The sequence below is a fragment of the Agelaius tricolor genome, unplaced genomic scaffold (genome assembly GCF_023055355.1).
Source record: "Agelaius tricolor isolate 1412-34295 unplaced genomic scaffold, bAgeTri1.0.p SCAF_15, whole genome shotgun sequence".
Classification (NCBI taxonomy): Eukaryota; Metazoa; Chordata; class Aves; order Passeriformes; family Icteridae; genus Agelaius; species Agelaius tricolor.
Window position 1 is genome coordinate 17,012,130 of NW_027269275.1, and position 127,328 is coordinate 17,139,457.

At 40.7% G+C, this 127,328-nt stretch overlaps 6 protein-coding genes and 1 long non-coding RNA gene across 11 annotated transcripts; 3 read left to right on the forward strand and 4 right to left on the reverse strand.

Annotated features, from left to right (window-relative positions):
* Positions 1–17,004: 17,004 nt before the first annotated feature.
* On the reverse strand, positions 17,005–31,660 carry CMC2 (C-X9-C motif containing 2). Its single transcript, XM_071440733.1, has 4 exons — positions 31,555–31,660; positions 25,322–25,458; positions 21,156–21,227; positions 17,005–19,245 (listed from the first exon to the last, which is right to left on the reverse strand). Exons 2-4 carry the CDS (start codon positions 25,400–25,402, stop codon positions 19,171–19,173), a joined length of 228 nt encoding a protein of 75 aa, XP_071296834.1. The 5' UTR covers positions 25,403–25,458; positions 31,555–31,660; the 3' UTR covers positions 17,005–19,170.
* Positions 31,095–40,322, forward strand: CENPN (centromere protein N). Of its 3 annotated transcripts, none has more exons than XM_071440731.1 (11): positions 31,095–31,380; positions 32,449–32,638; positions 33,786–33,831; positions 34,390–34,446; positions 34,877–34,953; positions 35,988–36,164; positions 36,851–36,952; positions 37,516–37,573; positions 37,970–38,082; positions 38,710–38,833; positions 39,153–40,322. In XM_071440731.1, exons 2-11 carry the CDS (start codon positions 32,468–32,470, stop codon positions 39,266–39,268), a joined length of 1,041 nt encoding a protein of 346 aa, XP_071296832.1. In that variant the 5' UTR covers positions 31,095–31,380; positions 32,449–32,467; the 3' UTR covers positions 39,269–40,322. The 3 variants fall into 3 exon arrangements, with proteins under 3 accessions (XP_071296832.1, XP_071296831.1, XP_071296833.1); XM_071440730.1 differs by lacking the exon at positions 31,095–31,380 and adding an exon at positions 31,740–31,878; XM_071440732.1 differs by lacking the exon at positions 31,095–31,380 and adding an exon at positions 31,740–31,874.
* A 1,472-nt stretch (positions 40,323–41,794) lies between these two features.
* On the forward strand, positions 41,795–56,999 carry ATMIN (ATM interactor). The gene is made up of 4 exons (XM_071440735.1): positions 41,795–42,059; positions 47,398–47,523; positions 48,489–48,688; positions 49,642–56,999. The coding sequence occupies exons 1-4, from the start codon at positions 41,847–41,849 to the stop codon at positions 51,470–51,472; spliced, it is 2,370 nt and encodes a 789-aa protein (XP_071296836.1). The 5' UTR covers positions 41,795–41,846; the 3' UTR covers positions 51,473–56,999.
* LOC139596435 (uncharacterized) lies at positions 49,399–64,753 on the reverse strand. Its single transcript, XR_011681317.1, has 3 exons — positions 64,616–64,753; positions 54,724–58,366; positions 49,399–50,472 (listed from the first exon to the last, which is right to left on the reverse strand). It is a non-coding gene; the product is annotated as an uncharacterized lncRNA (long non-coding RNA).
* On the forward strand, positions 63,913–71,806 carry LOC139596433 (protein phosphatase 1 regulatory subunit 3E-like). 3 transcript variants are annotated; one of them, XM_071440738.1, is made up of 2 exons: positions 63,913–66,255; positions 68,763–71,806. In XM_071440738.1, exon 1 carries the CDS (start codon positions 64,254–64,256, stop codon positions 65,211–65,213), a length of 960 nt encoding a protein of 319 aa, XP_071296839.1. In that variant the 5' UTR covers positions 63,913–64,253; the 3' UTR covers positions 65,214–66,255; positions 68,763–71,806. The 3 variants fall into 3 exon arrangements, with proteins under 3 accessions (XP_071296839.1, XP_071296838.1, XP_071296840.1); XM_071440737.1 differs by having other exon boundaries at positions 63,913–65,541; positions 66,042–71,806; XM_071440739.1 differs by having other exon boundaries at positions 63,913–65,541.
* A 5,790-nt stretch (positions 71,807–77,596) lies between these two features.
* On the reverse strand, positions 77,597–84,643 carry GCSH (glycine cleavage system protein H). Its single transcript, XM_071440740.1, has 5 exons — positions 84,484–84,643; positions 81,045–81,124; positions 79,991–80,054; positions 78,304–78,435; positions 77,597–77,726 (listed from the first exon to the last, which is right to left on the reverse strand). The coding sequence occupies exons 1-5, from the start codon at positions 84,602–84,604 to the stop codon at positions 77,629–77,631; spliced, it is 495 nt and encodes a 164-aa protein (XP_071296841.1). The 5' UTR covers positions 84,605–84,643; the 3' UTR covers positions 77,597–77,628.
* A 179-nt stretch (positions 84,644–84,822) lies between these two features.
* LOC139596431 (polycystin-1-like protein 2) lies at positions 84,823–121,687 on the reverse strand. The gene is given in 44 exon segments (XM_071440734.1): positions 84,823–85,491; positions 86,287–86,418; positions 87,582–87,683; positions 88,198–88,408; positions 89,083–89,243; positions 89,580–89,707; positions 90,608–90,741; positions 90,840–91,167; positions 91,990–92,175; positions 92,874–93,014; positions 93,706–93,802; positions 94,242–94,473; positions 95,236–95,464; positions 96,396–96,609; positions 97,102–97,328; positions 97,483–97,682; positions 98,192–98,338; positions 98,685–98,863; positions 99,056–99,157; positions 99,379–99,609; positions 100,011–100,204; positions 100,447–100,672; positions 101,363–101,497; positions 102,389–102,515; positions 103,325–103,449; positions 104,451–104,633; positions 105,888–106,013; positions 106,846–107,040; positions 107,506–107,651; positions 107,821–108,006; positions 109,246–109,387; positions 109,640–109,760; positions 110,375–110,582; positions 111,187–111,292; positions 112,393–112,442; positions 113,158–113,256; positions 114,344–114,748; positions 115,396–115,625; positions 116,183–116,330; positions 116,753–116,863; positions 117,695–117,880; positions 120,430–120,594; positions 121,140–121,544; positions 121,547–121,687. Coding segments are annotated over 44 exon segments (7,566 nt in total). The 5' UTR covers positions 121,587–121,687; the 3' UTR covers positions 84,823–85,365.
* Between the last annotated feature and the right edge of the window lie 5,641 nt (positions 121,688–127,328).

Sequence of the window (127,328 nt, forward strand, 5' to 3'; positions counted from 1 at the left end):
ATTCTCCTGATTGAACAGTTTGAACAAGGGTATTTTCAGAATAGTTTTAGGTATCGATGTGTGCTAAGCACTGGCAGTAAGAAAAATCATAAAAACCTTGAGGGATGGTACAGACTTTCCAGGTGTGAAATAACCACTTGTCTCTAAGAGGCAACAATGGCTACAGCAGTGAATCCACTGATGAAGCCTCTGCTGTTGTAAATGTTGTGCTATTTTAATACAATCTTGCCTTTACTTTTGCACAGAATCCAGCCCCTTTCCTGCACCGGTAATTTTATGCCCTCTAGAATGCAGTACTGGAAGAACCACTCAAGATTGTGGTGAGCTCCAGAGAACTGGTGATGACAGGACATTGTCAGCACCAGTTTTAACATCCAGTGAGCTGGGATACTGAACAGACATGGGGAGCTTCCTCTCAGACACACAGAAATAAAAGGCCTCGGCTTGTTCCTGTAACAAGATCAGTGTATGCATTAAAGGAGATTCAAAGCAAAAGTCTTTCAGCAAAGTCTATGCAAACAGAAAATCAGGTACATAGTTTTAAGTGTTAGGCAGCCTTTTCTGTGATATGGCAGAGGATGCTGGTGTGTCTGAGTTCCTCTGACTCACATCTTCTGTAATATGTTCCATAGAGGCAAGTCACTGTCTTCCAGTCCCAGTGTCTTTGCCATGAACTCACAGGAATTGATGACACAGAGAAGCCTGCAGCTGGTTTTGGTGGTAAACTCCCTCCCTGAACATGCACATGCAATGCTCCATGCACGTGCTACTCAATACTGTGCACAGTGACCCTGCCCCAAGGAGATTTCATCTGAAAGCTGCATGGCAGAGCAGCCATGGAGCATGAGGGGAGACAGGAAATGTGATTCCTGCCAGCACTCAGCACTGCACCAAGTGGGAGCACTCACTTCAGCAGCTTATAGATTCATCCCAGTTAAATTTATAATATTAAAGTGCACAGGGGTTTCTGGTTTTTTCCTTTTTAAGGCTAGAAAATGAGGTTATTGTGGACAGCTCAGGTATCTTGTAAGATGCTTCTGTGGGGTTTGCAGTACCAATTAACTTTCCCAAGTAATGAGGTATAATTCCCCCTGAGAATGCCTGCTTCATCTGCAACATACTCCCCACAGAAATGTGGAAATTTCACAGCCTCCTCTTACATAAAGGAGAATTTTTTTCAGTATTCTTTGAGAAGCAACAGGAATAAAAATTTTACATGGGAGCCCTTCTACTGTTTTCCACTCTGGGACAAACACGACATAATCATTGAGAAGTGTTTTAACAGTGAGAAATGTAACAATATTTTATAATCAGTGCCCATATAAAACTATGTGTATTAAAAAGTTCAGTCAATCTCTGCAGAAAACAAAGATAAATGATTGCTGTGAATTAGTTTAGGGCTGCTCCTACAAGACAGCTCAGTTTCTCTCATATAACAGGTAGTGAAATTCAAAATTTACTCTGGTTTTTATTCACTGCCACTGTAATAAAACACCCCACCAATTTGGCAGCAATATAAATGGTTTCCCATCAACATGAATAGTGTCAGTGTGTGGACCCCTATCTATTTTTACGTGAGCTCAAGTAAATCAGAAGTTAACCACTTCAATGTGAATTACAGAGATACAAGTTTAAGAAGGAAGAAATCAGACCTGGACACTGATTCTGCATGGCTTTTGCTAATGAAACCAGCTCTGTCATTGTTTGTACCCTCACTGAATCCTCTCACAATCATTTGGATACAACAAAAAGCTCTTGCAGATGGCTGGCTGCTGAAGAGGAGGGAAAAAAAGAGGTGTATAATGGCCATACTAAAAGGCTTTGATAACAACACATCAACTTCATAAACTTGTGTCCTGCAGCAACACAAGTGAACATTCAGCTGACCACAAGAAACAAAGGAGAATGTGGATGACTTCATCAGCCATTAAGTCTGTTGTGCCCTGATCTAAGAGCATGATTCAAAATTAAAATCAAGGAAATTTGTCAACAAGCATTTCCTCAGCTCAGAAGAATCCTCAATTGTTGTGGCTTTTCCTCTGCACCCATTTGGGAGTGTCACAGACAATGAATGGGGAGGACTGGGAGCAGACTGGCCCTGTATTTTACCAATTCTGAATCAATAAACCCAGTCAGTGAGGCAGAGGCTCAGCCTGTATGGGGTTTAATTTACTCTGGGCATGGAACACATCTACCCCAGCTGACTCCAGCAGCTCCACTCCTCCTCCTGCACCCAGACCTGCCAGGCTGCTCCAATGCAGCAGAGCAGCCCCTGCGAGCCCCACTCAGAGCAGTCCTGAGAAGGGAAATCCTGAGTGACTTTCTGGGGCTGTGGGAAGATGTTCTTCAGCAACGGGAGTTACATGGAGAACCAAGAACAGAGGAGATGAATATTCATTACTCCAAGTAGGATTAAGAAGTAAATGATGGTTTGAGGATGTAAATGATGAGGGAGAATGACACAATCCCATCCCATTTAAAGAGTGCCTTCTCAAACTGCCCCCGTACTTTCACACCCACGCTTTTTCCCTTCCCTTAAATGTTCAAGAGCTGGGGAAGAGGCCTCATGCACAGAAACTTCATATGGATACCTACCCATTTTTTCATATATTTGTGAAAAAAATCTGAGCACTGGAAAATGCAGGACAGAACAAATTACTTCAAGGCATATTTCACCCCTCTAGCCAATAAGTATTTCCAACTCATACACAAGATATTATTTTGCTGATCTGGAACATTCTTGTACAAATACCGAGCCAGTTTTCAATACCAGTAAGAGTACTTCATACACATCTTAACTGACTTCACATTTTGCTTTATCAATGAATTCAACCATTTTTCAGCAATTAATCTGTTGAAGTTTTATTTTTAAAAACTTCTGATTTTATCTGGTGAACTGCAACATAAACTAAGATCTTTATTCTAGCTTCATCCTTTAGAAATCTACTTTTTGGCAGGTGTTCAAAGCAGCAAATGTTTCTATAAACTGCAAGTGCAAATATGTCTCACAGAATGCATTGAAAACAGAAGATTGAGGAGATATTTAAGAAAACACAACTGAACAAAGGGGTGACCTGGATTACAGGGGTAATTTGTTTTATACACCAGTATTTCATATATGGCAGTATTTGTTTCTGGCCAAAGCTCTATTCTTTTGGAGCACTCTGCTGAGTAGTGTAACAGAGAATTCTCTTTTTACTCCAAATTTTCCAGCTTTTAAGGGTCTCAGTCTCAGAAAATTTAAGGATTAAATAAATATCAACAGAGAAGAGAAGAAAGAAACCAAATGAAAGCATGGGCAGTATCTCCAAGCACTCTCCCCATATCTGGTAATCCCCACCCCATAGACATGGCTAAAGCAAAGGGATGGAGTTAACCTGCCTGAACTCACAGCCCAAGTCAACAGGACAGTCAGGAACAGAAACCTAAATCTCCCTCCTCACCTGAGCACCAAACTACAGCTCTTAGAAATGGAAAAAAATATTCACAAAAAGCCTTCTCCTGTAAAGGAAGCACAGGAGAGAACAGTCTCATTGAGGTAAATACTTGTTTGTGGAGATTACTGCTTGCCTCACCAACACCCCAGGGACCAACTTGTCTGCACCCATAATTAGGGCAAGCCCCTCTGTAAATGCATGAGGTCATGTTTTTCTTTCAAGCAGCAGTAAATTACCATGCTTGTTATCACTCCTCTCACTACACAGATTCTCTCAAAAATTAGATTATCTCTAGGGCATCCTTTGCTATTTTGTCATTTGCAGTATCACTCTCAGTATAGTAGGAAAAAAGGACAAAAATTCAGCATTTAGGGTTTGAGAAACACAGATATTAATGCATTAAGGGGGAAAAGAGAGTGAAAGAAGCAGATCATCCTGGAACTGCCAATTTTCTGTATCCTTTGAGGATTAGATCCAAGCTTATAATTTCTGTGAGCAATTATCTAAATAGAAATGCTCTAATTGCACTAGGATTGTGTTTTCTCTGGAGTGTTATTTCTTTCAAGTATCCTGCTGTTTATTTATATTCAGCTAAATAAAAGGTGTGCTGAGTTACCCAGTGATTTACACTGCAGTAGGGACATTACCAGTGGTACTCAGGAGACTGCTGGGGTAGAACAGAAAGCCCTCTAGGCTGTTCTAACTTACTACAACTAAGCCCATTGCAGTCTCTGTCTTCTAAACTCACAGTTTAATAAAGAAAACAAAGCAACACTTCCTGGATGATTGCCAATGAGCTCCTTTGTTGCCTCTGGAATCAGTGCCAGCTTATGGAGAAGATTGGGTAGGATGCACCAGTACCCAAGGAAAACAGCTTCCCCAGCTTGGTGTCCCATGAGTCTGGAAGTGCCAGAGGAGAGCCTGGCACCGAGGCAACCCCCAGCCACACACGCTGTGCCCTCAGCACTGAGAGCAGCTTCCAGTGACCACTCCCTGTGCCTGCATGGCTGCTCTGATCAGTACCAGATCCCTGACACAGGCAACAGCACCGACACAAACAGCCAGGACAAAAGAGCCCACACTCCTTGGAGTTTCACTGCTAGAAAAGGGAGGTTACACAGGCTGGCCTCTGCCGCTCCACACCATGCGCTCCACTGCTCAGGAAAAGTTCTGTCTGTCTGAAAGGTTCATAAACCTGTAACACCTGCACACACTGGAGGGGAATGTAAAACTCTCCTTCACAGGGAATTGTAGCTTTCTAAAAAGGGGTCCCAGTCAGAAGAAAAAGCAGTGAGGGGAACCTCACAGCTCGCTGCTTTCAGCTTGAAAACCAAACTGGATCACATTACTCTGCAAATCTTTAGTGACAACATCAGGAGTGGGATATAACCCTTAAAGGGTCAGGCAACAGAGGAAGTTTTCTGTTGCACATATCAAACAGTACTTACCACCCTGATTTGTGTTTATTCATAAATTGTGTTTATACACAGTAATGGAAAAACAACAAAAAAAAACAAAAGAAAAGAAAAAATAAAAAAGCAGAAAGGGCCAAAACTAAATGAGTTTAGAAAATTCAGGAGATTGCATGAAAATTAGATTTTCAGGGGCACTAAGTATCACGTCAGGAATAATTCCCTAGAAATGTCACTGCTTTTTCAAAATTCCAGTCAAGAATAACTGCCTTATGTTAACAGGCAAGAAACAATTAATAGCACATTCCTCCTTTTCTTAATGTGCCATCATTAATAGACAACTCAACAGGAGGAGTAAGTGAAGAGGATTTCTATCTGGTTTAGTTCTATTTCTGTGGAGAATAAATTAATTTTAACCATTTGCAAACAGGAAAACAACTATTAGAACCATGACTCTGTTCTCATTTCAAACCAAAAAAAAAACCCACAACAAATGGGAGTTTGTATGGAATCCTAATTTTTCTACCAAATTTTACCATGCAAAACATGCACAGAGCACTTGTTGATGAGCCACAGACATCTGTGAAACAGGTCCCAGGAATAAAACACAAAAATATGTTAACTAGCAACTAAACCCATAACAGCAAATAGATTCCAATCCCTGTCAGGGACTGAAAAACATACATTTCAGAAATACACCTACTTAAAGCTAATTTTCTGTGCTGCCATGAACATTACCATCAGTGAAACAATATCTCCTTGCCTGTCCTTTAACAATGAGGAAGATGACTGGGAGTAAAATAAACATGCTAATTTCTTGTCCAAAGCTGTCACTCAGACTGATGGAACAAGTCAGATTTTCCAGAGCTGAATTAAAGGAGAGACATACCTGATAATTTTATTGCTTTTCTCTGTTTCTCCACTGAAGTGAGAACCTTCAGAGCCTGGGACATCCAACAGCAGAACAGACAAGTCCTACTTAAACATACACAAAACATGAATTAATGCCAAAAAAAAGGGTCTGCTGAACAGACCAGATTCAAAACTACTCTTAAGGGGAAAAATATTCTATTTTAACCAACTGGAAGTTTTTCTAGTTAAGTGGGTTTCTACCCTTTAAGTCCATAGTTCACTTCAGCCACATAAGAAATATTCTTGCTTCACAATATCACAATATTCTCACACAGAAAATTTCCCAAGTGCCTTTTAATGACTAAGCCTTTGACACAAGAGGGATACATAAGCCTTTGCTTCCTTCTTGTTCAAGTTTACTCCCTTAGAAACATGAGCCCAAGCACACAAAATCTCCATGTGGAAGCAGAAATCCACAATACGAATTGAGGGGATTTTTTCCTTCCCAAAAGGGAGAAAAAACCCAGGAAACAAAGGAAAATGATAAAGAGTCCTGGAGAGCAGAGCACTCAAGAATCCCAGACCACTCTTCAGTTCTTCCAAGCTTCATTTCAGCAGAAAGGGCAAGAATGTGCCAATGAAGAGCTTGGTGTTGAAACCACCATACACAGCTTTGAGGATCAAACTTGGGCAAGTCCTGCCTGCTGATCTTTCTTCTTTTTCTGGCTCTAGAGGAGCCAAAATGATATTCAAAGCCAGAGCTCTCATTTAATGACCTTGGGATTCCCAGTCCTCTATATGGAGCCCCAGATGAAAACCAAGTCCTCTGTATGTGCCCAAAGGTTTATGCACACCTCTCTTCAGGATGGTTTGTTATTTTTATACAAATATGATATTCAGTGGCAGAAAGAAAGCCTTTCTGAAGCAAACTCACACTCTGTTTTGTCTTCCACAAAATAAATTTTTATCACCTAGTTTGCAAAATGTGATTACACAATTGCTCTTGCCAAATTCCAGCAATCATTCAAATTTGCAGAAAAACAGGTCTACTCAGGAATACCAGATTTAGAACTGCAAACCTGGAGGATGCACAGTAACACAGTACTTTAAATTAGGTGCTAGCAAATCATAAAATTCTATCAACATTCTTCTTCATTTATTCTTTATTGAATAGCATTGAATAAAAATTCGAAGTTTTCCATCCAGGACAGGAAATAATTTTTGAGATTCCTCATCTAAAGTCAAAATAAGAAGAATAGTTTTCTCTGTAGTAATTTGGTAATAATTTTTACTAAACCATTCAAGGAAGAGGCAGTATCTCAAAGCATCCAATATACTTAATGAACAACCTCTGGATTCTGAAGGCACAGTTTGTATCTCAAGCTTAAATCCTATTTTATCTCTGCTTCATCATCTCCATCTCAGTGGAAGATAGTTCCATACTGTTTTCCATGTCACTACTGGGTGCAGTAGCATTGTATTTCTATTTATTATGAGTGCAGTACTCTCTCATCACACATCCTCTTCTGGCTCTTTCAATGCTGCATTCTTAAATATATTCTCTGAACTGTGCTCCCAATTTCCTGTGAATAAGACTCTCTTATATGAAGATGTCCCCTACAATAGCCTTCTCTTTCTCATACATATTCAAATATCAAATGGAATCTGTATGTCTCATGTATCTTAGTAATTTTTTGCATATTAATAAAAAAAAATCAAGATGTTTAAGGCAAAAACTGAAGCACTGTTCCAGTCATAATTCTCTCACATACCAGAAACAGAGGATCAGCAGCCTTCCTGGTGGGATTTCACCTTGAGTTTTATTTGATAATTGTGGTTGATACATCCCAACAGACAGGCACTGGTCCCTGTTCCAGGGAACAAACCCAGTCTGTTCCATTACATAAGAAAGGGACAGGCTTGAACAGTTGTATCACCATAAGAAATCATTCACCAGCCACATTCCTAAATCCTCTCTGCTTATGGAGAGTATTTTCAATCCCACTCAGTGCACTTAAAGAATCAAAGATCCAGGGATGTCAACTGTTCTCTCTCTCACCCACTTTTTTCATTACTTCTCAGGACCTTTCATCTGCAGCAGGCAGAGCACAGGTGTGCAGGGGTCACATTCTGTGTTCTAGAGCAATAGTAGCTTTTCATTCAATTAAGAGAAAATATTTAAAGCCATAACTGCCTCCATGAACTGTTCTTCCCTAAATGGAATGGAATAAATGGAGGGAATTACCATGGGATCTATGAATGATAATTTTCCAAACTACTTTTCTCCTGTCCTAAAGCAGTCTCTAAGTGAAGATGTTTAATTGCATATGTGGATGTAGATATACTAAGGTGCCACTTCAGGCTCCAGAAACATGGAGAGCACGAGCTTTGAAAAGTTTACCAGGTTGAAACTGCTTAAAAGTTTATGAAAAGAAATTACAAATAGAAATAGTGAAATTAAATAGGCTACACTAAATGTATGTGCTGTGTACTACAGAGCCATGGGGACAAATGGGTTTGCATTAAACAAGGGGGAGGGGAGTGGAAAAAATACTTCAGGAAAACAGAACAATGGCATAATTTAGCATATTTGTACTTGGGTCAGATCCAGCTGATTGCTTTGGAAAGGATTCTTCTCAAAGTGAAAGGTGAATGGAGGAAGGGAGTTCAGGAAAGAGGGGGGTGTTTGTCTTTAAAATGAATTATTTGGAGAATGCAATGAACAGTGAATGTATTACATTGCAGTAAACACTCCAAATACCTGAAAAATACTATAGCAATGTCTTCATTGCTTTGATTGTTATTAGGTAGAAGGCAAACAAATGTTACTTTGTGGAAAAAGAACTAGGAGCTCTGCCAGGAATGGTCACATCTAACACACATTATTTATGACTGTATAAAGTGCAAGAATTAGTCACTTAATGAAAAGCTGGAGGATGTCTGTTACAAGACAGAAATGATCATAACTTGTTAAAAGTAAAGAAGGTTAAAAATGGGAATCTCTTCACTCAGGAAGCTGCTGTGAGTCTCCACCTCATGGCTACAGAAATGCAGTCTCAAGCTTCTGCTAGAGCAGCTGTCCCAGGCATCTCTGCTGACCTCTGTAAATTCAAGACCCAACACTGCCTGCTCCAAATCTCTTGCACACCCCACTGCTATCTTTGACATCACAAATTACCCATCTCTCCCTAAAACTCCAGTTTGGTACAGTTTATACCCTGGGCTTCCCCCTGCCCCTCTTTTTAGAGCACCATTCAGTGGTCTGTTCTTCCTCCTCCTGCCTTCACACCCTGTGGACATTTTCCAAGGGGCTCTTCTCACTCCATCCCTTTCTCACATTCTCCATTTTCACCCTTCTGTTGACCTCATTCACTCATATGGTCTCTCCTCAAGCAGGGACTGACAACCCTCAAATATTCCTCTTTTGCACATCTGCACCCTGCTACCTTTCTCTTGGCTCACAGATACTGCAATACTAAATATAACAATAGAATTACACATTTATCCCACCTAACCTCATTCCAACCATCACCTTCCTCTCCAAAAAGAATCTTTTCCCCAACTACAGATGAAGATTTTGAGACAGAGCAGTCATAAGATAGATATTTTTCCTTTATTTATACCTCACTTATTTCCACTTTGTATTGTTTATTCTGCATATTAAAGAAGGAGAAAAAAAGAGCTGTCTGAAAAGAAGGAACTCTCTTTGGATTTATATTCAAACAAGGAGATGAAACAGGACAAGAAGAAACAATAGCTTTTTGTTGTTGTTCAGAAGATAACTGAAATTTTGTGAAATGCAGAGCTCTTTGTACCTGGAATCTAATTACATAAAGTGTTCTGTAGCACTGAATGCTGTGGGTTACAGGGTTTGTTGCTCGGGGGTTTGAAATTGTGCTTTTATATTATTTTGGCTTTTAAAGCAGCTCCCCATCTTCCTAAAGAATGGCTGTTTCCAGCCATCAGATTTTGCTACCTCTGCTACAACAACGTGACCGTGCCTGGCTAAGTACTTGCTCAATCTATTTATTCAGTTTCCAACACAGCTCAGCACCATGTATCATACACATCGTGCAAAAATTTTGCTCAAGCATAATCATGGTTCTTAAAACTCAAACTTTGCCACACAATGACAAGGTCTCCACATTACCAGAATTACTTTCCCTCCTCCTCCGCCCCCATCCAGCTTCTCATCAGTCTCCAGCATGACTCAACCCTGTTGAAAAGCTGTAGGTTTACAAGTCATTTCATTTCTTTCAAGTGAGATACATCATATGGAGGAAATAAATAAAATGTTTTCAGTGCCTGGTCCCCAGTGGATAATAGGGTCTATCTGATTTCATAAGCTGCTTCTAACTGGAAATTTTTCTACATTAGTTTTGGTTTAACCAGAGTGAAATCCCCATTTTGAAGCCCACTCTCTGATGGCAGCAGAACCTCACCCAGTTGCACATCAGCATTTCCTTCTTGCTCTTCGAGCTGACAAATGTATTTTGGAACTATTCCTGTTACAATTCCCCCCTTATCTCCAAGACTGAGGGCAAATCTGCCTCGGGACAAATGCATTTTTCCTAAGGTCCCGTGTTGAGAGCCATCTTTTACTTGCCAAAACCCCAGAGTTCAGCTACACTCTGAGGTTTTCCACACACTTTTAACCATTTCACTTCCAGATCCCAGGCAGTTTATTGGCTAGCCAGGAGATGTTTGTGTATGTGCTCCTCTCTGTCTCCTTCTCACTGGCCTCTGTTAAAATTTATACAAAACAAAAGGGGGGGGGGGGGAGGGAAAGAAGAAAATTACTGTCATGAATCATCCTAAGGAAAATGAAGTTAAAGTATCGTGTTTTCATAGTCATGAGAGATTAAAAGCAGAAGAAAACATTTATCTGGATCAACTGATATACCATAATGATTGCAGCTGCTTTCCCCCCCCCTCCAAGAGTTTCATGGTGTTAAAATTTTGAGGATGAATTATGTGAAGTTTTGAGTATCCCCTGCTAGCTGCTACTTGCCCTTATTTCTAGTCAAACTACTTGAACTGATCACTGTCAGCACTGTGCAGAATTGCAGAATTAAAAGCCTCATTGGAAAAGCATCCTCAAACCTACAAAAATAATTGCAGAAGAATCAAAAGGGGCAGATGTGAAAAAAGAGCAATGAGGGCTACCAGAGAAGAGAAGGTTCATTGAATTGAAAGGGCCAGGTAGTAGCTGAAATTTCAGTATTATAAATAGGACATTATGTAGCTGAACTAAAAATAGGAGTTTTATTTTTACTTGGTGTTCCTCACTGCTGGCTGCTGACCTAGAGAAAGAGGACTCAGAAAGGAGAATTAAACAATTCCCCACAACCATGCAAAAAACCAAAACCACTAGTCTGGTGCCAGTGCCTATTTGTAAACTAAGAAGAATACAATTTTTAAACCAATTTCAAAAGATGCTTAACTGAAAGAACTCCCTAATACTGCTGTGAAAAGAATGTAATAGCAGAGGACAATTTCTGCAGAAAATCAACAGCAATTACAAATTCCCTGTCTACATACTCACTTGTAAGAGAAAATGGCTGGTGTACCCAATTCCTTCACCCACTCTGGGTGTGTACAACTGCTCTCTATGCTGGAAGCACTCTCTGCTCAGCAGCAGTAACACACAATCATTCCAGTACTGAGTTTCAAGGCAAGACTGAGGGCCCAGCACAGGTCTGGAGGAAAATTCTCTGTCAGCTTGCTACCTGCCAACTGTCTCAGGGCAGCATCTTGTGTTCTTCCCTTTCCTAAAGGCCAATTTTACACTTAAACTGAGAATCCCAATTTAGGTATGGTAAAATGGCAGCTTGTCTGGCCAGCTGCTGAGGATGTTCATACTTTGTTTCATTTTAAAAAGAAAAAAAAAATTAGCACAAGTCTAAACCACCAAATCTGAATTTAAGTTTCAAGCCCATGCATCTAATCTTCAGGACAAAAGAGACTTGAAACCATGGTTTTGGTTCTGCTCACAAAGATAAGAGGAAGTTGTAAAACAAAACCAGATCTGAATCTGAACTTAGGTTCACAGCTGTTTAAGACCATGGCTTTTGTAGGAGCCTATCACGAGCTCCAATCTAAAGGACTCAATAGACTTGAGGGCCGATTTTGGCTTTATCTGCTAAATACTGGATCTTTGCAATGTACCACAGACCCCAAGGGGCTGTGCTCAAGTATTTATCCATCCCCACTTTGGTAGAAAGCTCAAATGAAGATGAAACATGGTGATTTAATTTTGAAGAGTAAGCCATAGTTACTTATTTTATAGCATCAACAAAAATAACTTGCATTACTTCTCATTGCTGATCAAATTGAAATAAAGGCATTTGTTATAAGAAATTATTGTAATTATTTAAGGAAAAAAACTTAGCATCTGTGTAGTCTAGATAGAAATCTACTAGTCAGTCATCCTTTCCCATGGGCTGAAAAATAGCAAAACTCTTATCTGCTGTATTTGTACACTATTCACATCTGTCATTATATCAGTGATCTGATTTGTTTGAGAATGCTAAGACTCAGAACATAATTCTGCACTTAGCTGAAATAATTCTAAAATGCAGGTTAGCACAGAGGCAGATGATAATTCAAAACTTCTTGCTGCTACTAAGCTATTTTAGCTTCTCTCACTGTCAAAGCCAAGTCAAACACACCTAAATTAAAATGCCTATTTGCAGTGTCTCAAAAGACAACAGAAAGATTCATGTATTTTGTTTCCACTCTTGATTTTTGGTAATACTTTTTTCTCTTTTCATATGGTGAATCAAAATCCCCAAATAAAGCAACACCCTCACTAAGGCTGTACTGTTGTGTTACTGCTGGGTTTTGATCCATCAGACAGCTTGAGAGAACAAGGACCATAATCCTTCCAAACTGGAAACGTTGGCTAAATGGGTCATCTCTTTTCTTTCAATTTTTATACATTTATACACATACAGATATAGGTACACATGCACACACACAGCACTACTCCAAATCTAGTTGTAGATGCTACTAATAATTTGACAATCCAACATTTCTGCCTTTACTTCTTCCTCTTCCCATTCTTTAATAGCTCCATTGCAAAACACCAGACAGGAGTTGTTGGGCACCCTCTGGAGCAGCAGCAAATGGAAGGAACACAGCTAAGGAATGGACACAGCAGAGACCCAGGTTCACCTGACCCATCCTTGCCAGGCATGACCCACATCTCTTAAGCACCATTTCTGGTGTAAGAACTCAAGGAAACTTCACCTTAGCAGCACCACAATACACTAAAACTGGCCTGATCATCTGTAACTACATCAAGCCCCAAATAAAAGTCCTGATGATTAATGAATGTCCCAAGTTCTTCCTCAGACATTCAATCTATTAAAAGACATATTTTCATACAACCAGCTTCCCCTCCTGCTGTTCTCTTCAAAGGCAGAATTCTCACTTCCCTTGCAGGTCTCTTCACTTTCTGTTCTCCTGCAATACATACAGTACACAACTTCTGTATGCAGTCTCTTCTAAAACATTTTAAGATCTAATTAACAACAAGAGGTAAAATTACAACATCTCCAGTGAGTACTGGACACTGGAATTGGTTTGCACTCAATGCACCACTCCCTGCAATAATTTGCAATTTCCCAACCAAGAGATTTAGATCAACTAAATCATTTTTGCCCTCACCTTGAACACAGCCCCAAGAACAGAAACAGAAGCCCATGAACACAAGCCCAGCACAAAAAAAAAATCCAAGGGAGAATGCCTAGCTCTTGTTATAATCAGATGATTTAAGAGTCTCCATTTTGAATACCAAGCAGCTCCAGAGGAAAGTGTCAGGTTTCCTTGTTGCTGCCCCTCTTCAGCCCTCACCATCTATTCTTGGCCATCCTGCAAACAGAACCAACAGCAGCACAGCTGCATTACACTGAGGACAAAGTGGCTTTCTGAAGAAACTTCTAGAATTTATATCTTCTCCTTACATGAAATAACATAACTCAAATGAGCTTATTTTCCTAGTTCAAATAAACTATCTTATCACAAAAAAAAAAAAAAAAAAAAAGCATTTTGACACCCATTCTTCACAGTTGTTCTCTCTCTTGCAGTGAACAGACAACAGGTTTTGGAGTGTTTGCTGCAACACACCACACACTCGTACATCCACCTAAATGAAGCCACTGTGGACCAATTATGAAAGATCTGTTATTCCATTCGGAGTTACTCATCTGGGGATTTGATTTTTGATTTGTTTCCCTCTGAGGTTTTTTGGAGCGCTAGTGGGATGAAGTTTAAATTAAATTGGGACCATCAGCATCCCAAAGACAACTATTCAGTAGCACACATTTAATATTGATTTAATATGATTATGTGGGTTGTTTGTAACCGCAAATGTCTAACTAATGCCACTTAGACACAAAGTACTTTATATATTCATTACCAGGAATGTTAGAATATGAACCAAACCAAAACACAGCTAAATAAGCCACACAAGTATGCAGCTCTGAAAGCTACAGGAAAGTTAAGAATTAAAAGCTGGAGTTTTCAATTAACAGAGACAGTCGAGGTGGATTGTTTTGTGTATTGCACACATGGTCTAAGGTGCCACTGGCTAAATAATTACAATATTACCGAATACCCAGAGCAAGTGACAAACCACTCATTAAGCTACACAAAATTAATCACTAATAAATCAAAACTTCATCCATGCCAGTTGTCTTTGAGGATGATTTTTTTATTCCTGGCTGCTTCCAGAGCCAGGTGCATCAGCCAGTTCCAATACCATGAACTTTGGAAAACAGGAGTGGCTGTACTAAGGCACAACATAGCTGTTTCTAAAATATCTCTTATAGCTGTAACTACCAACCCAGGGGGTGGAAGAGAGTGAGGTGTAGTCTTCTAATCCTACCAAACACCACAGGGATGAGTTTTTGGTATTGTCAGTGTCAATCCCCACTGTGGTTTGTAGCTACACGTGAGGCCCTGTGCCAGATCCTTGCTCAGTGCTGGACACAGCAAAGTCCAACCATGTTTGCTAATTTCAACACTGTTGAAATTAGCACTGTTGTGCTGTTCTGAGCACAACATGGACTTGACTTATAAAATAAAAACATTGGTTGATAAACGGGAGTAGGATTGTGCAAGAGAATTCAGCATCAACGAGCAATCAGCAGCATCCTCAGAGTATGTCAGAGCACGGGGGTCAGCTGTGACAACTTTTGGCCCATGAGGGAAGAGTGTGGATGTTGTTTTACCTGAGGCAGACACTGCGGTTGGGCTGCACAGAATCTAGGTGCGATGGCACCTCACCAGCACCCAGCACCCGGGTCTTACAAGGACTGTGGCCATTCCTCAGCACAGCACGAACACCTGGGCACAGACCGACACCTCACCACGGCAAGGCTGCGGCACAAGCAGCACCCACCAACATGGCGGTGCGGCCTGAGGGAGCCCCGCCCGCGCGGCGGGAAAGCCGCCGCCTCCCGCGGGACGGAGCGGCCGCTGGGCGGCGCTGCCGAGCCCCGCAGCCCGGGGTGCGGAGCGGGGTGCGGGATGCGGGATGAGGGGAGCGGGATGAGGGCAGCGGGATACGGGGGACGGGATACGAAATGCGGGAGGCCGGGTCGTGGCCGCCGAGCCTGGCGACGTTCCCGGCTGCCAGGCGGCGAGAAGAGACGGCGCTGCCGATCGCGGTGGTACCGCAGCGCCAAGCGCTGACGGCTGGCCCCGGGAGGCAGCGCAGGCCGCCCTGTGCAGCTCCGAACCGGTCGCCGCCCCGCTCAGGGCACGATCACGTCCGGTGTCTGTCGGCTGACAGTGAGCAGTTCTGCCAGCCCTCGGGGAAAACACCAAAACATTCCCAATGTTCTTCCTGGCAGTGTGTAAGGAAGGGTTTCCCAGTGGCACTGCCGGGACGGAGCCGCAGTCACCGCCGGCATCGCGGCACGGCCGGAGCGCGGTGAGGGCAGCGCGGGGAGCAGCCGCCTCTGGCCGGGGCTGGAGGGGAAATCACATCTACTTCAAGTCGAACAACTCAAGCGTCGGGCTGCTGGTAGCAAAGGTTTCAAATCAAAGCAAACGAGTTCCAATCAAAGGTTTTTGTAAAAATTAGACCGCGAATGTCATGCAAACAAAACACGGCCTGTGCTCTCAGTGGTGGGGATGACATGGTGGTATCAGCGCTCCTGTAACTTAGCCACACATACCCATACTCTTCAAGGCGTTTGAAGATTTGCTGATACTCCATTCTAATCCATGTTAATAAAACTCAATGTGTAACTTAACTTGCAGCACTAAAATCCACTATGTTGCCCAGGTAGAGAATCTTCTTTGCTTAAGCAGTAATATTAGTAATTCATTTTTAACTCAACTGTCAGAATGTGGTATCAGTTTTCCAGTCGTTGTTCAAACCCTTTTAGGTTTTCCACAGAAGTGTGTTTTCATTTATGTCAGAAAAAAAATTGTATTGAACATCATGATTTTTTTTAAAGCATGGGCAGTGCCAAATTCAGGAATGCCTGACTGTTGAATGCACTTTATACATGAGGTGTGGAGCTTCAGCAAAGTGCATAACACATTGGAAATATTCATTACAGTGATTTCCAGTAACAGAGGGAATAGCTAACTCACAGGACTAGTCATCTCCCAAATTGTACAGTCTGCTCAACTAAATCAAGGCTTTGCTTCAAGGTCTAGGAACGACACATCACCTGTATCAGCAACAAAGGACATAATTCCTGGAGGATGTTACTAACTAAAGTTTACAGGGAAAAGACAAGTGGTACATTCATAATATATTAACACTCAGCACTGCAGCTTAACAGGAGACAAGCCCTGTTGTATAAAGAAATTAACACCAGAGCAAGAACTCACCCTGCTGTTCTTACACTATGCTCCTGCTATTCAGCAGAATATTTTTCCTTTTACTAAAATATAATTTTTTTTTAAATTAAGGAAAACAGAATGTCATTTAGTTTTTCAGCAAGAGAAAGTACATTATGAATAGCGTTACCAGGTGTTTCTGGTAAAACTAGAGGGATTTTGCTGGACAGTTATAATTCCCTTTGCTCTGTCCTCCTCCTGTCCATGTATCCTAGACTTTTATGGCACTTCAATATGGAAAATCCTCACCGTTATGGCCAGAGCTGCCATTTCCCCATTGTTTCCCCCTTCTTCACTTTCCAACATGAAACACACATGAGCTTCTCACATGCAATTCAACACAAATTCCATGAAATTTCTTTTCTCTCTCAAATACCATCTGTCAGAAAGAACAATGGGCAAAATGCTCCTATACACAAATGACATTGCAATAAACTGTCTTCAAAGTCTATAGAGAAAAAGTTTATTTCACCCAAGCTCGCTTTAGGAAAGAAGAAAAAAACCCACATTTACTATTTCACCCTTACCCCTTTCTCTGTCAGATAAATCATCAGTATTTTTACACCAGCTTTTTTCAGCTTCAAGATCAAATTAGCAACATGAACTCTCTGTCAAACAAAAGGAACAAACCCCACAGGAATCAATGGGCACTCTCATATCACACTAGTGGGCAATTAGCAAAGAGAAACAGAAGGAAGACCATGATCACACTTTCACTAGGTAAACAAAGCTGATCTGTAAAATAGATTTATAAATGAATGTAGTTAAAAGTATCAATAGGAATTTGTGTGCCATTTGGTCTTTCATTCAGTAAGCACATTGATCTTTGCAAACATGATTCTGACTAATGAGCTGTGTTAAGTGGCTCTTGGTTTCTTATTTTGTTGCTTTGTGAAAGATTGGGACTCACAGAAGCTGATTTAAGAAACAAAAGCTTCAATGCTTCTGCACTCAGATATCAGCTTCTCAACCTAATCTCCAGAACAATTCTCAATTTATTTATTTACTTAAAGGCTACAAATCCTATTTAAGAGCTTGCCTGAAGTAGGCTGTGTCATCTCAAATGGAAGAAGTACCATGGATGCAGAGTTGCCAGATAGGGGAGTTCACTTTAAAGTACTCTTTCAAAATACTCTGAAAAGTACCAATAATGGCTGCACCACTTCCAAGCATTCACATACTGATTCAAACAGTGCATCATTTACTTGTTCTAAGAAACAAACAGCATGTCAAGATGCACAAACAATTGCTTCAGCTTTGCTTGGAGCTTTGACTGAAAACATTTGTGGTTTAATTTAACTGATTTAATTGGGTCCATCCAGGTATTGAAAAATAACTAAAATTATTCTATCTAATTCACCCTTCAAAAGAGCTCACAAAATACCGTTTTCTTCCAAAAATAGGGGCATGTACCATTTCAAGATTGAGTATCAACAATGGTTTTTACATCAAACCATGTAATTCACTGCAGAATAGGCACCTTTTTTCCAAAAGTTTTCTGGATACTTTGTATATTTGGCTCAACAAAATTTATATTTTAAAAAAGTCTTTTGCTGCTAGGCAGAACAGAGGCATTATTTAAAAGTAAGGCGAATCCAGAAGACACACAGAGAAGCAGCTCCATCAGTGGACAAACCAGTGTATGTTTTGATATCAAATCTTCTGAATTCTGAGACTTGTTGTGGGTTTTCAGCAGTTTGATGGAAAATAAACACCTTTCATAGGCTAACAAGGCAACCTGGTCACACAATGCATATTGACTTGCCTGAGAAAGTTACACTTTTCTTCACTTCAGTGTCAGCTTTGCTTCAACCTCAATTGTCATAATGTGACTTTACTTTTGTACCAGAGAAAGTGGAAGAACTTCAGCTTATATTTTTGGTAGCACTCCTCTTCAAAAATCACTCAGCACACATTGATTGTACTCAACAAAAATCAAGGGGAAGCTTTGTAAATGCCTGGAAATGTTCCATTCTGAATTTCTAAAGCCGCTTGTTTTGGGTATGATGAACAAATTGTCTTACAACAGTCTACACTGTACATATGGTTGGCAGGGAGGACTTGTAATCTTCTCAGCTGAAGACAGTAGCTTCATCCTTTTAGCTCCAATAAAAATACTAGAACTCCAATTATTCCTTGATAGGAAATTCCCAATTTCAAGCCACATCTGTTTAAAATTTCTCTTTCCTAATCCATTTAAGAACTGTTATCACAACACTACAAAAAGTGATGGAAAAAGTAATTTAGTGTTTCACAATGAAAAAGTCCCTACAAAATCTATGATATGAAAGAGAAACTGCTAAACACAAGGAGATAAATGCCACTCAGTACAAAGTGGGGAACACAGCTGAACACACAGTACCTCACACACACCAACTCCTCATTACTAACAATCATAAAAGTGCCAGAACCAAGACTTGCCACCGTAGTTTTCTTTTAGAGGTCGAAAATTAAGTTAGGTTGTGAGTGATGTATGTTTTTTCACATTGTTTGCCTTGCTGAGAATGAATATGTATTAGATGCATTTATTTTGTCACCATCTCAAAAACCACAGGCTGGACAAGTGAAATCCCTGTGGAGCTGCAGCTGTCCAGCCCCAGCAGCGCTCACTTCTCTGCGGCTCTCTGGGCATTTATTATCCTCTGTCGCTTCTCCCGGTTCCTGCGCCTGTTTTCTTCATACTGGAAGACAGAGAAGGAAATGAATAGATCAGCTGTTATCATTAAACACATATGTCAAATTTAAAACTCTAGAAGCATTTTTTACCCAGGAACAGAAACAATACATTTGGCTGATGTGTTAGAAATACAGCTCTTGTTAATATCTAGATATAGGTTCATTTTTTTGTGAAATTAACATTTGTACTTTGAAATTAACATTTATTCTATTAAAATACAGGTTTATAAGTTTGAGGTTATTAAGCTGAAGAGCATTAGAACATTCTAATAATGAATATTCAGTTAATCTTAAGGAGGAACTTAATTATACAGTGATCTAACGTACACAGCTACACTTCACACATGAACTAGGAAAAAAAAGTTGCACTGGCGCTATTCTAGAGCACAGGTCAGACTCTTTTCCTTTTGCAAGATACTGATTAATGTGTATCTGCCTTCTGAAAAATTAATTTGTCATCACAGGCTTGGTCTATTTTTGATCTTGGTCATTAACTACAAGCACAGATAAAGCAGGATACCAAGATGAAAGGAACAAAGACAAATTTGGATTGAATGAGGGTAAGGCATATGGGGATTTTTAATGGTTTAAACAAGAACCACAACAGAGGCAGGAGTCCAGTGTAAAATGCAATCGAGAAAGCCTTCACAGGTAAGACACATGTGTAAGATCATCATGCTTTCAAGTACCCCCCTCCACTAGCAGAATCTTGAAGAGCCTTTCTTTCATGGCAAGCAAAAAGGAAACATTTTCATGGCTCAAATAAATGAAAAATTAAAAATCAATGCATCATTTGATATGCATTTCATGAGAAGAAAATTATTTTTGTCCTTAGGTTAGAGCATATATTTGTTCAGTATTTTAATAATTGGTATCAAGAATAAAACCCAAGTAAGCCACAAATGTTCAATTCTTTATATAATGTAATAAACTACTAAAGAAATTTATTTTGAAAAGGATTTGCAGTTTTTCATCCATTATACTGATTGGTCTATAACTGAAATAATGACCCAAAACATTACTTAACATTTACAGAATGCTTAACTTTTTCCCTTGCCAATATTTAATTTTTCAATAACCCATCCATGTTTTTATGTAGAATGAGAACAATGGATCTTTAAAAACTACATCTTTACCTATTCAATATTGGTGAACAACCTTTCAGGGGCTTCCTAGTAATGGCATATCAATATAAGCACATTTTAAGAAGGCAGATAAATATAATCATCAAGAACTCCTTTAATGTAAAGGCTTCAGTGGAAGAAAAAATAAGAATAATGAGATTACGTGGAAAGAAACTTTTTAGTATGGTGAAATGTATGTAAAAATTAGAAAGTACATTTCAAAGGTGCATGAAACGTTCATTTAGATGTTCTGTCATGTAGGTACAACTACCATAAATATAAAGAGCACTCTACTGAAAATGTTCCTATTAAAACAGTTAATCCACTTAAACTCTGTCTTCATTCCTTCATATCTGCAGATATTTTTATTTAGGGCTTAGCTCAGCAACTCATTAAGCAGTTTCAGTCAGTGTAACTCACTTCAGCTTTAAGTGTTATTTATGCAGAAGTGACCATTACTGCTTTATATTAAATTCTGTGCAAATATCACTACTAAAAAAAAATTAAGGAAAAAATCAGAAGCAATCTGTGAAGTGTCAGTTCCTATCTGCAGTATTTGTTTCATTAAAATGTGTTTGCCTATTTTTGTATATCAAAAATACACCATGCCATTTGTTAATGCCAGATTTTATTTGACAAATTTATTTTTAAAAGTTTGGATTTGGTCTCAAGTGCCCACAGCAGAACATGCTTACATTCATTGATTGATACTACTTGGTAAAAAACAACTCTAGTTCTCTCCCATTTTTTATTAAGCGTTTAACTCACAATATTTATAATTTATTGCTTACCTCTTTCTTTAAGCACTTCCTCATCTCACGGTCAATATCATTGCAGTGGCCAAAAAACTTCAAAACATTGTGCTGATGAGTTAAGGAGAAAAAAAATTACAATTCAAAGGTTTCTTCCTCTGAAGCTCTATATTTATTTAAATTCATTTGCATTTTTCAACATATCCTGGTCTTTTCCTCTCCCTTTCTTGTGAAAAGTGGTGTTTGGTAACTTTTTTCCCAAGCAGGCAGAAGTTCAAGCTACTCCTGAAGTTCACTTGAGCCACCCCTGCCTGGCTGAGAGTTGAAGGCACTCACCTTGCATAACCAAAGGAGGACACCTAAGCTGAAGCTATTGTTTAAATGCAGAACATACATTTTATTGATCTGGAAGTCAGTCTCACAACTCTCACTCACACTAGTTTAAATAACATACAAACAAGAACTATTCTGAACTCCAGGTTGTGATACAGAGGCAATGTCCTCCCTGCATTAGTTTTCAATATTTCTTTGTGACCTAGAGAGGCAAAGGACTCACTGCTCCATTATCCCAGCTGCATGAAGAATGTGCTGCTGGTCCAGAAGATGCAGGCACCAGGCTTAATTGACTGGAACATCAGAACCAGTACAAAAAAACCTCTCTGAATCTTAAGGTTAATAAATAAGATGCATTTACCATCTTTAGGGCACAGCTCAATTGTGGGCCTGAAGCACATTTAAGTGTTCCTTATTTTCTAAAGAACTGCAGGCCTTGTCCTCATGAAGGCTCTCCACAGCTAACATGATGGTATTCACCATAAAAGTCTGTCCTTAGCCAGGATTTCTTAGAGCAATTCCATTTTCCTGGGCATTAAAGCACTCTCAGAATGCATGGCTGTACAAGGACTGCCTTTTCAGGGCCATGCTTGTGCCATGTTACAGAATCTCAGGGCACAACCTGGCAGCAGAGCATCCAAGTGATTTAGAAGACCTGAAGGAGGGGGCTTTTAGTAGATATTTGTAGCTACACAATGAAAGGAGACAACTCAGCCAATCTTAACAAACAACTCATGAATTTAAACAAAAAAACCCAAGAAGAACAAAATAGATACAAATGAAGTCCCTTCCACGTTTCAGAGGAAATCCTGTGTGCATTTCCACAGCTGACCAGCAGCTGGATGGATTCATACAAGTCACCCATGAACACCATTAAGGATTCAAACTATGAACAAGATCTCATCCAATAGAACACAAGTGAAGTAGGAGTGGGTTAATAAAGTTTATGACAAACACTTTACTACAGCAGTGCTATAATTAGCTTGTTTATACCTCTGTGATTTATAAAGGGCATCAGATGACTGAAGCAGTTGCATGGAACAAGTTGTCACTTTACTGCACACCAATCTTGCTTTTACAACATTTTCATTCCAGATAATACAGATTAAATTTTGTATTCTACTTGCATACCTGCATGTTCAATTTCAAGGTGAACACTCACATTTCAAGCTAACTCCCCTCTGACTAGTGCATACAGTGGGTTTAATCTATGTTTATTTAGCCAGATTCCTAAAATGTCAACTTCTTGACTGAGATTATAAGGGGAACAAAGAATCAGTTTCTCAAAAATAGCTATTACACCTATTACAGTGATACAAATGCAAGACAATACACATTTCTTTGAGCTGCTACCTATAAAAATTCGTCTATTTATAGCACATGCTTGGCACCAGAGGGGAGTTATTAAAAAAAGAAGTGACATCAAATAGGAATCCCATTAACCTCTCTTTGCTTGATACAAAACTTGATATACAGGGCAGGTTCTGGATTAGGGATAAAGTAAATCAAATTGACTGTTCTGAAAATGGACACCCAATTAAAAAATAATGCTTTTCACCTCTCAGGAATGGCAATTTAAATTGCAGATTAAGGGTCTTAGGACATTTTGGCATTTTAAGAAAACAGCAAGTAGTCACCAATAACTCATTACTATCACTGACTTCAGATTTCAGTGAGTTCAATTTAGAATGAATATTTCAGTAAATTCCCATTGAATTTCAAATGAAAAAGTATTGCTCCCTTTCCACTGAGTGTGAAAAAGTCATCCTCACCCTTTCTGTTCTGAAACTGCCAGCACAAACATCCTCTCCCAGCTGAGCACAAGACTGACAAAAGTAATTCCTCTTCATGCAAAGATCAACTTCAAACAAAAGCAAGAGAATATAATTCTGTGCATGACTATTATTGCTGCTCCCAGTGCCTTCATAAGGCAGATTGACAACAGATTCCTTTGAATCACTTGCTGCCAAGGAGTTCAAGTGCACCCTTTAGCTCCAGTTTCAAGGCAGTCTAATAAGCTACATCACACAAGTCCATGATATTTCTATCTTCACATTCATTTAAAATAAAACCCCAAAACACAAACAAAAAGCCAGCCAACCATTCACTACTTGCAAGCAGTAAATCAATACTGCTGCATTCCTCGTCAAAGCACAGAAAGCCCCCCTAGGTATGCAGGACAAATCTGAATGTATTTCCTTTCCTAATTGGATTTGTTTTCACAATTATGAAAAAGTAATTACAACAGTTTCACTTTATATTGCTTACATGCTGCCTGTTCTCCTAACTGAGGGTCATCTGGCAATCCTTTTGATACCACAGTAGTTAATGTACATGCAGGCTTCTCACTAAATTCTAGCTACAGAACATTTACCTACATTATAACATTAAAGTTGTTGCAAAAAAAATCAACTAAAAATGAAAGGAAAAAAGTTTCTACAGTCTCTCAAACTTCCTAAAGCATTTTTTAGGCAAATTAAAATTTCTGAACTCAGAAGAAAAGCGTAATTCCTACATTCAATTCAACTTTTAGTCTTAAAGCTTGGAGATGTTTTGTGCAGGAGCAGTGGAATGGGAAGTGCCTCCTATGAGATGGTATCAACAGACTGCAGTGTGCTGATCTTTCAAGATACTGCACTCCAAGTGCCAACAAAACAAATTACATGTTGCTGAAGAAAACCAGAACAATATACTCCCTGCAAATGAATTTTAGTATTAAAACTCTGCTCTCTTCACTGCTGTAATTTAAAAATCATAACAAAGTGTGGTGCTGAAAATGTTTTTTAATATGTTACTTTAGCTATATTAAAATCTTGCAAAAGTGTTGTTACCCATCTTTCAGATAAAACGTCTTCTCTCACATTTTGTGAATTATCAGCCTTGCTTCTCATCCTGCAATGGCTTTTGAAAAGAAAAATTTACAATTCTCTTCAAAACAATAAAGCTAACCCTTGTATTGTCTTAGAATCCAACTGCATTAGAAAAAAGTATCAACGTCACAACTAACCATGGAGGTGAAAATATTGTAGATTGCATGTACTGGTGTAAATCAAGAGCTTTCACACTCATAGTGAATATTTAAACATATTTTTATCTCAGTAAAAACAACGAAATTTAACTTTTTTATGCACTAATACCGTGAGATTATCTCTGCAGAACATCTATTTAGAATGTACTGGGAAAATGATTAACAACATTGCAAGGATGCTGCAGAAAGCTTTCAATGCAGAGGCCAAATCTTCTACATCTAGGAGATGTGGACAAAGCAAATTTATAAAAAGGCTTTTAAACAAGTGAGATGAGGACTCCATAATCTTGAAGCAATAAAGAGCCTGGAGAAGCCTGAAGACAACGTAGCATTTCACATCCTTGAGTGGGTGCCTAATAAGAAGATGGAAGTCAAGGAGAAATTCCCAATTAGCTCTCCAAGCACTGAATATCAGGCATGTGGCTGCTGGGATCCCCAACATCAACACATCTGCTTCTAACCACACTGAAGCATCTGCCCCAGGGACAGCTGGAAGATGGAAATGTTGTGAGCATACAAAAAGAGGGCATTTGAAGCTGATTTTATTATTGTTTTTAAGGGGTTCACAGTACTAAAAGATACAGAAGTTATTCCAGTTCTTAAAACAGGTCCCTAAGTGTTTAGCTGTAGCACAGAAAACTTTAAGGTATGTTGTATTTCCTAAATAAATCACTGGCATGATTTTACATCCAGTCATGAGAGAGTGAAAACACACCAGCTGTATTTCATGGCTGTTCTGCCTAGAGGAGGGTTTTCTCTCCATGATCATATAATATCACCACTAATTTATCTGACACTCATTTCCCCAACCCACCCACTCTTTTCTCTGCTCAACACTTCTTACCTCCTTGTGACACTTCTTGAGCAGACTGATAATTAGGTTACACTCTTCAGTGTGCAGATGAGGAGACAGGTCTGGATGCATCTTTAGTTAGGGATGATTTTAGTAGCACAGGGACAGGAATCTGAGAAAATTTCCACCTGCCAACATTAAAATAGAGTCACTAGCAAGTCTGATTTAACACCTAAGATATTATCACTTGTTATTTTATCAATATTTGAGATCAAAATGCAGTTAATCATATAATTTATATTAAATGGTTACAGTCATTAAACTCAGCACATGTCTGATCTTCTACACAACCCAAATGTTAACAGTCAGCTAGAAGTTTATAATCTTGGCTATCACAAACACAAAACTAAGATTTTAATTTTCAGGGACTCTCTAGCAGCATTAATCTTTCTTGAACTCCAGATTAAGTTTTCACCTTCCTACTCCAATTTTCTGTTTTCTTACTTTAAAAAGTTAAGTGTATGTGATTTTCTTTCTACCTTTTACAAAGATTACAACAGGAAGCACAAAGCACTCTGAGAACTGGCATCTTTTTTTAGCTATCTACACACTTTAAAAAAATCCTAATCCAGACACTGGTGATGCTTTAAAAACCAATACTTAATCACTTCATCAACACAGTATTGATGTTGTTTTTTAATCACTAAGAATTGAAATGTCCCTTCTTGCAACTCCATGTTGTTGCCTCTTGCTTCTTCACCGTGCTCCTTTAAAAGCAATGGGATTGCTCTCCTCCATGAATCCCCCACTCCATCACACAGTGGAAGGAAGCATTTAGGTTTCCCTCATGTTTACTCCCTGAAACATTAAAGGGGGACACCCTTTCCTGCAGGGTTCTGTGGGGAGGGAGCAAGTTCTTTAGTTGAAATGGATTGAAAGCATCATATGACAGTGGCTGAAGGAAGACGACATCTTTGTTCAGGAAAATCATCATGAAGGGGAGGAGAAAAGTCCAGTTCATACCAGGACAAATGGGCTCATCTTGGTAAAATTTTATTTTTATGGCCCATACTGCCACTGACTTGGAGAGATGTTTGTTTGTTTGCTAAGTATTTTGTCATTTCCCCTTCTCCCAAAGGGATCACCTTTCCAGCTGCAATACACCAGACAAACACCACTACCACTTGCAGTAAGCAGCCAGCACTGTCTTAACACTCCTGCTAGACAGACTGGACAAATACAAGTAGCCAATGGTCAGATTTTGCTATTGCAAAATCCCAAAATTCAGCTGCAGGGCTGACAGTTCTAATCTCCACTGCTATTCCTAGAATGCTCAAGGAATATGTTCAGCTTAAAATATATATATGTACACTCATATATTCAGTACTTCCCATTATGTGTTCAGCTTAACAAGAGTTAGATTCCCACAAGCAAACTGAATTTTAAAAATCCAAACATTTAAAAGCCACTTGAGAACCATGAGAATATGTTCCACATAGTGTTGTAGTGATTTCTTCCAAAAACCTTCCCCATGCTATCTGGAAGTCTAACATTACACTACACTTACTCTTAGCACAGAAGTTGTTGGAAACTGTACAAGTTGCTTAAGCATTCTTTCCAACAAATTAACAAATGAACCTTTAGAAATAGGACAGCAGGAGCACGACTGTAACAGCAAAGTGATTTAGAACCCTTCTGTGTTATTGCCACCAGCTTTTGATAGCATTCAACACGCAGTCACTATGTTTTAAATTTATCAGTAGAGGTTTTTGGATAGCTCTGGAGTTATCATTCCCCTGAGAGGGTGACCAGCTCAATGGCTGTGTGTTACTTTAACATGTGGGAACCCAGATGATTATTAAAGCTCTTCATCATTCAGCTCTGCCCGTGCCTCCTAAAACTGTCATCTGAGCTGGCAGTGTCAGGAGAAAGCCAAAGCAGTGTCCTAATGAAACTGGGAATGCACATCAACACAGGCCAGCAAGTCAAATGGAGCATTTCAGGGGAAGAGTCATTATTTCTAAACCAAGAACAGTAATCACTGCCATTGTTGGCAAAAGTATCCTCAGGCAGTGGATGAAAGCCACCAGTGCCACCACCAGAGGTGCTGGTGGACTATTTTAGTGAAAAGCCTTCTTAGAACTCCAAGGGATTTTCCAATGGCCCCTCTCGTGGAACAGATGCCACAAAACAAAGGTCTAAACCAGTTCACAGACCAGTACTCCTGAAATTTTCAAATAACATCCCATATTAGAATGTTTCAAGTTCTAGCACTCAGTTCTTGCAGGATGTGCTGGACTAAGTAACAAAACATCTTTCTGAGCTTCCCTGGAGGCTTTAAGCACTTCTGAAGTTAGGTCAGAGCAGTGTTCCCAGTGCTCAATATTAAACTGATGTTCAGAAATGTCAGATTAGACAGTGGTCTATAAATGAGCAGGGAAGGCTGAAATCTTTTTGCTGGAGGGGAATGACTCTGACAAACAAAAGATTTTCAAGAGAAACAACAATTTGTGTGAAGAAAGAACATTGGTTTCCTTAGTTTCTTTTTAGTAACATTCTAATGAAAAATAAGAATTGCAAGGTGCCATCTTAGCAGAATCTAACTCCAAATTGACAGAATTTTATAAAGGTAACTCAAAGGGAATTGATACATAAAAGAATACTGGGAAAACAAAACAGAACAAAAACATCACAGGAAAAAATCGTGAATAAGCAATATAAATTGCTCTGAGGAAACTACTAACAGAAATGTGGGGTAAAGAATGCCAAGGTAAACACACAATTTCTGTAGAAGAAATACTGGAAGTGAAGTAAAAGAACAATATTTAGAAAACACAGGAATTGCTTTAGAACTGCAAAATGCTAAGCAAATCTTAATATCTGAAGTGACTATTTGGAAAGAAGTAAAGAAATTATCTCTTTACATAATGGCACTGATATAGTTCACTGTTTTGCACAGAAATGTTCTGCCCTTTAATATGTTTGATAAGAGATTCAGTGCAATTTTTTACTTCTTGATAAAACTTACATTACATAGGTATCTCAATAATTTGGTTGAAATACTTTAAAAATAAACATTTCCTTAAACTATTAGTCTCTGAACATAGAAGACATGGATGAAGATAATTAATCTTTCAACTTCCTAAACCAGTTTCTAGATCTTTATTATTCTCCTGGGAAAAAAATAATTAAGAAATTGTTTCATTCCAGTATCATATCCTGCCTGGTTTCTCCTTAAGTAGAGAAAATATAGGATATTCTACCTGTATTGTTTCCATCATAAACCAGATTTTTTCAAAAGCCTAAAGCTGAAAATTCTCTGATAATGATACTGAACTTCCAATACTAGAATTTCTGTTTAGAAAAATAATGAGATCATTCCTTGTAAGCAATCTTGGGAGACTGAGCATCTCATATTTTCTAAAAGCAATCAACAATAAATTATCGAGATGTCATAATCATCCCTAATCTGAAAATTGATCTATACATGTGTTCAATACATTAAATATTTCCTATTAATTGCAAAAGGAACCTACATGTACTACAGAATTCAAATAAAACTGCAGACACCCAGGAAGGAGGCAGAAACCAAAGGCTGACCCAAAAAAGGAGGGAAAAACACTGTGGGCATTTCATGTTTGACACCAAAATTTAGGATAAAATGCTCATTTCTCTCCACATGCCAATTTCTCCTCCTGACTTCCTCACACTTCCTGTGTGGAGAAATAAAGGGTTCAGTACATTCCCACTTCTTCCCAAAATCAACTATGAGGTCAGCATGTCAGGAATCCAGGGAAGTTCCTTTCTTTTCTCAGAAACTCCCATAAATATGAACTGACCAGTTCCCTGATGCAGCAGGAAAACTGAATTAGGTTCCTTTAGTTTTGCTGCTCAGCCCAGTGCTGAATCTTTCCATGCTTGAGGGGCAACAGTGAAGGGAAGGTTTAGATCTAGGCAATTGTTTCAATAAGATGCTTTTTGTATATTTAATTAAAACATGTTAGAAGACTATTTTTTAAACCAACTTTTACTATTTTTCCATTTGAAAAGAACACAAATCACATTTTTTTCAACTTTCTAAGATCATCGGTAAAAAAAAACCCAAACCACATAAATTCTCACACTCTTCAGAAAAACGACCCCTTAAAGCAAAATGCAAATCCTTGTTTAGCAACCCTGATGATGAAAAATGACGCCTGAGCACCTACGTTGCTAACGATGCTCTTGACCAGGAACGCAGAACACAAACATTTGCAGCCAGCGCTCCAACAACGCCCACAGGGCGGCAGCAGCAGCGTGCAAAGCACAGCAGGGACGGGAACAAACCCTCCACTCCACTCTCCACGTTTAGCATTTCTTTCTGCGGTTAATCTCATGTCTAACTTGATTAATACAAACCATTTGGAGTTTCGCGTTCTCGGTTACGCAGTATTATTCTGTTTGGAAAAAAATATTTACAATCTCAACGATTTTTGTTTACTCAAATCATGTTTTCTCTAAGATTTTTAGCATAAAAAATTCAGCTCCGCAACTAACAGGCTGGTGTTTACATCAAGGTATCATCGGTGACACTTCAGCAGAAATCTTGCATTCCTACACAGAGAATTTTGACAAAAGCTCTGAATACTCAGAGATCAGTGAAATGAGAAATCACAGTTGACACACACCATTTCAAAACCCAAGGGAACTCAAAACTCAGCACTTTGTTTCTACCTTTCAGTAATACCATTAACATCCTCCAGACCAGGATATTCAAGTGTCACTCTATGCTGCTGTCCTTTAGGTTATGATTAGGCACATTGAGAATGACCCCAAACTTTCCAGCATCTTCAAGAAATTTAAAAATCCACTTTAATAAACCAAGCTTAGCTAAATCTTACAGAAGTTACTCATGACCTCTTGAATTTCAGTCTCTAAAACCACGCACTGGTTTTTCAACATTACTTATTAAAATGAGGGAAAATAATTTACAAACATATCTATGAAGACTAGAAAGGAAACAGAAAAGGGGCCAGTTATGTCTACTTTGAGATCTTTTTAATTATGTAGAATGCATTTACTTTCCCTGAACCTAAAGAATAATATTTTTTAATGCTGATAAATAAGATTCATATTGATTTTATTTTTACATGACTGTTTTCTGCCCACAATTCAACCTCCCTCACAGCAGCAGAATGAACTCACCTACTTTTAGTACCTGATGAAACTACACCATACCTGATTTCATACTTAGCAAAATAAATTAAGAAGGTGTTAATCCTAAGGAACAGAGCAGGTGGAACACCAACTTGAATACTAATTTCTACAATTTTATTTAAGGTTGAATAGGTGATTGAGTAAAGCACAAGAAGTTATTTTCACTTCCTGGCAATTATTTAAGGTCGTATTCATGCAAGAAACATCAGCAGAGTTTTGGCACAAATTATTGCAGAATATGCAGTTAAGAATGACGAGATCCAGACAGCATAAAACAAAGCACTGTCCAGTGGAAGGTGTCCCTGCCTGTGGCAGGGGGTTGGAACAAGATCATCTTTGAGGTCCCTTCCAACCCAACTCACTCTACAATTACATAAGGACAAGGTGCTGTCACCAAATTCCGGTTTTGCCAGCTGCTCTCATACCTCAGCTGCATCCACCAGACCAAGCTTCATTCCATCTCATCTCCATTTTATTAATTTCCCAAAGAAGAATTCTATGAATCTGTCAAAATCTTGCAGCTTACTGTAAAACAGCTTTTCCCCTTCAGAGAGAAAGGGAGCAAGAGGATCCATTTCCATGTCGGAAATGACAGGCTCTGACCCCTCTAGCAAACCGATCCCGTGACCAAAGGCAGGCAGCACTCGCAGAAAGTAAACAGTGCTCGGCTTCTGCCATGGGCTGCGAGGGGCTGGCAGCTGCTGTAACCACCTTAATGCAGGGGGGCCCACGGAAGCAGCTCCGCAGCTCCTCACTGCTCCCGGGAGGCCTCAAGGAAGCGACGGGACACACAGACACACACAGACAGACAGACAGAGGAGAAGCAGTTTACGGCAGCCACAGCGGAAAGACCCCAGATCGCCCTCAGAGCTGCCCTTCCAAAGCCCTCCGAGAGCTCTGGAGGACGTTACGCGGTGAGCGGAGGGTCCCGGAAGGCGGACCCGAACTCGGCTCAGCACGGCCCCCCCACCAAAGCCAGGCGGTTGGAACAGAATACGGCAGGAGGGGGGAGGGTTTCCCTTTACACCCTCTTTTGCCTGGATTTTTCCCTTTCCCGCTGGCCCTGCCCAAGGCCGCCCCTCACTCACCCCAGTGCGGGGCGGACGCAGAGAATCGGCCGGCCCCGGCCGGAAGCCGCCTCCGAGCGCAGAGCGCGCCGGCGCCGCAGCGGGGCGGGGCTGCGGGCGGGGAGCCCTGTGATTGGATGGACGGGGCACGGCGCGGGGTCTGATTGGTCGGTTCGAAAGGTGGGCGCGGGAGCGGCGTGAGGCGGCCGGGCCGGGGCAGATCCGGTCCGCTCGGTCGGTTACGGGCTCTGCGCGCCCGTGGCCGCTGTCCGAGGGCCCCGGACACTCATCGGACCGGACAGACAGCAGCAGCAACAGCCCTCTGCTCGCACCAGGCCTCGGTCGGTAAGGGAGACTTCTAAGCGCGTGACGAGACTTGGTTTGTTCAGCTTGAAGAGCGGGAGACTGAGGGGGGAACTCACGGCAATGTACCGACTTTCTCCTGAGGGGAGGAGAGGGGCAGGCAGTGATCTCTGACCACCAGTGACAGGAATGACATGAAGCTGTCTCAGAGGTTTAGACTGGATATCAGGAAAAGGTTTTTCATCCAGTGGGGAGGTGGCACTGGCACAGGCTCCCCAGGGCAGTGGTCACAGCGCCAAACTTGACAGCTCAAGAAGTGTTTGGACGAACCGCTTGGGCTCCTGGTGGAATTCCTGGGGTGTCCTGCACAGGGCTGGGAGTTAGACTTCGATCCTTCTGCATCCTTTCCAACTCAGGATATTTTATAGCTCAGTGTCTGTGTAAGTTATTGTATGTATTTTAACTTGCCACTGCCTAAGTCTGTAGTATGATGCCCTTAGGACTGCCATCAATGTCAGCCAGTTGAGCCAAGGTGCAGCTCTCTACAACTTTGAAGGCAGCAAGTTCCCTGAGCCTGCCTGTGGCTTGGTCTTACTTTCTTTAACCTTTCAGCTTTCCAGGTGGTTCCATCATGGATGAAACTGTGGCTGAATACATCCGAAGAACTGTGCTAAAAATCCCAAGGGATGAAATCAAGATGATGCTGCAGAAATGGGGCTTTCTCTCTGAGGCACAGCTGCAGACTCTGAATTTCCACCAGATAAAGGACAACATTTCTCAAGAAGTTGTTCAACTCTGTGAGGTAAAGCTAAATGCTCTCCTTCAAAAAATGTCATTGACATATAGGATGCATGAGAAGCATCATGAAAAGAAACTGAAACATTAATCTTTTGCCACAACACAGCCTCAAATGGAACTTTGTAGTTTGGAAAATGTAAAGCTGAGCTTGTAACACCATTGGTTTTGTCTGATCTATAGGAGTGTAGAACAGCCCTATACTAAGTATGCAAATACATGGTTTTAGCTCTAAGTTACATATGGTAGATAAAATTATCTACATATGGTAGATAAAATGTTAAACCTTTAAAAAGCGGGTGTTTTTCTAAATTGTAAAATAAAGGCATTGATTGAGATTTAGACTCATCACAAAGTCCTGATTTAAAGCTATTTAGTATGAGTAATGGTAGCACTAGTTTATATCTTTTAGACTTTTAATTTTTTTTAACTTTCCTTGGCCAGAATTACTTCCATGCAGCATGCTGTAAGCAAAAAAATTATATGATCTAACTCTGATTTTAGTGTACCAGAAGTCTTTAATATCATAACCCAGATAAATGCAGTTATTACTGCTACATCTTGAGTTCTCTAGCTTTTGGTATGATTCCCTTGAATTTCATACTCAAAAATTGCTTACTTGGAGTGTAGATCAAATAAGAGGAAAAATACTCTTAAGTTATTCTCATAAAATGGCAAATGCCATATTTTAAAATAGCATTTTTTTCTGAAATACTTGTATCTGTGACAAATTGTGTCATGCAGTTTCTTAAAAATCCTTTCATGCTGTAGAGCATAAATAATCAATAGCCAGTAGGTTAAAACTCCTGACACTTTTAGTAGGTTAAAACTCCTGACAGTTTTCCTACCAGTCACTGTTGCATTGTCATAAATATCCATTAATTTTCTTTCTAATTGCTTGTTCATCACACTGAAAGGATTACATTCCTCTTGCTGCCTCTGGAGAGGAACAGTTAAACCTTGCTGAAATAGCTTTCATTATTGATTTCTCACAATTTGGGACCAGGTGTGGTGCCTTTGAAGGGAGTGTGTGTGCTGTGGGCTTCAGTGCAATGTCCTTTAAACTACCAATACTGAGATTGTTTTTCACTTGATAAACAGTGTGATCTGGCTTTCTGGACCTGTAGTTCATCATGCACTCTTGTTCTTTCTAGGAAAATTCTGCAGACATAAAGCAAGCAGCAGTTCTAGACATAATTTGTAAGTAAAAAGTGAATTAAAATTACATTTTTTTTTCTGAGTAAGTTGGTAATACCCTTAATTACACAGAGATGACCCTTGTGGGGTGCAGATGCATTTGAGGTAAGCACATCACATCACATTTTAGATGAATCTTATTGGATGTGGCCTCTTTTACAAAAAGCTCAAGATCAACAAAAGTCTATAACTCCAACTCCAATATCAATTCACAACTTGTTTAGACAACAGTTTAAATCTCAAGGTTTTTTTCTAACAGTCTACATGTCTTACCTTGAGCAGTTTAGGTAAAATCTCCCTTAAACATTGAACCCCAGGGATGCCCTTTATTAACCACTCAACAAATTAGAAAAGAACTTTACATCTCTTTAATTAACAAAAATCTATTTTGCTTTTATGATTGCTATGAGTGGTAGTTTAAGAATGTTAATACATTATATTGCATTATCAGAAGTCATATTTTTAAAGTAACCTGTCTATAAAAGTATTGTAAAATTCTTTGTTCCTTTAATTCCTGTTTGATAATACATTATGTTATTGAGCAATTCCTATTTTTCCTAGACAACCACATCTACCAAAACAAAAGAATGTGGAGTGTTTACCAGATGAAAAAATCAGGTAAAATGTCTTTCCTTGCTGTAATCCCACAATTCTCAGCAACTTAGTGCTGTGCTGCCTCATATCCTACATTTTAACCACTGTCCTACATTTTCATGTAGCTTCATTTGGATTTTTTCTGTAGAGAGATTTTTAATATTTTACTGCAGCCTAGTATGTATTTTTCAATGGAGATTACATTTAATGTTTTTAGAATACTTTCCATTAACTTCTCAAGCAATTATTATACATTAGAAATTACTATTTAAATATTAATCTTTTCTCTGCATAACAATAATATGAGTCAGAATTAAAATACAGCTTTTTGTTTAAGGTTACGCAACTTTATTTTTTCCTGCTTAATTTTGTTTCAGCAAAACTAAAAACATCTGTAAACTACTTGTAAACACAAATCTTATTTCTGGTTGGGTTTTTTTGTCTCATGTAACAGGAGAAGAATTGGAATATTTTGATATAACAGATTTCAAAAAAAAGTTTAAAAGAAGACTTCGGTCAGCCTTGAAAAATGTAAGAATCCATTCTAAATTTGCTTCATGGCTCTGGGGTCAATATGTTGTTTTTATAACTGTTCCTCACAGTTTGAGTCAAGAATTAAATGGAATTATTCATTTAGGAATGATAGGAACTGCATGTGAAATAGGAAAAATGTATTGCATATCTGATTTAGCGACTTCACAATTGTGCTGGAAGGAAAGAAAATGCAGGTTTGTGTTAAAATGTGACTAGCTTCAAGAAGGGCAGCATGTTGGTGGTTTTTATCAAATCTTTGCCCAGTTTGCAGGAGCCTTTAGTTGCTTCAGCTCACCAGCTTCATTTGGCAAGGGAATAGAAAATGCCTCTGGCTGATCACCTTTGCCACTCCATGACACCCAGTGGGCTCCCACTCACAACAGGAGAGGCAACAAATCCAAATCACACTCACAGCCAATCAGCTGCAGTTCACATCACTCTTAGAGTAAAGTTTTGCAATATTTGGGGGGTTTTGTTGTTCAGGTTTTTTTTTTAAGTCAACCTACTTGAGTCAAGGTAAAAAGAAGTAAACAAGGAGCAAATCAACAAGAATAGAAAAGGGAATGTTTAGACTTTTGATTGTGTATTCTTGAGCAGTGTTAAATCTTAAATTCAGGTCTAAAATGACAAGTTGATCAAAAGTTTAGTTTCTCCAAAAATTGATGTATTGGAATTATTGCCACTAGCCCTCCTTCTAAACAGACATCTTTGTGTTGTTTTCCCAAAAGAGAGATCAGTGCTTTTGTAACAAGCAATTTTCTATTTTCAACCTTCAGAAAAAAATGTATATTGACAGGAAGAAAAACAATATTAGAATTTGAAAGGTAATTCTTCTTTTTATCCCATTTGTGAGGTTGTTTTTCTGTGGAAATTTTATTTAAATACAATCCTTATGCCATTTAGTGTTTTTCTTATTCAAGCAGTGGTACTAAATTATACTTGGCTCTTGTGAACAGAGGTGTTAAGAGATAAGAAGATGTTTATGGATACCCAAATGTGTTGGTAAATCAAAACTTTCCTATTTCTGTCAGGTCACCATCACCTTTAAGGAGTATGAGGACAATGCAATCTGGATCCGAGTTGCCTGGGGAACACCACACAAGAAACCAAACCAGTACAAGCCCAGCTATGTTGTGTACCATTCACAGACCCCCTATGTCTTCATTTCTTCCTCAGTGCTGAAGAGCACCTTGCCTCTGCTGTGTCAGGTACAGATTAAAACTGCTCAGGCTGGCTTCCCCACAGTCATGTAGAGCTATAATTGGGTTAGCTTTTAAGAGGATTGGTAAAGACACCTCACTTAACAGAATTTGCTAAACTCCATTTTTTTTTTCTCCTTAGCTCATGATAAAAATGACGCAAAATCCAAATCGTTGGATTGGTGCATTGTGAATAAATTCAGTTTGTTGGGATTCTTACTGCTCCTGAATTTAATTTCTTAACTAACTCTTGGGCAGTATTCCATTAAATTGTCTCACAGAAGTGGAAGAATATTAGATCAACACTGTTAACTTCAAGAACTAAGCATATGAGCTCATCAGGGAATCATTTCTGTGTACTTGTGATGATCAGCTTTGGTAGTATTTTTTCCTCTATTTAGAAATTTCCTCAAATTTCTGTAGTAGTAATTCAAATATGATTCTGTTTGTTTATTTTTCAACTGATAAGACTATGGGACTTAGCTTGTTAGTGCTGTGAATGCTTTTAAATATTAACCTCAGCTGTGTAACAATCTCTGCAATGTTTTTCAGATATGAAAATCCTTGTTAAAGGGCAGTTGCTTACCTTGGAACAAAAGCATCACAATGTCTAGAGATGCTATATGTTTTTTACATATTATAAACACAGTGATGATGAAGTCTGATGTTAAAACAATTTTAATTTTTATTTAAAGGCCCTGATTGTTGCTTCCAATTACCATGACATCCGTGACATGGAGCTTCGAAGTCATTCTTTAAACTCCCTTAAAGATATTGTGTTTAAAAGATATAGCCAGGTGAGCCACTTCACAAGTAAATCCTAAGATAAGTCTTGCTTTTTGTTTCAGGCCTAGTTCTCACCCCTTAGCAAGGGGGAAAATTCACCTTTTCCAAGAGACCATCAAGTTAAAATAATATTGAACTACTGAGGTGGACAGCCTTTCATGAAGGTAACATTGCAGTGGGGATGTAATTATTTGGTATCCCATATACTCTTTATTATTGTAATTCCTGATGGCTAAACTCAGATTAAAAATTACATGAACAATTCAGTCCTAAGCTTTTTTAGCATCCTTTCATTAGGCTTCCTAGAGCCATGAATTGAAGGCTGTTGGAATGGGTGCTTAGTCTGCTCATCCATGCAAAACTTGTAAATAGGGAAATGTTCACAAATATCCTAAGACAGGCTTTTTTTTTCAAAATTAGGTTGGCTTCCAGACTTCTAGTAATGGTCAAAATTTGGAAGATCATGCTTCCAGAATGAGAAATAAAAGGAAATATATTAAAGTTCTTTTCAGCTAGAGGTTCTAAAATAATAATAATGATAATAATAATTTTTCCTCTCTCTCTCTCTATTTAGAACTTCCAAACTTGCCCTCCAAAACCTCTGCAAGGAGGGAACATAGAACCAGAAAATGGTATGTATAACTGAAATGTAAAGGCAGTTTAAATGTCATTCCTGCTAGCTTGTGAAATGAGATTGATAAAAGGAAATGTCCATTATGTTATCCATCCCTGGTGCCTTTATACTGGCTGGCACTGGGAGAGGTCAGTATTTCCCATGAGTGGTACTGGACATGGAAACCAAATCCACTCAATGCCCAGTATCTCACATTAGTTTGTGTTTTTCTCTTGGTAAGAACTGAAAATATAAATGATAGAGGCAGCTACCTTATCCAAAAAAAGAGTGCAATGAATTCATTAAAACTATTATTTACAAATTTTCATTGGAATAATCTGATCAGAAAAACAGGATTGCAGCAGCTGACAACATTGTCTTTCTGCTTTCTTTTCCCTACTCTCTTCCCCTGCAGCAGATATAAGGATAGTTGAAGAAAACAGAAGTGAGAAAGAAAGAATCCACAGACTGAACCAGGAAGTTTTTGGTAGTGGTCCCCAACCAAAACTGGAATTTGCACAATACAGGGTAGGAAAAGCAACCAGTTTGATTTGGGGTTTTCTAATTTTAATGTAGCAGTAGTTAGATTAAATTTCAAACTTAAGAAATACTATGGAGTTTTTTACTTTTTACTACGGAGTTTTTTAAAATTTAGGGAGGACATTTTAAAATAAATCAGTTAAAAGTTTCTGTAAGAAACAGGTTGAAATTTGATCAGAGTTTTAGATCGTGTTTCAGTCTTTCAGCCCTGTGAACTCAGCACTTTGCCCTGTTTTTGTAACAAAAGTAGACTTAGACCAGCAATGTGTTGGAGCATGAGAAATAAGGGTTATTTTAAGTACATAAAAAACTTATGCTATGTATGACACCATAATTGACTCCTCAATGATGCACAGGTTTTATTGCATGAACAAATAAACTGAAAATTCTAAGAAATACTTAATGTTTTACAGTATTGCTGAACAAGCTGCTTCTTGCTTTCAGAAAACTCTGCCACATGGTGGCACCCTCAGATTTTACTACAACATTCCTCCAGCTGGAATCATGTTATCATTACAAATTAGAAACAGCCTTATTAAATGTTCAAATGTAATATGTAATAACATATAAATATATTTATTGCTTGTACTCACTGGTTAAATTTTGTGTTAACAGCTTGAGACGATGTTTAAAAGTGATCCTAAAATGGATGTTTTGGATAAAAAAGAGCCATTCAGATGTTTGGTCAAGTTTTCTAGTCCACATCTTTTAGAATCACTGAAATTCTTGGCACCAGCAGGTAAGTGTTCCAACTCTGTAAAATGGATGGAAATTCCAGAGTTTTAAATATTTTTGTCATTTTCCATTCTGCTTGTATCTCACATAAGGGAGCAACTTCAGAGTTGGTTTAGAAAGAGAAACGTAGAATAAAAATGTTACCACTTTAAAAACTTATCTCTAAACAATTTATTCTTATAATTACTGGTTTGTATATGGATACTCAAGCTGTGGTTTTAGTTTTAGTGGTTTTGTTTTGTGTTTGAGTTTTATTAACAGTTATTAAAGGTAAGTAGTGGTTGAGTACAGCTGCAATTATCTGTGTCTCTCTCTCTCCCCAGGTATGGCTGATGCACCACTCTCACCACTCCTTACATGCATACCACATAAAGCTAGGAATTATTTTAAAATTAGAGAAAAAAAAGGTTTATATCCAGAAAGTTTTGTAAGCCCTTAATTTAAAATTGATTAATAGAGAAATATGCAACTCATTTATCACTGGAATTAATCTAAATCATCATAAGGTTTTAAAAAATAAGTTATTCTTTCTTAATACCCTAAAGTTTTTTCCATATTATGGCTCTGCTTGAATTATTTTTCCACAGCTGTCTTTAACAGAAGTTAGCCTTAACTAATAAAAGCTAGTTGCAAAGTTTAAACAGAGATGATAGTTATTTTAAATTTACATGTGATGACTGCTCTTAACTGTATTTTAATAGTATTTGTGAAGTTAATAAAGACACAATAATAGCTGTAGATGGCTACAATATTCCAGGTGGCCTTTCATATTTTGGACAGAGCACCTGCCCTGTTTGTGACATGGGAACAGTCCCTTTCAGATGGCTGGGGCTCCCTGCCTGCAGCTCAGGCATGTTTTTATCTAAGTAGAAAAATTGTATTCTAAGACTATTTCAGGGCATGGGGGAGAATGGACTTTGGGAATGAAGCTTCCATCCAGCTTTAGGAGGGATTCATTAATTCAGCTTCCAAAGTCTTTCTCACCAAGGGCAACAGCCACTAAGAAAATCTGCCTGTTGCTATTAATGTCTTAGAAAATTTTGTCTCAGAAGAATACAATGGAAGAGGCAATATTTTCTTTTGAGGAAGTTACATCTTTTAGAATATCTCAGTGGTTGATCCTTCTCAAATCCTTGCCCACTGCCACTGGATTTTTGCTTGGGAACAAAGTTCATGGAATTGAGATGGCAACAGTCACTAATGCAAACAGCTTTGCAATGAAATTCTTTAGAGCTGCTAAACATTGGCAATTATAGAGATATTTCCTGCTTTGTTTTTTGAGATTGATTTGATCTGGAGATTCATTTAAAATGTACAAGTTTTTACTTTTAATTCTGTTATCTGAATTGTTTTGTGTGTACTTGGTGAATGTAGAATTCCCATATACTTTCAATATCTCAGTGTACAGAAGCAGCCATATTTCCAGAGGTGGTATGGGCATGTTTTTTGTTTTAGACTGTAAATAAATGTGTAAATTAAGTCATCTCATGAAAGTTTGTTTGGCCTGACTTGAAAACATTACTTATATACAGATTTTTGGTTTGGTTTTCAGCATCTCTATAACTCACACATGAAAATAGGTTTAGGACTATCTGCTAGTGGTATGGATTTTGGGAATTCCACCTGTGTGATTTAAATGTTGATTTGACAAAGTACTTAACATAATGTTAGGATTGTGGAAGAATTCCAAGTTTGGTGTGATAGACATTAAGAGCTGGCTCTTAACATATTCCACCATACCTCCAGGATTCAGATCCATTAAGATTCCAGCATATATTTCACTCTGTGCCACTTGTTCTTCATAATGCTCTCCCAAATAACCTAAATGCCTGAGAGGGTAGTGATTTACCATACAGGTAAAGTTCCCAAGTGCTCTAGAACACTGTGAGTACCTGGCCTCCTGCCTCCTGTTTCTGGGAAAGGCAGCCTCCATCCCCTTTTCAGTATCTCTGATTTTCAAAGATGTTGTATCTCTAACTTCCTGTAAGCCGGGATATTCCAGGAACTACACAGCATTTCCAGGCAAGGAGGTGTGTATTTATTAATTTGTCAGGAAACATTTGCAGCTCTGGGGTTCCTTCTTGCTGACCAGGTGTCTCCATGGAGGAGGTGAGGAGAAAGGGGAACGTGGAGACCAATCTTGTCTTCCCCATTCCAGTTGGTCTCTTCCAGCAGTTTGGAAGTTTGGGGTCGGACTAGATGATGATTAAAGGTCCCTTTCAACCCAAACTATTCTGTGCTAACCCCAAGCAGCAGAATGCCTGCAGCTGAGGGCACAGGGGCTGCAGGAGGAACACACATCCTGGGGCTACACCTATGGTATAGCTCTTACCCAAAGACTGGTGTGCATCTTTACCCTTAACTTGACCAGCTATAGGAGAAAAACCTCTGTGTGTTGTGTTGGTGATTCCAATATACGGAAATCATAGAATATGCTGAGTTGGAAAGGAACCGACGAGGCTTCTCAAGTCCAGCTCCTGGCCCTGACAGGACACCCCAACAGTCCCACCGTGTGACTGAGAGTGTTCTCCAGATACTCCTGGAGCTGTGTCAGCTGTGACTGCCCGGGGCACTCTGTTCTGATGACCGTGCTCTGGATGAAGAACTTTTCCTAATCCCCAGCCCCACCCTCCCGCCGGAGCTTCGGCCGTTCCCTCGTGTCCCGGCCCTGACCAGCGGAGAAATCGGTGCCTCCTCTCCACTTCCCGGTGCAGCACAAGCACTGCAGCCCCTGGGCCGTGCAGCGGAGCCACCTGAGCTGTGTGCACCGGGCCGGGGGCCGTGCCCAGGCTGCCCCTCACCGTTTGCCCCGCGTGTCCCGGTGCGCCGTGTGCGCGCTTTGTGCCGCGGGAGCGCGCACGGGCTCGGGCCCAGCCGCACCGCTCGCAGCCGCCGCCGCGGGGCGCTGACGGCCGGGGGCGGGGCCGCGCCACGTGCCTCATGAATATTCAGCAGAGCCGCCGCCGATTGGCCGCCGCCCCCGGAAGCGGAGCGGGGGCTGAGCAGCTGACAGCAACATGGCGGCGGCGGCCGGGCGGCGTGGCGGGGGCTTGGGGCGGCCCCCCGCGCCCGTGAGGGACGTGCCGCCCGCCGGGGAGCTGGTGCGGCCCTCGGTGACAGAGCTGTCCCAAGTGCGGACCAACATCCTGTGCACCGTGCCCGGCTGCGGGAAGGTGCTGCCCAACAGCCCGGCCCTCAACATGCACCTCAGCAAGGCGCACCCGCTGCAGGTACCGCCGTGAGGCCGGGCCGGCCCCGCTCGGCCCCTCACCGTGGCGCCGTGGCTCTGGCCGGCGCAGCGCCGTGTTCCGCCCCGGGGCCTGCGGCCGGCTCGGGTCCGGGGCCGGGGGGCGGCTGCGGTGTTGGCTGTGCTGGGGTTTGGTTGGTAGTGAGACTGAGGGGCGGACTGAGGGATTCCCCACCCTGAGAAGGACTGGGATTCTTCCCGGAGATTCTGAGATAGTTGGGAGTGTTCAGCCTGGAATGGAGGCTGTTTGGGGTGACCTCATTGAGGCCTTCTGGTACCTGGAGGGAACTCACAGGAAGGATGGGGACAGGAGCCTGGAGTGGCAGGACAAGGGGGGACGGGTTCAAATGGAAAGAGTAGGTTTAGGTCAGATATTAGGAGGAAGTTCTTCAGTGTGAGGATGGGAAGGCCCTGGCACAGGTTGCCCCATCCCTGGAAGTGTCCAAGGCCAGGTTGGACGGGGCTTGGAGCAACCTGGGATTGTGGAAGGTTTCCCTGCCCGTGGCACAGGCATGGAACAAGATGATGTTCAAGGTCCCCTTCCAACCTAAACCATTCTGTGATTCCGGATGGGAATAATGAAATGTTTCTCGTTGTCTTTTGTTTAAATTTCCCCTCGTAAAAGGCCCTTGCAGGTCTCTGTATAAATACAAAAGTGTGTATGTGAACGGGCTGGCCAGTTGTGTTGAGGATTCCTGTAAAATTACTTACAGAAAATAACCAAATTTGCACATTTTTGTAAACATACCACAGGCAGTTAGGAGTTCTTTGGGACACAGCTTCTGTTGTTTTACTTGCTTATCACCAATCTTTCTGCAGTAAGACTTTAAAGCCCCACTTGTGAGGTGCTGTGCAAACATGCAGCATTTCCTAACCTTATCAGCTGGCAAACCATCTCCATCCCAACGCCGAGGGCTGTTATGCTGGGGTTTTGTTTTGTTTTTTTTAAATGTCTGAGCTAAAAAAAACCCCAGCAAAACAGATGGATGCCATTTTGGAAACAAGCCCTCATTTCCATAATACTCCTGAGCTAAGCATGTGCTGGGGGGGAGGAGAACCACAGTTCAGCAGGCACACATTGAGAGTGGGCCTTTTGGAAAGATATCCTTGCTTTTCCCAAAATTATAATGCCAAGTGTGCAAGGACAAATCGTATTCCTGGAAAACTTCAAGTGCAGCATTCATAGCTGCATTCTGAAAGTGCAGCCTCAGTGGGTGAACAATAAACATCCCTGTTCTGTGAAATGGCTACAGAGTCAAGTGTGGGTCACACGTGCTCCTTGGTGAGGCACAAAAGGAAATAGTGTCAAGTGTACTTGCTGTCTTGTGTCTCTGGGATGTTTTCATTTCATTTCCTATGACAACTAACAGCTTTACTGTGTGTTATGTGTTAGATCCCACATGTCTGTGAGGGGAGAGGTACAGCAGAAGTTCCAAGTGTTCTTTAAGGTCAGCAGAGTCATTTTGGTTGTGAGCTGATGCTCTGAGCGTGCAGTGCAGCTGGTGGGTTACATAACTCAGGCTATGATGGGTGAGCAAATGCTGCTTTCTCACCCAGCTTGCTGTTAGCCACCAGTGCCTGTAGAATTAGAGCAACTCCATACACCTAATTACTGAATCTGGTGATAGCTTGGAATAAATACTGACACGTGGATGGATGCAGACTTTCAGAAACTTCTGGACTTGTTTCAAGGGCATTGTAATTGAGACTAAAATATTGTTGAGGCTTAAGGGAGACAAAATATTTTAATATTGGTATTCCTTATTAAGAGGTAGATGATTTCCCAGATAAAAATAATTTAGTATATTGCATTTATTAGTGAAATATTAAATTAGTGAAGAGGCAACTTGGCAAATGAGATGGTAAGAAGCTATTGGGGAAGGAGGGAACACAGTACTCCTGAAGAGAAGTGAGGATAACTTGGTTAATTTTCATTAATAAAAGTAGCCCCAGTAGGATGTTTTTATACCAAAACCCAAGAGGGATTGCAGTGGCAAAGGAAGGACATTTACACAGAGACTGCCCTGTAAAAACAGAGTCAAGTGCAGCAGTACCAGGTTTTAGTCTTGTGAAGTGATATCAAACAGTTTGATCAGCTCTGGTTTGTAACAGAAGTAACCTGAGGTGGGAAACACTTGCAAAATAATTTGGTCATACACGAATGAGCATTTAGGGTAAAGCTGCTGTGAAAAGGGCAATTAAAATATGGCAGAGGGATATTCTATGTCAGTACTATGGGGTAAAAATCTGATTCAAATAAGTTTAAATGAACCAGGAGATGTGTAGAAAATAACTGCTAAGGGTGATTAATGGCAAGTGTTTCTGACAAAGGGAAATTAGAAAATTTTGGCTTGTTTTGCCTAACAAAGAAGATATGAAGTGTTGATACATAATCTTTTTTTGGCCCTTTGACAGAGGATAAGCTAATTTAAAAAATGAGAGCAGTGGATATAAACTTGAATTTTTTATTTTAATTCTTTGGTCTTTTGGCTGTATTATTTTATGGGAAGAAGGGAAACTACATGAGTTTAGTTTAAAATGAAGCTAGAAAAGCTCATGTAAGGGAGGGGATTCTGTGGATTACTGTGATAACTGGGAGGCTGTAGTCAGTGTGAACTGAAAGGGTAGCACACCCTTGGGGTAGGTTACTCAAATACTGCACCAGCACAATGGTTGTTATCATAAGAATAAATGCACTTCTCTCCATATCCTATTTAGTAAAGAAATGCCCGAGCATCTGCTGCCAAACCCCCATATTTTAAATGGTTGACTACAGTCCACTGCAACATCATTTCCAATTAATCCTTTGGAGTAAGCCTTTCTGGGGCAGGAAAGCAAGACGTCACTAAGTTCACCTTGACTAAGTCTGCAGCAGGGACTGTTAATTCCTGCTTTCCCAGTTGTTGTCACAAGCCATGGCAGTATTCCTTGCAGTGCAAGTGTCTGCACTGGAGAAGTTCATCGGACCAATATCTACCAATAATTGTGGTGGGTGGATGTTGTAGAAACATGGGACATAAAATCAGATAGGTAAGGAAGGAAGCTGTGAGAATGTCTGAAACAGGACTGGCCAGGTGGGCTTTGAGAAGATGCAGGATTAACCTTTAAGAGCCACAAGGACTTGAGAAAGGTCAAAGCAGGATTACTGTCCATATACAATATCTAATATGTGTAGAGTATGTCTCAACTTGTCACAACTAAAGTGTTATGGTCTCTGCCACTAAAGGCTGTGTTCCAGCTGTTAAAAAAGCATCTTACTGGTGTCTATAAAGCTTTTAAACACTTGGTATTATTCTATACCTTAGTATTTCAGTCATTCTAAATAACCTGACTGAGCTTTACCTGTCAAGTGGCTGAACATGTTTCCCATATTGCCCTGTCAGTTGTTGGGTTGTGATGTTAAATATAACACACTTAATAACTTTTTATTTAGGAATAAGTAACTCTAATTACCAGTTACTCAGCATATTGGTATCATCTGCAGTGGGAGAGGCCAAGCATAGCTTTGACTTAAAGGCAGATCTTTTTTCCTAAGGACTTTAAAATGTGATGAAAGTGTTCTGTGTAAAGTCAGGGTTAAAAAGTGGAATTGGGGCTGGAGCAGCTGGATTTCTTTGTGTCATGTTCCTGTTTAGGGCAGTGGCTCTGGGAGGTACAACAATAGTCACAGTGATGATTCAGCAGAGATAGAACAGGCCTGTTTATGAATGGGCTGTCCACAGGGAAAACTGCTGTACAAGGTGCTTAGAAGGTAAAAATGTTACATGAAAACTCCCTTTTTAGAGACTTATTCCAGGTTTTCTTGATATGGCAGGTGATCATTTTGGTCAAGAGGCTCTAAACATTGCTTGAGTCTGATACGTCATAATAAAAATGAACTTGTGACAATGGCAGCAAGTAGCAGTGTTGTGTGGAAATACAACTGAAACGTTGCTTGAAGGGATTATCACTATAGTTTAAGAGGTGATTTGGGGGAAAGCAGAATCATTGAAATATCCCCCTGCCCAGCTTCCTGAGGTGTAAATGAGAGGAGTTCAGAAGCAAGGCATGGGTGGCTCAGGACAGCATTGTTGGGCTGTGAGTAACTGCAGCTGGGCAAGGTGCGGGTGTGAGCAGTGAAGCCCTTTGGGGCCTGGCAGCTGAGGACAGACTTGCCTTGCTTCACACTGGGAGGACTGTTGTGCTTTGTGCATTCTCTGTGTTTGGTGTAACCTGTGTAAACAGCACCAGCTGGAGATCTGCCCAAAGAGGTAGTTAGGGACACTGGTGTGAAATCAACCTTCCTTACTGACTGTGCTCACTGTCCTCATGCTAAGGAATATCAGCTGCAGAGTTCAAACGGGCATGGTCCCGTTTCTTCCCTGAAAAATCATCCTGGGGGTGCCATCATGGACTACACTAACTGCCTCTGGGGACTGTGCTTGGCCTCCAGTTCAGTCTCAGCATGGAAGGAGACTCACAGCCACTCTGAGCATCAGATTTTAAATAGTTCACTTTTAATTTTTTGCTTAGATACAGATGCCTGATGCTTCCACTGAGACCCTTTCAGTTAGGGTTTGTCTAAAGGGATATGTCTTGTCTGGTTTCCATGCCAGTGTCCTCAGCAGGAAGGGTTTCTATGTGGTTGAACAATCTGGACAATCCCACTAGTATGTCCTTCTTATATGTACTTTGAGGTCCTCTTTGAGCAAATTGTGTTGCTTTCTTCATGTGAGGGTCAGTGAAACAGCTCACGTGGATGCCTGGATAGATTGGTCACTTAGTGTTTGGAGGGTCAGAATTAGCATACCAGTTGTTTCATAGACTTTAGTGAGATTTGGTTTATGATCTAAATTAAGTGGCAGAGCATACTTGGCATTTTTCATTTTTATTACAAGTAAACTCTAAACAGTGCTAACAGAATTCCATCATCAGGAAGTGTTGTGTTTCAGTGACTGATCTTAATGGAGCTTCATGTACTGTGCTGCTAACAAGTAAAACCACATTGAATCAGCAGTCTAGGGTAGTATCTGTAGGGAAATTTTTTTTGGCTCAAATAACAGGAAACATGGGACAGGGAGTGTCTTGGTAAAAGTAAATAGTACAGTACCACTGCTCCATAGAGCTTGTTGTAATTGCACCTGGTAATTTTGTTGGGATATTTGCAAAGTGGCATCCACACAGGGCAAAATTTCCATTTGAACTTTCAAATCACATAGGAAAGTGCCTCCAACTCACTGAGATGTGTAGACTCAATGAGCCATAGTTGATGTGTTTTCTGAATATTGTCTTGAATATGGAAACCTGTAGAATTGTCAACTTCTCAACTGGTTCTTTTTCAGGATGGAAAACTTAATGCACCAATAAGGAAGGGTTTGAAAACTTCACAGAAATTCTACTGCTGTCCTATTGAAGGCTGCCCTAGAGGACCAAACAGACCATTTTCCCAATTTTCTCTTGTAAAACAGGTACTCCTGTTTCCTGAAGTACTTTCATACTGATTTAGTCCTGTCTCTACTCCAAAGAGTGTGCACTTTTGCATACAGATACAAGCATAACCTCTCAGCACATAGGCAGAAGTTAGAGAACTGTATGCAGCAGCTCCAAGTGCACATGTGATTCATGAGTTTGCATGTTTGCATGTTTATATTAGAGGGCTTGAACCTTTTGATCAGACAGATGCCAGTATATTCTTCTAAACTAGATCAGAGCCCCTCTCCACAAATGAAATAGATGGAGAAAGATTAGAGAGGAAAAAAAAATCACAGTAGCAACTGATGAAGGTTTAAACTGTGGCTGATGCTTTTAACTGCTTTTTCAAGTGGTCAAGGATTAAGAGCTTTTCTCTACTTTAATACCAAAATTCATTTGTTTACTAGTTAATAACCTGTTTAAGGAAACATAGAAGACTTGTTTCTGCATTAGTGAGCAAAAAGAGCACTGTGCTGCACTTGGTTACCTGTGCTGAGCTGGGGTTACCTGGAGGAGCTGAGTGGCTGGCACTTGGTGCCATAAATGAAAAGGAAGAATTCTGGTGGTAGCTCTGGTGTTGACCTGTATGACTTGAGATTATTTGCTCAGCTGTAGATCCTCAGGAGTGTGCACATGTTGCAGCACAGATTTACTGTGCTCTTTGGGCAAGGTTGATCTGTGGATTTATTGCTGTCCACAGGAATCCTTCAGTGGCATTAGAATGGGTAGATGTTTAGCTATGTTTTTAAGATGCGTGTAGCATCAGCAGATTTGCAAACTTCAGATTCTCTCTATTGACTTCTTTAAATTTATTTGTAGTAACACTTTAAAAAAATAATTAATGCTGCACTTCAGCGCTACTTAGCAACTAAAAAATTGCAGATATTTTCTCCCTTAACCGTGATTTTCTTCTTTTAATCTTCACTGAATGCTAATGTTTACTTTCCCTTGTGTATTCTAGCACTTTATGAAAATGCATGCTGAAAAGAAGCACAAATGTGATAAATGTAGTAACTCCTATGGCACAGAATGGTATTTGAAACGGCATATAGAGGTCTGTGGCAAGACTTTCCAGTGTACCTGTGGGTGCCCTTATGCCAGCAGAACAGCATTACTGTCTCACATTTACAGAACTGGCCATGAAATCCCTGCAGAACACAGGTAAAAGTGAAGCAGTGAAATAATGATAATTCATCACTAAGTCCTGTGTGTCTCATGTGCTGCCTTTTTGTCTCCTTTCTGTTGGTTAAATAGGAAATTAGGATCATGGCGTTTTAGCTGCAAAGCAGTTTGCAGTTTCTTTGTTGCTTTTAGGAGTTTTTGTTTTGTGGAAAGCAGTGGTGGTCATCTAATCAGTAAGATCTGGTTTCCCTACAGAGAAAACAAAAAGTACTGATGACACTGCAGTGCTTGGCATAAATGGTGCTGGTTCTTGTTGCATCTGCTTTTACAGTTCTGTGAGAGTAGACATGATTTGGAGGTATTTATAGCTGGTAACTGAGGTGTGGAATGCAGTTCAGGTTACTTTCTTGTACAGTCTGGTCATTGTTGCAATTGTTGGTGGATGTATTTTTTACCACCTATGTTTAGATTTATAGTTTCAATATGTCCATATATTTCATAAAGGACAATCTACTTTCTGAAGCCTAGCCTGTCTTTGAGGTTCAACTGCTGCAAAATTTAAGTTTTGTGTGAGGAATTGCTATTTTTTATCTTCTATTTCCATGAGAGACCATTACCTGTATACATATTTTAAGAGCTCTGTCCCTTCAAGCCTCAGTCTGAGTCAATGTCAAAATAACACATTAAAAGTCTTCAAATCAGTGTGCTTAATGTAAGAGGGGAAGACACCATCTAAACTTGCACATCCATTTGGAAATAGGTCTCCATAAGGGGTAGTATTTATTCTTATTTAAAATGAGAGAGTGAGGAATGACATTTAGCAAAATTGAACGTCATGGAGTCTTTTTATGTTTTAATCTGGATTAATTGTCTTCTCATATCCAACCTCATCTGTGACTTCAGTTGGTATTTTCAATGCAGTGACTCAAAAGAATGGAAGGCAGATGTTCTGTGTTGGAAAGAAGTATAAATGATTGATCTCATGTTCACAGGGATCCTCCTAGTAAGAAAAGGAAAATGGAGTCCTCCGTTCATAATCAGCAGTTGGCAGAGAAGGCAAACGAAGCGTTCAGCAATACACACAGTACTGCTCCTGGCACTCAGGAACTGGAGTCCTCTGAAGTGAAAGTAGCAGCCTCTCTTGAAGGCTCCTGCAGTTCTAACTTCACAAACCAAATCCAGCCAAAATGTGCACCAAAGATGCTTTTACCCAAGCCCAAGGTGGCTTTGGTTAAAGTTCCAGTGATGCAGGTTGCTCACTTGCCTGTGTATGTATCTGCAACAGACTCTTCTGTCAAGCCTGCTGTAGTGGCTGTTGATAATCAAGGCTCAGTTGTAAGTACTGTTCATTTATTGCCTCAGTCTATAGGAATCCTGATTCCAGCCCTGGAGGCAGAAACACTTGTATTTAAGGACAGTATGCCTGTTTCAAAGGTGACAGCTTCTGGTGATCGTGAGCCAGTGAGTACTGGTGTACAAGTTGAATTGGACAAGGTGACATCAAATAACCCAGGACAAGAGCTGGGGAATGTTTGTCAGAAGAACAAAATTTCTTCAATAAATATACAGACTGACTTATCTTACATCTCCCAGAGCTTTGTACCAGCTGCAGCCTGGACTCCCAATTCTTCTGTGTCCTCTTGTTCTCAGACAGATCTGTCATTCAGTTCCCAGGTTTCATTACCCATCAGTGTACAGACACAGACACTGCTGCCTGCTTCCAAGCTGACTTCATCCATAGCTGCTCAGACTGATGCTTTCAGCCAGGGCTGTTTTCCAACGTGTGGCATTTCCAGGGAGACTCAAACCAGCAGGACACAGGACTGTATTGATGGAAGAGTACAGATGGACCAGGCTGTAATGTGCAGTGACATTTTTGACAATGTTCCTTCATCATATAATGTTTCTACTCACATTGAACTTCCAGAAAACAATTTAATGCCTGCAAATATAGATCAAACCTTGCTGCAAAGAAGTAGTTGCAAGAGCCTGAATCAGGATACGGTTAAGTCTGAATCCCTTATCAGCTTCAATACACAGACTAATATACTTCCACCTCAAAATACAACAGATAATCAAACCCAGACAATGGACCTGCTAAGTGATCTGGAAAACATTTTTTCAGGAAACATGTCTGGCCAGACCCTGGATAATCGTGGCCTTTTGTCTGAGACAAGTTCTAATGCTGACACACATCTTCCATCTGCTCCATCACAGAGCACAGGGATAGACTTCGACATTGAAGAGTTCTTTTCAGCATCCAACATCCAAACTCAGACTGAAGAGAGTGAGCTTGGTACCCTGAACTCTGAGCCAGTTTTGGAGTCACTGGACATTGAAACTCAGACTGATTTCTTATTTTCAGATAGTGCCACTCAATCGTATAACTGCCGAGGCAATTCTAACTTCTTAGGTTTGGAGATGTTTGACACACAGACACAGACAGACTTGAATTTCTTTTTGGACAGTACTACCCACCTGCCTTTAGGAAGTATTCTGAAACAGTCCAGTTTCTCGATGAGCACTGACTCATCCGATACAGAAACCCAGACAGAAGTATATATGGCTACTAAAAATACACCTGCTCAGAATATTGAAAGCAAAGTCCAGCTCAGCAGTGCTGAGACCCAGACTATGGATAGCTGCTTTGAGAATCTGGGGAGTTTATTCCTTACCAGCAATGAAACACAGACAGCAATGGATGACTTCCTCCTGGCTGACTTAGCCTGGAATACAATGGAGTCCCAGTTCAGTTCAGTAGAAACACAGACCTGTGAAGAGCTGTGCTCCTTGTTCCAGGGCTCTGACAAGCCCAGCCACTGAGTGCTACATAATATAACTGTTTCTTGTGGTTTCAATTTAACTTATTGGGGTGGGGAGAGATGGCTTTACCAAGTGATCCACTTTGCATTATTGAATGTACTTGTCACGAGCAGTTGACCTAAGAGACTTTTCATGCTGAAGGCACTCTATTGAATATGTAACTTTACATAAACTATGTGTGTATAAATAGAGGGGAAGGGGGGGGGGCTGTAACATGTTAATGTACATTTGAACCTTAAAAAATTATGTGGTGCCTATGTTTTTTCCTCAAACTTCTTTACGAAGCTGTTACTGCTTTCATCTAAGTGGAAGAACTTTTAAAGTTGTTCTCTCTATCTCTCTATTCCTGGCTTACATGCAGGGTTCCAATGTGCTGGACCAAAACCCTGAGCTGTTCAGTTGAGATGCTTCCCTGAACTTACGGGGGAGGATTCTATTAGTGTAAGCTACTTCTGTTTACTTTTTTTAGTAGCTTGTATTTTAAATCCGGCATGAACATAATCAGCCCTATTGTCTTCTTTTACTTTATGCCTTCACAGCTCTTTCTCCTGCATAAGCTGACATTTTCCAAATACCTGTCCAACACACTAGACGCATAGAGATTCTTGAATTGTTGAAAATATTTATTATTAAACAGGTGTGTAGAAAGCAGTATTTTTTTTTCCCTGAGTGGCACTGATGCTCTTTGAAGGGTAGGAAAAGAACTTGGAATTCGTAATTGTAGGGAAAATTAGTATGTCGTCCTTTTAGCTAGTGTAATACATGGGACTAACATTTTTAGAGTCTTCAGAAGGGATTTGCTTAAATTATTTCTGTCTTGAAGATGCAAATGTTACAATGTGTGTGCCTCAGAGACTGGAATCATTTGGTTTTGCTGAAATTCTCCTAGCTTTATTGAGATACGAGTTCAGAAATGTTACAGTGGTTTACTACCTTAAGAAAAATCTTTAAAAATGGACAATTAAATTCCTTAAAACACTCACCTTGACTTCTGGTTTTGGACTTCCTGCTTCCAAAAACAGTTGGAATCCCTACAGCAGAGCTGGGAGATCAGCTCACAGAAGCCCTTCCGGAACAGCTCTATCTTGCTTTTGCAATTTGATCTGCAGCCCTCAGCTCCTGCAGCTTTCACAGTTTCCCAGAGTGTAGTCAAACTCACACAAACTGATTTTTCAGAGAAGAAGCATATGACCTCTTGGCACCTTTTTTTTAATGTTGTGGTTGCCCCTCATGCCACTGTTTGCAGTATTTTTCATTTACATTAAGCCAGTTGTGAATGTATGTTGGAATTTGGCCTTAAATAATTTTTATCTCTTACTATAATATCTGTGAAATGTAGGTCTCTGGTTTTATACTGGACAGGTTTTAGTTTCTGTAACCTTAAAGGAAAACTCTTTGTGTCAAATTCCTGGGCCTGTAACAGACTTTACTCCTCCATTGTTAGAGGAGAGGTATTGGCTGCATATTTACTGTGCAGCTCAGCAGCAAATGTATGTCCAAGCCTTAGGTTTTGAGGACTCCCTATGCTTTGTGTTGCATATTCTCAGTTCAAGAATGTGGGAGTTAAGTTACTCATCCATTGCAGCCAGCTTGTTTTTGTTGCAGATGAGCAATACCTTTCTTTTTTCCCTTTTTTTTCCCTTTTTCTTTTCTTAATAGTCTTTATATTGCTGTGGTGAGTGTCTTTACTGAAATAATCTCTTCAGATTAATCCTGGAACTCATATTTTCCTCCTGAAACCCCATCTGTGTTGCCTGTTTGATTTTTCAACATTTCTAGGTATGATTTCAGACACTTCCAGTCTGGCTGAAGAAACTGCAGAAGGGAATCTTGCAGTTCCTCAGGAGAAAGTCACTCTGCTGTGGGGAATGTCCCCAGCTTTCACAATGTCTGTAGAGTTCTTATCTGAAGGGTGGGATAAACTTAAAAGAGGAAGGCCTCACTTGTAATTTTGTTTCTTGTGAAGATGACTGACTCATATTTACTTGCCTACTTTGAAATTAAGATATAAGATAAAGAACAAAATTAAGTTAATTTATTCTATTGCAATATCTTTCTGGTAATGTTGCAACTTCACATCTTAAAGTGTTTTTCCTTCTCCTCTGGAATGCCAGAGAATGCTTCTTCATACATTAATTTCTGTGTTTCCCATGTGCAAGTTGTCTATACTGACATGTGAAAGAGAGGCAGTCACTATAAACCTGGTTTGGGAAAAGGGTATTTTCCACAGCTGTAGAAGCTGTTCATTACCTCTGAATTTAGAAAGTCAGCCTTTACTCTGCAAGAGAAGGAATCTTGGGTGCTGAGGAGCAGAATTACTGAAGGGTTTGAATTGTACCATCTGAGAGACCAGCGAGGTTTAAAGTACTTTGAAACTAATTTACAAATTAGAGTGATAATTGCCATGTTATTGTGTAAGCCAAAGCCCTTAGCATCAGGGACTGTCAGGAAAAGACCCAAAAGTTTGTGTGAACAGAATCTTATAATGTAATCATTACCCAGTTATTGTACTTTATAATTAAAAGTCTTTTTGAGCTTTGTGTATTTTATTAGAACATTCAAATCACAATCCTTTCACTCAATCTATATTTGTTTAAAACAGTTTGCACTTTGATTAGATGGACTCACTACTACAACTTGAAGTCATTTATTGAAAGTGCAGGATTAAGAAATTATTACATGTCTGCACTGGCTTAGGAAAGATGAAATTAACTTCTGACCAAAATTAACTTCTTTCTTCACTACTTTGGTTCTCCATAAATTATTCATTAAAGTGAAAAACAGGTTTGGATCATGCATGTCTGGCATATGTCACTCAGTTTGGATTTATTAAGTGCTTTTGTGAAAATGTGAAGATTGCAGCCAGACTTCATAGTTTGGTGAATCCCACAGAAAACTTCATGAAACCTGATCTGAAACACTATAGCTGAATATTACAAATTCTTCACATTTAAACAAATTCTTGAAAAAGGCTGATTTTCTATTTTTGCCTTTGTTATAAAATAAATTTCAGACACAACTATTTCTGGGTAGAACTAAAATGATACTTATCTCCCTTTTTCTGCAGTTTGTCTCTGATTTGATTTTCAAGGCACTGTATTGTAAGTATTGGTCAGCAGTGACTTACTATCTCACTTTTTTGTATCCTCTATTGCCATTAGAGCTGCTACACAGAAAGTAACATCAGATTCTCTGTAGCCTCCTAGCACATTTTTTTATCTGGAAGTGATACTAATGTTATGTGTACTTACCCTTTGTGTTTCCTGCTTAATTCTGTTAAGCTGTGATTGCTGGATCTTGATCTGGATGCCTGTGTAACACTATTATAAAATTGAATTAGTACTTTTGTAGTTTCATTTGTGCTTTTCTTTAATATATAAACAGTTGAACAAAGGAAACAGCAGATTTGGAACTTGCACTCTGTGAGAACATAAGCACAAATAAGCTGAAAAATGAAAGGTCTGTCTTGTTGCCTTCCATATTTGTTTGTCAGAATGCTAAAAGTTTGTCTGATAGTAGATGTTTCTTCTTCTTATGGCTTTTTTTGTGTCTATTTCTGCTAATATGCCTGTAAATACTTTTTTGCTGTGGGTAGGGAGGGAGTCCTCCCCAAAACTTTGTATTGGCCTAGAAAAATTGGTAGTTCTAAGTCAGAGTTTGCTAGCACTACGTATTCTTAGTTATGCAAAGCCGCTTGAGTTTAGAAAATTCTCATTTCCAAAGGATATGAAAGCATTAAAAATGTGTAAATACTTGCAGCTGTGAATTAAACAGCTGTAAAAGAAACCTTGTAAAACCTCGTTTAGTTTTGAACAACTTGATCAATGTCTGTAACTAATGTACATAATTAACTCCTTAGAAATTTTTATTTCAAGGCACAATACACAGGTTTTTTTCTGTTGGAAACAAGAGGCTGAATTTCCCTGTTAGTCATATGGACCCCAGTTGTGTAGGAGCAAGAGAACAAAGAACGATGGCTGCCTTCCACTGTTCTAAATCCTTATGCTGCTAAGATGTGAATTGATTTTTTGTGAACCTGGGTAGAAATGTAAGAGTTGACAGGACTGGGGGCTTAGGGGGCTAGAGGAAGTTTAATAGCCTTTTAAATGTAGGGAAATTTAATAGAACTGATACTGAATCAACATAGGGTGCTCAACTTGCAAAAGAACACGTTCCTGAAATGGCAACTCTGAGGGGAACCAAATGTGCTTGCCTTTATCATTAAGGTTGTACAGCTTCCTTTGCTTTAATATATTTCTGACATGTGCTGATTTTTTAAACATGATCTTAATGTACCATTTACTGTTCCAAATACATTCACACCAAACTGTTGGTAACATTCTGGGCCTTGCAAGCTTTTTCATTCCTGTTTGGTTTAAGGTGCTGCTATGCTTGTGTCCTGGTAGGATGGGCCTCCAGTAACCAGGCTGCCATTGAGAACAGGAACACTGTGAGGATTTGGCTGTTTAATGGTAGCAAACCAGTGTATGGTGCAATCATGCATCTTCTGTTTCTTTTGTTGTTGTTTTTTAAGAGTTGATGTGAATTCAAACATGTGCAAGAAGGACTTGCTGCTTAGAACAGGACTGAATTCTCTTGTTTCAAGTGCCATTGCTATGCAATGAACAGAACCCAGCGCTCAGCCCCGCAGTCAGGGTGAGGAATGTTTGTGTTTGTGTGTGTGACTCTGCACTGAAAATGTAACCAGACAGCCTGAAGTGGTGGAAATGCCTCAAGGAACTGCTGAGTTAAATAACAGAAGTCCCTTTACTTGTGACCATTTTTCATATGCTGGCTTTACAGTGCCTGCAACAACTGGCTATGGAATATAATAGATGACTTGTGGTGATGCCAGCTCTGCATTTCACAACATCCAGTGCTTTACATGCTTCAAGCACCTGCATGCAGAGCTAGATTGACAGTACCTCTATCTACAGACATTTGCAAGTGCATCTCTGATAAAGCTAGGTATGAAAGATGGCCATATCTTTACAGCTTAATGACTTCAACACTTGATTACAATCTCATTTAAGTTTGTAATTATTTGCAATGAATGAGTAATAAATCTCATGTGGGTGAGTCTTTCCCAAAGCGTGTGTGAGTTAATCTCAGCAAGGCTGAGAAATGTCCTTAAAATATTTTTCTTTTCATTACTGGTGGGATTTTTTTTATTTAGTGGACAAATCTAGTTTTCAAAGGATGTTCATGTTTAATTCTTGCTATTTAAGCCAGTAAACTTGCAGTGACCAGACAAAATCAAGCATTCATTTCTTAGACCTATTTTACAAGTGACAATCCCAAAGAAGGAATGTTGTCCTAGTAACTGTGAAACTTGTAATTACATTATTGCATGCAGAGAAAACCTTGTGCCAAAATACTGTTTCATATTTCCCTCTGTTGGAAACTGAAGTGTTACACAAAGCTACTAGTAAGTTATTCACAAGTAATGAAATGTTTTGTTCACAAATGAAGCACTTATTCAGTCCTGTAAATTATACATATTTTGGAATAAAGTTAACTTCAATCACTTTTTGCCTTCTGTTTTAATGGCCATGACCTCTGCCTGCACAGGCCTAGGTGGGGGAGTACCACCACAAGTACCACTCATTGCTCCTGAATATCTTAGTTTTAGTTTACAAAATCTCTACCAACTGAAAAGCTTTCAAAACATATCCTACAATGTCAGTTCTTGATCTCTGGAGGTGCAGAAAGGTTCTCTGTCTCAAACCTCTCGTCAGCACAATATGCAATCTTTACCTTGTTCGTGCAGTGGAATGGGAACCTCTGCAGTTTCAGCTCTGTGGCAGATGCCTCACCTCTACAACAAACTCTCAGGACAGGGTTCCTTTGCTTTCTTCCTCAGCCTTACCATCCACCCCTCCTGTAGAGGTGATTTAAGCTCTCTAGTGCCCTAACACCCAGTAGAAATTCACCTGCAGTATGATGGTTGCTGTTCAAGGTACTCTATTCTACTCCTTATTATTTTGTAATGTATTTTATTTAACTGAGAAAATATTTTTTGCTACTACATTTATAAAAACCCCAAACCCTAGAGTGGCTTGATTTGAGCATGTCTCATACTCTGTCCTGTTTCTTCCTGCACAGCTCCCATGCTTAGTGATGATGCCACCATTTTCTGTTAGTTGGAGGATATAAAATGCTGATTTTTGTTGTTACCTGTAAGTCTTGCCTGTGTGATTCAGAGGAGGTGAATGAGCAGGAGCCTCGTGACTGAAGGTTTGTCTGCACTATTCCCCCAGCTGTAGTCGTGAATGGAGCATTCCCTGATGGACAGCAGGAGGCTGCTGTGTGCAGCCCCATCACAGCCTGAGGTAAGCATTTGCAAACAGCACCATTCAGGTATTTCCAGAGGGGAAGATGTCATAAATATCTAGAAACTAAATTCCTGTTCAGAGCATTTAAAATCATGGAACAGTCAGATGTGTAAGATCCTTCTGGAGTAGCAGCCCTATTCCCATCATAGGGATGGTTCTGTTTTAAATTAGGCTGTTATTTGAGGCTTTACATCATTCAGAATGGATTTATAGGCAGAAATCAGCTATTTTGACAGACTGCACCTCTGGAAACTTTCACAAATGGTAGACAGTCCAAAAGTCAGGAAGAAATAACTTTTGATTGAGAACAGACTGAGAAGAAAGTGGCTGTTCAGAGATAGGGAAGCCCCATGTATTTTCAAACTACTTTCTTGCCTGCTGTTCCTGAGATTTTGCTGGCAGTTCCTGACTGGTTTGGGTTTAGTTCCTGAATTTCTTTCACTTGAAGAAATTTCATGCTGGCAAGCTGATTGTTTTCCATCAGAACAATGCAGTCAGAGGCTGATTTTCTTTCTGGCTCCAGGATTTGACAGTGAATCCATCCTTTGGATGTTTGGACCTAAAACAATAGGAGAAAAATGTTGATTTAACTTTCAGGTGTTCCATCATTGCATTTTCACATTGTTGTCAACAATTCACGTGTTTTGTTTTGGCACCTTGAATGGAGGAAGCACTTCTGGCTGATCCAGCCTGTAACTTTGTTTCCTTTCCTTGAACAGGAATAGTGTTGTTCTTGAGAGAACTTAACACAAAAACAAGAAGCTGCTGTTTCCTCTGCTGGAAGAACCCAGTGTATTCAAAGGCACAAAACTTGATTAAGTTTATGGTGGCTGAAGTGTTGTGTATTTGTTTCTTTGTTATTTGTTCTAGGTCTTTAATCAGCAGCTTTTCTGGCCTTCTGCTGTGGGTCTTGTAGAATAATCTGTGAGTGCAGTCTGTGTTCTTGGATCAGGTTGTAGTAAAACCTCTCTCTAATCTGACAGTTTCAAAAAACACAGCAAAACTCTTACCTGGTATGAAACACTGGAAAACATGCAAATAATATTTACAGTTTTCCCTGCAACTTTTTTTTTCTTTTTATGTAGTCCTAAAAAACTAATTGTCTGCAATGGCTGCAATTTAAAATTAATATAACAAACATCTTCAGCTTTACTTTTAATTGGTAATGCATTCATTTTTCAGCTTTCTCACTGAAGCAGCATTATTTTTCAGTTGTCTGAATGGAAGAAATTATCTCCTTCTGGACTTTGAAAAATGTTTGTAGTTTCACAGCTAGATCTAGATAGATAGATCGATCTTGCATTTTCTATTTGGTGGAAAATGCGACTGAAACAAGTATATATGAATTTCTTTATCTTGGGGCTATTTGTGAAGGATGCTTTTGTAGAGGTTGCATTTTGTATGTAAATATGGAAGACAGATTAGAAAATATTTTACTATGGGGGAAGGTACAAAGAAGGGAAGAAAATGGCCTGGTTTCTTTTAACTGTGAAAAAAAAATAAAGTGTGCAACAAGGTTATTTTTGGTTCTATAAAGTCATGAACTAGTGCCACTGAGACCATTTGCAGTTGATAGAAAGCCCTGTGGTTATTTAACAGCATGGCATGAAGACTGAGTCACAAGGACTCTTACCAGGAGATGGGATTTGGGGACATCCCTAAGTGCATTTTTTCAGATACTTGTGTGAACAGTTGTGTTAAAAGTTCTAGGACTGAAAGAGTCCCAAATCTGCTTGCTGTTACTTTTTGTTAAGAAAATTCAATCCTTCTAAAAAGTGCAGAATTATTTATATAAGAAGAATAAATGCTCTTTCTAATTTTCTCCAGAAATGTGATGTATATGTTAAGGTATTTTTGCTTTTTCACTGTCGTGACTGGGCTTTTTTTTTTTTGCCCTCTTCAAAATTCTTAGGCCACTCAAGAGTCAACAGACAGTTAATGTTTAATTAATAAAATTTTGTGGGAGCATCACTATACTCTAAGGCAGATTCACAAGGTCATGAACATAGGTAAACTCTTAAAATTCTATTTCCTTGTTAATGCCATATCTTCATTTGGATCCCAATACTTAAAAAAAAAAAAAAAAAGCAAAAACAAAAGCAATACCCTAGAAACCAATACCCAAGCACAAAGCACCCTTTCCAAGTGTCACAGTGTTTAGCAGAACTTTCAGCCTGCTGGAATCAGCTCACTGATTCGACATCAAATATCCTTGATACAACTCAATGAAGCAAAGAATTTTCACGTTAATAGATAAAGACTGCATAACCTGGTTGGTAAAGATAATATTTGATGCAGAAATCAATACCATTGTTCTTTTATATACCTCAGGCACACTATCTAATTCTAATCTGGCACTTCTTGAGATGTGACTAAGATATTTTCTTGGGGAAATAAATAAAGTCTGAGTTAATCATCAGTGTGGGAAGGTATTTTTAAAGTAGAAGCATGCAGAACAACTGTATCACACAAGGCTTACAGACTGCCAGTGTAAATACCATTGTCACATTCATGCAGTCACATAAGATTATTAAATTTGGGGGTGATATTCTCATGTAACACCTACATAGTTCATCAGCTTCAGAGGAGCTGCACAAATGAAGTAGCAGTTGACCTTTACAGTTCATGTACTGAGTCACAACTTCATCTCCAAAGCTGCTGTAACTGTAATGCACTTCGCCTTTACATCCATTTTATCTGCCTGCTAAATATAAACCTGTTCTGGAAAGTTAAAGTGCACATGTGACAGGGGCCACTTTGGATAAGCCCCAGCACTCAGACACTCTGCCCTATTAATGGTTCCATCCTGGTTCTGCCTAATGCTCCCCAGCGCCGGTGTTTGCTTTCTCCTCGATTACCTGGGCTCACACAATCAATAAAAGCAGCAGAAGAAAGCTCCCCATTCACTTTCTGCTACAGTTCTGTCTCTTTCTTTGCAAATCTTTTAACAAAACGGGACCAAATGTCTCTGTTCATTTAGCTGGAAATTGTCAAGCATCAGACGGATTTTAAATGCACTTTGGCATGGCAGAAATGTCAGGGGCACTCAGCTCACATAGGCAAACGAGGCTGTCTTTAAAAATTTTGACATCAGCTGAAAGACACAGAGACAGGTCAACAAAATGTTATTAGGACAATGTTAATTAGGACAAACCTTTATCCTGTGACCCTGCTATTTAAATCTGCAGAGGGAGAGGAATCTGGAGGAATGGAAACCATGCCTGAGCACCATTTCCTAAGGCTGTCAACACTAATTGCAATGTAAGACCTTCTGTTCTTCCTGCCCTGTAATAGAGCAAACCTGCATAGCTCTAGAATTTACAGGATGCTGTCTCAGTTACTGCTGGCACCTTCAAATTTATCTTGTCATAAAAATACTACTTTCCAGCAAAGAGATAATAGGTATTTCTTTAAAGGGGGTAGCTAGGGCAGTACTAATGATTTCTGTATCAGCTTGGTTTTGACAGTATTATTTAGAAAAAAGTCTTGAAAAATGTCCTTACCATAGCACTATAAAAGCAGAGACAGATAAGGCTTTGAAACTTCAGTGTTCAAAATGTTGTGAACTAAATTAAGACTGAGGGGGTGGTGGATGGCTGCCTACTACTGCATACATTAAACCATAGTTTCTGTGTGTGGAACTGCTTGCTTGCCTCTAAGGATTTCAGCATTTGCTGTGTACAAATATTTATAGTAGGCAAACCCAAAATTTCTTTTTAAATTTCCTTTTACAAACCATGCCTGATGCTTCCCATCTCTAACTCAAACCACAGTTTCCACATCACAGAAGGATGCACAAAGCTGCAGGCTATTTGAGGGAATGCCTGCGTGTGTATTTGCTAAATTTCAGTGCTCAAGACTTTCATTTACTGCATCTGTCTTAAAATTCATCAGAGGGGGCAGACCAGCCTGGTGGTAAGGACACCCTCAGAAGTGAAAGGCGTGGGTGAGAGTCCCCACAGCACACTTGGCAAGTGAGCAAGAGTAAAAAGAAAGCAGCAGCATCCTCAGATTCAGTGAGACTTGCTGGGAATGTTTGGATTGGGAGAAGTGAGAAATACCATTGTGAGAATTCTGGTGGTGTTTACACAGTGACAATGCTTGAGACAAGGCTGAGGTGCCCCTGCATCTCATGTTGCCTTGATCTGGCTAAAAAAAAAAAGCTTATTGTGCTGGTTTGGGGTTTTTTTCCTTTCTTTTCACTGTGATTTCTCAGGTTTTATGCTATTTTTTTTTTTTTTGCTTACTACTTTGTAGGAATCTTTATTTTCAACTCAGCTACACAAACTACCTCGCCTGCAATCACCAGAGAAGAAGGAAGTTGGGGTTTTTGTTCCATGAAATACCATGGTTGTGGAAGGAAAGAGGAGACCTGAGAAACCCAAAAAGCAACAGTATCACACAGTTTATGATAAGAACAAGTTGGGCAACTAACATTACCAGAAGAGGGGAAGTGAAATTTTTCAAAGGTACCCCAATTGTGTAAAGTACAGCAGAAGCCAATTTACTCTGAAGTTGTGTTCCCAGGAATACCAGAAAAACATCCAGACCTGATGGAATGTGTAGTTTGGTTTAAACCAATTTAGCTTATTTGTGCTGATAGTTTCACAGAGGTTTAAAATGCAAAGACTTTGCATATTGATGTAAAAATAAAGTTCTCTACTCAATTTTAAGTGAAATGAACGTCAGCAAAACCAAGTGTTAGTTCATTAGAAAATGTTTGTTATGATAGAAATTACAGAAAAATTAATTCAAAAGGATGTAGCCTTAAAACCTGTTTGACAATTATTTGAGTCTGTTCTTGTCCCCATATTAACATGAGTAGACAAAAACCACACATGAGTTCATGTTCTTTTACTGAAATACTCATTTCTGTGAGGGAGACACAGGAGGAGACCTAAAAATATCTTTCCCATGGTGTGCATTAAAGGACAAGTGAGATAATTTAAAGATTCTGGACTAATGAATTCAGAGGTACTTATTTATGTTGTTACTATTTGATTTTTCAAGACCTCTAATCAGGCTGCAAATGTGAGACAATGGCACAATGAAACATAATGGTGTCAAATTTAATACCAATGGGCATAATTTTCTCTACTTATGAATCATCTGTCATAAAAAATATTTGGAAGCCAGCAGCAATAATCTAGGAATTATTTTCATACTTATTAGTAAAGGAATTAAAGCTGATTGTGCTAATATGAGGCAGTGGGTAACTTCTCCCTGTGTTCTGGTGGCTTTTTTTTTTTTTCTCTTAGTCCTTATCAGGTTTACTTGTCCTATTCTTAATCTTATCAGCCGCATTTCCACTGCCTAGACTGTCAAAGGGACACCAAGTGCTGAAGATAAAATGCTAGAGGTGTAAAAAGCTCCTGCTCAGAGGCTAAATCAGAATCACATGTCAACACAGTTCAGGCTCAGGCTCTGGCAGGATGGTAGGATCATTGTTTTTAATGCCATTTACTAATTAAAAATGAGTCCCAGATTACGGAAAGTCTGGAATGAAGCGGCTTACTAAAGTGGTGGTTTAGCTCCTTGAACCGGCCACATCAGAGTCTGTCATTAAAATGTAATTTATTTGAATATTGCTCAGCAATTTCCAGATGCTCTTCCGAGGAGAGGCGGCGCAGTTTATGTTTCACACAATCAACGCCCCGTGTTTCGGCCGGAGCTCATTTTGCCCCCGATGGAGACGCGTGGCAGGACTGCGGCAGGTGTATTTTATTCGGCAGATGCACTGTAAACGCATTACAGCAGATCAGCTGGATTTCTTCCTTTAAATGTACACTGTGAGATCCAACTCGCAAGCCAGCTGTTTTTTATCGGCCCGTGTAATCTTCCCGAGCCCGGCTTTGCCTCTTCCTCTCGCAGCTATTTCTGTAACGGGATCGGACGAGCGAGAGCACCGCTATGAATTTTAATGCTTCCACTGGGGAATCCCTGCCGCCTCCTCTTTTTGGATGAGATCCTCGAGGAAAGACCCAGAACAGAGCGAGGAGAGGAGGAGGCGGAGGAGGAGGAGGAGGAGGAGGAGGAGAGGGACGGCGTAGCCGCGGTACCGGGGAGAGCGGGAAGGGGGAGCCGCGGGGCGTAGTTAGGGACCGTGGCAGAGCGACACCGAGGCGGGAACCGGGGCGGGTGGGAGCCATGGGGAAGGAAGGATGGCTCGGGGCGTGTGTCGCTGCCTGACCGCGGCACGTCACCGGCGGCAGCAGCCAGAGCGCCGCGGTCCCGCCGCCGCCCCCGCACACATGCACCCGCCGGCATCCCCCGGGGCCGGCCGTGACCTGGACAGTGCCGAGGGCATCCCGCAGGGTCCGCGCGAGAGACAGAGCCCGCGGACCGGGCGCTAAAATCGCCTCGCCATCCGCACGCCGCGGTCCGAGAGGAGGAGCCCCGGGTGCCGCGCCAGCCGCCGGCACCGCCGCCGCTCCCGCCGGCACTCCATGGATAAGGCGGGCTCTCTGCACAGCTCGGTGCCCGGGCCGCCGCCCCGGCTCTACCTGCCGCGCAACTTCAGCTGCAGCGCCTGCCTCTATGGCAGCCTGGCCGAGCAGTGCAGGGCGGGCTGCAGCCCCGACGGCGACGCCGCGCCCACGCCCGTGGTGCGGGAAGCGGCGGGCGAGAAGCCGCCGCCGACCCGCGGCCGGGAGCCCACGCTGCCCGCCGTGCCCCCCAGCCCCACGCAGCGCCGCCGCGCCAAGTCGCTGCCCACGCCCGGCGACCGCAGCCTGCGCCCCGCGCTGCAGCAGAGCCCGTCGCGCCGCAAGACCGTGCGGTTCGCCGACTCGCTGGGGCTGGAGCTCACCTCCGTGCACCTCTTCTGCGAGGCCGACCTGCCGCGGGTGCCGCTGCCCGCGCCGCCGACGCCGCGCCCCGCCGACCTCCTCAAGACCAGGAAGCCGCCGGCGCTGGGCGACCTGGAGCCGGTGCTGTTCGGGCCGCCGCCGCCGCTGCTGGAGCCGCTGTTCCCGCCGCAGCCCGGCGCCAGCCCCGGCTTCGCGGAGCGGGTGCGGCAAAACAAGGTGAGGCTGGAGTGGGTGCGGGCAGAGCCGGCGGGGCTGCGCGGGGCCGTGCGCGTCCTCAACCTCGCCTACGAGAAGGTGGTGTCGGTGCGCTACACGCTCAATGGCTGGGCCAGCTGCGCCGAGGCTGCCGCCACGTACCAGCCGCCCGCGCCGGCCGACGGCATCAGCGACCGCTTCGCCTTCCTGCTGCCCCTGGGCGCCGCCGCCGCCGCCGCCGAGACCACGCTGGAGTTCGCCGTCCGCTACCGCGTCGCCGGCGCCGAGTACTGGGACAACAACGAAGGCAAGAACTACCGGCTGCGGGGCCGGCAGCGCGTCCCGCCCGCCCCAGGGCCCCCGCAGGACCCCGACAGCTCTGCCTGGATCCACTTCATCTGAAACGGGGGGAGCGCGGAGCCCGCGCCGGGCCGGGGGAGCCCTCCCGGGGGGCTCGGAGCCTGCCCCGCCGCCTCCCCACGAGCCGCCCGGAGCTCTCCCGAGTTGTGTTTACAGAGGGGGAATTTGTGTTTTCTGTGTTCTAGCGGGGCCGGGGGGAACCCTGGCTCGCCTCCCAGGCGCTCACGGGGTGTGGGCTGGGAGGCCGGGCGCGGGTTCCCCCTCAGTGTCCCGAGCACTGTGGCTTCACCAAAGCAGCGGCTGCCGGCCGGGCTCCTGTGATAAGGGCCGGGAATGTGCGGGATTCGCCGGTCAGGACCGGGATCCGCAGGTGAGTGCACATCCTCCCGGCCCCGGAGGTCGGGCTGAGCTGCTGTCACCTCCGCAGCTTACACGGAAGGCACTGCCACAGGGCATCCTCCGTGTTTGCCTAATCCTGCTCAGGCAAAGCTCGGATCCGCCCTCAGCCCCTCGCTGACCCGCGCCTGTTAATTGTCCCGCGGGGTCAAGGGCCTGATAGTGCAGGCTGCAGAGGGGCGGGTTAGTCTGAACACAAAAAGACAAAATATGGATGCCCCAAGGCGTAGCTTTGTTTCATTACGCAGTGAAAGTATTCGATTTAAAGCAAAGACTTTTTTTTTTTTTTTTTTTTTTTTTTACTTTTGAACCCTGTTTCGGGTATTTAATCATACTTAGAAAGCAAAAAAATCGTGTCACATCCTATTTGAAAGGCAACTCACTGAGAGGTTTTTAAAAGAAAGTGTTTTGGTTTAGAATTCATGTGGTAGGTTAATGGAAAAGTTTGTCAGGATCTGGTGTTTGTTTCAATAGGATTGGTCCCACAGAGCTGCTTGTGTTCAGGTCAGCAGGAAAGTCGTGGAATTGCACCAAAAGAGCGAGAGACGACAAGAGTTGAATCCGTAATTCCAGTCTGCATCATGAGCAACACCTTCATTTTTATTCCTTTTGACAGTTTAATTAAACTGTATCAGTGCAGAAGCCTGCTTTCTCAATTTCCTGCTCCAAATTCTTCATAATAATTTCAGTAAGTGATGGATTTTATAAAACTGGTGAGGTTTAATCAGAGAAATCAAAGAAAGTTCTACCTTGGCATATAAAAGTATATCAATCAAAATTACACAGCATACTGACTTCTGCCTTCAAAGGTATCTTTTAAATTATATCAGCACTAAACAAAACATTTTCCTTTTTAACATGCTTTTTCAGGAGTTCAGCTGAATACAGGTTGTGCTGGTGCCAAATCTGGGTGCTAATTTTCCAGGATTGAGGCATGAATGTGTTTGCTGGAGAGGGGCCTCTGCAAATATAACTAATGAGAGTGGTAAAGCCATGTCAGTGTGAATTTCTGGTTGTGAAGGGCTGTAAGATCAGGCATTTCGCTTTTGAATTTTCTGTAGGTTTCAGGAGGAAATGCAATTTTTTAAAACTGCATTTTGGTGTTTCTTAACAGGGTTAAATGTCCCAAGCAGCTTGAGTAATGTCTGGAGTAATGAGTTCTCACAGAACCTTTTGACTCTGGTGAGAATTGGGAGCAGTTTTGTCTCCTGAGGGTTGGATTCAGTCAGAATAATTAAACTTATAAATTCTGGGGGAAATAGAGGTGTGGAAACTCAATGGAAAAAGAGCATTTAATTTCATTTCTGTAGATTACTGGTTCTGATTTAATGGAAGTAATAGCAAGACTGCTTTCTGTAGTATTGGTGGCTTGGTTTTAATTTCCCAGTCATTGTTCTAATCCCTGTGCTTTGAATGAAACTAAACTTAACAGAAATACACTGTCAGCATCTACTGAGTATTTCACATTTTAGTATATTAAGGCCCCCATCTTGTAATGCAGTAATCCTGTAAGTTACTAGAACACATTTATAAAGCTAGAATTGCACAAATAGGATCTTAAAACGTTCATGATTAAAACATACTAAGTGGTGTATTTGATAAAGCAAGCCCAAGTGTCTTTTAGTTGAACTTTTATACTTTTATAAGAGCCTTAATACTGGAGAGAAGGAAAAGGACTTGTCTCCATTTGAAAGCACTTTGAAATCTGGTAGAAATATAGCAAACCATCATTTATTTATGTGTTGTAGCTTTCCAAAGCTTGGCCTTTTTAACTGACAAAGTTATGTGGACTAATGAAAATGCTTGGAGAAAAAGTAGTTTCTATGCATTTTAGATCGACTGATGCTGCAACTTTGCTTAAGAAGTTTTAACAGGATTTTCTGTTAATTGTTTCAATGGCTTTAAAAAACATGGACAGCTCTAAAACCCATTTTTAATACTGAGCAATTCTAGAACTCCAAAATTATTTCCCAGTGATTGGCAGTTTTCATTGTTGTTTGATTTATGCCGTTTTCATTGTCGTTTGATTTATGCAGCATATGTAGGTCTCTAAAAATTCTCTAAAAGTCTCTAAAAAAGTTTTAAAATCTCCTTCCAGCACCTGTGGCTTAAACACTTTCAATCTGGATTACCTAAGTGGATGTACCTGCAACAAGTGCACAAGGAATTTGTTGTATTTCACTTGATTTTTGATCATGACTTAGGTGAACTTCTGTTGTTCTTGGTTGGAATTTTGCAGGTAGAGTTGGGCTACAGCTCTATAATACTGTTCAGCTATTATTGTTCTTTTATTTATGGCCACCTTTGCCAAACACAAATCTGAATATTCAACCTTTTGAAGCACATCAGGATAGTGTTTTGCAAAACAGTCTCTTGAGCTTTCAAGCAGTTAATCCTGACCTGAACCTAAATTCTGTGAGTAACTTTGTCAGAGATTATTGATGAGACACATGCAAGTCCAGCAAAAGACATGGTCTTGTAGGAGGTTCAGAGACAGCTCCATTGTAATGCCTGGGAAGCTGCAGCAGCTTTGACCAGAGAATGCTGTTGGTGAAGGCTGTGGAAGGAGATTGAGCTGTTTTCATAGAAATTATCATTTGCAAATGCCAAAACTGCACTACTTAAATAACATATTTGCACTTCTGACACATGAATTTATTTCTGAGAAAGGTTTATTCACATTTTCAAATATGAGTTCAGTTCAGTGGCTGGGAGTATTCTTCCACTGGCAGCATTTGTGTAGTTTTCAACCCATTAGATTTCAATCTGAGCCCATCTATTCCATCTAATACTTGCTAGAAGCAGTGTGATAAGTGGAGATGAAATAGAAATGTCAAATGATATTTATATCATACATAAACAATGACTTTGAGGAGAAAAACCTGTGTTGAAAGGGGGTCATTTTCAAGCTGGCAGGACACCAATTATTTTATTGGGAGCTTAGCTTGAGCGAAACATTGTTTCAAAATTGTATTTCTAAAGAATATTGTTCAAGAAAAAACTTTCACAAGCAAAGTTAAATATTTGAAAATTTTCAAACCAATCTGCTTCTGGAAAAAAATTGGTTTATATGCATGAATGGGGTTAATGGCACCTCCCTTTGCAAGTGCTACCAGGATGGTTTAGGCAAGGCAATAATCCTTTGGTTGTGTACTTCCCTTGAAAGTGAATTATTCATTGCTTGTGTCTCTGCAGGTGTAAAAATGTGTCTGTCATTTATGGTGCAGAGCTGGAGCTTTATGAAATGTGCCATGTTGTTTTGTGGGCACTAGAATGTTCATTTATCCAGTGAGTTGGGCTGTCCTGTGTGTCTGATAGACATGGATGGTTGCTGCTTCCCACTGGAACTGGGAGGGGTTTTGCATGTGACTCTATGCCTTCCGTTGCAATATTTTGGAGATTTACCCTAATTACTAAAAATCCTAAACCAAATGAGAACTATTAAGTGATCATAAATGGAATTTCAGCTAGCTAAACATATTATTTATAAGCATAAAATCAATAACTGAAGGTGTTGTACTTACTTTCTCTAAATGTACATAATTTGGGGTAAATTAATTTCTTTCTCCTTTTACCATTTGTAAGTAATTTTTTGATGTGAATGTGTATGCCTCAGTATCTCAGTAAACAACAGAGTAAGTGCACACTCAGTTGTTTCAGCAGATGTGAGGGGCAAATATATCACTTGAATGAACAAATGTCTGTTCATGCATGAGCATCATCCCTTTACAGATATGTGAAATGTTTTTCCATAATGCCAACAGGCAAGCAGCTGCTAATTTTAATGTAAAGTAATCTGCAGAAATACTCAGAATCTGATTTTTTTTAACATATCAAATATTCAAATTTTTATGTGCCTTTCAGCATTTCCTAGAAATAAAGCTCACGTGTTCCTTAGCTCACCCACCACAAGTCCAATAATGAACTTGTCATTAAAATGAAATTTTTACAAAAATACAATAATCCTAATTCCTGACACATTTTTAGCTGTGCCAGGAATCATGTATCTATAGGAGCCAGAAGGATTTGGTAATATTTTCCCATATTACAGTGAAGGATTTGTCAGAATCCAGAAATATGTCTAAACAAAACCAATTGTGACTACAGTTAACATAACAGAGTATGTTTGTTGTATATATTCACTTCTTGCACAAATACTCTAAATATATATTCTCTCTGAAGCCAGAAATTCTAGTTTTCTATAAAATCTGTCCTTGGATACCTGGCCTTTTCAACTTTACTGTTACTTATCTGATGCTGCATAAGGTGTATTATTAAAATGTTTTGATGGGTTTAATCTGTCCACAGGATTTATAGCATGAAACAAAAGTGCTCAGTGCAAGGAATACCTGAAGTAAATTACTTTTACCTTCCAACTGTTCTGCAGGGCTTTTTGGCAAATCCCCAGCAATTCTGTTTCCTGTACCTACTCCACATCATCCTCATCATGCTTGGAGTAAATGGAAGGATTATTAATGGAATGGAAATATTTTTGAGCACTAAAATGAAGGATTTTCCAACATAAATAGTTCAAGGCAAGAAGTAAATATAGTCAATATTGCTGTAAAACAAAGCCCAGGCCTTATGAAGAGCTGATCAGTATTTTGTTTAAATGGAAGACAGTGGTGCATTTCAAAATTAAACATGTTCAGGGAAACACACCTGTTTCAGTGAAGGTTTTCTCAGGTTCAGCTGATGGGAGAGAATTGCCCTAAAATAAAGAAGTGATAAGAGTATTTCCTTACATTTGTGTATGGGCTTGAATGTAGGTCTTCCATGAGCAAAGTGGACACTGAGCTATAAAATCATTGGAGGTTTTCTTTATCCAACTTACAAATATAGTTTTAAAATACCCTCACAGAAAGGATTTCTGAGCCTGGGTTTCCCCATCTCATGGGAATATCCTCTTCATTAATCACTCTGGCTTTTGATTGAAGCCTCTGTTGTTGAGAAAGATTTGATTTTATTTTTATGCTGCATAGGAAGATTATTTTACATTAGATTTTTGGAGGGGAAGGCAGGGAAATGTTTTCCTTGCAATTTTCACTTTATAGATATTAAACAATAGCATGAAGTATAAAAATTGCTTGAAATTACTTATGCACTAGTAATTCCAAAGAATATAGCTAAGACTAATGTCAAGTGTGAGATGTGCTTTTTAAAAACATATGTGCTTTGAACTAGAAAGGCAGGGAGAAAGTCCTAGACTCCAGTGCAAGCTATTAATGCCAGGGATTTCTTTCTATGCAATTCTATGGTGCACCTGTTTTTATAGGGATGAACTTGATTGGTGTAGTTCATGTATCAGTGTGGTATGTCTAGAATACTCTGTTGAAAGTGTCATTAAGGAAACTGTGTGTCTTAAATGGTGTTACAACTTTAGGCTCTTTTTTGTCTAATCTGACTTCACTAAATCATAAGAAACTCCTCTGAATAACAATAACCAGACAATATTTCATAACATTGCATAATCAAGTCTCACACATTACACTTATCACCTTCTAGGACAAAAGTTGTGTTACTGTTGTGAGTTTTAAATTTTTTTGTATTTCTGGATCTTAAAAAGCCAGGCTGTGCTACACTTGTAGACACAAAGTGTGTTTGGAAAGCTGATCAAAAGTGGTCAAACTAAAATTGGCTGTGATTACTCCTGTGTCAAGTTTCTGAACTGTGGTATAAAAAATGTTTGTGACCCTCCTGTGCCTCCTCCATGGAGGGGCACCCTGGGTGCAAAACCTGCCAACATCCAGACACGAATCCAGGCTGCACTGCAGGAAAATTGCTGTGACAGAATTGCTGTTCTTGGAGAGGTTTGAACAAAGCCAACTCCTCCCTTGTAGCATTACACAAACACAGGTTCTGTCTGTTGGAGAGAGTGTTCTTCAACATGCAGGATTTATTGCTGTTTCTTTGATTTACTGTGACTTCGTTCTGAAAAAAAATTGTTACTTAACTCTGTACTTGACTAGTAAATTCCTTTTACTTGTAGTGTCTTCTGCAATGTTTATATTTCACCAAATAATGTTTGTTTCTAATGTTTGTAAAAGTTAATGTAATATCACCAAAAGTCAAAATCGACATTTTCTAATAATGCCTTGTAATTTACCTAGCCTTACAGTATTTCAGAAAATTTTCCACCAAAACTGCATCTAGTCACTGCTTGTCACAATTATGAAAAAGAGATATTTATAAGCCTGTAGCTTCTAGCTGCCATTAAAGATTAATGAGACAAATCATGAGCATGTGGTGACTATAAACTCTTTTTTTTTATTTAACCCACAAACCATGATGACTTTTTTGTTGAGGATCTGAAGCAAGGATGTTCCAAAAGCTCTACAGTGCATGTTGGGATGTACCTGCAAATCTGAGACAAACACCTGATATTTGGGATATTTCAGCCTGTCCTGGGGGTGTCTCCATGGAGTGGAAGCTGCAGGAGGAGTTCTGGTGAGGGGATGGGAGTGGATGTAAATGTGCATGGCTGTTTTCATTGTCTTGTTTCAAGAGCACCCTTTCAGCTCCACTTCAGCTCTCTGGGGTTGAGGAAGGGCTGCCTGAGCTGAGGCTGTCCCTGTATCACCTGAATGATCCCAAGCATTCTTCCAAATATTCTTTCTCTGTTCATTGCCTACTTTAAAATATTTATTTCTTGAATTGTTACAATGTGCTGCTGTTCAATCTTTTAGTGTATTCAGCATCTTCTCTTGCAATGCCAAGAACAGTTTTCAGCTTTTCTTTAAATAACATTTTTTAAGCCTTTTTATAATAGAGATAAAAGCCATATAGCCACAAGGAGAAAAATGTTCTCTGTTTGTTCTCATGTAATTGGTACAACTTATTTTTCTCTTCTCTTTCAGAAACATCTGCCTAGCTGTTTTAATAATTTTTTTTGTGCATGCATTTCTTTGGAAGGGTGCAGTAATTAATATTAGCCCTAGATTTCTTTCCTTTTTTTTTCCAGAGGGAATTTTTCATGATTTAACATTTATCTAATCTTTCTGTTCAAGTAAAAATGAACTCTTAGCCCACATAAATTACAGAATCCAGAACTATTTTCTTGGCATACCATTACATAAATATTAGACTGCATTAGTTAGAATCACAGAGTGTAATTTAGATTTCTTTTTGGTAAGGAATATGCTTTGAATTTAAAACTGCTGTTATACTTGAATGGTCCCGAAGTAATGAGATTACAGTTCTGAGTGAAGATTATAATGAAGTTTAATGTAGTTTTACATTGTTCTTGGATTAATTTTTCTTTTAGTTCACCATTCCTTGGACAGTACATGACTATGGTAATTCATCTGATGATTAATCAGAATTACATGTTGTAGATAGTCTTATTAATATCAGGAGTTAAAATTAGTGAAGTATTCAGACAGTTGTACTACTACTAATGATGATAATAATAATCATTGTGGATGAGGGTGATACACTGCAGGAAAAAGGACTGTACAAGGGTGGTATTACACCACTTTTATCATTGGCTTTGCCTTACCAGTTGTGGCACAAGTGAGGACTTCTCAGAACAGCCAGGAGTTGCCAAGAACACTTAATTCTGTCATTTTCTCTTGATCCAGACCCACACAGTAAAGAAGGGAGGCAGGTGATGGCAGAAAGAAGAAGTTTGTGTCCTGAGAAGTGCAGACTCATCCTCCTGTGCTGTGGATTGACTTTCACGGGCAGAGAAAGGTACAAGTGCTGTACCTGCATTTAAATGCTTCTTGCACAAAATACATTCAACAGCATAAATAATTAACCACTATAAACAAATGACAAATAAAACAGCCTAATAGCAAAGGATGTAGGATACTTGTACTGCATTAAAATAGATCAGGTCTGAAGTGACTGAATTGTGCTTTGTCAGGAAGAGAGAGACATCAATATTGTGGGCAAACTCTAAGCAATCCAGATACCACAGAGTCAATTCTCCTGCCAAGGACTGTTCCTGGACTGTCTCAAGCAGTGTGGGGAGAGAGGAGAAAATTGCATCAAGGACACTCCTAAGCTGCTCTCAGAATTTGTCTGTGCCAGCTGCAGCATTTCTTGATGGTAATTTGCAATGGTTGGACGTTGCTCGAGAGTTTGAATGTTGCCTCACAGGCATGAGCTCCTGTTCCCTGGAAATAGAATCCCCAAGGATGCTGCTTTCCACCAGTTCAGTCACATAACAATGGGTACAATGCAAGGAGGTTTAATTTCTTTGTTACATGCAGTGCTGTGACAAACGTGTTTGCGTGTTTTAAACATTTCCAATGGTGTCTCCATCGTTTTTGCTGCTCGTGCAGCTGCCCTGGGGGAGTTGGTGGCCCCTGAGCTGCGCTGAGCCCGCAGCCCCGGGACTCCCTGCCCGGCTCCAGGGCTCCAAGTGCCCCCGTGTGGTGAATTGGGGCGATAATTCCTGGGTTTAATTGCAGTCGTTTCAGTCAGAGCACCGTTTGCGACCTGAAGAGTTTTTTCCGCAGGTGACCTGTGTTTATTAAATAATTCTGCGATATTCTCAGGTTTTCTCTCTCCTCTCCAGAATATTTAGTGCAGGTGGTGCAGTTCCCTTTGCCTCTTTGCTGTGTGAGCTCCCCACAGCACAGAGAAAAGCCTCGTGTGCCCAGTTCAGTTTATTCACTCAGCTGGGCTGAAGATGGATGTTGTGTCCTTTCTGTGTCAGTTTGGCAGATTAAAACTCAGTGATGGGAACCATTTCTATGGGGAGATTTTAGATTCCCAACCTATCAGTGTGAAGGAAAAGGAAAGAGGATCCTTAGCCACAGACACCAGTTCATTGGATACTGAGATTTGCTGCACTTCTAATCAGAGCTGCTTAACAGATTGTCTCACTGCTAATTTAGTGACAGTGAAGATGACATTGCCCTTCTTTTATGCTCATCAAAACACTGCCAAGTATTTTAGTATTTTAGTTCTTTTTGTTTTAAACACTGATTTTTTTCTCTCTCTCTAGTAAGAAGTAACAAATACCTGATTTCTATTTATATATATTACAAGCCCAAGAGTCACAGAGAGATGCAGCACCCCATTGGCTAAAAACCAGACAAAATGTAAGGTGTTCAAGCTTTTGGGGACTGGTATCGATAAAAATCTTGAAAAATAAAATATGGACTGAAAAACTTAGTTCCAAGTTTAGCTTCTATTAGTCAGATAGATAATTGGAGAGATAAAGGGGTTGGTACTTGTGGAACAGTGAGGAAGTGCTGGCACAAAGAAAGATAATGATATAATTAACCCCCAGGAGATAGAGATATGTAATTTTTGGTTGTGGGATTATAACTTGCTGTAAACCAAATCCCTCTATATTGAATCTATAATATATATAAATTATCCTGTAATTGTAATTGTTAAGTTCTTAAGAGGTCACAGATGAGCTGCTTGTTTTTGTAAGAAATCACCTCCTTTATTAATTTTCTGTAGGAGCACACACTGGTGAACAAGTTTGACGTTTTTCCCAAGAATTTATACAAAAGCACTTAAAATTGTGTCATAGACCAAAAGTAATGCACATTCACTCCATCTTTTGATGTTGATAAACACTTTCATTGTGGATTCATGTCAGCAAGTGCTGCATTCATGCTCCTGCAGTCTGCCTGAGGCTTCCTGCTGCTGCTGAACTTGGTGAAGCCATGAGCTGCTGGGAGCTCTGCTTGGGTAGCAAACATCAAAAAAGGAGGAACACATTGTTTTGGCAGCATAATTCAGGTAGCTGAGTGAATTGTAAAAAGGTATAAAAATATTTGGTCCAATAGACATAATTTGTCCTAAACCACAGAACACCACAGCTCTTGGCATAAACCACATGAAAAAAAAAAATCACCTAAGTATTATTGTTCCCATTTTAAGAGGAATAAGTCATTTTAAAGTTGTGTAAAATTTTTAAAGAATTAGGGATAGAGATGTTCTTGATCCTCTTTAAGCAACAGAACATCACTTTTCCACCTGTACACCATGAAGGAGAGGTTGAATTCTGTTTCAGGTACTTTTCCCAGACAGTTGTCGTTTATCCACATTAATGTATGTAAACTGCTAATACAGTTTAAATGGGCAAAGTTTGAGAAGAGACCAGGTTTGCCAGCTTTTATTGTTCCCCAGGTTCCCTAGGTCATTACAGAAATTACTATTTTATTGATCAAAAGGAAAGAATACAAACATTTTAAGGGAAAATGGTACAAAAATGCACTAAAGTACTCTGGACTAACCTCTTTGAGGAGACCAACAAGGGTCACATGTTACATGGAAAATAATGAAGGGCCTGTTACTCTCTAGCCAAGTGGGAAAAAAGATGATGAAAGAAACAGTATCAAAGAGAAACATTTTCCTGCATTCCCATCTCCATTTGCCCACACTTACTGTACTTGAAACAAACTTTCCCTTCGGAAGTGCACAGGGGAAAAGACAAAGTGAGGCAGGGAGTTTGAAAGAGGCCAGGACCAAGGTCCCAGCTCTCTGAGCCCTGAATGTTGTCACAATAAATACTGCAGGGAACTGTGAATAATGGATAAGGACTGAGAGTTTTTAAAACATTTACACTCGGTTTACAAGAGCCTTCTGTTTATTGGCCACTGCCAAGTTAGAGCTCCTGTGGAACAGTCAAACTCCTCTTACTCATTTTGCAGTTTAACTCCTGTGGAGAAGATGAAACCATCTTAAATACACAGTGGATTCTCTCTTGGCAGGGCTTTGATGTGTGACTTGTGCAGCAAAGGTTTGCTCCTAGGATTTAAACCCAAAACCCACCAGAGCAATGACTTTGACATCCTTTCAGATCATAAAAGAAACCCTCTTTTTACACATTAGAAAGGTTTCTATATTACCAGCAGTGTATTTATGCACTTTAGAAGGTCAGTGATTCACATCCCTTTAGAAAGAAGGAACTTTCAAAGCAATATGAATTTTGCTTTAGTCATCTTACACAAATTAAGCATTCCCCTGCTTCCTCTTAGATCAACCTAAATCGTTGGGGTTTGTTCCCATTTTGTGCTTAGCTGCCAACAACCATTTCAAAATTATGGGGGAAAGTTTTAGACCAAAACTCTGCTGTACTATTGTGTTTTCCTAAAGTTCAGGTGTCACATCAACTTTGAGTTGACATTTGTGGATTCATTAAATATTAAGTCTAATGGAATGAGCTGCTTTAGTTCACTGGTTTGCAAAGGGTAAGTTTTGGGTTCAGTCCTGTGATGTCATTAGAGCAGTTGGCTACTTGATTTTAAATACAGACACACATGGATACATGATATGTCAGACTATTGCTGATCACACAACTTCCACAAGTACCTGCTCTGCTGAAATCACCACAATTGCCAGGCAAAAGATGTACAATTAATTCCTTAATTACTTGTGACTTAGCTAGTGTTTACCAGACAAAAATACAGCCTAAATAATCCACTGTAGAACCTTGATAAACAATCACTGCAGGACCTTTGCACACTAAGAAAGCACAGAAAAGGGAAGGCAGGGCCCCCATCCTTCCTGCCTCACAGGCAGGACTACTTGATTACACAATTAAAAAAATAAAAAATAAGGAAAGCAAAGGATTAATAAGTTGTGTAAAGAAATAAAAATCACACAGAGGTAGTTGATATGGCTTCTCCTTTTTTGGTATCATCTTTGTAACCCTAAGAAAGAAGAACATGAGTGGGTTAGGAAGACACTGCTTTTCAGTGCTTTGGGAGCAATAGGAAAGTACTTAAGGGAAAACTATAGGCCAGGTCATGAGAACAGTCATGTGCCTCTGACAAAATTAACATGTTAATGCTGCTGCTACTAAATTTGATATCAAATGAATCTATGGAACTATATATTTCAGCAAGTGAATTTTGTTTCCCAAAATATTATAGATAACATCTGGAGTTACATGAATCAGACAACAGAATTAAAAACTCTCACAGGTACACAGATATGAAACATATTTATCACTATAATTATTTATAGTCTTGTATATGTGATCTTAAGTGGTATTTTTCAAGTTGCCAAAACTGGATATTCAGTATTTCCTTAATTGATGACAAACTACACTGAGATATTTTATATGAATTTATTTCATTATTCCAGCTCAGTCCTCAATGGATTTTATGTATTTCTCATAGGCATCTTCGGTCATCAGTTCATCAAGTTCAGCAGGGTTTGCCACAGTCATCTTGATAAGCCAACCTGCAGTTAGGAAATTAAAAAGAATTGCTAATATCCTACAAGAACAATTCATTCATGTTACTGCCTTAGGAAAGTACTCCCAGCAGGAACAACCAGCTTTGGATCACTGGAGAATCAGCCAGGTTTTTGTACAGGCAAAACAACATTTCAGTATTTTAAAAAAATGAACAACCAACCAACTCATGATCAGAAATGTCCTTTTGAGTCAGAACAGTTGTGTAATTACAGTGCCGGCTGTGACAGTGGCATAGGGAGATGGTGCCACAAAAGAATAAAGGAGTCTGACCTCTCAGTGTCATGGACTCTTACAAGATCCAGAACCCAGAAATGCAATCAAGGCAAATAGATTTAAATTCAGCCACAGTGTATATCTGAAACTAGGATGTTATAAAACAGCTGTTCAAAGAAGACACTGTGATAATGCTTTATGTTAAATTTTACTGGGCTTGAACTATGTTCACTATATTCCATTTAAGTCTCCACACCATTAAACTGAAAGAACAGGAATTGCAGAGCCATTTGTAGTAGCAAGAATCCACACAGTATTCGTTATTTAAAGATAAAAGTGGCATCTTACCATCTTTATAACAGGATTTATTGACAAGCCCTGGATTATCTGCAAGGGCAGCATTAATCTCAGTCACTTCTCCTGAGAGAGGGGAGTAGAGTTCACTAGCAGCTTTCACACTTTCCAAAGCCCCAAACTCATCTGAAACAGAGAATATGATTGAATGTTCCTAAGGAGAAAACACAAAGCACTTCCCTTTGTTCAGTCAGACACTCTGGTGATGACTCAAGCAGTAAAGAAATGTCTGATCTTGTGCAAGAAAACAGATTGAAGTCACCCACTTTATGACAAAGATCAGCATTATTAAATTTGATGATTATGCTCTTGAATTCTGGGGAATTTGTGCTAGCTGGCTGCTACAGAAGGGACAGGAATTCCTTACATTTGGGTAATCCTTTGCCTGAAGCCCACAGCACACATGATATTGACTTAGAAGGAACAACACCCAGCTCTTGCTGCAAGAGACTTAAATATGCCTTTTATCTACAATTTAAACCTTTTCATTTGTCATTTGGTTACAAAATCAACAAAGCCACAATTTCAGCAATCCCATTTTTCCTTCAGAAACACTATCAAGTGTTATATCTGCACTCACTGGAAAACACACATTAGTATTCAGAAGCACCACACTGGAAGCACCCAGCAGCTCTTCCCTTTTTCCTGTTTTGTAGGGAGTTATGGAAATGGTGCCTGGAGCAATGTTAATCCAGAGCAGCTCTCAGGCACAAGCAAACAAGACAGAGGCTGAAGGAACAAGGAGCTGTCACAAGAGTAGATAGGCACCAGGACAAGGGATCTGAGAACAACTTGTTCTGGGAAAGCCTGGAATTAGACTGAGGCCAGAATGGGTAGAAAAGAGAAGAACTTAAATGGAAATGAAATTCCTTCAAATAAAGCAAAACTACAAGTTGGTTAATTAAAATCCTACACAGAGAGACCTTTTGTCTAACAGTCAGCATTCAATGTAATAGATTTGGCCAAAACAGTTTGATGGGGTTCTATTCCACAAGAAGGATAGCAGAAGAAAGGCCTTCTACTTTACCTCAAAACCCCCAGTTCTGTTTTAAAAATTGTCTCCAAATAATGACAATTGTTTCTTCATATACTACTGAGACAGCTCTCTACATTAATATAGGAAAAGGCTTTTCATTTCTTCCTGTTAACGTTCACTTTCTTTAACAGGAAAAGTTGCATAATTGAATGATGAAGAATGTAACAACTTGTACACCACTAACAAGCAAAAACTCTGTGAACATATTTGATACCTCAAAATTACTGAGTCTCTATATTCATAGAAAAATTAGAGCTTGATATAAATTTGAAGTTTCACATCAAGCAATTCACAAAGTGCATAACTGAAGAATTACAAATCAATGCTTGCAAGTTCAGATCAAAGTACAAATATTTTAAAAACAGAGTATAGATAAAATTATCACAAAAATATTTTAATGCTTTATTTTTGAATCAATATCTTCACAGTTTAAAAAGCGTGTATTTTCTGCTGCTAAGCACAGTCTGACAGTGAGAATTTAAAATTAAAGCTGTCTCTTGTAGGAATACCTGAATTTATTTTGCATCCAAAAGCTTTATAATGGTATTAATAATCATAAATATGATTTCAGAAAATTTATCTTTGCAAAGGAAGAGTGGGATGAGTAGAATAATCACTCCACGAGCAGCTAGAACTGAAACTTACCATGTTTACTCAATTTTGTCCCAACTTCTGGAAGACTACAGTAAACAACATCTCCTAATGCTTCCTTAAAAGAAAAACAAAAGCATCAGAGCATACATTAACAAAACTACACACAGGAGAGAACTGATACAGTGACTCTAGAATCTGCATATAAGTATTCTCTGTCTCTAAATATTGTTCTCATTCTTTACAGATTGTATATTTTTCACTTTTTCTTAGCAAACACTTCATGTGAACAAACTGTCGTGTTACCGTGTCCCAAATACCAAATTATTGTTTCTCTATTACAGTGCTAATAACCCTCAGGCTCAATTCATCTGCAGATTTCTTCTGGCAGAATGAGGAATAACATTGACTGATCTTAGCATCAGCTACAGAGAGCTGTTAGCACACAGTTTGTCCTCACTGACTTCATTGGGACCCTTATCACCATAACAATGGGCTCAACTCTTCTCTGACACATGTACCCTATCTCACAAAAGACCAGAGAGTATCAGAGTTATTGACAGAAACCTGAGATTAAAAGAAATGCTACTTGTTCTGAGAAACATTAATTCCATTTATTGATGGCTTGTCCCATTCCTTTTTAAGTTTTACATACAGCCCAGAATTTTCCTGTGACTATTCCGAATCAAGTACAGCATGAGAACAGAAGCCCAAAGGAACTCCCGTCCTAGAGTAACAACTCTATGCCATGCTGTACATCTGCTCACAACTGCTCTTTAGCCAGGGGGATTTCACCATATTTGTGTTCAGAGGAAACCTGACCTAAAAGCAGACACGATGTCCTCTTCACACAGCCATGAACTGCTCAGGCTTGGACCTGAACATTGAAGTCTCCCACCAAGTTCAGCTCTCCACAGGTTCAATCTGAGGCCATTAAGACCTCATCAGAATGCTGAGGTGGCACAAATATCACAAATAATGCTCACTGTGTCGCATATGCGATTAAAACAATAAAAACACCCCCGTAAATGTCCAAAGAGCAAGGACAGATATGCAGATAGGCATAAATAAATATTGCAGAGCTGGGCAAGGGCAGAGGGATCAATACCTGTGCAAAATTGCTGATTCCTACTGTTCCAATGCCATTTTCCACAGATATCCACTCGTGCTTGTCTGTGAACTTGCGGGCTAAAAGGAAACAAACCCGACATTTCAGAAAGAAGCGACATGTTGCTCACTTAAACACAGTAACACATTTGCAGCCTTAAACTGTGGGGCTTTTCACTGAGTTTGTTCATTTTTCTTGGAAAATACTTTAACCAGCACATGCAATTTAGAGAGAAGCTCAGAACATGCTCAGTGACAGGGCAGAGGCTCACTGGGTGTCCTGCTCAGAGTATTATCAGTTCCTGTGCAACCATCTGGAGACTGATAAAGTACAGGAGCAAAAAGAGCAGCTCTTCTTCAAACAGAAGTGCAAATCTAAAGCCTAGATGTGTATTTTACTCATAGTTACACATGTCTATGAAAGCATAGTAGCTTTTCAAACATATTTAGTGTTGATTTCTGATAACTACTTATTGTGGCTGGGAAGGCCAGTGTTGGTGACTCTAGAAACACTGTGAGCATTACAGCATCTCATTAAAGTGCAAAGCTGGCACAGTTCTATGTATTATTAAAGCAAATTAATATAGCACAAATTAATAAGGCAACTCATACTGACAACTGCTACTTAATAGACTTTGCTCTCTGTTAATATTGTTACTGTGAGAAGAACACAGTTGTTATTCTATATCTCTATAAAATAGTTCTGTTAAAACCTTGTTAAGTTCTGTCACAGCAAGGTTACAATTCTCCTTACATTTCAGATCTGGAAGATTCAAGACAGCTTTATTAGAGGCAATTGTTTTTATAAAGTCATATGGAGAAACTTCAAAAGCAGTAACTGAAGCAAGCAACATTTTTCTTGCTAACATTTTTCCTGGAACTTTTCTTACTCTGAGAATTTTCAGCCTGTCATGTCTGTTTTCTCATTTCTACACAATTTCCCTATAGATGCCTTACTACTTTTTTTTTTTTTTTTTAATTTATTTATCTTTATTTTCCACTTGCAGTACCCATCCAGTCAGGCAAGAGATGTTGTAAAAACTGCTGCTGAAACAGCTCCCTGAGGGATTGGTGCCACAGTAGTACAGCTGCACCTTCCTTTTGAGTTCAACTCTCCTCTCAAGCTCATCCTGTGGGCTGAACTCTTTAAGGCAAACACCAGAGAAACTACACTTCTGCAAATCCTTGTGTATTTTCTAAAATTATACGTGAAGGAAAACAGAAGCTCTGACTGTAGACCTGCTAAAATCTTTCCAGACAGTCAAAACTTTAAGCTTCTTCAGTTGCAGCGATCCTCTTGTGTCTGAAAAGTTCAAGAGTAGCAAGTCTCAGATAAAGCTGTTTGTCTTAGATAGGGCCTGAATTTTATAGAGCTCAGTAGAACAATATGTGGGTTTGCAAGTATAATACACAAACAAACATGAGTAAACTGCAAACACAAAGTATCTTCCCATGAATTATCAGTCAAAAATCCCCAGAATTTCACCTGGCACTGTTTTCTATAACTACAAGAAATCTCATTACACACTCTAATGAACAGAGTCTTAAATGTCTCAAATAATTTTGTGTCAAGATGCTAAAGCCATGGGAATTCTATTGGAAATGAGTAATGAAGTGTAAGAATGGAGAATGACAATTGACAAATCTCAAACTCAAGCTGAACATTAGTGATGTTACACATGGCACAAAGAAGCCAAGCAGTACATTTTTATTCAGGATAATAGTAGTGCATGGAATCTGTCTATAAAGCAAGGCTAACAAAAAAACCCAGAATATTTCACACCATTTTGGAATACAGCAGTGAAATGTCCCAGACAGTTAGAATAGCACATAACTTTCTTGCAGGACAAAAGAAAAAAACCCAACAAACCAAAACAAAAAAACATGAAAAATTAAAATTCTGAGCATGCAACAAAAAACACTGCAAATGAAGTAAAGGTCAAATTAAAGACAGTTAATCAGTAATCTCAAAATTTGAACTTTGAGCTTATGTGCTTAGCCCATTAAATAAATCGACCTAAAGGAATATGAAATGTCAATGCATACCAAATCTCTCTCTGCATTCTTTTACAGAAGAGCAGCTGAATTTACTCTAGTTTCATTCATTTCAACAGGACTTTGGTTTCAGCTTAATTAGCACACTCTGAACTTGGCCCTTCATTTAGTGTAGCCTGCCTCTATTAAGTATTTCATATATACCTGAAGAGTGAACTCACACCTCCACAGAGGCATACAAAGCTTTTCCTCTCTGCCTCAAACAAAAGCACTGTTATTCCTTTGAGTGATGTGTATAGAAAAGCAATGGGTACATTGGCCAGAATAGTGAACAACAGCTTAGATCTTAACTCAGTTTGCAAGTAATAAGCAATAAATATTTCTTTCACTTGCAGCAGAAGGCAATTAAACAGGTAGGTTTAAGATATCTGGAGAGAAATGGATGAGCTCTTCTCAGTGGTAGTCATTACTTTCACAGCCGATTCTCCTCCTCTTCTTGCCCAATTTTTAAACATTTCTGTTTGCTAGAGTACCACAGATTTTGTTTTTCAGACTTTCGTGCATAACTTCCATTCAAAGAGAGCTTTGACACCAGCAGACGCTTTCAGAATGAACTACTCCAAAGGCAAAATCACAGCAAGCAGTGATGCACGGGTCCATCCGCTGCCGTGCCGCTGGTGCAGCTGTGGCTGCACAGGAGCCAGAGCCAAACCTGCGCAGCCCCGAGCGGCTCAGGGCCCTGCGAGCCCGGCCGGCTCTGTCTGTGTGCCCACACCAGTCCCTGCTGCGGCTCTGCCTCCGCCAGACACCCACCCCTGCCCCTTTCTTGTGCTGCTGGTGCTCCTTGGAGCCAACACCGGCTGTTTGTGAGCGGCAATCCCGGGAGAAGCCATCCGCTATTTCGGGCAAGCTGGTGTGCTCCAGCTCGGCCCGCTCTGCGAAGCCTCTGTGTGGGACCAGAGGGGACTGAGCCGCTTTGCTCAACCCTGCAGCGTGGGGATGAGGGTAAAAGTTTCTGGCCAACTAACGGAGGTGCAGCTGCTCCTGTGGGAGTGCCAGCAGCGTCCGGGCCAGGTGAGGGGCGCTCGGGGTTCAGCCATCTTGCGAGGTTCTCCGGGCCCCGCCGGCACCGGGGGGCTCCGGGCGGCTGCAGCATCGCGCTCCGAGGGCCGCCGGGACACGGCGCGGCGGGAGGCAGGGGAGGAGGGAGGGATAGAGGGAGAGAGGACGGCTGCCACCCGGGGCCGCCAGCGGGACCCTCGCTCCTGCCGCTCCGCGCACCCAGTCCCGGCTGGCGAGGGCTTCTCCCGCGGGCTGGGCCGGGGCGAGCCCCCGCAGCCCACCCTGCCCACCCTCCCGGGCACAGGCACCGCCGGCTCACCGCAGCACCGGGCCGCTGTCCCGCCCGCCCGGGGCGCACCTCCCTCCCTCGGGCCGCCACTCACCGGCCAGCAGCAGCGAGCTGGTGCCCAGCCTGCGGGCCGCGGGCTCCCGCGGCGGCAGCGAGAGGAGCGGGCAGCGCGGCGCCAGCACCGGCCCGACCCGCCGCAGCGCTCGCCACGCCATCTTTGCCGGGGGCGGGCGGGGGCGGTGCCGGCGGGAGGTGGCGATGGCGGCGGGGCGGGGCCGGCGGTGGCCGAGGGGACCCGTGGGGACGCCGTGGGCCCTTGGGGAGCGGCCCGGGCTCGGCTCCGCGCCCCGGCGGCAGCGGGCACCGGGCCCTGAGGGAGCGGAGCCGCCATGTTCCGTGCGCCGCCGCGGCGGAGACTGAGAGGACTTAGCCAGACAGTGCAACAGCCGCTCGGTGTTTATTAAATAAATACAGGCGCCAAGTCTACAGCAAGTGCACGTGGGACGTTTCGCCTTAGGGTTACTGCTATTTCTTAGCTATTATTACAGAGTAGTGCCGGCAGCGCTTTAGGGGTGAACGCCGCGTCCTTTTCCCAGAATCGCGGAACAGGCTGAGTTGGACGGGACCCACAAGGATCGAAGTCCAACTCCTGGCCCTGCAGAGACACCCCAACAATCCCACAAGGGCCTGAGAACATTGTTCAAATGCTTCATGAGCTCTCCTTGGCTTGGGGCCGTGCCCATTCCCTGGGGAAGCTGTTCAGGGCCCGAACACCCTCTGGGTGAAAGAACCTTCTCCTAATATCCAGCACAAACCTCCTCTGACACAAGTCCAGCCATTCCTTTGGCTAAACTCATTTTAATCAGAAGCTGTAATAACCTAAGCCTACAGCCTAACCTAACTAACCACTGCAGCTAATAGCAAACAAGTAAATAATTTGCCCACAAGCAAAGTAACTTTTCAAGGTGCTCTTCTTTCACTTGCTGACAGGTTGTTCCAGTTGTTCGTCAGTGACCGGCTTCTCTTCCTTCTTGCATTTTATTCCAAAGAAACTGAAGAGTTTCATTAGCATTAGATCAACAATCTCCTCTTCTTCTGAAGCCTGAAATAATAACAAATAAGTTACTCGGAGGTGCACACCCAAAGTGGATTCAGTCTCTGCTGAAGCCAGGGCAAGTTGCAAGACAAAATCTGTACTTGAGGTGAAATAAGCCAACTTTCAACAGAGCATGAGTGACTGCCAGGCAAAACATTGTGCCAATATTTTTATCCAGACAGAAGCCCCAGATGAATATGGACACTACAGAAATTTTGGCTGTCAAATCCCATGGAAATCTCTCTACAGGAGCCTGGAGTGCACTTACCAGCTCCCATACAGCTCGTGGTATACACAATGAGACATCCACCATTTTGAGATGAAGTAAACGAGATAAACTAAATATATATTCTATTCTATCAACCATATCCTTTGTTTTCATCTCCCTTGACTTTATTTAAAACATTTCTGGGCAGTACTGGAGTGTTGAGATGGATTTCACACCACACTATCAATAGCTTGAATGGGTCAGGCACTCACAGTAAGAGTTTTAAAAGGAGCTGTAAAGCCTCATGCACTTCAGTAGCAGTTTTGGCACTGATTTCAATACAGCCCAGCACGAACCTAAGAGTTTTTTGATGGATGTAGTATGTGAACAGAAGGCTACAAATCAGATCTGAACAGGGACTCATCTGAACAGGAATAGACAGCGTAAATCTGGAAAATCTGAAGTGTACTTTCTGAGCAAATGTTGCCTTCTGAAGAGTTGGACTGAATTTACATGGCTTTCATCCATGGTTGAATACCTGAGTAAGCACTGAACAAAAAATGTTAAAAGCAAGAGAGCTTAGATGAACAAACCTGGTAATGCTTCTGCTCCTCACTAAAAGCAACCAGAATCACCGAAATGAACAGATTCAGTACCACAAATGTCATAAAAACGATGCAGGATCCAATTAAAAAGGAGCCTAAAATTGGATTGTAGTCCAAGACCTGCATAATGCATAAGGTAAGACATAAAAAAAAACCACAAAAAGCATACATACCTATCTACATACATACATACAAGAGTTAAGACCCAATAAGAAGTCTATCACCTTGAGAATCCTGTGTCTAATCAATTATGACATATTCATTATACACATATATAAATTTTCTACTCTAGTATTGCCCTTTGTTGATATGATACAGTACAAAGACAACAGAATATTTTATATATATGTGTGTGAATATGGGCAGTCTTTGGGGGTTTTTAAGTATTTGCATTTAATTGTAATGGTATGCCAGTTTCCTGTGGAAGTTAACAAGCCTGGAGATCTGTTCATCCACAGAACAGCTGAAGCTTCCTAATGCCTCAGCTTTCAAAATAGGTGAAATCCCTGTATGCATGTCATTTATTTTACTGTATGCTTTACAAAGAAGCACAGTCAGACTGTAAGAGACACTTGTAAACCAAAGGTTGTAAAAAATCAAACCACTCATTTTTATATAAACTACATAGGAATGTATTTTCATGATTAACATGAGTGGGATGTAGAGGTGAAAATGTGCCAAATGTGCCAAATGACTGATCTTCAAAGCCCCTCGTATCCTATTGGATCCATGGTCTAAAAACATACACCAAGGAGGAGTTCACAGTCAGAGATGTCCAAAAATTAATCCACAAAAAATGTTAAAAGGATATTGAAATATTTGAAAGATCTTACTGAAAAAGTGGTATATAAAGAATAGCAACAACAACAAAAAAATTAACATAAAGTTCTCTTGTGGAAGGCCTTGCCTTTCTTGGGAAGATAGAATGGGTGTTCAGAACAAACACAGGGCTTTCCTTACATTTCTATCTGTAGCTTTCTAAGGAAATTACTCAAAACTTTTTGTAATCAATTAGTAACAGCTCTAGTAGAAATTTGAGCAGGTTTCTTAATGAAAGGTTCATTATGAGCCTCCTTGTGGTCAAAATAGAAAATGAAAGAGGTTTCACTGGATGTCCTTGTCTTGCTCAGAAAGGGTGACTGCCTTAGGGTGCTGTGGATCTTGCAAAATTAGATTCATGTTTAGCACTAATTGAAAGTCCTTCTCTTTGCTGGGTCAATGCATATTTGATAGCTGAGATGCCAATTGTATGGCTGCAAACTTCTCCAAATTAGATGTGGTACCTCCTCATAGTTGAAGATTCCCAGCTGAAGACTGACCATGGTCTCTGCTGAATCAAGGAGGGTTTTGTAAGAGTAGAGCTTCCAGCCAAATATCAGGTTTGCCTGCAGAGGACAGAAGTCATGTCTTGTGTCACGATCAGAGTCCTTGCTGCAAAATGTGTTTAGCTTGAAGATCTTTATCATAGATATGAGAATGTCTTGTATCTGCTCAGCCTGTTTAGATATCTAAAAAATATAACTATTTCCCACTTACAACTAGCCAAACAGAAAATGGCACTTTCTGAATGCTCCACAATTTAAGCTTTATCCAGAAAATCATTTTTCCAGTACTTTGTTCTTTGTTGCATCTATTACACATAAAGAGTCCTTATTTTTCAGCTCAGTGTTTGATTTTTCACTAAATTTCAGTTTGCTAAGGACAGAGTGGATGTTTTAACTTCTCTTTCACTCATACAGAAGACTTGGGCTCCAAGCTGCTGAACTAAGATATAGACAGGCAGCTTTATTCCATTTTACATGGCAAAGCTATGTTGCTTTTGGCATTCAAAAATAGTTGATTTAACCTGACAGTACCTGGGAGCAGACTGCAGACAAGAGAAAGCACTGTGGTACTCACAGCAATGGAATAGGCAAGGAACATGACTGCAATAACAGTGATGAACCCAGAGATATCACCCCATGCCCTCCTCAGTGTTGAGGTGATCATGTTCAGTTTAGGGTTGAGCCTCAGCAGATGCCACAGTTTCACTGTGGAGAGAAGCACCAGGAATGCAATCAGGTAGCCAAGAACTGCATCAGCTCTTGCTGTTTCACTGAAGTTTATGGAGCTGTTAGGAAAATAAAAAGAAAATGCATAATATACCTACCATGCACACAGAATCCTTTGAAGTGCATAAATGGGTATGCTGGAAAAGCCAGTCACCCTGTGCTGGAATTTCAGTAGAGACCTAATGAGTTCCTGTTTGAGTGTTCCCACTTGCACTTCCTACTGTGTGCACACAAAAAGCTCAGTTGTGCATGGCTAACATTTTTGAGGAGAGGAGATCAAGGCTGTAGCCCAAATTCTGCTCATTATTCTGTGATTCTATCATTTCTTTCCTGAAAGATTTTTTAAAAGACATTATAATTTTCCATTCTGCACTAAGTATTCCATTATTATCCTCTAACCAGGGGCTTTTTACAACAAAGAACAAGGCAGATTATGTGTTTTCTGGGTGGATGTCCTGTAGCAGAAAGGCTTGTTGGTTCACAAGAGGGTGATGCAAACAGGAAGGGAACTTGGTGCTCAAGTCTGCTGGATTTTATTAGAGCAGTATCAGAAGAAAATCCTATTGCTGATACAAATCTAAGGCCTGACACACTTACAGGCTTCATTAATACATAGCCATCTAGGATAGTAATATTTAGCACAGAAAAGGTGCTGTCTGGAAAGAGGAAAAACAGATTTATTTCTGCATAAGTAGCAACAACAAAGGGTGCAGTAAATAGCATTAGTACTTACTCCTCCTTGTGTTCCTGGTAGTAGCTGATGTCCCTGGCCCCAAGGACCGTCCGTTTCACAAACACTGACAGAGCACTCCAGCTAATCAATATAATGGCCATCTCCAGGAGATTCCACTTGCTCTGGAAGTATCTCCATCTCAGACTCTTCAGCAGCTTTCCCTGGGAGGAGTTTTACTGTTTCAGTCTCATGACTCCACATCACACAATGCACCTCTGAAGATTAGGGCAATGCCCTCCACAATAAAGCAGATTGCTCTACATGAATAAAACTACATCTTGCACTAATTTCTCATTATCTTTCTCAAAAACAGCATCCAAGCCAAAAAAAGCACTGCCTTCCTTTTATTTAATACTGACACTGCACCTGATTCAATCTTCCATTGGTGTAGCAGCATCAGTGATACTGAAATCAAGTACAGTCCTAAAGCTTTTGTAAATGCAATTAACAGCAGGCACAAGGTCACACTCTCAGGCAGACTCTCCAGTGGGGCTCACCTGTACTATCATGTAGTACACAATGAAGAGGAAATAAATGATTTCTGCTGCAACCACAAAGATATGGAGGCTGTCGGTGTAGGGGTACAGCCGGACACTTTGCAGCTCTGCACTTGTGAAGAAGGCCCCTAAAAAAGAAAACAGGGGTCACCTCAGGGCTTCTTCTGCCTTCATTCAAACAACTCAGTTCACCAGTGAGATGTCTGTACTTGCTTTCACATCAGTGTGAGGCTGAATTCAACCATCAAACTAAGATTTAGACTTGACTGTATGAGTAACCCTACAAGGGTTTGAAATTTTCCTCAAACAGGAATTTCAGAGAGTCAAGGCTTTTAGAGTGGTTGTGCTTGTCTGCTTGAGTCTTGTTTGATAGTACAATAGTAATCCCAGCAGGACTGAGTTTGGATTGGACTGCAAATGCAGAAATACAGCAGGAGGACTTGGAATTTTTTTAAAAAGCTGAATCTCATTCTAAACAAAATGAGCTCAATTTGGGCATTTTCCAATACTTGGACACAAGTCTAAGGAGGCTGCTCTCAGACTAAATGTTTTCTTATAGCCCCTAAACCAGAATCTGCTTTTACTCTTCTCTTTGTTGTATCCAGATTATGTATTACATGATTACATAGCTATACATTAGAAGTCATCAGGAGCAAAAAACCCAGACCATTATTTGCATTTTTGCCCTAATATTGTATTGATTCACTGAAGTGATTAGGAAACAGAATTTTTCTTTTCCTGTTGTGTAAATTCTCAAGATCAAGTTTCAGTGTCGTGTTTTCTTCATCAACAGATGACCATGGCATAAGCAAACATAAGATATTCCATTATGGTCCATATTACTGTGATGCTGCATTTTTCCTAAATGGTTTAAAAAATTTGCATTGATTCTCTCATGATTAGATTTATTAATACACCTGTGTTTCCTGAGGAAAGAACTAGGAAAACACTGATAATGTGTAAATCTAACTTCTGTAGGTGCATTTCTTGCTGTCTTCAGAAATGTGTAACTTAGGAAAGGCTCTCACCTAAAGCATTGCTTTCAAACATCAGGCTTATAATGCAGAACAGGTTCACGTTGGCATTGTAGACTGTAAATTCAACAAACACTGCTCTTGTGAAGGTGTCAAGCCAGACATTGTTGAAAAGGTACTGGAGAATTCTGCCAAAAGAATGTGTAACCAGTGATGTAATTCATACAGGAATGAGACAGTACCACATGGAGGATGCACTGATAATTTACAAGAACACAAGTGGTACCTGGAGGCATTTTTAGGGTCGGTTCCCAGGTGAATCACATATCCCCCTCCACTGTAGACAGCAAATTTACCCCAGCTGGGGTGTCCTCTCAGTTTGGACTGACTCTGATAGTGCCATGCTGAGCTCAGGTCAGAGGAGTTATCAGGGCCTGAGGTATTCCAGTGCTCCCCATAAAGTGATGTATCTTCTGTTTGTAGGGAGTAGGGAGCGTGGCATTCCTCAGCTGCGTGCTGGAGTCTGGGAGAAACGGGGCAGGTGTCTCCTTTCACTCTCACTTGGCGAATTCGAGCACTACCCACCAGCTTGGAATTGCCATCTGTAATGAATCCTGAGCAGGAGATGGAAAAGAGCAGCACTGGCAATATGACAAAATTAATAATATTTCTTCATTTCATTTATGATTCACTGATGCATTAATATTTTGCCGTATATTCTTTTTCTCGGAAACACTGTAAGCAAAATAGTCATGAAAATGAAACCCTCATATTGATTTGAACTGAGTTCTTAAATAATATTCACAATAACAGAGCTCTGTGTCACCCCCATCAGTATTTTATACACAGGGAAAGTGAGGCCTGGGGGAGAAAAGTGACTCACCTCGAGTCCCATAGTGTTCATGCAGTGTTCATGTCCAAAGAACAACTCTGCTAATATATTTCAATATTTACCCTTAAATGTGAGCTGGAAAATTGGTCATATTTTACTGGATATGGCTGGATAGAAACATGCTGGTATTGCATAATTTGCCTTCACATTGACACAAGTCATGATGCAAACAACTCTCCAAGGGAAAGCTGTATGGTGCCACCTGTCTGCCTTTTTTTTTTTTTTTCTTAATTATGGAAAGAAAGTTGTGTAAACTTTCTGATATATCTGAATATCTGGAGTAAGTAATAAAAAATGTGAAAAATTTAGCAGTGCAGTGCAGAACTTTTGGGTTATATTAAATATAAGGAAAATATCAGGGGATGTTTAACCTAGGGTCAAGCTGTGGGGTTTTGTTATCCACTGGTATTCATATTATAAGATTCCTTGCTAGCCTCATACACTCACAATCCCTTTCTCCACTCAAATATGAAAGTTAGAGATAAGTATTAAAAACAAAGTTTCAGAATCTGTCAAGCTGAAGGGAAACAATGTGAATCTGCACCTTTATATGATCCATAAAGATTTTTGAGTAAAGTAGTGTTTGCCCACGTGAAAAAATCCTGGTAACTGTAGACATCATGGAATCCATCTGTAAAGCTGTCCTCAATGTGTTTGTTTAAATAGTAGGAATTGGGATCTCTCTGCCCATAGGCAACCAGTAACAGCATCCATAAAAACCCCAGATAGGCTGGAAAAAACCAGAAAGAAACAACACATGTGAGCTCTGGCTTAACAATGCCGTTCAAAATAGATTGCATGAATGATTACTGCTGCCAGCAGCCATTAGGCCAGGGAGGTGCTTTGTAGGCTCTGAGTGACCAGTGCTAATGAGTACACCCAAAAAACTTCAATGTGCTGCAGTTTAAGTGTTTCACATTTGGAATATGAGTAGCAGTCAAGAAAAGAAGTGGGAAGGCTGAATAGAAGTAGTCATGGTAGCTCCAAATAAAATGACTTTGTTCCAAGTGAAGTTGAGGTAATTTTTTTTTTTTGCCATTGATTTTAGAGGAAATAAACAGGGGCATAAATCATTATCTATAGATACTATATGCTTTTAGAAAGATGGCCTCCATCTGCTCTTTGGTTTCAGCTTGATTTTAATGTTGACCTCCTCCTTTTATCCTTTCTGCTTTTCTTTAATCTCTTATGTTTGTGATGTGTTTTTTTACCATAAAATGAAGCCTTAGCCACACTTTTAGCTCCAGCTAACATTCCCACCTCCCTGCAGCTCCAGCTGCCAGGGAACAGCCTGTCTGTACATCATAATGGCTGGCAGAAAGAAGATATGCCAAAACTTTGTCACCCAAGAGAACAATATTTTCACTGAAGTAAAATTACTGATGAGTATTACTGAATAAAACAAGATCATCTACATATGGGTAATACCCAGGATTTCTCTGATGAGGGCAAATGCTTTCTGCTCCTTCCTGTAGCTGATTTTCATTTTCTCCACATCAGCAGCAGGAGGTGGCCGGTAGATGTTGCTCCTACTGTCCCTTCGGACCCCGAAGAGAGGGTATGAATCACCTGTGAGGGAGAGCAGTGAACCCTGGAATTAGTTAATTGATCATCCATGTCCTGCTTTTGTTTGTTTGGACTTTCTAAGGAAACATTTCTATCTAATGCTTTCCCTCAGGAATAGAGGATGTGATTTAAACAATTTCTATAGCAACTGTAAGGCAAACAGTGGAGAGGGAAGGAGCTCACAAAAACTGTGTTGGGTTTAGGACCAGGTGTGCTCCAGGTGTCTCTCTCTAGGCTGAGCATCTCAGCAGATGGTGTATTCCTAGCCTGAGGCTGAGCAGGGAGGAAGCTGCAGATCAGATAACTTTGCTGTGCCCTAGGATTCCTGTCTGCTAGTGAAGGCTTTATTTAGAGATGATTATGACTGCAGAAGCCACTGCTCAGTTTAGGGGAATAATACAGATAATTGTGGCTGTGGAAAAGTATGTAACCTGAGAACATCCATATAGGGCTTAAAGGATGTGGGAAATTTCTTTGTGAGAGGTTTTAGTTATACTTGTCAGATAAAGACCTACCACTGTACATGAAGGGTGAATTTTTTACTGTTCACTTATTTATTTTCACTAAATTGTGGAATAGTTAGAGGTTTTGTTGCAAGCCAGTTGAGCTTAGTCAAGAATTATTCATGAAGCACTCCAAAAGCTTGGGGAATTCTGCACTTTCTTTAATAATTTTTAACTTTGCAGGCAGTTACCTGGTGCAGATAAAGGTCCATCAATAGCTGTGTTTTCTTCATCCTCATGTTCCACCTTCTTCAGAACCAGAGCAAAAAAAGCAGCAAATCCCAGCACCTGGAAGGAATCAGCTATAGAGTCACCATATTCCCGTTTCATATCATGAAGCTCAGGTTTTGACCTGGATCACTTTGGATCCATGCACTGCAGGAATACAACTGTGCTTGGCTTTGTTGAACCCATGCAGCTGAAGCCCATAAACAAGAGAACAGTGCACAGTGCTGGGGTTTGTCCAGCTAAACTGATTCTGTGACACATCCTCACTGGTCAGAAACCTCATTAAACCCTGACAAAGCAAGGGAGTTGAAACTAATGGAGTTAATGTCAGCAAAACCCATCCGAACTCTAAACCACCTGCCTGCTCTTGTTTGAAGGGCAAAGAGTTCTCATTTTATATCTTAAATCCTGCAGCTCTTTAGAACGTGTTACATTGTCTTCCTGCAATGGCAGCAGATGAGCTCATCTTGACTGGTGGTTGCATTTCTGAGGCTCTCACCTTTAAGGGCTGTGTGATGAAAAGACTTTCCAAGAAGGAGATGAGCATGGAGATGAGCCATTTGATGGAGTTCTCCTTGCCATAGTGGAGCCCGTAGAGCATGGTGAAGAACCCGGACACACTGCTGGTGGCTGCCACAAGGAACCAAGCAATGAACACAAACCACCAGGGCAGCCCTCTGGGAGAAGGACTTTTCTTGTCATCACTGGACAAGTTTGGAGTATGGGACCACCTTGAGAGTGAACGAGAAGAGAAAAAATCAGTCTGTGATGGAACAGGAACCAAAATCGCAGCCATTGGGTTCACTGGGAACAGGCAACATCTTATGATATAAAATCAAAATATTCTTTTAATTAATGCAGTTATATAGGATATATGGATACCAAAAAGTATCCATATACAAAAAGTGAGAAAAAATAATGAGGTGTGCAGAGATCAGCTAAAATCAAAATAAATGTGATGGGTTTCTTTACTCCTCAGTTCATGCACAACTGAATCTCCAGTAGAATTACTGACAAAGCTGTGAGTGCATTAAATCTGCTGAATGCATCTCTTGTGATCACCATAATGGCCAAGTGACGTAATTAGAGCAATTGTTTTCAATACTTCCAACTTAATTATCAGATTTCACAGAACTATTTTTGTCTGCTTATTAATTTTTCTTTATCCACACATTTTAAAAGACTTCTGTGACTTTGGAGCTGGGTGATTATCCCAGCCCTTTACTATCACATGGCATTTATTGTAACTTTCCACTTTGGAGGCAAAAATGACAAACAGCAATGATCTGTCATTATTGCTTTTGTGTGCAGTTCACAGTGCATGGAAATTTCTTTGTAGCTCCTGCAGTGGTATAATAGTAAGACTTATTTTTACAGATTTAATAATAGTTATCTAGCACATGTTAAGCAGCAATTATTTGGGCTGTGTCATCCTGTCCAATTTTGAATTCATGACCTGAATTTACTTATACTTAGAATGAGAACTGGGTTACCCCTCACTGATGGATGCTGATGAGCAGATTTGGTTCTCCAGGAGGTTCTTCATATGCTGAACCTGACAAACAGCTTGTGTGTAACTCTGAGGCATCTGAAATTTATGGGGCCCCAGTAATTCCAGCTCCATCTCTACATGCTGGAGTTGCATGTACAAGCAGCGATGGTAACCCCTGTATTTCAGCTGGTCACAAATTCTCTTCTCTGGAGTTGGACTTCTTGTTTTTTCTGCAGACAAAGAATAAATTTATTAAATTTATTTATTTATTGAGAAAATAAATAGATTAGAACACATCTGTTCAAAGGATGGTTTCTCTGGAGCTAAAGATCATGAATGTGATGAAGACTAACATATGAAAGGACATGTAAAAGCAGCTTTAGTACTAGCACTTAATACTCCTCTGCTGGCATGGCCTGCAACTTTTTCCAGAAGGCAACTGAGTTAAACAGCAGTCCTAAAATCTTAATAGGTCAGATCAGATATCAACTCTTAATTTGTTCATGGTTTACCTGTGCAATTAGTAGCTTGGAAGACTCCCTGGAAAAGCTAAATGTGAGTCTTAATGAAATCAGTGAGATTATTTACTCATATATTCTTGTTTAATTGAGAGTCAGACTGAAAGGAACAACAGCACAAGGCCAAGAAGAAAAAAAGAAGACAGGTCAAAGAGTTTGTGAAAGAAGTGATATTTGTGAGTCTCTTCATTTGTAGATGCTGATCCAGCTCCCAAGCCAAAGCAAACATTTGATTCTACAACATAAAAAATAGAGATTTCACAGTTGATTTTACTTAGTTGGGTGCTCAGTGGTGCAGTGAAAGAACAAGAGGCAATGGGCACATCTTAAAACATGGGAAATTTCTGAACATAAGAAAAAACATATTGGACACTGGAATGGGTTGCTCCAGTTGAGAATTTGTGGAGTCTTCATCCTTGGGGCCATTCAGCATCTGACTGATTTGATCTTGGGCAATCCTGCTCCCACTGACCCTGCTCTGAGCAGCGTGGTGGGGTCCAGAGATCCCTTCTAACCCAGCTGTTCTGTGATTCTGTAGTTGCCTTTGAGTCAGAGTGTAAGAGGAGCTTGGGTCATCACATCCAGTGCTATCATCATTTTCATTGCAAGGGTTTCAGCAGGTATTTCAGAGTGTGTTATTTACCTGGGATATCCATAGCACCCAGTGTGACAATTATAGGGCCATCCTTCTTGCTCTCATCACAAAACCCTTGCCCAGCTCTGTTCTGCTGACAGATGACATCCTCAACCAATGACAGGAGTGTGTTGATATTAGCTGATTTTTCAAGGTCTGGTGCTGAGGTGGGAGATAGAGTCTTCAGGGCTTTAAAGAGTGAGTTGGCAATTCTTCTTATGTCCTAGGAAAGACAGCAGCAACACAGCAGTGACTCTGGCTGCAGTGGCTTAAGCTGATGTGATCTGACAGTACCACTGGCTGGGAGCTGCACCAACTGCTAAAATCTCCAGAATGGATAAGAATAGCACATCCTACAGTGCTGGATGTGACAGGCAGATTTCAGTGAGTTCAGCAAGGCAGCTTTTGTGGTTCAAAAGGGCAGCGTGCCTGAGAAGATGTGGTCCATGATACCTTTTATCTTCACTGTGTTGCTTGGTGTTTGCTCTACCCCCTGAACACAGTGATTTGGTCACACACAATAACTGTGCAAGGGCTGGCATGTACAAAGGCAGACCTTAATGAAGGATTGCATTTAGGTGGGCACTTTGCACCAGTGGTAATTGGGTTTTCTCTTCAGACAGGCTGAAGAGCATTGAAACAGGGAAATTTGTGGAGCTGGGGAGGCCGGTAGTGTGTGGCAGCAGAGGGCAGTGCAGGACTCACTGGGACTTGCCTTTGTCACAGCCTCCGGAGTGAGACAGGCAGCCTGGGTGGCCCCTGGGGTGGGAGGCAGGCTTGGGGACACTCGGCCGTTCTTTCCCGGCTTCTTCTCTCTGCTCTGCTGGGCTGGCCGGGGTCGTACGTTCCTGAAGATCTGCACAATGAGCAGGTTGATGGGGAACATGAGGAGGGAGCTCTCAAAGCCAATCATCACTTCCTGCCATGTGAATTCGATCTTACCTGTCAAGGTCAAACAGAGCAGAGAAGGAAAAATAACCCCAGGCAAAATAAACCATCAAGTCTCTTTCTTGGGAAAAACCCATTTAATCAACTCTTGCTTCCAGATTCTGCTGTCTCTCTATTTGCCTGCCCAAGCAGTGGTGAGGATTGTTACCCAGATCCATTTTCTGCTCAGCAGGGTCCTTGGGCACACCCCAGAACATGATGCTGGTCAGCATGGTGCACAGGAGCAGGGAGAAGCAGCAGGACACGCGCTGGGCTCGCGTGAAGGAGCTTCGAGGGGAGCGGCTGAACACCGAGTACCAGATGTGCCCATCCTGGAAACCCTTGGAGGTCTTCATGAAGAACAGATTGCTGGGAAGAAGAGGGAAATCAAATGGATATGTAGAAAGGAGAGGGAAGAACAAAGCCCTAGTTCAGGGTCCCAACCTTTTTATGCTTCTAGGCACTATCAGCAAAAGTAATAATTAGGAGAAATGATCAAATACCATGGCTTGATTTGCATGGAATGGTCATAGCTACTTATGTCCTTTTCTTTTGGACACAGCATAGGGGGAAAGCAAATAGTTCCTATTTAAATTGTCAAAAAAATTACACTTAAGAGAAGATGTTTGGGTTTCTGTAGGTTCTGTTCTGTCAGGCTATCCTTTAGCACCAATATTTTCAGTATGGTACTACTGTTAGGGTAATGATTTATGTAGTCATCCTCCCTCTCTCTCTCCCTTATTCAGAGCTCTTTAAGGACAGTGGAAGACCTTCCTTGTTTTCATTTTTTTCTAGGGCTTTGGTCTGTTTTTGTCATCCTTGTTTTTCCAGACTGACTGCTATCAAGAGAAAAAAAAAATCCATGAAATAGGAGGTACCTGAACTGCTTCATGTCCTGTTCTGTTGCTACTGGAAACACTTTATCTAGGACACACTCTCCAATATCAATGGCTAGCCAAGAGTTGCAGAGGAAGTACCATTTCTGATCCCATGCCAGGTCATGGACTAATACTCGATTCACATACCTGTTGGAAAAACACACAGGGCACTGTCACATACCACTGAGTGTGTGAAATCCAGAGCTCAACAAGACTGTGGAGGACAAACTCTGACCTTCAGCTACTTGGGGTGGCTAAACTGTAAGGCACAGGACATATCCCATCCTGTACTGGACATGGGATATGGGAAACACTCCTGGTCCTGCACTTTAGGCAGTGATTTGGTCTATTTAGCTGCAAAAACTAGAATCTAATGCTTCTTTCTAGAACTGCAGAAAGGAAAATTTTCAAGTGTTAGAAAGGGAAAGCTGTTGACATTATAAAAAGTTTTTAGTGGGTTTTTACCTCCCAGCATCTCCAGATCTCCACTTACCAGGACGGACTGTCCCCTGAATTATCATGCCACAATCTAATACTCTGCAGTTCCCCAAGAGGAAAGAAGGTACAGAGGAGGAAAACATCCACTCCTCCACGTTCAAAGACTGGTGAATCAGGATCATTTAGATGATGGGGCTCACTCTCTCCATCCAGTCCATAGAGGGTGAGAGTCACCTGGAAAATAAAAAGGCAAAATGAAGATTTGCATATCTCCATCCTAAATGTGATTATTTCTTCTTTCATCAAACCTAAGGGCTTTCTGGCTCACACAGTGCATTTGAGTTCTCCTGTTCAATAGCCTCAGGTGCTCTATTATTCATGCAGTTCTCAAAGCAAATAAACTCCTCCCACACAGTGCACTGATACCTTGGAGGTTGTGGCTGCACCCCGGCGGTGTCCTGTGAAAACTGTCACAAGGTAACGGTACTGAGCAAAGGGGTCATTGTCTTCCAGGACTGTGATTTTCACCTGCAGAGCCACACAACATGGGCAGTGTGTTAGCTCTCCTGTGAGTACAGATTCCTGAAAGCTGTGAGTAGGAATTCGTGATCTTGTGAACAATGATTACAAACCAGTAAACAGAGAGTTACAGGGAAAGGAGTAGGATTGGTTACAGACTTCCTATTAAAACAGGCTAGGCATGGTGGGAATTGGCCTGAATACATGGACTTTATTAGCTGGAGACTTACTTTGGCATCATCCTGGATGTCTTTCCTTCGAGCCCAAATAACTACAAGCACATATATCAGAAAGATGCATCCTACAGTTGTCACCACCACAGGATTGTCCACGAATGTACCAAACAGCTGTGCTGTTTTGCTGACATCTATGGCATTGGGTATGACAAAGAAGGAGCTCCCAAAGAAGGTCAGATGGTTGCAGAGGCACTGTGTGCTGCTAGGGTTTGTTTTTGGTCCTACCTGAAACCCAGAAAAGATTTCTGATAAAACATCTGGCTTCAAAGTTTTAAATGACTTACCAAGCAAATGAAAAGACAGTGCTGAGATTGGTAAGTTAGTGTAGAGAGCTGCTGCACACCAAATTGTTCAAATTCCAATAAAGAATGTTCATTCTAACACCTAACCAGTAATGGGCATTACAATACATTATGACCTGGTCAGAATGGTTCCATTTCTTCTATAGAAGTTCATCCCAGGAAATGGGAATGTTTAAAGGTTAGTTCAACATGACTAAACTTCTTGAGTTTATTAAATCATCTCAGAATGATCTTATTTCATGGTGTCAGTTACTACAGATGGTGGTTATGAGGGCTGGCTTTGAAGTGTGTAGCAGACACAGTGTTTTGTTTTGCTCTACTTACATGACATCCATAGCTGTTCCAGCCTCCCTGGTGCTCGTCCCAAAACACACAGCGGGATGCAAAGCAAGTGGCATTTATGGTTAGCTCACTGTAGACTGTTGAATCCATTCCCATATCTTGTAAAAGCATGAAATAGTAGGTTCCCTCTCCAAAAATGAGTTCTTCTGGGCTGAGAACCCAGCTGTTCATCTCACCTTGAACATAAATATTTTAGTTTCAACGTATATATATAGAAAGGCTAATTCAGAAGCATGCATGTAATAAATGAAGCAAAGAAACAGGTGTGAAATCAATCTTAGCAACTCATTGATCAAATCATCCCAATCTTTGCTCCTGTTAATGAACACTTTATTCAAGAGATTGGAAATTTGAAGAATGAGCTAGACACCTGAACTCATGGTCAAGGCTCATTCTGCAAGTTCATGAGTTCTCTTACCTCCAGAGGTTTTCTTATAGAACAAATGATTTTTCATATCATAGTTGGTTTCATTTGGGTGATAACCATAGCCCAAGTAAAGTATTAGTGGAATGTCGTGTTCAGATTCCAGGTGGATCACTACAGACATGCCTTCTGAGGTAACATTTACTTGAAAAGTGCTATAACTGCCCAGATTCAGCAGAATCTTATCTTCCTGAGTTGCTGAAAGCCTTGGTAACATGATCTGTTTTTAAACAAAAAGACATAGGTTTAAAAACAGAAAAGCATTTTTCTTCTTAGCATGCAGCCCACATGCTAGATTATCTTTTTTCATAACATCAGGAAATCATGGCCAGAAAAAAATACCACTTTCAAAGTAATTTTCTTTTTAATGTCAACCAATCTCTGAAAAATTAATTTGAAATCTGTGTAGACTCATCACAAAGCCTAGAGTTAGGGTTAGGGTTAGGGTTAGTGCATTTCTGAACTGAGAACTGTGATTATGACTGAAACATTGGCTGCATAAAGTGCATGTATGAATGATTTACGTGTCAGTTTATACATGGGCTAGGAAGCCAAAGAGTAGTTCAATAAATACAGTAGCTGGTTGGTGAAATCAGATTTCACATTCTGCTTTGGGATGACTGTAATCTGGAATCTATTTCCACAACCATTAGCATTCTTACATTCATTTAAAGGAAGAATAAAATGCCTCATTTTCGAGAAAAGTCAGAAATACTTGGGGTTTTTTTTCACCCCAATAAATGCTGGTAGTGTTCATTAAATGCTGGTGGTGTTCATTACATCATCTAATGTAATGAACACTACCAGCATTTGTGTTCACCTCACAAATGATAACACAAATGACAGTTTGTTAATGGAGAGAAGAAAAAAATGAGAAAGGAGGGTGAAAGTTAGGAAATAGTGGATTTACCTCAATGTTCTCTTTGAGGTTGCTGACTGGTATGATCAAACCATCCAGACCAGTTAGACTTAGACCTCCCACCGTTCCACTGATGTCAAAACTGCTGTCACTGGAGAAAAAGGGATTCATGGCAAAGCTCACCATCTGTTAGGAGACATTAACAATCAGACAACTGAGCTATTGTCAATATTTCATTTTATTCACACCCTGAATTGCTGAATAGTTAAAGAATGAGCTCAGACCCAAATAGAAGTAAACTTACAAGAAGTCTGCATACAGATTTTATTAAGACTCTACCTTATCTCTAAGGTGGGTCTATAAACCTTGAAAATGATTTTTATTCTGGAATGTGTACAACAATCTTTATTGTTTTCATACAGCGTGACACCTTTCCGGTAGAGTTGGAAGAGGTGTAATGAAAAAAAAATGTTTGCAGGGATTTTAGGGGTCTCCTGAGAGGGTCAAACCAACCAGAGAGATCTTCAGAAAATTTATTATGAAAATATGACAATGATATGGAATCTATTGTTCTGAGAGAAAAAACCACCATGTCCTAATTCAGATGGGGGATGTGCTACCATCAGCACATTTGTCTCCTGCAGGATCTGAGTCCCCACACTCAGCTGTTTCCTGCTGGGATGAAAGAAGGCTGCTGTGGGTTAGTTTGAACGTGATATGGACTCTGAGCTGTTCCATCCCCCTCAGAGCATAAGATGTAAACAAACAGCAAACAGATGTGGAGGTATTGATTGATTCCACTGCCTGCTCCTGCCATGAACGTGTGAATCAAAGTGTATGTAAGGGGCTGATGGGATGGGGAATTTAAGAATTCAGTTGTTTTTGCTGAACCACCCTCATGCAACTAAGATAAATGAAGGCTTCTTTGACCAATAATTTCAAATAACTTTATTGGCATGACAGGAGGAATGACACGTGCTCGTGTGTTCATCGTGAAAGGATAAACAATTCTAAAACCATTAGATGAGGAATGTAAGCTGGATATCAAATACAGTTAGAAAAAAGCTGTTTACTTGCCCTTATGTCCACTGTTTCACCATCAACTCCTGAAATATTGAGAGAAGAAGCAGGTGGGAGAGTAAAGCTGGCAGAGCTGGAATTGGAGATGTTAATGGATGTGCTATCCATGCTTTCTGTTTGTAATCTGTCCAGTTAGGGTTGGGCATAAGCAAAGCAGAATAAAAGAGAAAGAAAATAATAAAAGGAAAAATAGCCACCAGATAAAAACCCCAAACATCAATAGCATGGACTTAATATCTACAGAGGAATCTTTCTCTCTTCAAGAATATAATTTATTTGCAAAACTATTTCGAAGTCTGCCAGTAAATGCTTTGTACATGAATCTGTCCCTGATGCAGTACTCCATGTAATACTACCATAGAATCATCAAAAAAGGGGTGGAATTGGCACATCTGGAGAGGAAGTTTTACCAAGGTGTACTTATTTGAAAGCCTTGGTTTCTGTGTGAACATGCTCTTGATTTGAATGCACAGTTTGATGTGGATGAAAACCAGGCTCTCAGGGAACAATTTAGGGATGATTATAGGGAATGGAAAATGCTCATCAGGCTCCTCAGGATTTTATTTGCTTCTGCCAAGCTGCTTACAGTTCCATATAACATGTCATTATTGGCAACTTGGAAAAGAAAAGAAACCCTTAGCTGGTATGACATTAGTTTTTGACATAATTTCAAAAGTAAGTGACTACTGCCTCATTCAGGAAATTGTAGCAAATTCTCTGCTGGTTAAAGAACACACAGCATGGGAATTTCCAAGGTGATGCTTCTGGAGTCCAAACTGTTCTTACTATCAGTCACTAACAACAGACTTGATGCACTCTCAAAATTGTCATTATGCTACAGTATTTAGTTACTTTCAAAGACTGTGTTTAAGCACAATGGAATTGACATTTGTAGCTCTCAGAAGCTTCGGTGGGGGACACTGCAGCTTTTACCTGTGCATATACATTGTGGCAGAGGGAGAGGTGAGCACTGTGGGCTCATCACCTGGTGCCTTCCCAAACAGAAGGGCACTCTGGAGATTTTCAACTGTACTCAGGAGCTGGTGTGACACTGAACTCTGGAAAAGAATTGGAGGAGGAAACTTACAACAAAGGTACTCAGGATTATCAAGCTGCACATTATTTGTCATTGCTTCCATTTAATTTTGGTGTCTTACTAAGCTGACAAACTTGGTGATAAGCTTCCTAATCTCAGAGAAAGTTATTCTATTGTAATTTAGTTTCTGTAATTCTCATTGTGGCAAATAAATGCCTTACAGATTTTTACTTCTATATTGTTATATTTATAACTTGTATATATTGAAATTACAAGCATGACATCTATCAATACATTCATGTACTTTTGTGTATTAATGCCCTTAGCTGCACATGTTAGTGTTTTGTTACTTGGAAAAGCAAGACCTCATTACATGTCAGTTGTGTATTATTAGTGGGTTATTGTTGGAAAACTTGTCCAGTTGATAATCTTTTCTCTCAGATTTATTTCATCCCTACTTCCTTGCAGTGATGAAATTAAAATATGTTCAAGCCCAGGACACTCACAGAGTTAGCTGTGACAATTCACATATAGACAGGAAAGGGCAGGACAAAACAGATAAGTTGTGTCTTTCTGAACAGATAATCAGAGCTTTCTGAAAAAGTGTCAGCAGCAACCAGAGCTCCTTCAAGTTGTGAAGTAGTGGTGGCAGTCATGAATGTTTAATACCTGTGGCTTCCTTGAATTATGGGGCAAAAGGACAGGATAGAAAAAAATCTGAAAAAAATCGCCACATGCTTGTCATCGATGAGGGGTCAGAGCTGATGCTGTGTTCCCTGTCCTGTTCAGCTTTCAATGTAACAAGTCTTAAGAGGCCTCTATCATTTTCATTAACAGATATCCAATCTAACTTGTCCAACTGGGGAGAAGTTTCCTCTGATATTCAATTCTGTCATGGTGTCACAATGAACCTTTCCCAGTGGCAATTTAAAAATACAAGAGACAGCAGAGATTTTAAAAACCTCCCAAAGCAAACAAATATTCACACATGGTACAGTACAAACTGGACCAAATCTAAATTACCTGCTTTGCCTTTGGCACTGAAGTGTTCCCAGCTCTGATTTCTACAGAAGCTTTAAGAACACTGCTCACTGCATTAAACAAATAGTTGGCTGCTTCCTTTAACTCCTGACCATCTCTGCTGTGCTCTGTGTTTACAGTGAGCAAGGAGGCACTGACATGTTTCAGAGTGTTGCTGGCTTCCACCTGCAGAAGAAACACAGGGAGCAGTTTATATGTGCTGGCACTACAAATGGCAGAAGTGACACTTGTGTCATTTACTGAATATTGCAACATCAGTAATCTTTTGGGACTATTAGTGGGTAATGCCATTTTTACTATAATTATTTGTGTAATACTTCAAATGCTAAAAAAGATGATAATTATATCATCTTTAGATGGTACACCACAGTGGAATACAGGCATGAAAAATGCAGCCTGCTTCTACAGATATAATCCATAAAAAGATGAATAAATCTGAAAGAAGCTTGTCTGTCAAACCCTGGGCAAAGATAGATTTTAGATGTACAGTAAAGTAGTAAATTAGGTTATAAGTTTCTATCTTAGTGCCAAAGGAGAATGATTTTTGCAATTTTTATTTTGTGCCTGGATGCAGCTTTGGGACTAGGAAAGCATTAGCCAGATTTTAGCCCAGGATAGTGAAGGAGACAAGCAAATTCACTGCAGGCTTGCATCCATCCCCACAGCCTGTGAATGCTGAGCAGCCTTTCTGTTGGGTAAGAGCTGGATCTGAGCTGTGTTCTTGTCTTGCCAAAGTTAACCACATCCTGCTGAAATGCTCCAAGCCATTGTCACGCTCCAACTCTATAATACATCAGAAATCAGGGCAGCTGTTCTTATTGCCTGCATATTTGGGAAACTTCCCCCAGTGACAGTTTGTTCTGTCCTGCCATATCCTCACCCCATAACCATAAATAGCATCAGCTACTAATAATGCCTTGTTTCCAGACAAGACTCAAGAGATACTATTGTGAGACCAACCTGCAATTAGTGCCCAGCTCCCCTGGGTGCTGACATGTTCCTTGACCATTGCCTATCTGCATTTTGTGCAGTGCCAGGATCAGGGATGAATGAATGTGGGTAATTCTAGAAAAACCCTCTTGGGGCAGTTCTTCTTCAGGGTTCTAAAAGTGCTTTACAGGAGAAAACATGCACCCTGACATGTTTCTGACTAAAAGTTAAGGATTCTGTCTCAAAAATGTATGATGAATGTAATGGTCATAGCCTGGATTGTAGAGATTGCTGAGACAATATCTGAGACTTGAATTTACTTACTCTAAACAGAGTCAAAATACTGCTGGTCAAAATACACATACTGGTACAGTTGAAAAAATGGGTAAGAACAGATAATTATAAGGCACTGAAACTCTTCCAAGGTCAGTGGGATAATTAGAGTCACTACTATTAGTGTGAGGAAATTTAAGATGAATTGCTTCTTACCTGTGCTGAGACAGACAGCTCTTCACTCCTGTAAGTGATTTCTTTCAATACCTCTGACATCTTCAGAGCAGTCTGCATTGATGTTATGTTAACAACAGAGAGAGTTGTCAGCATCAGCCCTCGGAGCTTGGGATGAAAAGGGATAATTAGGCAAAGGAACAAGATGCTAATTAGGACTGTGAAAATAGTGCTGTGTATTGACAGCCAGGCTTGCTGTAAGTTATGCAGTAGAGTAAGACTCCACAACAAGGATCATTTGAGCTCATATTAGCTCTACTGACAAGATGCCACTTGCCCTAGTAATTATATAATCATGAGTTTTATGTTACCTCCCAGCACAGAGAATTCATACACTTAACATCCATTAAGAGCAAGGAGAGTTACTTGTGAGAATTTGTACTAATGTATGTGAATTACTGTGTAAATGCCACTTCCAGAGAAAGCAGAGCCATGTGTGATTGATGTTATTTAAATAATGGATCTTAATTGAAGGATACATTCTCTAGATCTCTTCATCTGAGGCACTCAAAGCACTGTACAAATATCAGCTTGTGACTGAAACATCAACTGGTGGCTAAAATGGACTAAAGAAAATTACCTGCCATCTAGTGCTTTTGGGGGAAATTAGATAGGATATTTATCCCTCTAGATATGCCATTTTATTGATATTTGATATTTAAATTGCTTGGGAAAATTAGGTTTAGATTAATTAGTTTAAATTAATGAAATAACAATTGAGAATTAACTGTTTTACTGATGAATGATAAAACAAATAATTTATGTAGACAAATAGTGAAAACTAGCTGAGACCTGTGCCAAACACTGAGACAGATGCTGGAACTTGAAACCTTCATTGATTTCAAGTGGTGATATGTGAGCTTTTTATTACTTAAGAGCTGTCAAAGAATATGAAGAGTCCATTATATGACATTTTACTGCAAGAAAGTGTTTTGCTGACCTCTTTTCGTGTGTCTGTCTGTAAAGACATGTTAAAGCTTTCCTCTTGGATCTGCTGATTAAGGACAGATGCCACTGACTTGTACAGCTGGAAGAGACTCATGCTGCTGTTCCCATCTTTTAGGATGGTGTTTGCCTTCTCAGATACCACAGCCTGCAGGGTCAGGTTCCCATCCATCATATCTGCAGGTCCAACCTGGGGAAGGAATCAGATATGCTCTCAACATTGCCAAGGCTGTTGTAATTTTCTTTGGACAGCTTCCATGATCATCTTAATCACAGCCTAGATAGAGTGGGACATAAAACTTCATGTTCCCCATTTTCAATGTTTTATTTTTAATGGCTTGATAAGGATCTCCTTACTGTGGCACTGGGGAAGAAGCAAGAGGCTTTTGGGCCTACACAGATACTCAGTAAATAGGCTTACACTGCTTAATCAATATCCAAACAATTCTTTTAGACTTTTGTTCTAGAAAAAAGGGCAGTGGAAGATCTTTTGACCTTGAGCACACAGAGAATCGTCTCTGTTAGGTAGAAAAATGGTGATTATGGCACATTCAGAAGGAAGCAGTACATCTAAAAGAGGAGGAAGCTCCAAAAGTCAATTATGGGTTAGTTATCCACTTGAGAGTTGTTGAAACTAATTAATTCTATTGTGTACCTTCACTGAAGCATTTGTTTGAACTGTATCACCGAAGTTGTTGCTAACAATAATTTTCACATGTAAAATAAAATCATTTTCCTCTTCTCCAAGTGGAAGATAAACTGGGAAGAGTTCAGGATCTGGGCTGCAATCCAGGAGAGAATCTGAGACAGGAAAGAAGGGGTCAGGGAGCAGACAGCACAGAGCCACCTCCTGCTCTCTGAGAGCAGGGGACCCAGGGCATGTTCACTCGTGAGCAGGTCCCTGCAGAGCAGGGCGGCTTGTGCCTCTGCTCTTGTCAGGAGAAGCCAAACACTTGGCCTGGGGACTCACCTGGTGTCACATAGAAGCAATAGGTGAGCTGCCTGCCAGGAGCGGCCGAGCCGGGAGCGCTGCAGGAGACTCTGAAGGCGGTGAGCACCGAGCCGCGCTCGGGACTCAGGGCACAGCCGGGGGCTGCGGGCGGGGGCACGGTGCTCAGCAGGAACCAGCGCTCCCCGTAGCCTCGCTCAGTCCTGGCTGCGAGAGGAAGGAGCAGGAGTGAGGCAGGAGCGAGCCCAGCAGAGCCTGGGGCAGCATCGAGCCCGCCCAGCAACCGGGTCTGCATCGAGCCCACCCAGCAATGGGGTCTGCATCGAGCCCACCGAACAACCGGGTCTGCATCGAGCCCGCCCAGCAACCGGGTCTGCATCAAGCCCACTGAGTAACCGGGTCTGCATCGAGCCCACCGAGTAACCGGGTCTGCATCGAGCCCACCCAGCGACCGGGTCTGCATCGAGCCCACCGAACAACCGGGTCTGCATCGAGCCCACCGAACAACCGGGTCTGCATCGAGCCCACCCAGCAATGGGGTCTGCATCGAGCCCACCGAACAACCGGGTCTGCATCGAGCCCGCCCAGCAACCGGGTCTGCATCAAGCCCACTGAGTAACCGGGTCTGCATCGAGCCCACCGAGTAACCGGGTCTGCATCGAGCCCACCGAGTAACCGGGTCTGCATCGAGCCCACCCAGCGACCGGGTCTGCATCGAGCCCACCGAACAACCGGGTCTGCATCGAGCCCACCGAACAACCGGGTCTGCATCGAGCCCACCCAGCGACCGGGTCTGCATCGAACCCACAGAACAACCGGGTCTGCATCGAGCCCACCGAGTAACCGGGTCTGCATCGAGCCCACCGAACAACCGGGTCTGCATCGAGCCCACCCAGCGACCGGGTCTGCATCGAGCCCACCGAACAACCGGGTCTGCATCGAGCCCACCCAGCGACCGGGTCTGCATCGTGCAGAGCAACCGGGTCTGCATCGAGCCCACTGAGTAACCGGGTCTGCATCGAGCCCACCGAGCAACCGGGCTGCCTGTCGGGCACACACACGGCAGGCTGGGCTAACGAGCAATGAAATCTTGCTACTGAATCAACCATAACACAAAAGAACTATTTCCAGTATGTTAATGTCTGATTATAAAGCAAAGTGCTACTATTTGATCAAGCATTTAGCATAACTTTGTTTCAGGTGAGCCTTAACAAGTTATTAACAGCTTGGATAACTGAATTTCTCCTGCTGTGCAACACCCCAGAACAAACTTATCTCCTCATTATTTTAAAGAACTTGCATATAAAGTAACACCTTCAACTTGTGGACTAATTTACCTTCATATTTGTCAGTGAGGCTATGCGTGTGTGACATCAATATGATGTCATGTCAGCAGAGATTATCTCAAAGGAATCTGTAAACCCTAAAAACCCTCTTAGCCCCTACCTGTTACTTTAATCTGAAAAGCTTCTCCCTGTGTCTGCAAGAAGGAGCTGGTCATTCTCAACGTGGATGAGTTGCTTTGAAGCAAATTCAAAGAGTTCTGCTGGAAACCAATCAGGCCACAGGCTAGAGGGAGTGTTGAAGACTGGAAAATCAGACAGAAGAGAACACATGGCAGTAGAGGCTTTTTGCTGTTCTTTCTCTTGTGATTTATCAGGAGCAGGGCGGCAGTTTGGTGCCCTTCATTGTAACCCCTCCCAATCCAGGCACCCATTGCCTCCATCTTCACCAGTATTTTCTGAGAATTCATTTGACAAAATATCCCACTGAGGCCATATGGCTTTGTGGATATTTATTTTTGTGTATGCAGTATTTCTGACAAATCTGGTGCTCTCACCTTGTTTTGGAATGTGTTTTCTAAATACCAGTTATAATATATGGCCTGGGAGTCGTCCTGTCCAGAGACACTCAAAACAACTTCATCACTAACATTCACTGGCTTGCAGTTTGCCTCACACCTGTAAGGAAGTAAGGTGGGAGTTACACATAGTATGAGATGTCTAGGAGAAATTTCACACATATCTTATGGCATTTATTCCTGTTGCTTCAGTGAGGTTGACATTGAAATCTCCAACACTGCAGTGGGGTCAAAAACTCTAAGTGGTTTTCAGAAGAATGTGTTTCAGTTGGTAAAAGGTTTGTGTTCAAAAACATGGACTGAAAAATGCAGCAAGACTTATTTGGTCAGTAATTTTTACCATGGTAAGATGCAAATGGATTTAGAACAATAAGTTTTCTTTACTGTGAGGGTGTTGAGGCCCTGGCACAGGTTGCCCAGAGAAGCTGTGGATGATCCATCCCCAGAAGTATTTAAGGCCAGGCTGGATGGAGCTCTGAGGAACTCGATCTAGGGGAAGGTGTTCTGCCCATGACTGAGGGGTGGAACAAGATGATCTTTAAAGTCCCTTCCAACCCAAAGCATTCTGTGATTCTAGTGCTCTGTGATTCTAGTTCTCTATGATTCTAAAAGTACAATACTACTTTATTATCATTATTATTGGAAACTGTGGCCTTGCACTATGCTTGTGCAGTAATAATATTAACCTGTGAATACCAAGGTTTAAAACCAGACCTGATTTCCAGTTGCAGTTCTTGTTTTGCAGTCACATAGAGACATTGCTCATCCTGCCTCTCTTCACTGCCATGGTTTTGGATGGTAATCTTGACAGTCACTGCTGATTTTGGAGGAGGAAGGCAGGAAGGTGGGATTTGCACCTCACTTTGGTTGATTAGGATTATCTGTTGCTTCACACATTCATTCCAGGCAGGCCAGCAAGCTCCTGCAGAAACATTTCCTTTATAGTTAGAACAGCAGCTTATAAAGGACTTTCCTGCCATAAGTTTCAAAGAGCTTTAGAGACAAGTTTCTTGAACACAATTTAAAGAGTTGGTAATTTGGATTCAGATTCAGGCTTTTCCAAAGTCATGGATGAGGTCAGGGATAATTATGGGGATAGAACACAGATGGCCTGAATCCCAATCCTTTTTCCAGCCAGAAATGTGTTTGCATCATGTTTAATGTTAATTATTGCTGTTTTATTGAGACACATGTACTTTGCAAGTGCCTGTGTAAGTCACTTGGGATTAGTCCTTGGCTATGAGAAAGAAGCTTAGGACAGGTAGATCTTGAAAAACTGAAAAACTGAAACCTTTGGGAGAAGACAAAACCTTTGGGAGTACTACGCCAAAATATATACATAATTAGTTTGGTCCCAAAACTAGGGTTGGGTAGAAGGACATTTTTCATGTACAGTGAGTGACAAACTTTAAAGTCAGAAAATGAAGCATCCTTAAGTCAGATTTTCAACACTGGATCTGACACAACAGTGAGTTTGTTACTCATCAAGTACAAGTTGGTGAAAAAAGTTCAGGAAATGCACAAACCACAGGTCCAGAGAAAACTGAAATTATTGTTGTTGTCTGGCCAGCCAAGTGTAACAGTTGTGAAAGGATCCACATGGCGACTTGGTTTAATATATATTTTGTGATCCTAAATAAGAAGTAAATGTATCAGTTAGAACACAAATATGAATAAACACACACATATGTTGCTTCTTTATAATGAAAAAGGTCTGAAATTTAGACCCCAAATCACTGGATGCAGATCTGTAGTCTATATGATCTTTCTCTTAGCAGAGGTAGTGTGGCAGTAGAAGCAATGGGAATGGAAGAAGATGGCACAGAAAAATTGTGTGGCAAAATTTTCCCAATTGCAGAATTGGTTTAGGAGTGCAGCTCCCATTTTCAAAACTAGGTACTTAGGAAATTAATTCCTATTAAACCTTCACATCTGGACCAAGACTTCTAACCCTTGAACAACCACTTGTCTTCTGGTGCATTCCTTTTTTATCTTAATTGGATACATTGCAGCTGTAAACAAGGAGGAGAAGGGGTAGGTGAGTTTGTCTTTCTGTGTACCAAACTGTGATAAACTTGGGTGTGGATTAGATTTATAGTCCTCTGATGCAATATATTTTTACAGGCAATCTGTAAAGCATGATGGCTTCTTGTGAAGGAGTGTATCTCCCATAGCAGATGTCTGAGGTCTATCTGCTAGTGTTACAGTTGAAAACTAGACTTTTAACATGATAAAATATTCTATCTGGCATTTTCATTATTTAAATTTGGACAGCTGCTAGCAATTGGTGTGTCATTAACTTCTTAGTTTGCCAAAAACTGGGAGATTTTTCATTGCAAAATAATTTAAACACTCCAATACAAAAGCAGAAAACACTTGGGAACGATATAAAATATATTAAACTCTACTTGAAGGATCACTTTCCAGAGAGAGGTTTACATTAGTCAAGTAGTTGAATTAAAAATTCATCTAAACACATTTTAACTTCCAAAACTGAATTGTTGTGAAAAGTTCATTTTCTTTAATCTTTTTTATGCATTGTAGATGGAATGCCTGTAAACACATTTGTCTCCAAGACTTGTGGTATAGATTATGTGTTAAGCCATATGGAGAACAGAACATCTAGTCCATAATTTACTGTGCTGCAAATACTTCTTTTCCCTGTCTTATACTTTCACTGGTAAGAAAAGTCTCTAAGCAATTTTAAAGAAAAGTCCTTAAATAATACTTACATTTTTCTTTGGGGTATTTGTTTTGTAGCTGCCTTCTTCCTTATCAGAATCTGTTTAATGCAAAAAAGAACAGAATATTTTAGTGCTACCTGTAAAACTTTCAGACATCCTCAGTGAATATGACTTAAATCCCCAGGATTTGACTTGTGACAGAGTGAAAGATGGGGCTGTAAGAATCAGACTCCAGAGCTGTGACAAACAGCACAGTCAAATGGGTAAAATGGTAACAACAAACTCAGACTACAAAGGGAGGATCCTGATTCTTCAAACATAATGGTATAAATCAAAATATATCCACAGAAGGTGATGGAGTTTCACTGATGTACAAAGGAAAATTGGTGGAAAGCACTGGAAAACTTTCAATACAATTAGTGCTAAGGTTATTTTATTGCTGGTATAATCTGCTCTTGTAAATGTAAGGATGAGCCATCTAGAAGCCATTAGTGACAGCAATTTATGAGACTGCTGTGATGCAAATATTTTCTGGTTTCAAAGCTATGTCCCAAGCCATAAACTTCACTCATTATTTCTAGGACAAACAGCAAATGTGCAATGTGTTACATATACAGAGTGATGCTAATTTATGACTACATCAAAGTCAGGGAATCTGCCTTCATCAGGAAGAAGCCTCCACAAAAGTTTTCAGCACTGTTGCTGGAAGGAAAGCAATTACTACATGCAAACCATAAACACTCCATGAAATGCTCTGATTGCCAAAAGACACTTCCATGGTGAAAACCAGCACTGTCAGATTAATGTAATTACCTTTTTTATGGGAGCTGTTTGCCAACACAGTGATGAATCCAAGATCCAGACTTATGTTTGAGAAGTCATTCATGGCCACCACTTTCACTAGATAAGTACCTAGAGAAGCAAAAGGGCCAGTTAAGAGTAGCAGTGGGCCCAGTCCAACAGGTTTGAGGTAAATTTGTAAAGGAAACCCCCTTCTTTTCTGTTAAGAGTTTTCAAGGGGGTTTCTGATGGGTGTCCACTGCTGAAAGGCTTTTCCTGTATGTTTTTCCCCTTTATCTCAATGTCTGAATAACTCAGCTGCCCTTTTCCTAGCCCTTGTCATGCAATTCTTTGTCAGCTGACTATGATACCACACAGGAAAGTATAGGTGTACAAACACTGGAGGCCAAATGAGTTTAAGCATCTTGAGACAGCAGTTATCTTGTTTGAAAATTTCTGCCTATGGGGAAGGGATGTTCAAATGGGTACAGGGAGAACAAATAAAACTTTCATATTGAATAATTTAAAAATATGAAATGAAATCATAATTAGCTTCTACTGTTCCCACTTTGGCATGGGGCTGGAATAGCTCATTAGAGGTGGAAACTTTTTTATCTTCTGCCACTGTTAATTAACTCTTAGGCACAATCTGCCTAATTCCACATTTTAAAGGCTTTGACTATGTAATAATGGAAGGATAATATTACTAAAATGTTTATTCATAATTAACTCCAACAAAAGTTATGTGTTGGAAATGGACGTGCAGAAAAACTCCCCTTTTCTTTGTCATCTCTACTGAGAACTCCTCAGATTATGAATTACTTCAGTGTAAAATGCAGAGCAGTCTAAACTTGAAACATAATGAACAAATAGGAGGAAAACACTTTGCTATTCAAGCAAATGTCCTCATTTGTACTTCAATCAGATGGAGCCATGAAAAAATAAACCCTATGTCTCTTTACTGTGTGTCTTCCATTGCAAGAATCAGGTGAAGCCTTGCTCTGACTCTGCAGAGCAGAGCCATTTGTCTGCTCCATTTTTTAGCTCACTTACATAGGACTGTGCTGTTCATCCTGCTCTGCAGACTTTGGGCAGTCAGAAAAGCTGACAAATTCAGCTGTGCATTTCTGTCCCCTAGGCCAGGATGCTGTGCCTGTTTATGTGACCTGTGCTGATGTGTGATGTCCTGGAAGCACAGGAGGTGCTGCTGCTGCTGTACCTTCCCAGGGCACGGGAACGCCGTACGCCCGCGGCTCCCCACGAGGGCCGTCTGCTTTGTGCCACTGGCTTTGGTTGGATCCAATCACCTCAAACACCAGCTCCTCTGGGGCACCATGGGACACAGAGACATTCACCTCCAAATCCTGCCCCAGCTGCAGAGTGTGGGAAGCCACTGCAGCCTGAATTCCAGATACTGGCTCAATTAAATGAACAGCAATAGTCGCAGAGATCTGCGATGCCATCGTGCTCCTGGATGCTCGGATTTCCAGCTGGTGCATCCCTGGGCCTATCAGCTCTTGAGAGGCCCTGCTGAGTGTCAGGTTATGGGGGACAAGACCTTCCTTTGCACTGGATTCACTCAGTGTCATGTTATCTGCTAGCACACTGTAGGTTACTCCATTGCCTGCAAAAACACAGATGAAAATTTCTCACAGCTTGTGCAACAGGCCAACAAGTCCCAGCTGCTTTGTGCAGCATTCCAGTGTTTATACAGGAGTCACAAGAACACTGCAGCAATGCAGTCATTTTTAATAAAGTTACTTAAGGTGACTTAATGCAAGTCTATTGCGTGTTTTCTGCTGGGAATGTTTTGAGAAGAGAATTCAAACATACACTACTCATTTTTAATTTTTTTCAGCACATATGTGGCTTCCAGGAACTTGAAGTGAGAAAGAAATGTACACCAGCAAATGTGTCCAGCTCAGAGTGGAATCCTATTACACTAATCAGAGGAGCATTTCCATAAATTTCTGACTTCAAATATAGAAATATTCTGACTGGCATCACATAGATTTTTGTGACTAAAGTTATGCTTGTACATAACATGTCAGCTTTGTCAATAGGAAAAAAGGGTTCATACTTATGCTTTAGGGGGTGAAATATTTCTGAGAAAGGACCCCTCCAAGGGAACTGAGAGAATACAGGAATATAATTAGTGGGAAAGCATTGACTAAAAAGAATTATTATTTTGCATCATGACAATCCTGCTTCTATCTGATGGATAGCAATAATAATCCTTCCCTTTAAATCATGCAGAGCAATGATCCTCACCTCCAGTGAGCTGAACCTGGATCCAGAGCAGCTCCCCATAGAGCGTCCGGCAGCAGGAGCTGTTCCCTGCCCCGTACTGGCTGTAGCACCCGGTAATGCTGAGCTGGTCCTCCTGCTCCTGAACTGTCACCTGCCTCTGGGCCATCACGTGCCACTCACTGCTGGTGCACTCCACAAAAACACTAAACTCCCCAGGAGACGAGTACCTGTATGTGAGGTCGCTGACCAGTCTAGAATAGAAAGAGAACTTGTTGTGAAAGATCATCCTGGGAAGTCTTTCACCTTACATGATAACACATCCCCAAATTTCATTAATTTAAATGTCATTCCTACCACTAAGACAAAATCTGATTTTTAAATCCATCAGAAAAATGTTTAATCTATTAAAGACAGGATTTCTATGCAATTAAAATAAAAACTACAGAATGTCCTTGTTATATTTTGTTATCAAAAACCCACTCTTTAAACTTAAGGAAATAATATTTGCTTGTAGTTTGGCAATTACTGACATGTTTTCAGTAATTTTGAGTCTTAAGACCTGGAATAAATAGTCTTGGAAATAGGAAACACTTGTTATAATAGAAGAAAGATTGTGGTTGGCAGCTTAATATAAAATTTTGTATTGATTTCTAAACAGGTTTTTGCAGAATCCAAGTCTCTCATAGGTATGTTCTATTATTGAGCTATCTAGTTTTTAACATCTCATTTGTGAGACTTTGCACATTCAGTAAAGTGCGAGCAATGAAATGTACTGTTTGTCTGAAGAGAAATGAAGGCTATATCTTACGTTAGAGGGTAGTAAGGATCAATGGTGTGACCATCTCCAGTGCTGATGGTACAGGAAAGGTTCCCAGAGTACGGTGAGAGCAGCCAGATCAAAGTGACCGTGATATTTTCAAAGACAAAACATGTGTCTTTCATAACCAGCTGCAGACCTGCAAAGCAGAATTCCCAATTCAGTGCCAGTGTTTGTCTACTTTCCTTACAAAATTCAATTTATTTTCAGGCATTGAGAGCCAGCATGCTCCAAACCACAGCTGGTACTGCTGCTAATTTGTGTGCATTAGTGGTGTGACAGGGAGCTGATTCTTTTCCATGACTAGTAATCAAAATTCTTGTTGGAACATAATTTCATTTAAATATGTTTTATGTGTCTGAATTTCTGGGCTTTGTATTCTACCCAGAACCCTCAGTTAGGACAGGGAATCTATATTTTTGTGCCTATTTTCAGTGACCACCACTATTCCAGTTTCTTCCCTGAGGATGGAACAGTGATTTTTAAGATCAATATCAGTGGTCTCAGTGTTACAGCTCAAAACAGGACAGGTTTGTTGTGTGGGCATCCCCCCCCTCTTACCTTCCTTGCAGTGGTATTGAATAGACAAATAGCTTCCCAAAGCTGGACAAGGGTCTCCAAAGAAAGTGCCATCTGCTGCCACCTGGCAGGCCTGCAGCCCGTGACACTGGCCTGCAAAGGGAGCACTTCAGATCAGCACGTGGTTTTTGCCTTTACTGCCACAACAGCTCAGATGAAAGATGATTGAGAAACAACATGGATTTCTAGACAAATTTCCACATCACTTTGACTTTAGTGTGTTGCTTATTTTGTGGCATTCCTTAGCAACAATTCATTTTATTGGAACAAAATTGAATTTGAAAAGGTACGATTAGAAAAAAGAAAAAAAAAATTTTTGTTTTGTTTAATTTTGGCTGGAAGCCCTAAGAATCTCCCGGGGGACCGGCTGCAGTCACTGTTTAGCATCCAAGCCCTTGGCTCCAGCAGGGTGGGTGCCTGAGAGGTGGCAGGGAGCAGCAGGTCCCTCCTGCCCTCATGTCCCCGTGGGTGGCAGCCTTGTCACCCCCCTGCTTTGGAGTTAGGTTTGTTTGGATGTGTTGCCTTCCATCTCTGCCAAACCTTGTGTATCACACTGAATTTGTCAAGGAATCAGTGAGTTCACATATTTTCTTCCTACACTAAGAGGAGCCAGCCACACCCTGGTCAGGCCCACCCCTTGCCCTTCATTTGCTCCTCCCCTCCTGTGAATCTTTGCTCTTCCCAAAAATCCCTCCTTTAGCTCCTCCTCTCCTTCTCTGAAACTTCTCACAAAACCCCTCCTTTCTATCCAGCCTCCTGTAGCAACCTCCTCCCCATCAGAAGTTCTCTGTGAATCCCTTAATTTTAGGAATAATCCACTTTCCCATTTGCTAACTCTACTGGGAATAAAGATGAAGTGTTTGAGGCACGAGGAACTTTGGTGCATGCTCTGTGTTTCTGACAAGCAATGCTGTGAGATACCACCTGCTACTTCATCCTTGACACTGAGCCAGCTGCAGCCTTCATCTCTGTCAAACTGCAGAGGAGTCTCTGACACACAGAAGTGAGGGGTCTTCCTCCCATAGAAGCTCTCTTCAATTTGAATCACTTCTCCTGATCCACACTGTACAGTGGCATTGGAATTATCACAAGCAATGCTCTGGCCAGATTCTAATAGGAGAAAAAACCCCAAATATTACCTTTTTGAATTTCTGAAAAATCTTGCTACAATTCTACTCTATGTCCATTTTGTTTTGTTTGTCCTTCTTTCTTTTTCTCCCTTTTAAGCTAAACAATTAAGAAAATGTAAGAAAATTACAAAATAGTAAAAATTAATAGATTTATGTTTTTACTGCCTCTAAATACTGAGGACATTTTCAATAAGCAAAAATATTTTAATTATAAAAATAGATAGTATTTTGTGAAAAACTCTTAGCATTTGTTTGACCTGAAATACTGGAAGGTTTCAAGTTGCTCCTTACTTCCAAAAGAGATGTATGGATTGCATAATATCCAGGTAATTGCTTTGGAGAATAGTTTGCATATTAAGTATGGGAGCTGATCCCATTTCTCCTACAGAGACTCCTTTGTTCCTGTGTGATATTTGACTGACTTCATTCAGCAGGACTGCTCAGATGGGTAAGGTCATAGCTCTAAATACATACACCTCATTCTTTGATTAATCTGGGACAGTTAATTATCTTTCAGAATTCTTAGTTTCGTGTAGTAATCAGGATACTTAATACCCTGAAGAGGAGGATGTGAATAACTGCTCTCATATGGGAGTGTTGCAAAAGGATGGTTTTGTTTCAGCTGTTCCAGGTTTAAATACATTGTCCTCCCGTTGTTGTTTGGATCATTCCCCTCAAGTCCCTTGATTAACAGTGCCAGTGTGTGCACACTGCAATAATTGTGTGCTATTGTTATTTAAAGGCTAAAGCTAAGCCTGGCTGTAACTGTAGCAACATGATCAGTTTGCAGATTAGAGCTCTCTAAATAAGCTTGAAAAATAACTTGCTGGTAAATTCTAGTATGGACCATTATCTCATGCCTTTTTTTGTTGTTCTCTACATGCAGGTTTCTCACAGTATTTGCTGTCTCAGCAACTTTTACATGGAAAGATGGACAAAACTTAGTCTGTGTCTAGGTAAAAAGCCTGCTTTGATACATATATATTTACTATAATAAACTGCTAACCTACAGAACACCAAATGGTAGAATTGCCTTGATCTGGTCTTGGTTTCCTGGGTAGTGGAATGATGAATGTAGTGTAGGATATTGTTGCTCTTTGAATTTAATGGGATCTCAGTCAGATCCTATGGTAACAGATGATAGTTTCCTTACAAACAGACAGTTGTCTACTGTGGCTGTAATGGAAAAATAATTTTAGTCTGTTTTTGCAAGAAAAATAAGCTTAAGGGATTGTGCTGTCTGCCAGTTTCCTCTCCCCCAGTCATTTTTAATGTTAGTCATCTTCAGCTAAATTTGATGTATAGATATAAACCTCCAACACCCTAAAATTTCATGAAATGCAATATCTAGGGAGAAGAGAAAGAGCTACATCAATACCATGGACATGGAATTCAAGTGACCAGCACATACAGCTGGAGCTCTGGAGTAGCTGTAGGGGAGGGACCAGAGGCAGTGAACAGTATTTGCAGAGGTAGGACCTGCTGGGGATATGGAGGTGAACTGGGAATGCTGAGGAGAGTAGAGAAGGGATGTGGAGCAGAAATTCAGGGTAGGAAACAAAACTTTATTACCTTTGCTCATTGCAGAACAACTTGTTATTTATGTCAGTAGTAGCAGACTGCTGGACAGGGCAGTAGCAGTTCTAGGGCTTGTGGAAACCTGTACTTACATACTTGATTGGAAACCTTTTTATATTATTGAGCCCACAGACAGACTGTCCTTCCAGTGCTTGTGACCACAGCTGTAGCTGCAGTTAAAAGTACTCTTGTGCAAAGTGGGAGGAACACAAATTCCCCTCATATCTATATGTTTCAAGGGATGATATTGCCAGCATTCCTTTCCAGAACTGCTTGTTCCAAGTCACAATTTGAGTGACACAATGTCTGTGGATTTTCTGTCTGAGCACAGGAAGTACAGGTTCCTGTCTGCTTCCTTAACCTGGGAAAACCTTGAACTTCACATGGTGGAAGGGTCTCAGAAGAAACAAGAAAAACTTGCTCTCACTTTTGCTGACTCCAGGCTGCAAGGAGTGGTGCCTCTGGAAGCCTGCCTGTATTTTTGCTTCAGTTACAAATGGAAATTATTCTGGCACACGTTAAAAAGTGTTTTTATGGTACAGCCATACGGGTCCTACCTAGCCCCAGGTATTATGGTCCCGTGGGAGTTTATTCTTGTAGCCATGCTTTAACATAGCCAGCTTATGTCCACTGAAGATGTGGACAGCTACACATTATATTCACTCTCAGATCTGTTTCTATTTTATCAACCCTCTGCTGGAACCCTGGACCTTATTGTCTGGTTGCTGAGCACCTACATCTCCCAGTGATTTGTGGGTCAGATCTTTGGATCAGATTTTATCAGCACACTGGAAAAAGAGCACCAGCTGGGGTTATATTACTTTTTGCTTGTTCACATTTAGTAAGATTCATGAAGTTATTTCCCAGCTATTTTGAAAGCAACAAGGCAATTTATGCCCCATCAGGATCACAGCACACTCACTTCACTGTTCCAGCTGTTGTGCATCTTACCAAACTCGCAAATGAAGTCAAATTCCTGGCTGCAATTTTCAGTCACACCCCACTGATACTTGGCATTCTTCAGGATGTACCCACACATGGATGAGAAGGGAGATGGCTGATCCTTGTACCAGTTACTGTAGATGATATTTGAAGTGTCCAGCCAAGTTATTGACCCTGCAAGCAGAGAAATTGTGTCCTGAATGTTTATTTTCCACAGTAATACAATTAGAGGCAGAGCCTGCAGAGCAGGATTGTAGCCCTGCTCCTGCTGAAGCAGAGATGGTTTAGTCTGGGTAATGATCTTCAATTACATTTTATATTGAACCTGATACAATCATGAAAAGAGACACTGCCACTTCCAGCTGTGCTCCCAGCCTCAAGATTTCACCATTTCCCTTGCATCAGACCTTGCAGCACTTCCTAGTGGGATGAATTGGCTTCCACTGGAGACCTAACCCAGCACATTTGTTTCACTGGGTTCAGCAAGCTGCTCTCACTCACCATGTGTTCACACAACCACAAGAGCCAATGGAAAGGGTGATAACATGCAACAAGGAAGTGAAGCAGGCAATTAAACATCTTAATATAAACCTGAAGATACAGCAACAAAAGAGGCTTTTCAGCAGATTTCTACAAAGGGACTTACTGCATTTTCTACCATGTTAAGAAAGCATCATGAGCTGATAGAATTTTAAAGATGAGATTTTAAAACCACTTACCATCAGTTTCATTCAGCAAGGAGTTTGAGATCAAACCTATCCACCATTCCTGATCCTCAGCAATATGTTTTTGCAAGAACTCTTGAGTTTCTTCATTTTGAATAAAGACAAGATGCCCTCCTCCTCTCTCACACCAGCTCTGGGCACCTGTGAAGGTTTGCTGAAGTCTAACAAACTCATAGCATGAATGGTTGAAAGCTTGCTGGTACTTTGAACAAGGTATTCCTTCATCAGTTGCTTCCTCCACAGCCAAACTCACAGCAAGAGAAATCAGAACTGGGACCCCCAGCCACATTCTCAGCCCAGAGCTGTGCATTACACTGGTCTTGCTTACCAGGACACCACTCTTTTTGCTGCCTTCTTCAAAAGCTTGAGATGTCATCCTTCTCATGTCATCAGCATTCTCCTTCCTCTTTGCTGCTTGCCACAACAGCAGCAATAGAGCATGGAACAGAACAGAACTTCTAATATATAATTGTGATTGTGCCTGGGGGGTGTTGTGCTGATGCTGAGTCCCTGCACTGACCCTTGTGAGCTCTATTGTACAAATGTCACATCCCATGTTAGATCAGTTTGAGGAGAAGACATGAAATCATTGCTTTCCTTGTGAGCAGAGAAGATAAAGTTGATATATGCTACTGTTGGACATGTGGAAAAGTGAGATAAAGCTCCTACATCAAAGGCTTCATTGTGTGAACATTGAGGCTGGGAGGTCTTTACAACAGCAAAGAGATAAAATAGTGAGAATTAAAAAAAAGAGAAACAGAACGAGTTATGAGATGGGAAAACACACTGCTTCTCTAGATACATTTAATTGGTCTGGATTGCTTTATTTTTAATAATTATTGAGGTGCCTCTTTTAGATGCTAATGCAATGTCTATAATTACTGTATCAGATCCATCCTGCCCTCCTGTTTACGCATGTGCAGATTCATCTCAGCTGTTCCAAGTAAGCTTCATTTTGGACTGGTGTGTCTGCTTAGAATTCCACACCCCAAGTGAAATGCTCCCATCATCCCTTAAAAGATAAGCTGCTCAGCTCTTCAGAGCTGCAGTATTTATACCTGCTGGGAGGCAGAAGAGAAGGCCATAACTTAAATCAATGATTTAGGAAAGATGAAAATATTGCTTTAATCATCAGAACTACTTGAGAGCCCTATTAGCACATTCCAAAGGCTGATGATGGACTTTGGGAAGCAAGCCCAGCAACATTTAGGAGCTGAAATCTCTAAATGCATCTCAGCTTCCTTATAAAAGATATCCATCAGGTTTACAAAGCCACCAGCTTAGTAGAAGCACAGTACAAATAAGGATTTTAGCTATTGTGATACTCCTGTCCTTGGCATTAACTCCATTGAGTTTGATGCCATTATTATTAATTTATACCACCATAACCCAAAACTGGAAGAACAGGCACTTATATTTAGACATGAGTTAGTGAGCCAGTTAGCAGAGCACAGAGGAATCAGCATGGATTGATGTTTGATGGATTCCTGCACTGCAGAAATTCCTCCTGCCCTGCAGTGCTGGGCTGAAGGCAGTGCCCACCCCTGCAGTGTGCCAGTCCAGCTCCAAAGCTTTCTGCCAAAGCCAAGTGCATGCACTGCATCCAGTCAATATCTGAGAGTGCACTTCAATCCCAAGACCTTTCTGGATCTCCAGTTTATGGCTGTCTTGCTCAGCAGGAAAAAGCATGACTGTTATCAGGGTTTTCAAGATAAAGTTAATTGGAAAGTGTTTAATGGGTAGAAAACTAGTGGGGGATGAGGGGAAAGGAGAAGAAAATACACTATTCAGGATGTCTTCCTTCTCACCATACCTGTAAATCAAGAGTTCAGCTATGGAACTGTTGGAGCAGATCCCACATGAATTTCTGACTGATTAATAGGGAGAGCTTATGGAGCAGCTAAGATGTGAATATTCTGACTGGATTTCCCAGCTCTGGAGGAGGCCAATCCATATTCTAATTAGCTAATTGGCCCAGACACCCATCCCCTTCCCAGATTAGACTGTGTAACTACTATTATCAGCTGCTTCTCTTGGGGGTGTCTGCAAATTAGGAGTCCCTTTCAGGCCCCATATAAATCTTCACAGGCTTCAGTTTGGGAACACCCAGTCCAAGGGTTTTATATTCAAGCTGTTGCAGCAGCCAAAGCTGAGGGCAGCTGCATTTAAGTTGATTGGCCACTGTATGTTTGCATGATGCTTTCTTCAGACTCCCTGCTTCTTCCTGGGCCCTGCTGACTTGCCAGGCTTCACAGCAGTTGGCATCCAGCCCTTCCACTTTATCCTTCTAGTTAAGAAAAACACAGCCTGTTTCTGAAAGCACAGGCATGATGAAGGAGACTGTACTTGAATGTACTGGCTTGGTGATACAGACATTTCCAGTGGGAGCTCACTTTTATGGTGAATGTGTTCTGTAGCCTTGTCCAATTCTTTCTCTGCTGCTGGAATCTGACTACATGAACATACTAAAAATGCCAGGGCTGAGGGTGCCACAGGCTCTCCCCTGTGAATCTGCTCCAAAGGCATTGAAATTAATGGAAGTCTTGTCTCTGGCTTTGATGGAATTTGAAATAGGCCCTGAAAAAGAACAAATAATGTTTGGAAATGTCTACAAATAAAGCCAAGCTCTCCAAGTGAGTCTACTGTTGGCAATTTCTATAGCAATATGCATTTTTTTCCTAATCTACGGTTGCTATAAGTTACCCTTCAGCTGCCTGCAGCAGATGGGGAGTGGAAGAAAGACAATTTCCCTCTTTGGCAGTTTGTTGACTTTTCATACTTTAATGCCAGGAAAGCATTCTGTCAGTTTATTGTTTGCCACAAGAACGAGAAAAGCATTTACATGAAAAGAAAATGCTGCTTTTAAAGCATCAAAATCAGCAGCTAGGGTCTCCAGGAAGAGAGGAACTTCTGAAAACCCTTTTCACTCATAAGTGAGAACTCACTTGATGTCAAGGAAACAGTGCTCCTTGAATTTACCTTCTTGTGGGAAACATGTCTTTTGCATTCTTCCTCAACAGAATGACTTCTTTTTAAAAATAGCTTTCTTATGCCAGAAGTCATTGGCTTTGGAGTGGTCCTGATCTGTGCCCCAGTGCAGATCACAGAACAACTGCATCATGACAGCCTGAGAATGGCCTGGGATTCAAACTGCAGCACTGCAGAATAGCTTGACAACCCATAATAGAGACCAGAAAATGCTAGATTTGAAGAATTAAGGAAGTGAAGAGCTGCCAAAGAGAAGGAATAAATCACACCCCTGCTCATTTTGGCTGTTGTTCATTTGCCTTGAGGAAGAGCAAGTAAATTTACTCTCTATAGGAGGATATTACCATCTTTACATTCCTGAATATTACTGAATGTAATATATTGATTTTTATCAGGAATATAAACATCTCTGTGTTTAATTTATTAATTGAATAAACATAAAAATGGAAAACTTATTTCTATTGCTTTGACTTTGAGGTAGAAAAAAGATTATTTTCAGGTCTCATGAACTTGAGACAAGGTTATGAGTACCTCATTTGACTGTGTCATGTAAACTTGTGCAGTGTGAAGAACATTGTTACCCTGATAGGTAGGAGGTACTGAGTCCTGAGCAGACTCTACACCTACACCTTCCATCTCTTCAGCTGGCTTTAAAAATGCCCATTTGCCAATTAGTTTAAGAAGGTGGATCACAACCCCACTTCCTTCCTTGCTGCTCTCCTGTGCTGTTTATCCTGATGGTGAGACCCAGCTATTGCTGACTGAAAAGGGTTTGGTCTTGTTGTTGCTTCTACTGTCTAATTTTCCATGAGGCAACACACTGAACTTACCAGTGATCCCTGCCAAGTTGCAATTTTGATGTTATCTTGTTTATAAAAACAGGGGAAACAATTCTTATCTGTACAGGGTGCAAGAATTAAATTAGACCTTCATGCCTGGCATGATGGGGTCAGGATAAAGATAAGTAGGATTACTTCAGGAGCTGTTGGTTTGAACATCATTTCTGTTTCTAAGATGTGTGTGGTTAATTGGATAATTCATCACCTAGATAAGTCCCTGAGGGTCTTCCCATAGGAACTGTCCCCTTGGAAGTGTCTGGCATTGCCTTTGGGCTCATTGCTGGCCTTCCCTCACTGCCACAGTTGATGCCTCAGTCCCTGCCTCTTTCCCAGCTCTTTCCCCTGTGTTATTGCCTTCAGAGCAGAACTTTGACTGTCAGGAAGAAAAGGATGAGTGGGCCCCTTAGAACATTTATTGAGCTGGGGTCATTGATGGCCAGACTGAGCCCCAAGTTCACACAGAAAGGAGCAGAACTATCTCAAGAACCTGATGACACCTCATGTGTCCTTGTGATCATATTTGACTAAGTGGCACAATTTAGATCTGCCATTGCTTTAATATCTTAATTAGAGAACTGATAGAGTGTTAAAGGTGCCCTCTTTGGGTAAAACATTAACTGGTAGATACAAATGGACTGAACTTTGCCCACCACACACAGAGGTAAAATAAATTGCTTGGATCTGAATTTACAGCCATCAGTTACAGCCACTGTCTCTGCAGTCTCTCCAGGTTTCCATAAGTGTAAAGCTGGCCAGACTTCCAAGGTGTTTCAGTTTCCACCTCTTGTTTGTTTTATTTAATTTGGTTATTATTATCTTAATTATCTTTGGTTACACATTTTTCTTCTGCTTATTATGAGCTATTTCAGAGCTTACAGGGCATGGAAACAGAGAGGGAAAAAAAGCTCTATTACAAGTTTTTTTTCATTGAAAATGTCTCTTATGAATAGATATTCAACAGCTTGCAAAAGAGATCAGCTTCACAATCCCCATGAGAGGACTGGAGGCTCAGCAGCCTCTCTGTTTGGGAACGCTGTTTTTGTGCTAAGCCCCCTACACTCAGTTGCCATTTACAAAAACCAGAACAGAGTCCTTTTGAGTTTTCTTTATGTTCCCCCAAAGATGTACAGTAGGCTACTTGGTAAGATAGAGCAGCAACATTAATTTCTGTCATTGTACCCATTTGTGAACCCCATTTCTACACCTTCAGTCATGGAAGTGAATGCCAACCTTCACATTGACATCCTGCCCACTTGAAAACACATGACTGAACTGTATAATTTACATATTAAAACATGTAAATAAGGATGTTGAAAGGTGCAAATAAGATTATAGAAGTCTTACAGCAAAGAAGTTTATGTGGGCACTGTGGTTGTTTATTTGTTTTAATGTCTAGTGTTTAAATATTTGGGGAGGCTCAGTCTGATGGATACTCAGTATGGGTAGGCCAGCAGTTCCATGCCTCAGTACTTGAAGAGTTTTAATATTAAGTTACTTTATGTATTTATTTTAATGAACAATTCAATATTTCTCATGGTAAGTATTAAAATTATGACTGTAAAAAAGAAAGCAATACTTCTGTTTATCAAAGAAATTATGAAATCCCACAGAAAACTCCCCTTCCCCAAAATTAAAATCTTATAAAGGAAATTAATTATTTTTGTCCAAATAATGAGCAAAATAGTATATGATAAAGCAGTTTTGACCCAAATAATACCTGGTCAGAATAATATAGAAAAACCATTGTTATTTAAATTTGAACAAACTACATTAGTAATTTATGTTTGCAGTTATATCTGGACAGTGCAAGAGATGTGGTTCTAAACAGTCTGGTGGCAGTTTTGTGAAATGAGATCATGCCAATAAAAGAGTCTTTAACAAAGATAAGAACTTGTGTTTCTAGAAAGTGAGATAGCAATCAGTGTGATTTCAGCAAAAACAACTCCTAAGTTCATATCAGTTTTGCTATTGGAGTTTTATTTGTTAGTAATAGATAACTGTTGATAGCTAAAGTTCTTAGCACAGCTTAAAGTCATATATGTCAAGTCAATTTGACCTTTGTTAATGGGCTTTCTTTAGAACTTAATTTCTATAAGCAAAAGATTGAGATTAAAATAAATTAAGTACAATGTAGATAAGGAATTTAATTGGTCTCTTTGTGATTTGTAAGGCAATAACTTGCTTCTTGCTAAGTGAACCAAAAGTACAAAGGTAGGCACAGGTCAAAGACATTATTGTTGTACTAGAAATGCAGTTAACAGGCTCTGCTGCCTTGGAAGGCTTTGTTTAGATTAACCACAGAGATCACACCCAAAATGCAAACTCCGGGCTACAAAAATGTCTTCATGGCCCTTTT

Coding starts and splice junctions, on each gene's coding strand:
- CMC2 (XM_071440733.1), bottom strand. CDS start 25,402: ATGCATCCAGACCTGTCTCCTCATCTGCACACTGAAGAGTGTAACCTA. Junction 21,228..25,321: donor TCAAGAAGTGTCACAAGGAG/GTAAGAAGTGTT, acceptor TTAACTCATCAG/CACAATGTTTTGAAGTTTTT. Junction 19,246..21,155: donor GGAAGTGCTTAAAGAAAGAG/GTAAGCAATAAA, acceptor TCTGTCTTCCAG/TATGAAGAAAACAGGCGCAG.
- CENPN (XM_071440731.1), top strand. CDS start 32,468: ATGGATGAAACTGTGGCTGAATACATCCGAAGAACTGTGCTAAAAATC. Junction 32,639..33,785: donor AAGTTGTTCAACTCTGTGAG/GTAAAGCTAAAT, acceptor TGTTCTTTCTAG/GAAAATTCTGCAGACATAAA. Junction 34,447..34,876: donor TTACCAGATGAAAAAATCAG/GTAAAATGTCTT, acceptor CTCATGTAACAG/GAGAAGAATTGGAATATTTT.
- ATMIN (XM_071440735.1), top strand. CDS start 41,847: ATGGCGGCGGCGGCCGGGCGGCGTGGCGGGGGCTTGGGGCGGCCCCCC. Junction 47,524..48,488: donor AATTTTCTCTTGTAAAACAG/GTACTCCTGTTT, acceptor TGTGTATTCTAG/CACTTTATGAAAATGCATGC. Junction 48,689..49,641: donor GAAATCCCTGCAGAACACAG/GTAAAAGTGAAG, acceptor TCATGTTCACAG/GGATCCTCCTAGTAAGAAAA.
- LOC139596433 (XM_071440738.1), top strand. CDS start 64,254: ATGGATAAGGCGGGCTCTCTGCACAGCTCGGTGCCCGGGCCGCCGCCC.
- GCSH (XM_071440740.1), bottom strand. CDS start 84,604: ATGGCGTGGCGAGCGCTGCGGCGGGTCGGGCCGGTGCTGGCGCCGCGC. Junction 81,125..84,483: donor CAGCTCGCTGCTGCTGGCCG/GTGAGTGGCGGC, acceptor GTTTCCTTTTAG/CCCGCAAGTTCACAGACAAG. Junction 78,436..79,990: donor GACAAAATTGAGTAAACATG/GTAAGTTTCAGT, acceptor TCTCTGTTTCAG/ATGAGTTTGGGGCTTTGGAA.